The sequence below is a fragment of the Canis lupus genome, chromosome 27 (assembly GCF_003254725.2).
Source record: "Canis lupus dingo isolate Sandy chromosome 27, ASM325472v2, whole genome shotgun sequence".
Classification (NCBI taxonomy): Eukaryota; Metazoa; Chordata; class Mammalia; order Carnivora; family Canidae; genus Canis; species Canis lupus.
Window position 1 is genome coordinate 6,939,282 of NC_064269.1, and position 134,094 is coordinate 7,073,375.

The window sequence follows — 134,094 nt, forward strand, 5'->3', positions numbered from 1 at the left end:
GAAACAGGAGGTGGCAACCACAGCCCACCAGCTCCTCCCCCAGAGCAGAGCAGTCTTCTTATCCCCTCAGCTCCTTGGTGATCCCCCCAACCCTCCCCTCGCTTCCTTGGGGCCACTGCTACCCCACACACACTGCTCCCTTTCCCAGGTACCTGCTGTGGACTTGCCTGGGTCCTGCCCTCCGGGGTCTGTCCCTCCATGCCCAGGACAAGGGCTGCCCCCACCCCCCGACCCCCCATCAGGGGCACAGGAGCCAGTGAGGCTCCAGGAGCTTGGAACCCAGACAGGGGAACCTGAGCTCTTCCCATCAGGAAAGTGCGGTGCTAACGCGCCCACCGTGACAGCACCTGGCACATGCACGGAGCCCCATAAATAAACCAGGTGGATCAATGAATTCATGACCCCACAAGGTTGTCAGAAGCCCAGCCTCGGCTTCCCATAGACCTTCGTTCCCGCTCTCCACAGCCCTTCACAACGTTGACAATCATTAAATGACTAGAAAAACACGTAGACTCACCCACCTACCTAAGCAGTGCCTACTGCCTATTTCCTCGCCAGCTTTTTCTCTATGCCCATGCTGGGGTTTTGGTGGTTGTGTGTCTGTGTGTGTGTGTGTGTGTGTGTGTGTGTTAAATACGGTTGCCATCACAGTGCGTACACAAATCGATACTCTCCTGTGATGCTGTGTTGCATTCATAAACATCTTTATAACAGCTTCGTAATTTTCTATTAAGTGGAAATATCGTTTGCTTCACAATTTTCCAGCTGTAGGTGTTCAAATTGTTTTTCACTTTCCACATTCTAAGCAGTGCAGGGCTGAACGTCATTATGCACATATTCCACTTCCCCTCCCGAATTTTGGCCCTAGACACCCAGCTTAGGGTACACTGGGCGAGCGTCACTGAGCAAAGGGTGAGGACGTTTCATAGCTCTTGCTGTCTCTTGCCAAATTGATGTCAAACACAAATTTCGCCAGATTCTCACTAATGTTCAAAAACTTCGGCTACCTCCGTCTTATTTTCACTGGCATCGCTTTGCTGTCGAGCAAGGTAAACTTTGCCCTGCTTGCCTCTCGCTGTAGCCCCCCTTTCCCTGGAGGGTCTTCCGAGCTTCCAACCTCAGTCTACCACTGTTTTTCACGTTCGTTGCATAACTTGTGCGAGCTGTTTCCGCCAGAATGGTTTCAGAGGGGCTCCCTGGGTGGCTCAGCGGTTTAGCGCCTGCCTTCGGCTCATGGCCTGGGCCTGGAGACCCGGGATCGAGTCCCACATTGGGCTCCCTACACAGAGCCTGCTTCTCTCTCTGTATCTCTCATGAATAAATAAATAAAATCTTTAAAAAAAAAAAAAAATGGGGACGCCTGAGTGGCTCAGCGGTTGAGAATCTGCCTTCGGCTCAGGTCATGATCCTAGATCCCAGGATCGAGTCCTGCGTGGAGCTCCCTGCATGGAGCCTGCTTCTCCCTCTGCCTGTGTCTCTGCCTCTCTGTGTCTCTCATGAATAAATAGATAAAAAATAAAAATAAAAAAAATTTAAAAATTAAAAAAAAAGAATGGTTTTAGAGCATCATTAATCACAATCCAGGGCAAATCCCCTTTTCCACCCTTCTCACCCACTTTGGACGTGGCACGTCCTCTTGCTTCATCTTGCTTCATTTAAATCTCCAAGCTGCTCCCTCTCAGACTCCCCTCTGCCCACCCCAAATCTTTGTTCTCTCACATTTCTATAGACAACCATCTTTCCAGCTACCTTCCCCTCCTTTCCCTGCTCCTGTGATCTCATCCACTCCTCCCTACGGCTCCAGATCTCACTGATGATGCCACCTCTTTATTTTGCCTTCCCTCCTCACAGAGCAACTGTCCACTCAGCACCCCTCACCCCGCCCCAAATGTCCCACCGGCCTCTGAACTCGACAGGGCCGCCACTTGACTCTACGGCCACTTGACTCTACGGCCCTTCACTTCTGCTCCCACACTGCCTAATTTTGCCTCCTGAATCCCTCTGGTTTGGGCTTTGTTTGGAGGGGGAAAGAGGAGGGGAGAGGCTGACACACCTGAAGAGGAAATAGGTTTCCTCCAACCTTCAGCCTAGAGCAAGAGGTCTAGGAGGAGGAGGAGAAGGCCGTTGTCTACGAAGATGCTGCTCTGTGACTCAGTTTCCCTGCCTGTCTATATGCTAGGGCTGGTTCCAGGTCTAGAGGTAGATGCTTGAAAGTCAAAGCAGGTGGCCTCCCTCCTAGAGGTGGTCAGCCCTTCCTATGGACCTCACTGGCCCCCTCCTCCACTTCTGGAGCCTGTTCCCCAGCAAGGGACTAGAAGGGCTAAGGAAGCAGCTCAGCTTCGAGCCAGCCGTCTAGACCTGTGCTGTTCACTACAGTGGCCGCTAGTGGAGCACTGGAAATGTGGCCAGTCAGGTGCAAAATACACACTGGGGGTGCCTGGGTGGCTCAGTGGTTGAGCGTCTGCCTTCGGCCCAGGGCGTGATCCTGGAGTCTCGGGATCGAGTCCCACGTCGGGCTCCCTGTATGGAGCCTGCTTCTCCCTCTGCTTGTGTCTCTGCCTCTCTCTCTCTCTCTGTCTCTCATGAATGAATAAATAAAATATTTTTTTAAAAAGCCACACTGGATTTCAAAAACTCAGCATGAAAAAAGGAGATACAATATCTTATTAACAATTTCTCTGTTTTGGGGGCACCTGGGTGGCTCAGTCAGTGGAGCCTCTGCCTTCAGCTCAAGTCATGATCCCAGGGTCATGGGGATAGAGCCCATGTTGAGCTCTTTGCTCCATGGGGAGCCTGCTTCTCCCTCTCCCTCTGCCTATGGTCTCTCTCTCTCTCTCTGTCAAATGGATAAGTAAAATCTTTAAAAAAAAAAATCACCCATTTCTCTGTTTCAATGACATGCTTAAATGATAATATTTTGCACATATTAGATTTAATAAATACACTATTAGAACTAACTTCATCTATTTATTTTTGCTTTGTTGTTGTTGTTGTTGTTGGAAAATTTAAAATTACACACATGGCTCACATTCTGTTTCTATTGGATGATGCTGGTCTCGGCTTAGGCAAAGCGCAGGGCTCTGGGTTGAGAGGCAATGATGGGTCGTGACAGATACTGACACAGACCCCACTGAAGATGTGGGCCAGCCAGAGCCCCAAACGTGTCATCAACCAGCCAGACAGTGAAGGACAGACTCTCAGTGGCCAGTTTCTCTCAGGCAAAGCAAAGCAAAGCAAAACGGAGCAAAGCAGAGCAGAGCAAAGCAAAGCAACATTTCTGGGATAACTTCTCTAATCCTGGACTTCATGAGACCCTCTGACCTAGGGCTTGGCTCTCCAGAGCATGTCCCCATGGATGCCCTGTTATTCCAGGAAAACAGTCACCCAGAGCCACCCTAGTGCTCTGGATCTCCTCACCCCAACGGTTCACGGGGAAGATCTCCATCATTCCACTGGGGCCAGGCCCTGGCCCCCGCCAGCAACTCAGAGGCATCCTTCCTCCAAGTCTAGAGCCCTCTTTCCTTCCCGCTCTGGCTTAGGCTCAGCCCACCTGTGGTCTGGGAAGGGAGGAGAGAGGAAGGTGGGCTTGACATACCACTGGGTCTCTAGATACACTGCCTGCCTCGCATACATATTTTAAGCTCCATTTCTAATGCCTGTCCTTCCTGTCGTCCCACTGATAGGGGAACAGAAAGGGAACAGGAGGGGGGGCCGGGGTGGGAGACCCAGCCCACTGGGTGGCCCCAGTCTGTCTCGAGGTCCCTGGCCTGTGCCCCAGAGGAGCCATAGGAGGGCACTGGGAGCTGGGGCAGCAGCCTGCGTGGGTCCGCCCTTCCCTCCCCCCGCCCAGATGGCTCCACCTCTCCCAGGTCCTGGCTGGGATCCGAAGGCCCCAGGCAAGTGGGGGAAGGGGAGCCACTCCTACTTTCCCAGCAGCTGCTGCTGCCTCTTCCTGTTTTGCTAGAACTCTGGCTCTGGACCCAAAGGGGTGGGGGAAGTTGCTGACTGCTCCCGCCCCCCCAAAGGTCAACCTCATCCCCCTGGTCTTCTTAGCTGGTTATTTATAGCCCCCTAGGCCCTGGCTGAGGAGCTAGATCTCTCCTCCCTCAAATGTCAGCAGCTGTGAACATTGCCCCAGGGATGCAGCCAGATGTGCAGATCACTCCAGATGCACGGTGCCAGGATTTGAGAGAGGCGGCAAGGCCCTTTCTGCAGTCTGTTTGGCCACTCTCTGCAGCCAGGCCGTCCAGACTTCCCTCAACTGAGCCAACACCTGTACCTCGGGAGGGTCACGGAAGGTCCCACATATTTCCCCATTCCCATAGGCCTGCCAAGCTGCTCTGCACACCCCAGAAGGGTCAGCTTGTGCTAGACTATCTGGATTTCTTTGCATAAATTAGGACAGTATTTATTTTGAGACTGAGTTTGTAGGGGAAAACCGTGGCGTAGAGGGACAGAGGGGACAGGACCCTGTCTTCTATTACTAATGTCCCCATGGAGCTCTGTCCCCAACAGAGGCCAGGGTGGGCCGGTGCTGCACAAAGCGCTTCACTTCCCGTGTAGTTGGTCCTCACAGCAACCCTAATGAGGCAGGCACTTCGTATCCCTGTTTGAGGATGAGGAAATGAGTTTCCCAGAGGTCAAAGAATGTGCTTAAGGTCATGCAATGGGTAAGCAACAAACTCCAGCCCAAGCGGACTGACTCTAAATTCTTGCTTTGCACCACAATACAGCACGCCCTCTCTTTAGCCGTTCTTTACAGATTTTTTTGGAATTTTTAAAAGATTTCATTTATTTATTCATGAGAGACACACAGAGAGAGGCAGAGACACAGGCAGAGGGAGAAGCAGGCCCCATGTGGGGAGCCTGATGTGGAACCGATCCTGGGACCCCAGGACCACACCCCGGGCCAAAGGCAGGTGCTAAACCGCTGAGCCACCCAAGGATCCCTCTTTTACAGATTTTTAAATGTTTCCTTGAAAGTTCAGCGAAGAGAAGAGTGGAGCCTAGCCTCTGGGTCTGCCCAAGGAGAGAGGGGCATCTTCTCTGCCTCCTGTGCCCTCCCATCCCCAGCCACTCTGACAGAGCTGGACTAAGGGATGTGACGGGGTCAGAGACTTCTAGAATCACTGATTCAGGTACAGAGGTAGCACATCAAAGCAAGACCACTGCCCTAGCCCAGCAGGACCCCATGGTCCATCAGATCCCTACAAACATGGAACTCCTGTGACTCTGCACGCAGCGCGTCCTTGACGGGATGGGTGTTGGAACCCCTTGCTTGTCAGTTTTCTCCATCCGGGCTCTTTTCCCTGGCCACACCCTACTCTCCAGGAGATGATGAATTCCTCGGTGACAAGGATTGTGGCTTCTTTGCCTCCTGTGTCCAAGAATCTGGCACAGAGTAGATGCTCAATAAATATGCAATTATGTCGGATGGAAAAGATGGTAGTTGTGGTCACATGGGAGTGGGGTACTTCAGAGCCCTAACAAGGACACCCCATTCACATCCTGAGTAGCCAGCCTCACCCTAGTGCTCTCCCCTCTGCTCCTCACTCCTTTCCTGCCTCCACTCCCCTGACCTACAGAGATGTCGTCTAAACCCACCCTGAAAGACACCTCTGGGGAAGATCAGTACGTGTCCCTAAGCCAGGGCCTCCTCAAGGTCTTCCTAGAGATTCTGGGGCCAGAAATGAGTGTTCCCAAAAAGGAATCATTAAGACTGATAACTAAGTCGGACCCTACCCTCCAGCCGGGACACCTACTGGGGCTCCAGAGGGTCCAACTGAGGGCAGTTCCGAAGCCCCAAGCCCGCCAGTCGGTGGACCACAGCATCCCTTCAGGGGCCCACTGGAGCGAGTAATTGTGAGCTGGCTGCAGAAAGGCATTTTGCAACTCAGACGAATTTCTTCTTGCTCATGATTAGAGTATGGCCCAGTGGCTGCCTCCCTGACCATAATCTCTGCTGGCACAGGCATCTCCAGGGCTGGGCAGTGTGGGCTGATAGGAGTGCTGATCTAGAAGCTGGGACACCTGAGTTCTCCGTCTGTTCCCTGCCACCGACTAACCGACTAACTGTGTCATCTCTGGCAAGTTATCCGCCCCCCCCCCCCACCCGGGTCCCCATTTCCTTATCTGTAAAAGGAGTGGTTTGGATTGGATCAGAGAGGCCAAAACCTGAGGTTACTGAGTAGCCTCCGCCCCAGAGTCTGACCCAGTCTGTGAGGGGGCCCAGAAATCTGTTTTTCACAGATCCTTCTAAGTGATTTTGATATACTGTCAGGTTTGGGGGATCCTACAGACTAGATAATCCTATAAATCTACTTACAGCTCTCAAACAGCAAAGATTCGAGTAAACAGAACAGTTGTGTCAAGAGTTTTAGTGCTGTGGGGCTTATCAGAGAGCAGGTGGTGGGCAGTTTATGTCATCGTCACCATGACCATTATGATTATTTTGCCGCCAGTATTATTGTTGTGGGGGCCCGTGGCAGGGCCCCGTCTGTGGGTTCCCGTCACTAACGGAGGCTCTGGCTTCAGGGGGCCCTCGCTTACCTCAAGGTTGGGAGTAGGGCCTGGAGAGAAGGGAAGGGTGGGTGGGGCCTCTTGGCAGGAGAAGCTTGCTTTCCTTCTCTCCTGGGTGGAGTTTGGCTGGATGGGCTTTGGCACCGACCTCTGGGGCTGAGAGAGCGTCTCCCCACCCATATTCCTCCCCCACTTTCTATCTCAGCGGCCTCAGCCCGGTGACTGCCTCTCCTCCTCCTCCTGTCCCGACTCCCTCTCCAGATGCCCTCAGTCCTCACCAACCTCATTCCTGAGCCTCGGTAATCTGTTTGCCACCCCTCTGCTTCCTTGCCTCGCCTGGCACATGCCATTCTCCCCACCTGGAATGTCACCCCCCTCGCCCCACACTGATTCACATTTCTGGGCTCCTCCAAAACCCAGCTCAAAACTCTCTGCTTCATTCGGGCCCTGATCCCCTTGGGTCATTCGTCTTTGCTGTGGACTCACTGACCCTTGGAATAGTAGTCTCAGGGAAACTGCTTTAGACTCAGAAAAAAAAAAAAAAATCAGTTGCCAGGACCTAAACCAGCTCCCTCATCGGATAGATGAGAAAAACTGAAGCCCAGAGAGGTTGTGACTTGGCCGGAGGTCACGCAGTAGTGAGATTTTAAGACTTGGCTTCTAAAAAAATTAAAAAAATAAAAAAATAAGACTTGGCTTCTTCACAAGAGGCTTTCAAGTATTTTATGTTTGTTTTGTTTCTTCCACACATTGTGATCGATAGGAGGGCAGAGGCCGTGTTTTTGTTTTTGCCTTTAATGTTCTTTATCTCCACTGTGGTGTGTGTGCACACGTGTGTGCCGTGCATCCAGGGCCTATCAGGCCAATGATTCTAAAACTCACAGGGGCACAAATGTTTGAGTATGTACTTCACGTGACCTCAGAACAGCCCTGTGAAGAGGTAGCCAAGAGATGGCCATATTATAGAGCAGAAAACTGAGACGTAGAGAGTTGGGACCCGGCAAGTTAATAGTAGAACTGGGTCTGAAACTCGAGTCCCCAGACTCCCAGCCCAGAGCCCTGATTCCCACAATGCCTTTCTTCTAGCTGGTTGGGGTCCCAGAGTAGTCAAGGAGGTGACTTGACCTCCTTGTTTATGTTTTGCGTTTATTCTTCTTTCTTCATCTCGGGGCTAAGGAGACCCTGTCTTTGGCTTCCTGCCCCTCCCCATCCTGTCCCATCACTCTCTCCTGTGTCCCCCCCAGGTCATTGTTGGCAGCACAGACACACACATGTATACTAAGAACTGCAGGTGTCTAGGGCAACAGACCACAGGGGAAACCACATCACCTTTGTTGACACTGGAGGGAGGCAAGGGGACCAGGTTAGGGACCTGCTTAGTTCCCTCCACCTGCCTTGGTCCTCACAATCAACTGGCCTACCAGCCTAGGCCATCTGGACTTGTAGCCACCCCCCAGCCTCTTCTTGACTTAGCCAACCAATTCTGGCCCAGGAGGACGGATCACCTCTTCTCTCACATCATGAAATCTGATGTTGGGGGTCTGGCTGGTTGCGACCCCCAATCCTTACTAGAATACTTCCATAGTTCCTCTGATCCTGCCCGTGCGATGCTAACAGAGAAAGGTGGGAACCAGGGATGAGACAACACGGCTGGGGTCAACGAGGAGGTACCTGTGGCATCTAGAATGTCACCCGTAGATCAGCTGAGACCTTGAGTAGGCAGGTTTACACTGGGGGCAGGAGACCTGGCAACGGCTTCCCCATTGTTCTGACCTGCCACAAGATACCGCACAGGCTCTGAATCAGACATATGGGATTAAGTCACTTACCGGCTTCGTGGACTTAGGCAAATCATTTTGTCTTTCTGAACTTAAGTTTGCTCACTAAAACAATGGGAGATAATAATGAAATATAAGGGAAAGAGCCTTGAACAGCACATGATACAAAGGAGACGCTCAATAAATCCTAATTATCTTCCCTCCTTCCTTCCTGCCTTCCACTTGTTATATCTGGTCCCATGAAACCCTTTATTTGGAGCTGGAGGCCTACCTCCCCAATCACTCTGCAAATCCCAAACCTTGTGAATTGGCATTCGATCCCAGGTTCAGAGACTGCAATGCAAGGCCATCCCAACCCAATGAAAACGGCTGTCCTCTGAGATCTCACTGAGGCCTTGGGGAATGGGCGCTTTCTGCGTGGCTTCCTGGGGACTGTGTGGGAACTGTGGGCTAGGGAGGGAGTGGCTTTAGCTACCGCATCTAGAAGGCAGGGGTAGGAGTAGTCTCAGAGCCTCTAGTTTTGACCAGACGACTTCCTGGGGCTTGGAATCCTGGTACAGGGTGGGCACCTAATAATATTTGCTGAATGAACGAATGGCCCCATCACTTACTAGTTAGATTTCTTTTTTTTTTTTTTTAAGATTTTATTTATTTATTCATGAGAGAGGCAGAGACACAGGCAGAGGGAGAAGCAGGCTCCATGCAAGGAGCCCGATGTGGGGGACTCGATCCCAGGTCCCTGGGATCATGCCCTGAGCCGAAGGCAGATGCTCAACCGCTAAGCCACACAGGAGTCCCCTCTAGTTAGATTTCTTAACCTTTCTGGGCCATACTTTAATCATGAGCATAATAAGGATTATTAAGAATAAATGATCTAATGTTTGCAAAGGGGCTAGCTTAGGGCTGCTGCATGGTATAGTCAGTAAAAGGTAGCCAAGTAAGGGCAGGAGAGGACAAAGAGAAGGTCAAGTAGGCCCAGAAGCCCAAAGGAGAAGAAGAAAGGGTATGCCCCCGGGCTTCCTACTGGCCTGAGACTCCGGGAAGGCCCTACGGGGCTAATGTCTTGGTGCTTGGCTGAGCAGCCTGGGAGAGAGGCCTGACTCCAGAGCCCTGCAGAGAAACTTCCCATGGTAACCAGGATAGAGGAGAGACAGGCAGCCTGCGCTTTTCTCCCTCATATCTCTCAGGGTTCCCGGAGGCTCTCTGACATATCCCAGCAGGCGCATGGGACTTAGAAACTGGCTTAAGACCCTGCCTTGGGTGGGAGGGTGGTAGCGACTGACTGAGGGAGTGAGGAGTTAAGATGTTAAGGGGAGGAGGGACACTGGCCAGCTTCCCGGATGCAGGTCTCACATGTTGTCTTTCTGTCTATGCTTTGGGGACAGTGAGTCCTGGTGTGTGTAGAAAGTGCTGGATACTTGGGGGACAGACAGAGGCAGGGGGAGATACCCTTTTTGCTCCAATCTCTTGGAGCTCAGTGATTAGTTCAAAAAGAAAAAGAAGGCTCATAAACAAACACACGAATGATGCACATGGGAGAAATGAGCAAACAAGGGCCTGATTTCAGCCCAGAAATAACTACAGGAGTCCTGGGGTGTATTGGTGGGGACCATGGCAGGGCTAAAGGAGAGATAGGGTGTGGGGGAGGATAGAGGCTGGGGATCTGAAGGAGCCAAGCGATTTTTAATTTTTTCCGGAAGCCACGGGCACGGAGGAGGGATCTGGAAGGAGAGGCAGCTGGTTTGTAAGGTGAGAGCTGGGAAGAGCGCACCTGAGTAGAAGACCCTGTGTCTTGCAGAGTCAGCATGGGGAGTCAGGGGAGAAAAGGGTGTCCAGCTTGGGGGGAATGGTCCTTGAAGGCCATGAATATCTGTCTCACTTCAACAAATAACTCAGAGAGAACTTGAATTCTCCTGAATTCTGTGCAAGGCACTTAGCAAGACACTACCAGAAATGTACCCATGACCAAAGGCTGGGCTCAGGGGATGCCCATCTTGAACATTCTTGGGAAGAAGGAGAGTAGGCTCGGTGGATGAAGGTCAGTGTACAGGAAAAGACTTGAGTGTCGGGGTGAGGTCTTGGAGGGGAGGGAAGGAATCCCTCTGGCTGTGTGAATCCCAGAAAGGCTCCTGGAGAAGGTGGTTGTAGACCTTGAGGGTTGGAAAGATTTCCACAGGAGCAGCAAGGGACTAGGAGCGCATCATTTGTGGAGGAAACGTGATGAGCCCAGGGGAGGGAACAGTAAAGCAGGAGGGCACGATGGGAGCAGACAGCAGCCCAGGTTAGCTGAAATAATCCGAAAAATAGCAGCAACTAATATTATTGAGCACTAAGCCCCAGGAGTCAGCGAGAAAAAAAAAAAATAGAGATGGAGATTGAGGGAGAGAGAGAGAGAGAGAGATGTTTGCATAGTGTGCACCATGCTGTGGAAGGGCTCGGGTGGCAGGCGAGGAGTTGGAGAGGGTAAGTTAGCAAGAGTGGAGGGGCTGGGTGGGCCTGCTGCGTGAGCCCTGGGACAAGGGAAGGAACGAAGTGGAAGGGCTGCTGCTCAAAATCCCAGGCCCCAACAAGTGGTGCGGAACGAGGGTCTGTGGCCAGAAGCTGGGCCTTGCCATGGCCAAGCCAAGCCCTCCTAGGCCGCTGCGGACTCTTGCCTCCCAGGTGGCATGGCTCTGCCTCTGGCTCTACCTCAGTTTCTCCTTCTAGAATGGTGAGACTCTTGGGGTCCCTAGGACAGAGGGAGGCAGGCTGGGTAGGAAGTCGGAGGGAAGCTGCATCCAGCCTTCCGGAGGCGACGCCTCCCAGGGCAGAAGAGCCTAGGGCTTGGGGCTGTGGCCCTCCCCCTTCCCGGAGCCAGCCCCTCCATCTCCCACCCAGCAGCTTGCCAGAGGCCACGGGGCCGACAGGCCAGGCCGGGAAGCACAGTGGTGAGGTCCTCGGCCCCTGACCCCCGCGTCTGACCTTCTGGCCCCCTAAAGAGGGAGGGGGGCCGAGAGCACTGCTGCGCGAGGCCGGCCCGGAGCCGAGTTTATTAGCTGAGGGAGGGCTGGAGGCGGCTGCATTCCGACTCACAGACTGGAACATTTCTGTGATCCGCTGTAATGCACTGGGAGACACTGGGCACATTGCTGAAGTTTGACTCATAGGGACCGGGAGGGGGAAAGCAGGGGGGAGGGTTGTGGGGGGAGAGAGGAATGGGGAGGAAGAGAGGAAGAGGAGAGAGGAGGGAAGGAAATCCCTTGAGAAATTTCTTTAAAAAAAGCAAACTTTCAAAATCGGCACCACCCCCACCCCCTTTTTCTTTTAATAGGAACAGGCTGGACCCTTCTGTTCCCCCTCAGCAGGCGTGGGGCGGGGGGGGGGGTGTGGGGTGGGGGGGGTGGGCAGTGATTCAAATCAGATCCTGGAACTTTCCTCAGGCAAGTCGCGTCGGGGAGGGGGGTGCGGGGGCCGGGGGTGTCGGTGCGGGAGTCCTCGCCCGGGGCGCGGCGGGTCGGGGTGCGGGGGCCCCCACGAGCGTGCCGGGGGCCCGTGTGCAGCTGCGCCGCCGGGCCGTGCGTGCACGCAGTCGGAAGCTGTCGGTGCGGCCGACTGCGCCCCCGTGCAAGGGGGCTGTGCGCTCGCGGACGCCGCGTGTGCAGGGCTGCGTGCGCCCAGGTAGCGGGGTTTCCGGGAATTGCGCGCGGGTCTGCGCGCCGCGCCTCGGGCTGGGCGGCCTCGGGCTGGGCGGCCTCGGACTGGGCGGCCTCGGGCGGGGCGGCCTCGGGCTGGGCGGCCGCGTCCCGCGATCCGGGCTCGGCGCTGCGTCCCGGGCCGCGCGGGGAGTGTCGGCGGCCGCCCGCGCGCCTCGCCGGCCGGGGTGTGCTGTGCGGCGGTGCGTCCCCGGCCGCGAGCGCCGGCCCCCTCCCTCCCCTCCCCCTTGGCCCGCTCGCAGGCTCAGATAAAGCATTTCCTTCCATTGTCATCCTACCCTGCCGGCCGGGCTGCCAGGGCCCTCCCCCTCCCGGCCCCCTCCCTTCCTCTCGCCGTCTCTCAGTCGCTCTGCAGCCGCCGGCGGCCGGGGGGGATGTGAGGCCGGCGCCCCAGCCCCCCGCCCCGCCATGAGCCCCCCGCTCTGAGGGCCCCGGCCCCTGGATGCACAGCCCCGGCGCGGGTGAGTACCGGGCGGCCGCCCCCCGCCGCGCCCGCCCCGCCCCGCCCTGCGCGCGGCACCCGGCGGGCTCCGCTCGGCTCCGCTCGGCTCCGGCTCCGGCTCCGCTGCGGCTCCGCTCGGCTCCGCGGGCCCGCAGCGCCCCCCCCCCGCGCCCCCGGCCGCGCCCGCCCCGCCCCGGCTCCGCGGGGCTCGGTGCAGGCCCCCGGCCGGGGCTGGTTCCGGGGCCGCAGGGCTCGGGCCTCCCGCGGGGCGCCCACATCCGCCCGCCCCGGGGCAGCGCCAGGCCCGAGGGCGGGAGCCGGAGGCCCCGGGCCGCGGGCGCGCAGGCCGGGCGCCCCGTCACCCCCGCGGCCGGGGAGCAGCGCGCGGCGGCCCCGGGCAGGGAGGGACGGCGCCGCGGCCCCGGGAGGGGGCGGTGCTCGGGGCGGAAGGTTTGGGAGCGCGAGGGCAAAGGGCAGGACCCAGGGAGTCGGGGCGCGCTCGGGGCGCTGGACATCAGCGCCCCCATCCCGCGGGTCCCGGGAGGGCCGAGCGCCCACCCCTCCCCGGGGGGGTGGGGGGGTCGGGACCGCTCTCCCGGAGGCCCCGGAGGTTTGCCGAGTTCCGCCCCCACCCTGGCTCACCCCTGGGGCGAAGAGACACCTGTGCCCAAGCGACTGCTGAGGTGCGGGCAGCGGCGCGGGAGGGGGACGGGATGCGCGCCCCCAGGCCTGGGGTCTGGCGGCACCGGGGAGGGGGGGTGTGAGCAGGGGGCGAGTGTGGCAGCGCGGCTGGGCTCTGCCGCCCCGAGTTCTAGGCCTGTGGTAGGAGGGAGCCCTCTGAGCTTGCGGGGGGGGGTCCCCCGAGCCCCCCAAGCCCCCCAGCCCCACGTCCTCCTCTCTGACTGCCCGGTGGGATGTGACCTCGCCAGCCACGGCCGCTCCTCCCCACCCCCGAGTCCTGGCCGTTCCCTCGTCCCTGCTGGCGTCCTGCGCACACAGGCCTCCTGCTGCAGCTGGACACTGGCTGCCTTGCCGCTGCCCATCCCTCCCCACACCCAGATTCAACATCTGCTTGAGGCCCAGCCCTGCCTGCCAGCTTTTAGGTGGAGAATGAGGCATTGGCCCTCAGCGGCCCTGCTGGGGACTCAGGGTCTGGACTCATCAGCCCCATCCGGACTTGCAGCAGGACCCATGGGGACCTTCCTCAAGACCACTGCCCAGCCCCTGGGCTGAAAGAAAGGAGACTGTGGCTCAGTTCCCTACCCCCTAATGGGGTGCTTTGGCAGCCCACATCTCCCCAACAAGGACCCCATAGGCCGGGTCCCTAAAGTGGCTTGGCTGCCCGCACACTTCTCTCCCCACTCCTCATGCCAGCCCTCTTGTACTGCGCCGGCTCCGTCTCTGGCTTCTGCAAGCCACCCTTAGCTCCTCGTTGCTTGTCAGCTCACCCCCCTCACTCTCTGTGTGCCCTCTGCGCACCTCAGTTTATAAGTAATTTTCTTCTTCTCTGTAGTCCCTTTAGAGGGAAACTAAGGCACAAAGCAATCCCGCTGTGTTGTGCCCAGCGAACCTAGACTGGAACCAGGTCTGGACCGGTTGCGACTCCTTCCCTGCCGTTCGTCCCCTGATGTTCCTCATGCTGGGTAGGAACAGGCTCAGAGCTGCCTCTTGGTGTTACTTCTAGAACAGCCCCGGGGCAGTGTTCTCCTGAGGCCTCTGCGTTCTCAGGCTCAGCCCCTGGGCAGGTGTCTCTCTGGCCACTTGGTCTTAAGCTGGGATCCTGAAGCTGGCAAGTTTGCGTTCGGGTCTTGCATCGATCATCCCCAGAATCTAGACTGGTCGCTCTGCTTTGACACTGAAGCTCAGTTTCCCCATCCATAAAATGGGGACAACATTTCAGGTGCGCTTCCCAGAGGAAGAGAGGTTGGCTCGAAAGAAATGGACCGGCGTCCAGTGTGGGGGGCCCTTGGACTGCCTCCAGCTTCCTTCAGGGATGATGGACGGACCCCAGCTTTCATCCTTGGAATGGGAGTTGGAACCCTTTCTTTCTCCGTCCTCTCCTCCGTCCTCATTTACAACCCTTGGGAGTGATGAACTCCTGTGTGATGGGGTGGGGAGTGGGGCCCCTCCTGTAGTTGTAGGCCTGCTTGCCCAGCCCAAGGCCCTGGAAGGCAGAAGCTGGTGCAGCCCCAACCTCCTCTTTCTCTTTCTCCTGGCCTTTCATTAACAGCTGGGAATCTTGAAGTTGGCGGGGGCCTGAGAGAAGATGAGCTAATGCAAGGCCCAGGGTCACCCAGCCAGGGAATGTAGGCCGAGTGGGCCTGGAACCAGACCCTCTAACTCTGTTGGTGCCCATTCCCCTGGCCTTCCCCTTCCCTGGCCTGGCTCAGGTCCTGCCCATGCCCACCTGTCAAACGTTGGCCCTGGCCAGACGTAAGACTGGGGCGTGCAGTGACGTGAGGTATTGCTAGAAGCAGGGCCAGAGTAAGGCCTGGGAGCTTGGGTTGGGGGTGGGGGGGCATCTGTCCAGGACTGTGCATTTGTGTATGTTGGATTTGTTCACTAGATGGGGCACTTCCTCTGGGGCAGGAAGCTTTGATTTCCTGTGGTGGGGGCGTTGGTAGGATTAGGAGTGGGGGGCTCAGCTCTGGGCCATCCCTGATGTTGTTGAGAACCGTAGAGGGGCACTTTCTGTCTAAGGCTGCTTCCCCCAGCCCAGGGGAGGCAGGAAGGAGAGCAATGGTGAGGAGGCCCAAGCTGAGGCCAGAGGAGGAGGCCATGAGGGCCGTGAGATGGTGTGTGTGTGTGTGTGTGTGTGTGTGTGTGTGTGTGTGTGTTGGGGGGGGTAGCGGTGGGCAACACAGCAGGAAGCCTGGTCAGCAGGTGACCCTGCCGGCTATTGTGTTTCCCTGTGATATTTCCCCCCTGTTTCTGTGGTAACCTTCCCCGGGGACCCGGGCCTTTGGGCTGCAGGAAGGTGCCCCCAGACAGCCCTTTCCTTAGAAGCCTGAGTATTAGGAGGAGTCCCTAGATCGAGCCACCTCCCTAGCCCTTCTGGCTCCCGAGGACCAGGGCCTGGGAATCTGGGCGAGTGGTTTGAGTGAGCACCAATGGGGGTGCCTGGGCGTAGGCCCCTTTGCATCTCCTGGGTTGGGGGGAGCGGAAGAAGAGGAGGGGCTGCTGGATTTTGGGGAGGACTCTGTACCTCCCCTCATTCCATCTCTCCGCTGTGCTCCTCCAGCAGCCCTCCTTCTACCAGGGGGAGGCAGACAGCCTGCTGCCTGGGGCAAGGGGTAGGAGTGGGGGTGGCAGAGGCGGGAGGGATGTTTTCATCAGCAGAGCATAGCTCCTTTGGTCCTGGACCAGTTCCCAGAGGCAAAATAAATTCAGGAGAGCGTCTGTTTAGTGTGGGTCAGCATGTGCTGGGTGTGTGCGCGCACCGGGTTTGTGGTGGGGGGTCTGTCTGTGTGCCCCCGGGCAGTTCCAGGTGATCCGTGTGGTGGCTCCGTACTGGGTGTTTGGGGAGTGGGCACACGTGTAGTGCAGATGTATGCCAGCCGTGTGGTTGTGCACCTTTGCAGTTTATTGCTCTGTGTGGGATACGTGGACCTGTTTTGGGGGAATGTCTACCTGGGTAAGCGTGGCTTTTTAATAGAAGTCCAGCTGTTTGCTGAAAAGCACGATCTCATCCGCGGTCCTCAAGCGCCAGTTCTTGAACCATTTGCTTCAGTCACCTGGGAGTGTGTGAAAAACAAAGAGCCTTAGGCCCCATTCCAGACCAACCTAGAATCTGCAGGGTTGGGGCCTAGGAATCTGGATTATAGCACGTGCTTCGGGTGATTCTGGCGCAGAGCTGCGTTTGAGGACCCAACGGGGGACCGTCCTTGTCGTTTTTTTTTTCTTTCTGAGAAGACTGAGACCCATAAGGCTTTGTGGTTTGTCCAAGGACACGGGGCCATAAAGAGGAAGATCTGGGACGAAACTCAAGTCTTCCAAGACCGGTCCAGGACTTACCCACGCATCCGCTCTGGGCGCACACGTGCACAGGTCCACACTCGGCATGATGCAGTGGGCCAGATGGGGATGGTTGGTTACTGACTGGGCCTTGACCTTTCCTCGGGGGGTGCCAGCCTTCCTGACCTTGCTCTTCCTGTTACATCCTGCTTTCTCCTCCCTGAGGAAATCCTGGAACTGTCGAGCATCTACTGCAAAGGTGCTGTTGGCAGCCAGGCGGCCCCATCTACCGAGCCCATCATTCAGCTATTTTTTTATCCAGTGGAGGCTTCCTGGCCCTGCTGGGTGCCAGGTACCGGGCACAGATATGCACTGAACACAAAGGCAGAGCGTCTGACCTCAGGGAACTTCCACTTGAGGCCAGGAAAGAAATGAGTGTATGTATCTAGTTATACATTGTGATAAGCCCTAAAGAGGAAATGAACTGGGTGCAGCAATAGAGGATAGCAAGGTGGGACACCCTGAGGTAGGGTGGCCAGGAGAGGCCTGCGTGAGAGGGTGACACTGATGCCTTCTGTCACCTGTCCAGACCAAAAGCGAGCCCTCAGAGCCTCTGAGTGTGCCTGGGAGCTGCCTGGATCCAGGTAGGGGACCTGGGTGGAGCACTGGCCGAGGACAAGGCCTGTTTCCTGCCCTGGCAGGCAGCAGGGTCTCTGCTCCCCAAGTAGCCCCCAGAGTTTGGCCGAGGGGGAGAAGAGGAGGGGCAGCTGGACAGGGCTGAAATCCAGGCTGCTCCATTGCTCCGAGTAGCAGGGGCCTTTTCCTTCCAGCCTGGGTGAGTCCAGGGCCTTCCGCAGGCACCAGACACATGTTAGGGAGTGGGGAAAGGCTGGGCCTCACCCCAGGAGCTCTCAAGCACCACCCCATTCCTGACGCTCCAGCCTCACCTTCCTCCCACCTCATCCCCTTCCTCCCCATCTCCCCACCTGGGAACTCCCGTGCCAAGTCCCTCCTCTCTGGGTCTAGCCTGGCTGCCTCGGTAGCCACTGAGATTTATTTGCCTGGCTCTGGAATCACTGTGGAGAGGGTTGAGACTTAGAGAGGACCTGGCCCTGGAAGAGACAACAGACCAGAGAGATCCAGGGCAGGAGCCAGAGAAGACACAGCAGAGGAGAGGGCCGTGGCTGGCCGGATCAGGGGTCCGGACAGGAGAGAAGGCAAGGCGTGAAGGAGTCCCTTGACCGGGTGTCCCCAGAGCCTCTCCTGGGCCCTTGGAATCTGCTCCCCAAAGTGGGTGAGACTCTCTCAGCCCAGGGCACAGACATCAGCTAGCTCCCCTGAAGTCCTACCCCTTCCCCCTCTCAGGAGGCTAACATGGGGGCAAGAAGCCCTCAGACCCTCTCATCTGCAACCTCTTCCTGCCACAAAGGGAGAGGGTTTTACCTGGGGGGCTGAGAGCTGAGGCTGCAGGGAGCTGGAAGCTGTTCCTTAGAGACCTGAGCCCTTAGAGACCTGAGCAGCAGAGGAGCCCCCAGGTAAGAGGAGAGCCCTCTGCCCAACCCCTTCCCACCCCACTGCCTCAGTTGGCACTCTACCCTGGGCCTCCTTTAGACTGCTCAGTGCCCAAGCCCCCTGGCCTCGCTGCCTCCCAGGCCTTCACTCCCAAGCTTAACCTCCAGAACCTCCACAGCAGGATGGGGAGGGGACTTTTAGTAAGGAGGGCACAGGGCTAAACTCACCATCCCCACCATGCTCCTCCCCACTTCCTTTTTTCCCCCATGTTGCCTGCAGGGATTGGAAACCCTGGTAGCCCGAGCCCTCGGGCCTTCAGGGAGAGCCTCTGCCCTGGGAAGCACGAGGGGTCCCCCATTCCTGCTCGGGAGTGCAGCTCAGCTCCTGCACAGGCCCATTCCCAGGAGCCCACCTGGGGCTTCTGCCCTCACTCCCAGGAAGTCTCATTCCTGCCTCCCCCAGCTCCCAGGAAGGCTGGGAAAGGCGGGGCGGCTGGGAGAGCCACAGGTTCGGAAAGAGTCCGGGGTGGGGGAATTCGGCAACTGGGCTGTAACCGTCTTGTTTTGCTTGCCCCACAAACCTGCCCGGGCATCCGCTGCACCCGCCGGGGCGTTCAGGTTAGAGAACTGCTCTCAGAATGACGGGCTGGTGGCACCCGGTTGGGGCAGGGGGTGGGGGTGGGGTGAAGGGGGGAGCCCCAGGCCAGGGGGAGCTGGAGGGTTAAAAATAGCAGCAGCCCGGTTTCGGTTAGCAAATGTGGAGGCGGGGAGCTGGAGGCGGGGCGGGAGGCAGGCAATGTTTGCCCGCAGCAGCAGGGCTGTGTTTCCCCTGGGTCCCAGGAGTGAGTCACGGTGGAGACGCCCGAGGAGGTGCTGGCACAGCACCCCCACCCCCACCCCCACCGGGGCGAGGGGCTGAGCGCAGGCCTCATCTCCCTGGTTCTAGAGGACCTGCGTCTCCCTTCCCGGCCTGCAGAACCATCTTCAGAGATGGGCCAGGCGGATTGTAGGATCTAGGGGAAGACATGAACCCCTCCTGAGACCAAAGACGCGGCTTGGTTCCCAATGGGCTTGGTTCCCAATGGCCGGGGACCCTTGTGCCGAGCTGCACAGGGCCCTGAGTCTTCAAGTGGGAGTTTCCTCCGATGCGATGCGTATGCAAGCGCATGGTAGGCTCCGAGGCCCCCTACAGATGTGAATTACTGCCCTTGGATCCTTCTGTGCCCGTTGCAAGGCCTGGCACCGGAGCCTTCCAGTAAGGACACAGAGGGAGGAATGGGATGCCCCTTCTAGCTTCTGCTAGTCCCTCGTTCTCCTGCAGACAACCTTGGGCACGTGGCTGGCTGTGTTTGCCTCAGTTTCTCCATCTCTGTATGGTGAAGATAATAATAGTTTCAACCTCATGGAGTTGCTGTCAAGATTAAAGTACATAATGTCGGAGTCATGCCCGGTATGAAGCCAGTGCACACAGAGTATTCATCATTATTGATGTTATTGTTCATATTTTTTGAAGGTCAGGGATAGGGAATGTTAAAGACACGAAGAACAGAAACTGGGCCCAGCCCCAGTTCACAGAAGAAAACCAGGCCAAAATCACTGTTCCAGATTCCTCCACCCATGAGGGCCTGGAATAGTGGGAGTCCGTAGCCAGAAGTCACAGGGTGGACCCCTTCTCTCTTTCACTGCACCGCCCCCCCCCCCCCCCCCCGCCCCGGCTCCTCCAGCGAGGCAGGATGCAGGAGGACCCAAGGGCCTCCGGGCCAGCTGGCACTGGGGAGGGTCTGGGATGGGACCGCCCTGATGGCCCTATGTCGAATACCTTGCCAGCATCTGCTGGAGTGACCTTTATTTTCGCCCCTCCCTGGCAGCTCTTAAGAGGAGCATGAAGCAGAGGAGGGATGGGAAGTTCAGTGATGTCAGCAGTGAGTATTCCCAGCACTGTGGCCCTGGAAGAGGCAGGAGGCATTTCTTTCAGGAAATGATCATTATTCAGCCTACAGGCATTCATTAAGTAAGACCTGACATGGTGCCCGGCCCTGAGCTAGCCCCTCTGTGTGGTTCAGGAGAGGCAGGGGACACTAGATTGTAAATAATACAGAACCTCAAACGCAGGGAGGGCCGGAGCATATAATGCATGGAGTCCAGGAAAGCCTGTTGTCCTAGCTCCCATGGGAACCAGAAGTTGAGCCTTGACTTCACTACCCATTGTGACATCTTTATCTGTGTGTGTGTGTGTGTGTGTGTGTGTGTATACATATATATTCAGTTTTCCTTTTAAGATTTTATTTATTTATTCATGAGAGACACACAGAGAGAGACAGAGACATAGGCAGAGGGAGAAGCGGGCTCACAGGAAGCCTGTTGTGGAACTTGATCCTGGACCCCGGGATAACGCCCTGAGCTGAAGGCAGACACTCAACCGCTGAGCCACCCAGGCGTCCCTATATTTTGTTTATTATTATTATTATTATTATTATAGATGTAGGTCTTGTGCATTGTAGATGATTGGACTACACAGACAAGCGAAAATTTAAAAACTGAGAAACATTCCAGCCCCAGCGGTCAGAGACCACTGCCACAATACCTCTTCACACCTCCCTGTTCCCTGGCCTGCCCTTATATGTCATATTTCCTACAAAAATGCGATGACACTGCACATGCTGCCTTTTCAGTGATCTCCACCTCCCACGATCGTACATTTTCATCTCATCCAATTCCCAGTTGGCCAGAAATTGTCCTTCCCAGCTGGTTTGTCCAGATCAGTACCCAGGACCACGCATCTGTTTACTGAGTTCCCTGAAGGCTGTATAAGCACCCTGGCTGGATTTTGTGGTCTGGAAAAACTCTGGCCCACCGAGTCCCAAGGGCAGCCGCAGAACCCTGGCTGCAGAAGGGAATCGTGTCGCTGGGGAAATCGCCCTGATAGTAGACCTCTGCCATCTTCCAAAAAGGAATAGGCCAAACAAGGGGGATACCCAGGCGCAACTGGGATGGGGATCTCTGGGCACTTACTGTCATTAATATTAATGTGGCATCCTGTGAGTGCCAGCATTCATAGCTTATTGCTATTCAGGGACTCCTCTATCTGCGACGCCCCCAGGCCCTGGAGCAGGCCCCGGCCTCTGTGATGGCCTCTGCCTTCCCCTGCCCCAGGTCCAAGAGCACTGATGGCCTTTGGCTCTGTTCCCAGTCCCCAGGAGTCCGTCCTAAAGGAGGGTGCTCTGTTTTGCACCGGTGGGGGCCTCCATCTCTCCACCTGCTCCGGGCCTGCCTGTGTGTCTGAGGCCTGGAAGGAGGGGGGAGGTGGAGAGAGAGAGAGAGGGAGGGAGAGCAAGCTTCTTCTCCCGAGGGAATTCACTCCCAAGTAGCCGCTCCACGGGTGACTTGCTCTGGTTATGCAACCTGCGTTTTCTACAGTGCTTGACAGCTTCCAGAGTGCTTTCACGCAGCGTTTGATCCTCCATGGCAGCCCTGGGAGGTTGGCTTGTTCGGTTCCGTCCTGCTGGAGGCCGCTTGCTTACAGGAAACAATAAAACGGTAACATGTACATTTAACAAAACAGGGAAAACATAAGATGCAAAAGGAAGTGAAGACGGGTTTGGGAGTGCCTCCTGGAGACAAAAGGCATCTGAAGGGCCCAGGCAGAGATGACTATCTCGGTTTTTATTTTTGTTGCAGGCGCTGTTTTCTGGGTGGAAGAGTAGCACACTGTGGGAGTCCCGCCGGGGCCTTCGGATGCCCCGATCCGCTGTGGCCCCTGGCCCCCCGCTGGCCTCACTCCCCACCTGGGGAGGTGGGTGCACTTGTGCACCCGCAGCCCCAGGATTAGGAGCTTAGGTTCTGGAGCCCCAGAAGCCCACCCACAGAGCTGTGCAGCCTCCTGCAATTTCCTTAAAAATGCTGCACCTCAGTTTCCCCTTTGTGAGAGGAGGCTACTAACGGTACCTTCCACTTCCAGACGGGGGTTTTAGTGAGGACCAACCGGGACACAGTGCAGGTCAGGTGTCACCCAGCGGTAACCGGCGCGCAGTGGGCATTCAGGACGTGGCTATGGATCGTTGCTAATCTCATTCATTAGCAATTAGAATAAGATAATAATAAGGATCATTATTAATCTCATGATTTCGGGGCCCCCCGGGCAGCCTCTGGCGCGGACTGAGGGGCCTCCTGGGTGGCACTGGAGGGAGCAGCCAAGGAAGGCCTGACTCCTGGCTCCCGGGCAGGTGGCAGAGGCGGAGCCGGTGGGCGCAGGGGACAAGATGTGGCCCGGCCGAGGAGGGGCCCCCCCAAGCTGAGGGAAGGAACAGGAGAGCTTGGAGGGGAGAAGGAGCGGCCCTGAGAGCAGCCCCGGGGCGGGGACCGTGCTTCCTGTTGGGGCAAGCGCTGGCCCTTGAGAAAGACTGTCTGGGGCTGGCGGCTCAGAGGGAGCAGCTGGTCTAAGCGGGCAGCGGGGCCTGGGGGAGGGCAGGGCCGAGGCCCAGGAGCCTCCCCCCTCTCCCCACCTTGCAGATGGGGCCCCCACCTTGGCTGCTCAGGTCGTCTTGCTTGTGATCGGAGAGATGGTGGTTAGGTATCAGGGCGAACTTCCTATCTCCGGGGTTGGAGCCCCGGGCGCAGGGCAGTGAGGGTAAGTGGGAACCGGGCTCCGAGGGCTCCGAGGGCTCCGAGGGCTCCGAGGGCTCCGAGGGCTCCGGCTCCGGGTCGGAGTCCGGCCGCGCCGCGGGGGCGGGGGCGCGAGCTCAGGGCTTCCCGGTGCTCGCCTGGGCCCGGGGGGGAGGGGGGGCGCCCGGGGACCGGCCGGCGGGGGACTGGCCAGGGGCCCGGAGCCAGGAAGGGCTCTTTTCCCACCCCCGGGAGCCCGGGCGCCGCTGCCATGGTTACGGCTGCTTCCTGTTTGATTCATCTCGCCCCGCAGGAGGGGAGCCGCCTCCCGCCGGCCGCTGCGTGGGGCTGTTTACAACAGCCGCGTGTGGGATTCCCAGAAAGAGACTCCAAACCGGACATCCTGCGGCTGCAAAATACCCAGGTGTCAGGAGCTAAAAATAGGCGGCCCAGGGCCCAGGGCCCCAGGCCAGGGGAAAGGGGCACGCGCGGCCGGGCGGGGGTGGGGGGGTGGGGGGGCGGCGGTGGCCTCCCCTCCAGGCCCCCCCAGCGCTCCAGGGCCCAGGCTCCCCCCCAGGACCGGCTGGTGGCCTCCCCTCCAGGCCCCCCCAGGGCTCCAGGGCCCGGGCTCCCCCCCAGGACCGGCTGGTGGCCTCCCCTCCAGGCCCCCCCAGGGCTCCAGGGCCCGGGCTCCCCCCCAGGACCGGCTGGTGGCCTCCCCTCCAGGCCCCCCCAGGGCTCCAGGGCCCGGGCTCCCCCCCAGGACCGGCTGGTGGCCTCCCCTCCAGGCCCCCCCAGGGCTCCAGGGCCCAGGCTCCCCCCCCAGGACCGGCTGGTGGCCTCCCCTCCAGGCCCCCCCAGGGCTCCAGGGCCCGGGCTCCCTACCCCAGGACCGGCTGGTGGCCTCCCCTCCAGGCCCCCCCAGGGCTCCAGGGCCTGGGCTCCCCACCCCCAGGGCTGGCTGGTGGCCTCCCATCCAGCACCCCCCCACCCCGGGCTCCAGGGCTCCAGGGCTCCAGGGCCCGGGCTCCCCTTGGAGGAACTGACTAGGGTCTTCCTTCCAGGCCCACCCCCCCCAGGGCTCCAGGGCTCCAGGGCCCCAGGCTCCCCCACCCCAGGGGACTGACCAGGGCCTCCCATCCAGGCACCCCCCTCAGGGTTCCAGGGCTCCAGGGCCCAGGCTCTTCCCCAAGAAGTGACCTGTGGCCTCCCCCCGCAGCTACCTCCCCAGGGCTCCAGGGCCCAGGGTCCCCCCGCCCCAGTGCTGGCTGGTGGCCTCCCATCCAGCCCCCCCCCCCCCCCAGGGCTCCAGGGCTCCAAGGCCCGGGCTACCCCCAGAGGAACTGACCCAGGCCTCCGTCTGGGCGGGTGGCCCACCCACCTGTGAGCCAAGCCTGTGCCCCAGGGGTAGCTGGGCCCTCGGCCTACAGCAGCCAGGCCAGCTCCGGGATGCCAATGAGAGTCTCAGGAGCTTCTAGAGAGAGGGTGCAGCAGGCAGTGGAGAGCCCGGGAAAGTGAAGCGGGTGCTCTTCCAGGACCCCGACCTGTCACCGGCCCCTTGTTCCCACATGCAGTCCGAAATCATTGCTTGGAATCTTCCAAGTCAGCAGTTGCTCCACATAAGTGACTCTTCAGGGTTGGCCGCATGAGGACCCTGAGATGAAAACAGGCAGCTTTTGCTCTCGAACCTCCAGCAGGCCAGGCCCGGGGTCAGCTGCCCGTACTGGTCTCTGTGGGGCCGGGTGGCTTTTCCATCTTTCCCTGTGCCCCGGGCCTTGTGCTTGCTCCCCACCTGTTGGCCTGTGAAGTGCCCGGGAGGGACAGTGGGGGGCAGTGGTCGAGAATATGGATTCTGGAGCCCGGGGCCTGGCCCAAGCCCCAGCTGAGCCACTTCCACCTTTTGTGACTTCAGACAGGTTACTTAGTACTACTGGGCCTCAGTCTACTGATCTCTATATTAGGGATTTAAAGAAAAAATCTCCTAACTACCTCCTGTCCCAAGGGTTAGATGATTTAGCAAATGTAAGGCACTCAGAACACCTGACCCACAGGAGTGTTTACAAAAGTTCAGATGGAAGAGAGAGGGAGGGGAGTGCCCTCAGGAGAGGAGAGGCCAGGCCTAAGAGATGGGGCAAGGAATGCCTCGGGCAGAAGATGGACTGAAGAGGAGAGGGTGGGGTGGGGGGGACCAGATGCTGAAATGCTTTTGCCAGAAGGGAGGTCACCGCCAAGTTCTGGGACAAGTGGTATTAATCATGACTTCTGAGGGACCCCCTACCACCTACCTACCGTGTGCTGGGCGCTTCACACAGTGCTGCTAATCTCAGATGACCCCTTCCAAGTGCTTAGTCTTCTTGCCAGCCGGGCAGCCGAGGCTTGACCGGGTTACACTTGAGTCCCTGGCTCTCCCTGCCGGTCACTGGGGGATTCAGAGTTTGAACCCACATCCATCTGACCTCAAAGCCTCTGTGCCGTGGAGCCATGATTCCATTACTTTGTGTGGCAGGAGTTTCTAGCCAGCTTGCAGCCAGCCCCCTGGGTTCTAGGTAAATCTGAGCAACAAGCAGCTTAATGCCAAGATAATGAGCAATCGAATTAATAATGAGCAAGAGAATTTCTGGAAGGTGAGGGAGAGATAAGAAACCATTATGAAAAAAGGGCTGATTCTAGGGAGGTTCCTGGGAGTTGGATGATTGAGAAAGTTTTTGTTTTAACACTTTTTGAGACTCTGAACCTTTTGCAGTATCTGCAAGTAGTCTATTTTTTAATTTTTTTAAAAAGATTTTATTTATTTATTCATGATAGACACACAGAGAGAGAGGCAGATGGAGAAGCAGGCTCCATGCAGGAGCCTGATGCAGGACTCGATCCCGGGTCTCCAGCATCACGCCCTGGGCCAAAGGCAGGCACTAAACTGCTGAGCCACCCAGGGAGCCCCCAATTTTTTAATTTTTAAAAAATTGTGGACTGTATGTGAAACTCCTTGAAAGTGAGAACCGATTTCATTCCTATGTCCGTCTCCTCGGGCCCTGGAGCAGGGACCTCACATGCAAGTACTGGGTGCCTGCCCTCGGGGTGGCCTTCTTGGGTTTCTCAGCCCTGCTCTGGCCTGGCTATACCGCTCACCTGCTGGGCCACTGTGCCCTAGCTCTTGCCTCCTCCTTGAAGTGAGAGTGTTGGCCCGAATAAGCTCTAAAGCCCCCTCATCAGCTCCTTATGTTCTCAGATTCTGTGACGGGAATGCCTTCCTTCGAGAAGAGCCTCTCCTTCATGCTCGGCGCTCACTCTGTGTCAGAAGGGCCTGGCAACCGTGATGTTCTTTCCCGTGTTTATTTATTCTTGGATCTTCCTGAAGCCGTTTCACCCCCAGCTTTCATCTTCTCTGCCAGCCCCCATGCAGAGTCAAGCTTTGTCCTGCTTGTGTCAGGGAAACAGAACCAGAGCCACGATGTGGGGGTGTGGAGGGAGCCAGCCCTGAACCCGGGCCCTGGCCTCCTGCCGCTGCCCGCTTTCCCCTTGCCCGCCAGGGCCCAGGCCTTCCTGCTACTCTGCCTCAGTGAATCAGGAGATCAGAAAGGTGGGGACAGCCTCAAAAAAGGCATCAGAGGCCTCGGCAGGGGGCTTCTGGGTGGCAGTGCTCCCAGGGAAGCCCTCCTCGTGACAGACGGCCTGAAACACCTGGGTGAGCAGGTGAGCGGGCTGGGCTCACCTTTCCAGCCCCCTTGCGTGTGCCTTGGGGTGAAGTGACATCTGTGGGGTAGGGGAGGCCCAGGCCCACAAAGTAAGAGTGGGAGACCAGCTTGCATAGGTGTTCAGGGGGCCCTTCCGGCTGCCCTGGGGGTTTCTGAGAGCGGGGGTGGACCCACTGGGGCAGTATTTCTGGGGCTCTTTGGTTCTGTGCGAGGTCAGGTGTGCCAGTTTGGGAATATAACTCGGTAGGCCCAGGTGCCTCGGTGCCAAGTAAACAGCCTCTTCAGTCCAACTACAGTGGCTTCCAAAGGTAGAAATAGGGGGCAGCCAAGGAATCCAGAAAGGAGAGCTCTCCACCTTGGCTGGGAGCCATGCAGAGAAGGGTCTAGGCCTAGGTAGTGTTTAGTCCCATGAGTCCATTCACTCCTGATTTTGTCTCTCTGGCCCCAGAGTAGTGGTTAACAGCACCCTGAGAGGGGACAATGAGAAGTGTCTCCCAGATAAATCATTGCTAAGCCTGCACCTGCAGGGTGTTCACCCTGTGGGCTTAGTTCACCCATTAGCTGGGGTCCCTGAGATACGTTTCCTTTCTCTGGGACACAGGAGGTTTTATTTTTGTTGCTTTGGGCTCTTCGGAACTCAAAGGCCGTCAGCACAGAGCCAGGGAGTTGGGGGAGAAGCAGAACTTTTTCCAGGAATTGCTTTTGGAAGCAGCCCCTGTTGGCAACACGCGCACACACATGCGTGCGTGCTCCCAGCTTTTCTGAACACAGTTTCTATCATAGATCATCATCATAAAACAGCCCTTTGGGCTCAGTAATAAACACTCCAGAGTTCAGGGCCATTAGTTTTTCTCCTATCCAGAGAGTGCATGGTGTCCTGAATCCACGGTTACCAGGGGAGCAGGGCTTGGCTCTGCTCCCCAGCGTGGTTGCTGCTGACCAGCCTCAGGCAGGGACCGAGGGCATATAGGACAGAACTCCCAATGGGGGGGGTGGCTGGAGGCGCCAACTCTGGGCCCGACACAGCCCATGGGAGCATAGTTCAGACACCTCTCCTGGGGGACCAGGTCCTGCCGAAGAAAGAGGAGGTCCCACGAGAGTGGGGGTTCCCACGTCCCCGGGGAGACGATGCTGCCTCCCCCAACCAGTGTTCCTTGGGGCTCACAAACCTTGAGAAATCTTCATGCCACGTCCTTAGGCAGGGGACCCAGCTGGGTGTGGGGGGGGGAGGTCCGTGACACCTGAGTCACTCATTCCTAGTAGAGCCTGGCATGTGTGCAGCAAGGTGTTAGGAGCAGACGGGCACGGCTGGCAAGTGACCCCACGGAGAGCATCGTTAGTGGGGCGTTGAGGTGGTGGACACAGTGGGTGCTGTGGGAGGGCGCAGTAGGGAGGTCGGGGTGAGCTTCCGGAGGAAGCCAGGGGGCTGGTGCGCGCAGAGTTTGGATAGGTGGAGCCGTCCTTCCCCACCAAACGTCAGCATCTGGAGCTTGGGCACTGGTGTTTGAGGGCAGCCAGGGGGAGGCTCTCTGTGCCTAGAGCTGCCCCCTCCCCCAGCGGTGCCTGCCTGCAGGGAGTTCTCCTTTCTTCAGCTTCTGGAAGAGGAACTGTGGCTGCCCCTAAACACAGACCCAGAAGAGCAGCACCTGCCACTTGCTATTCAGACAGTATCCCTTCTGCCCCAGCGCTGGCTGGAGGAGGTCTTCTGTGTGTCCACCAAGTGCCACTTCCAGGTGACCTTCCAGCCTCCTGGACTCCTGTCCCCTCGGCCCTGAGCTGGGGCAGCAGAAGGGAAAGGTGTCCGTCTTGGACAGGGGACCTCAGATCTCGTCTCTGTCCTTCCTACTCCAGTGAGCCGCTGGGCAACCTCGTGCCTCCCCCGCTGGCCGGCTTGCGACCTACCATGGGGTTTCATGGGTTCTGAATGGGAAGAGGGGGGCGGGTTCTGGTCTCGGCCTATGAGCTTGGGAGAGGTGACCATTTCCAAAAGGAAAGACTTCTATTTCAGATGATCCCCCCACCCCTCAAAAAAAGGCTGAGAGGTTCGTTCTTTCTTTCTTTCTTTCTTTCTTTCTTTCTTTCTTTCTTTCTTTCTTCTCTCTCTCTCTCTCTCTCTCTCTTTCTTTCTTTCTTTCTTTCTTTCTTCTTTTTTTAAGTTTTTATTTATTTATTCATGAGAGAGACAGAGACACAGGCAGAGGGAGAAGGAGGTTTCCTATGGGGAACCTGATGTGGGACTTGATCCCAGGACCCTGGGATCATGACCTGAGCCAAAGGCAGACGCTCAACCACTGAGCCACCCAGGTGCCCCGAGAGGTTCTTATCTATGGGAGCAAGAGGCTGCAGGACACGGGACAGGGCAGCAGGAGGAAAGGGATTCCTTGGCTGTCTTCCAGACCTGCTACTTCACAGCTCCCACTGTTTCTGGCTTGACCTTCAGGCCATGATCCAGTCCCTCCCCAACTGTGGAAGGCTCCCCATTCCCACCTGCTCCTATCTGCTCCCACCTGGGAAGCCTCTGAGCAGCCCCCGGCTACCCTTCCCTGGGCCTGCCTGCTTCTCCCCATCCTCCTCCTGGTAGCCTCACCAGCCGCACTCTCCCACCTCTGGCCACCCCTCCTCTTGCCCTTTGGGGTATGAGAGCCCGGGCCCTAGAAGGATGGTATCTGAGCACATCTATGAGGGCTGAAGGCACTGTTGGGTGGACTGGGCTGCAGCAAGGCGAGATGCCTGAGTCACTGCGTGAGCTGGATAAAGAAGAGAGGGCTGGCAGGTGCTTTCATAGGGCATGGGAATTTGAGGAAAAGAATGGGGCGCAGTCCTCGCTTTTTGATTAGTTTCTGATGTGGGTGCTGGGTTTGGGGTGCTGAGGCTGGAGTGGGGCCTCTTGCTGGGGCAGGAAGCCCATCTGGCCCGGCCCTCTCACCCCTTCCCCACCCCTTCCCTGCAGCCCCTTCATGCCCTCTCTCTTCTCTCTACAGATGGGACCCAGGTGAGCCCGGGTGCCCACTGCCCCAGGTCCCCTGGCACAGGTAAGAGGCGGGCCTGAGGGAGCCCATGGTGGGGAGTGCCACATGAGGCTGCAGAGGACATGGGAAGGGCAAGGAGCTGAGGGGCGAGAGAAGCAGGGTAGCCAGCTGATGGGTCCGAGGGTTGGGAGGTCGGGGTTCCATGCAGGGGGTGTGGTGAGGAGTGGGGTAAGAGGGGGCACCTCTGGGTCTTGGCTGGTCCCACTGCTGGGGAGCACAACAGGAAAAGGAAAGGCAGGATGCTCTTCTTGTCCTTGCTGGCTGCAGTGAAACAGGAAGGCAAGTAGGAAGCTGAAGTTTACACTCAGACCCCCGCCTCGCATCAGGCTCTGGGCGAGGCGCCTGCTTCTTGTCTGTTGGCTGCAGTCCTCAGCCGGGCCCTGCAAAGTGGGCACGGCAGCCCTCGCAGGTGGAAATGCCCCCTGCTGCCCAGGTGGGAGGGGAAGGACCCCTCCCCCTCGTTCTCTCCGTGCCCCTCGCCTCCTCTGCTGATGGGCTGCGCTGGGACTTCGGCTGCAGCCTGGTTCAGGACGTGCCGGCGGGGCTGGGGCTGGAGTGGCTCACGGCTGCCCCTCTTTAACCCCTGCCGGTGTCCACGGAGGGCCTGCTGGCTGCCTGGCGCCTAACGGTTAGGTATGGCAGGGAGAAGCGAAGGCCTGCACCCTCTTTGCGTCACTCCTGGTTGTCCAAAAGCTTATAGGAAGGTTGGGGAGATAGGACACACCAATAAAAAGGGAAACCGGAGTAGAACCCAGAATGTAACCAGTGCCAAGGGAGGGCACAACAGAAATATTAAATTCACACCTGTTGTCGTCATGTAGTCCTCCTACACGTGTAATAACCAAAAAAAAAAAAAAAAAAAGAAAAAAGAAAAGAAAAGAAATTGGAAAAAGAAACACTGATGAACCTCCTCTCTGTGCCAGGACACCTTCCTGGGCATTTTAGAGGGGGACGGATACAGCGACTGATTCATTGATTCAACCAGTATTTACTCAGTTCTTGTCACGTGCCAGGTACTGTTCTAGGTGCTGGGATAGTGAGAAATGTACAAACCAAGTTCCTGCCCTTGGAGCTGAACTGCGGTACCTGCCCATGCTGGGCTTACAGGGCACCGACCTGCCAGCGGGATTGGAATCCAGAGGCAGGAGGGACGCGGGGCCGTGGGCCGAGTGCAGGGAAGAGGGAAGATTGGTAGGAAGGGTAGGATATAGAAAAGTAGAATCCGAGTGCCCAGGACGGTCCCGCTGGCGGGGAGTGGGGGTGGGGGTGGGGAGTGGGTCATGGAGTAAAAGCTCACAGGTAAGTAAAAGGTATGTGGGCTTGTGACGGGATAGGAGCTGGTGGCAGAGACGAAGGGCTGTCTTCAGATGTAGGAGACAAAGAGAAGCTGGCTTAGCACCAGGGAGGGGAGACCCCCAAATGCTAAATGATCCCAAGCTGTGTTCTCTGGGGTGCCAGCGGGGCTCCTCCCAAATTCTTGGCAGCCTTGTGCTCTGGAGGCCGTGGCGCCCCGTGCTCAGAGGGAGGGATGAGGCCTCTCACTCTGTGTCAGGCTAAAGCAGCTAGCACCGTGTGCTGTGGCCTGCTTTGGGGTCTCTGAAGTCCCTCTTACATCGTCAGGAGAGTTACCCCAGGAAGCCAGGACACCTAAGACCCTTAGGTGGGAGATCTAAGATCCTTCCTGGCAGGAGTGTGTTAAGGGAGTGTGTTATCAGAGGTCTGGATTCAAGTGGAATGAGAATCCGGGTTCCCCGGGTGGATGCACGAACGAGGGGTGGGGACGTGGAAGCCGTGTGTCGCCTGCTGCAGGGCTCATCTGGGGGCACAGCCGTCCCCTCTGGCCTCTTGATATCTGGAGAGTCGTGTGGGTACCTCCCTGCGCGGCTCCTCTCTTGTCTCTATCTCACGATCAGAGAATGTTAGAACGGATGCCCCTTAGCAGCAGCCCACTGCAGACCCCTCTTCCTTTGTCCAGTGAGAACCCCCCATGAGGGGTGGTGACTTCCTGAACGTCCATGGGAAAATGGAGGCAGAGCACTGGCCTTGGCAGGACCAGAACCCATGCTCACTGTGCCTCTCGCCTGGCGGCTTTGGAGAGGTCCCTTCCGCTGAGCCTCAGTTTCCACATTTGGGGTAATGGAGTAGCGATAACCACCTCCCAGGGCCTATGGGGGTTTCAGGGTGAAAGGGCTTTGCAGACGTACCTGCACCTGTGCTTGCATTTAAGGTAACGGGGAGTAACGGTTGAATTGGGCCCGGAGACTGTTCTCTGGCTCCCCGGCTGGTGCTCCATCACGGTGCCTTCTGGCCGCCCTGAGCCTTGGGTGCAGAGGCAGCCTGTGGCTGCCCTGACGGGGGGTGCCTAGCGTTGTTGGATGAGCTGAAGGAGGCCTCTCCGGAAAGGTTTCCCCAGTTGGGTGCTCTGTCCTAGGGCACCTGCTTTCACCCCCACTGCTTCCCCTTCTCCACGATAATGGCCCTGCAGACACTCTACCTCCGAGCATCTCCAGCTGCTCCATCCAGCCTGCCCAGCTGGCTGTGTGGGCATAGAACCCGGTCTGGTGGCTAGTTATAAATAGCTCCTGCCCCCACGGCCTTGGGAAGGTACTCCTGGGTGTGGGTGCAGGACACTCGAGAAGAGGCGGCTGAGCTTGAGGGAACCCGGAGCAGGCCCCCAGGGCACAGGGGCAGTGAGCTGTGCAGGGCTGTGCAGGCTCAGGGTGGTGGGCCAGGGCTGGCTGTAGGTTTAAGGAACTGTCTCTCTTTTTAAAAAGTTTTTATTTATTTATTCATGAGAGACACAGACACAGGCAGAGACAGAAGCAGAGGGAGGAGCAGGCTCCGTGTGGGGAGCCTGATGCGGGGCTGGATGCAGGATCCCGGGATCACACCCTGAGCCCAAGGCAGACCCCCAACTGCTCAGCCACCCGGGTGTCCCAAGGAACTCTCTTCATCCTGTGGCCTAGGATTGAGTATGGGAGGGTGGCCACTGGGAGAGCCCCTGAGGCCCTCTGGGGTTGGAGGCTGAACAAAGGGGACTGCTTGCCGGGGGGATGGCTGTCTTTGAGCGTGGTTCATTAGGGGACGGCCTGGCCATATTCACTCCAGCGGAGAAGGGAAGGAGATGGCGGGGCCTAGAATGTTCCCCCATAGGGCTTGCAGCCCATCACCGTATCCTCCCAGCTCCCGCCCTGGAGAGGCAACACGTTTAGTGGAAAAGCAGTGCTCGGAGTCAGAAGGCGCCGTTCGGGCACTACCTCCGAACATGGTACATGACCACGTGGTTACATGACCTCCTTCCACCTGTAAAAGGGAACCAGACTCCCCTACCTCGTGCGTACAGGTGGCCCAGCGGGCCTCACCGTGCCCTCTCTGTGCACCCGTAGGCCTCCCCAGGCCCCGTGCAGACACGCCAGGCCCTCAGCCCCAGCCCATGGACCTGCGGGTGGGCCAGCGGCCCCCGGTGGAGCCCCCGCCCGAGCCCGCGTTGTTGGCCCTGCAGCATCCCCAGCGCCTGCACCACCACCTGTTCTTCGCAGGCCTGCAGCAGCGCTCAGCGGAGCCCATGAGGGTAAAGTCAGAGCTCCCCGCACACGAGGCGGCCTCGAGCTCAGCCCCCAGCCCCCCGCCCTCCCTCCAGCCTCCCGAGACCCTCAGCTCAGTCTCCAACTCCTTGCCCCTTCCCTGGGCGGCCGGCCCTGCCCACAGCTCCCCATGGACACGCCGGGGCCCCAGCTGCAGGTGGGGCGGCAGGACCAAGAGCTGCGGCAGCTTCTCAATAAAGACAAGAGCAAGCGAAGTAAGGATGGAGGCCTCCCGGGCCTGGTGTCCCCGGCCTGGCCGCGTGGGCGCGCGGGGGCGGGGGTGGGAGCCACGCAGGCCTGGGCCTCCCTGTGCTCGCTGGGCTCTGCTTGTGAATGGGGGGGGGGGGGTCTGGAGGCTTCGAGGAAGGGGGTGGGGCCTCAGGCTTGGCTCTTGCCTGGAATTTCAGGGGTGGATGGGCAATGGGCAGACAGTGTGCCAGGGAGGCCGCCGTCCGCCCACCCCCAGCCCACTCAGGATTTTCTCCTCCGCCCTCCCGCCCGCCTCCCCCCATAGGTGCCGTAGCCAGCAGCGTGGTCAAGCAGAAGCTGGCAGAGGTGATTCTTAAGAAACAGCAGGCAGCCCTAGAGAGAACAGTCCATCCCAGTAGCCCCAGCATTCCCTACAGGTAACACTCTGCTGTCTTGTGTCCCTGCCATGCCCCCTCCTCCCGAAGTGTCAACCAGTGAGCCCTCATACTTGCTCCCTCTGCCTCCCAGCTGCCCGTCACCAGACCCTTACCCCTCACCTCTAACTGTAATGCTGCCCCAGGCCCTCTCCTCCCACCTGACACCTGCCTCCTTTTCTCCTGTGACTCTCTCCGCACCCCACCTGAAGCCCATCCTAGCTGCCCACCCTGCCACAGCCATACTACGCTTGCTTGCTGCTTCCTATATGAGTCCCTTGTCTCTCTTTCTTTTATTTTTTATTTTTTTAAAAGATTTTATTTATTTATTCATGAGAGACAGAGAGAGAGAGAGGCAGAGACACAGGCAGAGGGAGAAGCAGGCTCCATGCAGGGAGCCTGACGTGGGACTCGATCCCAGGTCTCCAGGATCGGGCCCTGGGGCTGAAGGCGGCGCTAAACCGCGGAGCCACCTGGGCTGCCCTCTCTCTTCCTTTTAAAAGATTTTATTTATTCATGAGAAACACACAGAGAAAGAGAGGCAGAGACACAGGCAGAGGGAGAAGCAGGCTCCCTGCAGGGAGCCTGATGCGGGACTCGATCCCGGGACCCTGGGATCACAGCCTGAGCCAAAGGCAGACTGGACCCCTGGGCCACCCAGGTGTCCTATCCCTTCTCTCTTTATGACTTCCCCTGAGCACAAAAGTATCCTGATCCCTAGAGTAGTTTCCTCCCACAGGAGACAGAGGCCCCAGGGTGACTGGCCCTCACCCCAACCCTGGGACCGTGGCTCCCATGCCTGGATCAGAGGCCTGCACTGCAGGCTGCCGGGATGGGGGGTGGCCCGGTGCTGCCACCTGGAGATGGCCCCTATTCTTGCGGCCGCACGCACAACCCCTGGCCCTGTCAGCTGCTGCCTCCCCTAGCAGGTCCTGGGGGCCCATGCTCAGAAAGGGCCCTTGCAGAGCCCTTGGCTGCCAGGCCTCTGGGCATCCCTGCCCCTCTGAAGCCGGCTTGGCTTTAACTCCACAGAACTCTCGAGCCCTTGGAGACGGAAGGAGCTGCTCGCTCTATGCTCAGCAGCTTTCTGCCTCCTGTGCCCAGCCTCCCCAATGACCCCCCGGAGCACTTCCCTCTCCGAAAGACAGGTGAGTGGGACAGGCAGGTGGAGGCGTTCCGGGGGTGGGGGTTAGAGGGGCAGGACATGGGTGGGGAGTGTGGACGGTCGGAGAGGGCAGCAGAAGGTCGGCCCACAGTGCTTGTCTCCCTGACCCTGCCTTCTCTTGCCTTAACTCGGAGGTGAGCAGGAGGGAGGAGGGTGGTGTGGGGCCAAGTAACGCTGGTGCTCCCGCAGTCTCTGAGCCCAACCTGAAGCTGCGCTACAAGCCCAAGAAGTCCCTGGAACGGAGGAAGAATCCGCTGCTCAGAAAGGAGAGCGCCCCGCCCAGTCTCCGGCGGCGGCCCGCAGAGACCCTGGGTGGTAAGGGGCCGCAGGGTGGGCGGAGGTGGCCCTGGTGTCCCTCTGGGTCAGGTCCCGCCCGCACAGGGCTGCAGTGCGTGGTTCCAGAGGATGTGTCCTACACGCTTGCGGGGGCGCCGAGTTGGGGCTGCAAGCCAGCCCCTGCTCCGCTGGCTACCCTGACGTCTGCCCAGAAGAAGGGGCACCTTAACAATGTGCCCAAAGGCGCTGGAGGCTAGCGGCGGCCTGCCTGCTTCCTGCTGTCCTGGGAAGGGGGACTGGCCCTGTTCTCCGGGCCCTGGGCCCTGACTGCGCATCCCCGCCCCCAGACTCCTCCCCGAGCAGCAGCAGCACGCCAGCGTCAGGCTGCAGTTCCCCTAATGACAGCGAGCATGGCCCCAACCCCGTCCTGGGCTCCGAGGTAAGGCCACGCCAGGCTGGGCTCTGCGGGGGCAGTTCTGAGGCTCAGCCTTCCTCACAGCGAGCAGCCCTCACCGAGCTGGGGCCGCAGGGTGTGGGCAGCCTGGACCTGAGCCTCCTGGGGCTTCTGGGGAAGGCAGGCCCAGGGGTAGAGGTCTGGGACCAGTGACCCCTGCCCTGCTCCCCATGGCAGGCGCTCTTGGGCCAGCGGCTGCGGCTGCAGGAGACCTCTCTGGCCCCGTTCGCCTTGCCGACAGTGTCCTTGCTGCCCGCAATCACGCTGGGGCTGCCCGCCCCTGCCAGGGTGAGTGGCTGAGGCGCCCTCCCCCACTGCGAGCCCCCAGCTTCTGTCGCTCCCTCCTCCTCCCCCCTCCCCCCAGCATCTCCACTGCTCTCTGCGGGGGGGATCGTCCCCCCCCCATGCCCACTGTGACTCCTTCCTGCCTCTCCGCAGGCTGATGCTGACCGCAGGACCCATCCGACTCTGGGCCCTCGGGGGCCGGTCCTGGGGGGCCCCCATGCTCCCCTCTTCCTGCCCCATGGCTTGGAGCCCGAGGCTGGGGGCGCCTTGCCCTCTCGACTGCAGCCCATTCTCCTCTTGGATCCCTCCGTTTCTCACACCCCTCTGCTGACGGGTGAGTTCCAGGGCTTCTCCAGGGGAGGGGCTGGTCCCTGCATCCTGCTCAGGGCCCAGCTGGGGAAGGGCCCTCCGGCCCCTTGTGCAGCGCCCCATCCTGCGCGTCTCCCTGCTGAGCCCCTGCCCCTCTTCTCCCCACCCCGACCGCCACTCCCCCCTGCCTCTGCTGCCTTCCATTCCTCCCTTTGGTTCCCTCCTTATGCCCCACCCCCACCCCGTTCTTTCCAGTGCCCGGGCTTGGGCCCCTGCCCTTCCACTTTGCCCAGTCCCTACTGACCACCGAGCGGCTCTCTGGGTCGGGCCTCCACCGGCCACTAAGCCGGACCCGCTCAGAGCCCCTGCCCCCAAGCGCCACCGCCCCCCCACCGCTGGGCCCCCTGCAGCCCCGCCTGGACCGGCTCAAACCGCACATCCAGCTGATCAAGGTGAGGGGAACTGGCTAGGGGAGGTGATGAGGGGTTGCTTCAGTGGGGCCCTAGGGAATGAAAGAAGGGGAGGCTTAGGAAGGGCTGGGACTTGGAGGGCCAGAGAGAGTATATGGCTCCTGAGGGCCAAGAGCTGCGTGGCCGCTCAAGTCCCAGCAAGATGAGTGGCCACCCAGCCCAGGCCACCAGGGCCCGCCACACCCTGCCTTCCAGCCTGGCTTCTCAGTGGGCATCTCCCCTCCCCAGAGGCCAGCCAAGCCAAGTGAGAAGCCCCGACTGCGGCAGATACCCTCCGCTGAGGACCTGGAGACAGATGGTGGGGGAGTGGTGTCAGTGGGGGATGACGGCCTGGAACACAGGGAGTCAAGCCATGGGCAGCACGACACCAGAGGCCCGGCTGCTCTCCAGCAGCACCAGCAGGTAGGGCGGTGCCCGCGTCCCTGGGAGGGTGTAGTCGGGAGACTCTGGGACCTGGCATAGATGGAAGGGGCGGAGCTAGGTTATCGGTGCAGGAGACAACTCTGGGACCCATGGTTGTCCTTCCAGAGCCACACCAAGGTGCAGACATACACGTACCCATGCACACGGGTGCATACATACGCTTACACCCTCTGGCAGCCTGCCAGTCTCAGCGCGGGGAGCCACGTCCCTTGTCCAGTGGTGAGGCTGGCCTTTCACAGAGCGGTGCACATCCCTGCCCTAGTACCTCTCCCCTGTGACTGGTTGTACCGTGTCCAAGAAGGGGGCCGGGACAGGAAATGGGGCAGAGCCAGGCACCAATGCTTCAGCCAAGGTGCTCTCACAGTGTGAGTCAGGCCGTGGGGTATGAGTTTGCGAGGGCTGCTGTAACAAGTACTACAGACCAGGTGCTGAAAATGCAGGAAATTTTCTCCAGCTTCTGGAGGCTAGAAGGTGGACACCGGGGTTAGTTCTTTCCGAGAGCTCTTCCGGGCCTCTCTCTTCGGCTGTAGATGGCTATTTTCTCCCTGTGTCCTCACATCATCTTCCCCCTATGCCAGCTTGTGTCCAACTTTTCCCTTTTTATAAGGACAAAAGTCGTATCGGATGGAGGCGCACCCTAATGACCTCATTTTAACTTGATTACCTCTGTAACCACCTGTCTCCAAATAAGGTCACATTCTGAGGTACTGGGGCAGGGCTCAGGACTTTGTTGAATAGGAAGTGGCGGGGACACAACTCAGCCCATGGCACGTGGCAACAGTCCACACGTGTGCAGTGGCTCACGCAGGTCCCTGTGTCCCTGGGCAGTTGGCCCGAGGCCCTTTACCTGGGTTCTGGCTTTGGAGTCCCAAGGGTCCAAAGAACTCTAGTGGCACAGGGTGGTCATTCTGGGGCAGTGCCGAGGGTTCCGAGATCAAAAGCCCGAGCCCAGCCAGGAGGCAGGGCTAGAAGCATCCTGGAATCTCTCCCGGAAGGGGCCTGCCTGGAGGTTTCCAAGGTCTTGGGCAGAAGCACATGGAGCAGAATCCGGAGTTCTGGAGACTGAGGCCCCTTGCGTTCCTCAGGTGTTCCTGTGGGAGCAGCAGCGACTGGCTGGACGGCTCCCCCGGGGGGGAACTGGGGACTCTGTGCTGCTTCCCCTGGCCCAGGGCAGTCACCGGCCCTTGTCCAGGGCTCAGTCGTCCCCGGCTGCGCCTGCCTCCCTGCCGACTCCAGAGCCCGCCAGTCAGGCCCGTGTCCTGCCCAGCTCAGAAACACCTGCCAGGACCCTGCCGTTCACCACAGGTAAGGCCTAGATCAGAGTGAGGCTGGACAAGGCTGGGAGCACACGGGGGCCCGGGCACAAGTCCGTGTCGTGTCATGACGCCCCTCAGGACGTTCTCAGAGGCTATGGAGCGCTCTCTTGGCCCTGTTAGATCCGCGTGGCATCCACGGCGCAGGCCGAGTGGGTGGTCGTCCTCGTTTTGCAGACGAGGAGACCTGGGTTCGGGAAACCAAGGTGACAGGCTCACGGTCAAAGAGCAAGCTGCCGGTGGAGCCAGGTTAAGAACCCGCATCCCTTGACAACTAGTTCAGACCTTTAAAAATACTTATTACGGCTGTTCTGTTTGCAAAAAAAAAAAAGAGCTCCAGAGCATTTTCAAAACATTGAAAAATACAGACGTACCTAAGAATAAAATAAAAATCACCAGCCAGCATCCCACCACCCCGGGCAGCCTCTCCTGAAGCTGCTGTAGTTCAGCGCCACCTTCGTCCCCGCTGTACACAGATACTGTACGCACGCTTGTGTGTTGTGCCCCACTTTGTTCTGTGAGATGTTACAGGTGCATCATGATACAATTAACCTTTATTTATTTTTTTATTTTTTTAAAGATTTAATTTATTCATGAGAGACACAGAAAGAGAGGCAGAGACATAGGCAGAGGGAGAAGCAGGCTCCATGCAGGGAGCCCGATGTGGGACTCGATCCTGGGACTCCGGGATCACAACCGGAGCCAAAGGCAGACACTCAACTGCTGAGCCACAATTAACCTTTAAAAGCAAGATTTTCGTAGCGTTTCATCACAGTATTTTATTTATTTATTCTTTTGAAGATTTGTTACGGGGTTGAACAGCTAGGTGGTTACTGATTTTTTTTCTTCCTGGTGTGAATTCACTTGTTCCTAAATCTTCACTCGTTCCCTGGCATTGTTTCCGAGGGCTGCTCTTAAGGAGTGGCATCCCTGGGTCAAGTGATGTGAGCATTTTGAAGATCCCAATGTCCCGAGGCGTGCTGACAGAGACCCACCCGCCTGCGCAGGGCCCTCTAGGCGTCCCGCTGGTCGGGCTGAAACAGTCACTTCCCCAAAACTGCATCTGTCTTGTCACATGGCCCCAGGTCACTGTGGGCTTCCCAGCTCTTGGTTTGGGGGTTTCTGAGGAATTCTCTCTCTTCTCACTGCCTGTTGGCAGCCTGTCTGGGTCATGACATCCAGGGTGAGACCCCGTTAGGCTGTGAGCTCTTGAGGTCTTGGTAGCCATCCCGAGTCATGCGAGGAGGGCCAGTGTGGCAGGAAGGCAGGGGCTGTATGGCAGCAGTGTTGGCTGGGGCATGTGGGGTGGGGAGATGCTGAGGCTGCCCGGGTAAGAGGCTGGGGTGTGTGGTATGAAGGGCCGAGGGGCAGGATGGGGTATGCAGCACTGTGTGTGTGTGTGGGGGGGGGGGGTTCAGGTCAGCCTGTACGTGGGTGTGAGTGTGTGCAGCCATGCAATGGAGGGGAGGTGCCGGGGCTTCCCCGGGCCTGGGCCCTGAGCTGGGCTCTCGGCAGGGTTGGTCTACGACTCGGTGATGCTGAAGCACCAGTGTTCCTGCGGGGACAACAGCAGGCACCCGGAGCACGCGGGCCGCATCCAGAGCATCTGGTCCCGGCTGCAGGAGCGGGGCCTCCGGAGCCAGTGCGAGGTGAGGATGCAGGGTGGGGGCTGCGCAACTGGACGAGGCAGGCGTGTAATGGAAGGAAGGGGGTGGGAGGCCCCGGAGCCAGTGTGAGCGGCGGGCCCAGCGGGTGGTGGTCACGGCGGGGAGGCGGCGAGCAGGGGCTCAGGAGCTCTGCGCACCCTCCCTCAGTGTCTCCGGGGCCGGAAGGCCTCCCTGGAGGAGCTGCAGTCGGTGCACTCGGAGCGGCACGTGCTCCTCTACGGCACCAACCCGCTCAGTCGCCTCAAACTGGACAACGGGAAGCTGGCAGGTAGGAGCCCAGGGGCGCCTGGGACCTGCACTTGTCCCCTGACCCACCCAGTCCACCCATGCCCTGTGTTCTCTTGTCCCGGCTCCGCGCAGCCTGTCCCTCCAGCATCCTGGGTGTCCCCACCCCTCCCTGGTCCCCCTGCTGTCCCCCACCCTGTGCACCCACCTCCAGCCCTCTTCAGGGCTCTCTGCTCCCAGGCAGGCTGGGGCCGAGGGGCTTCAGCTCACACACACTGGGCCTCTCCCCACAGGGCTCCTGGCACAGCGGATGTTTGTGATGCTGCCGTGTGGTGGGGTAGGGGTAAGTGTGCCCGGGGGGTCTTGAGCGGCCATTGCCATGGGTTCTCGGAGCTTCCCCCTTCTGTTCTCCCAGGCCCGGCCCCTACCTGCTTGTTCTTGTGGTCCTGCCAGACCCACTGGGCCAGGGGCTCTCCCCTAATGCTCCTCTGCCGACTAGAAGCTCCCTATGGACAGGTGTGTCCTCCACCCATCAGTGTCTCCTGAGTGGGGGGCCCTTTGGCTTGCACCTAGAAGGTGTTTGGTAAATGCTGAGTGAGGCTCAAGGAGCAGGGGATCGTCTCCCTTTGTAAGACCCTGGTGGTGGTCGGGATCCACCCTTCCTCACACGCCGGCCTGGCCTCCGGGGCTGTGGGGGTGCCTCCAGTGTCCTCGGTGACCCAGGCCGTTCTCTCCCCCAGCCCGGCGTCCCCTCGTCCCTGTTCAGTCTGCTTAGGGGGCTCCCTGCCTCCTCTGGTGGTGCCCCTGCCAGGATGTGGGGGCAGGGGACGGAGGCCTAGTTTTGGAGGGAAGTGGGAGCCGTAGCTGGGGGGCTGTTTGGGAGCCAGTCAGTGCCCTGTTCACAACTTCCCATTTCTTGCCACTTTCTGATTTTTCCAACTGTTGTTGCTTCTGTTTTCTCCTCCCTCCTCTCCCTCTGTCTCTCTCTCTCTCTCTCTTTCTCCAGCCTCTTGCGACTCTCTCTGCCTTCCTCGCCTCTCTTGGTCCGCCTCGCCCTCCCCATCTCCCCATCATGCCCCCCGGCCCCTCCCTAGCCTTGAGGCCCAGGGACTGGGTTTGGGGGGCCTCCCAGCCTGGGCTAGGGGCCCTGAGTGGAAGACAGTGGTGCAGACGGCCCCTCGAGCTCCGACCGTCCCGCAGGGCCTGAGCAGAGTCAGCTGGGGCTTAAAACCCCCTCCCGGTCCAAACCCCAAGTCCCGCCCAGGTAACGCCATGCCCCCTCCTCTGACCGGGGAGGCAGGCGCGATGCTGCCGGCAGAGTGCTGGCCACATACGGGCTGGTGATATGGACTGAAGCTGGGAAGAAGTCATGCTGGGATTGGGGGACACAGGAGGCCTTGCCTTTGGGTGGTGGGGCACTGGGGAGGCAGCACTGTCTGCCCAGCTCCCTGCCCCTGGGGTCCTGGCCGTGGGGTGGGCACCGCCCAAGTGGGCCCTGGCTCCTGTGGGGCGGGCCTCGGATGATGCAGGCCCTGACTCTGGCCCCCACAGGTGGATACCGATACCATTTGGAATGAGCTGCACTCCTCCAACGCAGCCCGCTGGGCCGCCGGCAGCGTCACCGACCTCGCCTTCAAAGTAGCTTCCCGTGAGCTAAAGGTAGGAGGTTGGAGTGGAAAGTGGGTAAGCCACAGAGGACGTAGCAGGACGCGGGGCAGAGGGGAAGGCCAGACCCAGAGCCCTAGGCCTCTCACTCCTCCTGCCTGGATATCCCCACAGGGTTTTGGAAGGGAAATTGAGAGCTCTGGGGACCAAGCTAAGACTCGAACCTTTATGCTTGTCCTGGTGCTGTTGGGTAGGGAGTCAAGCTACTGGTCTGTAAGAGAGCCAGGGTCCTGATTATTCAGGATCACTTAACACACAGACCTGCTGTGTGACCACTGGGAGGCTGCACAGCATCTCTGGACTTTTGTCCATTGGCAGATTGGTCCTTGGCAATCCTGAGGTCTTTCTCGTTTTGTTTTTAAAAGATTTTATTTATTTATTCATGAGAGACACAGAGAGAGAGGCAGAGACACAGGCAGAGGGAGAAGCAGGCTCCCTGCAGGGGGCCCGTTGTGGGACTCGATCCCGGGACCCTAGGATCACGACCTGAGCCAAGGGCAGACGCTCAACCACCCAGGTGTCCTTTTATTTATTTATTTTTTTAAGATTTTATTTATGGCAATCCCAAAGTTTTATAGCTAGGGTTGGTGCCTGTGCGTGTTTGCTCTGGGCTGAGCGCCTTACAGGGGCTTGTGCTGAGGCCCGCACCCCGCACTGTTGAAGTTGAAGAGCTCACAGCCCAGGGTGCTCACCTGTTCAGCGTCCTGGCTCCTCCTCGGGGATGGGGAGGGGGGCATGCAATCCAGAGCTCAGTGCTGAGCTTTAAGGTCGGGCTTCACCCCTTTACAAGTGAGCAGCTTCCCATAGTTATTTCACTTGCCCAAGCTTCAGATTTCTCCTCAGCTGTGAACTGGAGACAGTCACGTCTGTCTTCTGGAGGTGTTGTGAGGACTAGATGACATTTAGCTCAGAGAGATGTCAGGATGAAGTCCTGCGTTTATAGAGTGCCGGGGCCCCGTGCCGGCCGTGTAGCTTTTACCCAACAAATAGTAGCTGTTGGTATGAAGTGATAAGAGGCAGGACACTCCCGGGTGGGGGGTTTGTGTTCACGGCCAGCCTAAAAGCAGAGGATGTGCGGCCTGGGGGGCCAAGCCCCGGGGCGCCTCAGATCCAGCCTGGCCACGTTCAGAGCTGCAGACAGCTAGTGTCCTATGGCCTCTACTCAAGGGATGAGCCTGGGATTGTGGGCAGCTTCATGGAGATGTGGGTCCAGGTGCGGGCCGTTTGGCTGACAAGCATTCTTTCTGTTTCCAGAATGGTTTTGCTGTGGTTCGGCCCCCAGGACACCATGCAGACCATTCCACGGCCATGTAAGGCCGGGGGGAGGCTTGGATGGGTGTGAGATGGGGGGCATTCCCCCTCCGTCCCCTGAGCCCTCTGGGGCTAGGAGGCTGGAGAGGTGGAGACATGAGGTGGGGTAGCGGGGATGGGCTCTCAGAGCCTCTCTCTCCTCCTCCCAGGGGCTTCTGCTTCTTCAACTCCGTGGCCATCGCCTGCCGGCAGCTTCAACAACAGGGCAAGGCCAGCAAGATCCTTATCATGGACTGGGTAGGTCCCGGTTCCTAGCCCCTTCGAATCCGAGAGCCCAGTGGAAAGAGCCCTGAGCCTGGCATCGGAGGGTCTGGCTTCCTGTTTCTAGTTCCACGTTAGCCTCCTGAGCCTCCACTTCCCTCTGTAAAATGAGGGCGAAGATAAGCCCCACATGGGGGGGGCTGCCGGGAGGCCCTCAACCATCACAGACTCCCACAGCAGGAGAGCCTTTCGAATGCTCTTCGGCCTCCACTGGCTTCTTCCTGCGGATATCATAATTGCCACATGTCCCGTCCAATCCCAGTAGTAGCCGGTAACCTCAGCGTGTCCCCAGTCACGTCCAGACACGGCCGTTTGACCTGCGATGTGTTTGATTCTAACTGTAGCCTGGTTTCCGATGAGGAATGTGAGCTCAGAGAGGTTAAGTATCTCGCACATAGCCACACATCTCATAACTCCCGAGACTGGGATTTGAACCCACTTAGCTCTGGAGTCCATGGATCTAACCAAGCCGTAGCACTCTGCACCAACATCTGTAAATGGGGCGTTCCTCTGCAGAGGTTGAAGACAGCGGAGGAACTCTCCACACTTGTGCCCACGCACCATCCTGTGACTTATTACCAAGTGTCGGGCCACAGCTCTTCCTAGGGGCAGGCCTGGGCCTCATGGACCCACCCCTCCGTAAGCAAGCTGGCTTTCTGGTCACGGGCACCACTCTATGACCTTGGACAAGACACAGTGGCGGAGGTCCCTGGCACGCGTCGTCCTGGACTCTTCTGTCTTGTGCCATACATTTCTTGCTCCCGCTGGCTGGCCGGCCCTTGGCAGGCCTCCTTCCCCCTTCAAGGGTCTCAGGGGATCTCCGCCCATGTCCAGGGTTGTGCACACACATGTGCACACTTGGAGAGGCTGAGGCCCAGACTTGGGAGCCCTTAACAGCGGTCCTTACTCCTGGTCTCGGGACCCGACCCTCAGAAGAGGGCCCCTCAGAACCCTTCCGGCCTGCACCTGTCTCCGTCCGTGTGCTTTCAGGACTTCCCTGACCCTTCGTCCCTCTCCCCGCACAGGACGTTCACCACGGCAACGGCACCCAGCAGACCTTCTACCAAGACCCCAGTGTGCTCTACATCTCCCTGCATCGCCATGATGATGGCAACTTCTTCCCCGGCAGCGGGGCCGTGGATGAGGTAACGACACGCTCCCTTCCAGCCCCGTTGACTCTCCCTCATGGCCCTGCCTCTGCCACAACTAGCTGTGGGACCCTGGGCAGGTTGGTTAGCCTCTCTGACCCTTCGTTTCTCCATCTGGAAGTGAAGAGGCCAGATGGGCTGGTCTCGCCACACCGGCATCCCGGGATTCCTCTCCTGGGACTCTGCCCTCATCTTCTCTCCCTTGCTTCCTCTTTTCCAGGTGGGAGCGGGTAGTGGTGAGGGCTTCAATGTCAACGTGGCCTGGGCAGGAGGTCTGGACCCCCCGATGGGGGATCCTGAGTACCTGGCCGCCTTCAGGTAAGGCTCTGGGTGCCCAGAGGAGGTCTCCCAGCGAGGCTACCCTTCCGTGCCCCTTTGCCCAATGGCACCAGGCCGGAGGTGATTGCTGCCTTGGCAAACTGTCCTCATCCAGTTACTGGACATCGTAAGCCAGTCCTGGGGCGGGCCTTCCAGGCTGAGACGAAAGGAAAAGCCCTGCTATACTGGCCACTAAGAGCCTCCAGTCCCCATGAGAAGACAGGAAACACAGAATGAAAAAGTCAAGGGTGCCTTATAAAGTCACATGTTACCAAGAGCCAGTGCTGAACTGAGTGCTGGAGGGTAGTCAGGGTGGGGGGAGCCTAGCTGCCACATTCAGGCAAGAAAGCTGCCTGGAGGAGGTGGGCTTTGTACAGCAGATAGGGAGCTGAAACTGTGGAGAAAGAAAGCAGGTGCTGTTGATATTGGAAGAGTTGCTTAAGAAATGGCATTCTAGGGCGGCCCAGGTGGCTCAGCGGTTTAGCGCTGCCTTCGGGAGGGCCTGATCCTGGAGCCCCGGGATCGAGTCCCACGTCAGGCTCCCTGCATGGAGCCTGCTTCTCCCTCTGCCTGTGTCTCTGCACTTTCTCTCCGTCTTTCATTAATAAATAAAAAAAAGAAAAAAAAGAAAGAAATGGCATTCTAGAAGAGGGGCTTTGGGCTCAGTTTAGGAGCTCTTATATGTTTCACTCCGGGGCACCCCATTTGGGAGAAGAGAACCCTGGAAGTGGGTCTCAAATACTTCTCTGGAAATACTCTCCGTGAGAGCTAATTCTGTAGGAGCCCTGGACTGGGCTTCCTAGCATCTGTGTACCCCAAGCCCAGGGCTTTGAAACACATCAAAATGAACCCCAGAGTTGGGTGAGGGATGGTGGGAGGCAGCTGAGGGGGATGGCAGGGGCAGAGGATGAAAGAATGGATCTCGATGGCCCAGGACCTCAGGAGAGTCAGCTCGCAGGTGGCGAGGGGTGAGGTGCGGTCAACTCAGTCCAAAGTGGGTAGCAGCTGAGTACCAGTGGTTTCCGGTCCCTGAGGCTTCGTGATCTGCTCCCACTGTGGCGCTGCCCAGTGCCCCCCAGGCACCCCTACCAGTGCCCCCCTACACACACACACTTTCCTTCCCTTTGGTGCCCCATCCTTGATTCCTTCCTGCCTTTTGCCATTGAAGAGCTCTGGGTGGCCGAGTCCTTAGGCTGTGCTAGGGATATGGGTGGCCAGCCAGGTCAAGGAGGTTAGAGGGATCCATTTATCCTGCTGGGCGATCGGGTGTCTTGGGGTCCTAAGAGCAGGGTACCCACAGTAAATCTGGTGGGGAGGGGCCTCTGCCCCTGGCAGCCCTGCACAGAGTGATGAGCCCCCGCATCTGGCACCCTCACAGGATGGTCGTGATGCCCATCGCCCGAGAGTTCTCTCCGGACCTGGTCCTGGTGTCAGCTGGGTTCGATGCTGCCGAGGGTCACCCAGCCCCACTGGGTGGCTACCATGTTTCCGCTAAGTGTAAGGAGAGCCCAGCCTGGGGGGAGATGGAGGGAAGTAGGGGTAGGCCGGGAGGGGAGGCACTGCCAAGTCCAGCGGAAGGTGGCAATGGCTGGCCCAGGGTCACAAGGACTGGCGTGTGGCAGCTGGCCCTGGCATTCCCTGGGCCCTCCTAGCTGAGCCTTACCCAGAACCCTTTGCATGACCAGGGCAGTCACCATGGGAGGCCTCAGCTACCATCTGGGGACTAAGTCTGGTGGCCAAAAAGCTCAGCCGTAGGGCCCTTCTCTCCCCCCCACAAACACCCCAGTTGTGCCATTCCCGGCTGGGTTGGCAGCTTCTCCTGGGGGAGGATGGGGAGGAGCAGTGTTCTTAGAACAGAGGGACTCGCTCAGCCTGCTGGGCCCCAGGGCAAGATGGTGAGGCTTAGTGGAAGACTGGCGGGAGTCCAAGCCCTGGCTTCTCGTCCGGCCCTGCCACTTAGTAGCTGTGGGCCTGGTGCAAGTCCCTTAAGCTCTGCAGGCCTTGACTGGGGCATAGGATAGGTTTTACCCAGGAGTCCACGTGAAAGCCCTTGAAGCGGTAGAGGTGTATGCATCTGATCATTATTTATAAAGGAGGACGCCCTCCACCCTGCCTCTCCTGTTCCTCCCCACCGAACCGTCTAGGTTTTGGGTACATGACGCAGCAGCTGATGAGCTTGGCGGGCGGTGCGGTGGTGCTGGCCTTGGAAGGTGGCCACGACCTCACAGCCATCTGTGACGCTTCTGAGGCCTGTGTGGCTGCTCTTCTGGGCAACAAGGTAAGCTGCCCCCCAGCCCCCGCATCTGTGCATCTGTAGGGCAGGGGTGGCAGGCCTAGAACGAGGGGGACCAACGGGGTGCCCCTTTCCCAGGTCAGATCTAGGACCCGGGTTTCCAGCCTTAGGCAGAGCCAGGAGCACATGAGTATTTGTGCCTGGAAAGCCAGGGCCCTTGGCGGTGGGAGAGAGCTGGGCCTGTGCGTCCCTACGGGCTGATAGGCTGTTTTCTATTGTAGGTGGATCCCCTCTCAGAAGAGGGCTGGAAACAGAAACCCAACCTCAACGCCATCCGCTCTTTGGAAGCCGTGATCCGGGTGCACAGTGAGTACAGAGAGAGGGCACCCACTGACCCCAGACTTGGGAGAACCTCCAGGGGCTACTGCCCTCAGTAACCCGGGCCCCATGGCCTCCAGTGCCCACCAGGCAGGGGGCTCCACTGCTGTGCAGCAGTGGGCTTCCTCTGAATCACCCCCACAGTAATGGCGGGACTTCCTCCCTCTCCATGTTGGGTACTCCTGGAGCCCTCCGGGTGGATCCAGTGAGGACCATCAGTCCATCAGGAGGGACCCCCTGCCTCCTCAAGGCAGGACCGGCCTCCCATCCCCAACCTCAGCCCTAGGCCAGGGCCAGGCTGGAGCAATAGACCTTTTGCCAAAAGCGCTGGATCCTAGTTTGACCCTCAGTCCTGTCCATGGGGATCTTGAGAGCTTTGCCTGCTTTGGGGGCTTAGAATAACCCTACATTTGGGGGTGCCTGGGTGGCTTCATCGGTTCAGCATTCAACTCTTGATTTTGGCCCAGGTCTGGCCTCAGGGTCATGAGTTGAAGCCTTGCATTGGGCTCTGTGCCCAGTGTGGAGTCCACTTAAAAATAAATAAATAACCCTACATATGGAAAGCATTTTGAATTTTCACCTTTAACCTCCATGGAGCACTTAATGTAAAGACCCACGTTCACTGCTAGGGATGCAAAAACGAATGAAGTCGATTTCCCCACATCCAGGGCCAGTAGGGGAAGTGTGCATAACAATAAAGATGCTCCACTTTGCGTGGAGTCTTCACCCCGGGACCAGGCTCTGGGCTGGGCATGTCCTGTGGACGTTATGTGCCTACAACAGTAGGCAGGATGGTCATGTCCATGGCTAGCGGGGGTGGTGGAAGCCCAGGGCGGGTAGGTGACTTGCTGGTGGCTCCACAGAGCAGCCGTGGTGGCAGTCAGCTCTGTGCCATGTCCCTCCCACGTCCCACACTGTCCTGTCCTATGTGTTGGGCTGAGCATCACGTGGGGGCTGTGCATGAGTGACACCCTGTGTTCCAGGAGGCTGGGGCTCGGGATCTGTGAGGTGGTCTGAGATAGACTCCATCTAGGGAAGAGTGAGCTCTACTGGTGCTCTTAGGGACCCCATGCTGTGGGAATGGGTCAGAGGTGGGCTCTCGCCCGCAGGCGTAGGAGAGTGGCTCTGGCACCTGCTGGGGCCTCTTCGTAGCCCCACCGGGTCTGGTCTGCTCACCCTGTCAGGGCTGCGGGGGGCCAAGTGAGGGAAAGTGTTATGTTGAGGGTAGAGGCAAGGGAGAGCGCTGACCCCAAACTGAGGATACGCCCATACGCCCACTGACGGGGGGCCCTTGGCCTTGAGAGGTCCAGCCTCGTATCATCAGTCTAGGATGCGCGGTGTGGCAGGGTGGAGGGGCTTGTTTCTCTAACCCTTTCTGACTCTCGGCTTCTTGGCCCAGGTAAATACTGGGGCTGCATGCAGCGCCTGGCTTCCTGTCCAGACTCCTGGGTGCCCAGGGTGCCAGGGGCCGACACAGAAGAAGTGGAGGCAGTGACCGCACTGGCATCCCTGTCCGTGGGCATCCTGGCTGAAGAGCGGTAATGCCCGGCCCCCGGCCCACACAGCCTCTCCACCCCTCGGACCCTCCCTACCTGATGACCCCAGATCCCAGCACGGCCACCCCAGCCTTCCCCGGCTTCCCGGCATGCAGCCCCCGGCCCTCCAGCATCCCCACCCTTGTGTCTCCCTCCTCCAGGCCCCCGGAACAGCTGGTGGAGGAGGAAGAGCCTATGAATCTCTAAGGCTTCACAACGGATTTGCCTGCCCACCCCTGCCCTTCGGACCTGGTTCTCCTCTAGCCTCTGGCAACAGTACCCAGTCCCCGGGTCTACAGAGGGCCTTCGGGCAGGTAGTTGGGGCCAGAGCACAGCCCCTTGCCAGTCACCCCAAGGAGCCTGAGCAGGGCCCTGCATCTAGGATAGGGACCAAAGAGGACCCGGGGAGGAGGCCAGCTGGGCAGCCAGCCCCACCTCAGTAGGGCTCTCTCAAGAACAGAGTCGACCCCTTTGGGGTCCAGGCCCCTGGCTGGGCCCCATCCCTCAGGACTGCACAGAGGAGGACTAGCTCGGTCGGGCCCACCGATAACCACTATTCTTCATGGCTCCGTAGACCCTGGGCTTTGCACACGGCCCCAGGCTCCACGCAGAAATGTGAACTTGGCCTCAGCCAGGGTGGCCCTCCCTAGGCTCTGAGGGCTGAGCTGGAGTATGGGGGCGGGGGGAGGGAGGGGGAAGTCAGGGAGTCCCTTACCCCTGAGTGCAGGGGCATCCCTCTTGCCTGCTTCCTCAGATGACTCTGGAAGCTTCCCCCCCCTGCCCACTCCCCCCCCCCCACCCCCGCCACTGGGCAGGGAGACAAAGCTCCTTCCGAGAGAGCAGTGGTCGGCAGGCCTCCCATCGGGTCCCAGCCCCTGCCACAGGCCCCCCTCCATCAGCCATCTCAGTGCCCTGGCGGAGCCGACAGGTGCTCTGGGAGTTCCGTGCTTCCTGAGCCGATGGTGCCAAACTCTTCATCTCCCCTCAGCGGCACAGTGTGACCGCCAGGGGCCCCTCGGTCACCGCCCCCCTCCGTGAGCCCTCTCTCTTTCTGGGGTCTCCCTCACCCAGCTCTCACTCCTGCCCCACATAGGACTAGCCTGGCTGAGGGGAAAGGGGTGGGAGAGTGGATGCAAGACACAGGGGAGGGGAGGCTGCCCTGGCAAAGTCTTCAAGGCTTCTGGGGTCCTGGCCTGGGGCCAAGAAGGAAAGTGTTTGTGTGCGTGTGAGAGAGAGTGTGAGAGTGTGTGTGTGTGTGTGTGTGTGTCTTCCCCAGGACCACCATACCCTGTGTATGTATGCATGTTTTTGTAAAAAAGAAAAAAAAATAAGAAAAAAAAAAGGAAAAAAAATCTGAACAATAAATGTTTTATTTGCTTTAAAGATGCCTGTGAAAGGGCCTCTGGGGAGGAGGGGTGTTCGGTGGGTGAACAGCTGTACCTCGTGCGCACGCGTCTCGTTTACTGTGGGAAAGGGCCCAGCCCCCCTCCAGCCCCCCTTCCAGCTCCCCCCCTCCGTGGCAGCTCCCTTGCAGAAAGAATCCCTTCTGAACACACCCTGGCCGTCCCCACTTGCCCCACCTGGGGGTAATAGAGCGGCAGCCGCTTTGGGCTGAGTCCAGAGAGAGCAGGCCTGCCGAGAGGGTGGGATGGAGACGCGCAACCCGGGAAGGCATCCCCCGAGGGTGGTGAATCCGACCTACCTGGGTTCAGGTCCCAGCTGGGAGCTCAGGTAAGTCACGTCACCTCCTGGGACCTCTGTTTATCAGCTAAAGGCTCCAGAAATAGACTCTGTTATGGCCCCTTCCTGCTCAAATGCATCATGACTTCCTAACATATAATGAGCCTAGAAGAGACGATGCATGAGGCAACAGGCCGGGACAAGCTCCTCCAATCACCGGAGAGGAAGGTGCCAGGCTGCCGGGGCCTGTCTTTACAGTTCTGAGCCAGCCAGGCTTCTCCGACCGGCAGGAAGAGCAGCTTCATCACCTCAGACCTCGCCCCAAGCCCACGGCCTAGGAGACTATGAAGGGGAACAGGTTCAGCTCCCTTCCCGTCTGTCCTGGCCTCTTGGGTGACTGACACGAAATGCCACTGGTGGTGCTGAGGCTGTGCCTCTGCCTCTGGGCATGCCCCCGACCCCTGGCTGGGGTGAGCTGAGAGCCAGGCTACTGGGCTCCCTGATGCCAAGAGGGGCCAGAGGGAGAGGGCCTCCAGCCCCTGGGGCAGTGGTCCCTCCTCTGCCCTCCAGGGCACCAGTGAGCTACGGAGATGGGTTTCCCGAGGCAGCTAGAGACCCACCACCACCACCCTTCCTGCTTCCCGCTCCCCCAGCACCCCCAACCCCCACCCCACAAGATTCCCACCCCCCAAGGAACCACCAGAGGCTGTCTGGTACAAATGGCCGCTGTATTTCTGCTAAAGTGACAGTGACACAGATAAGGCAAAGAGCTGAAGGGCAGGACACATCAGGTGGGAAGAGGGTAGACCGTGCAAAATGGCAACCTAACGTAAAAAGGTAACAATAGCTCCCTCCCTCCCGAGTTAGGTGAGCCCTTGTGCCAGATGGCAGAAAAGCAGATTTTTGTCCTGCGGAAGGGAGATTTAAAAAGATGAAAGCTCTAGGCGGAGGGCAGTGAGCAGGGGAGCGGGGGGACGTCTCGGGGCCAGGGGTGATGCATGTGAGAAGTGACAGAAATGTAGGGCTGGAGGTACACGGGCACGGATTTGCGGGTTTCCTGCCAGCCTGCACCATGGTGGGGGGCAGGGCACCTTCCCCAGACGTTCAGTCTGGCTTCATTCAGGGAGTCCCGCTTTGTTTGGGGTGTGTGGTGTGTGTGTGTAAAAGAGAGGGCTTGGGGATGCTGAAGGAGATGACCGGCTCTAGCACACTCACGGGAGACCCGCTCTGGGAGGGGACACTACACTCTCCACTCCGGTCCCCAGGCCTCGGGGAAAAGAGAGCCAAGTGTTGCCATCCCTGGGACTGAGGAGTTAAGCTATCCGGCCCTCAAAGGACAATGGGATGGGGGGTTGGGGTCGGGGCTGAGAGGTCTCTACTTGAACTGACCTCCCAGGTTCTCAGCCTGGCCTGAGAGACAGCGCCCCCAGGCAGAGGTCAAGGCTCCCTGCCCTACCGCTTGACTCACTGCCCTGGCCCCGCTTGCTTTCTCACTGAGTGCTAAGAAAATAGATCCATCTGAAAAGGTCTAAAGCTGCCCTCCAGCCAGGCCGATGGGGAGCCGCGTGGCAGGAAGGACCCGTTTCCACCGCACCCGCGTGTCCCACACCGCGTGTCCCACAAAGGGGGCAGGACAGCTTCCTAGGAGACGGCAGTCCTCCTGCTGTGTTTCTTCTGCCGCAGATCTAGGGCCTCCGGGGGGGTGGCAGGCCTGCCCAGTACCTCAGAGGCCGAGTCCAGGTCCTGAGGACCCCCAGGGGACAGAAGCCTCACCCCTTGGGTCAGAAATCGCTGAGGATGCTGATGTCGGCGAAGTCAGCCCGGTAGCGGTGGGCGTAAAGGCTCAGCAGGAAGGCCCACTTGAAGGAAATGAAGCTCCAGACGCAGGAGAGGTAGTAGCTGTTGGGGTCTGTGAGGCCTGCAGGGGAGAGGAACCCCACGGTGACTTGAGCCGGCTTTGCCCTGGACCCCTGCCACCAGGCCGCAAGCCCAGGGCCACCCCTCCCCACAACCTCCAGGAGAGGTGGCCCGCGCTAGCCAGTTTTAGGGCCTTCGGGGTTTGCAGGCAGGAGGCCGTGGGGACGAGGGAAGGTCAGGGCTGGCCAGTGACAGGCCTGGATGGGCGCTCGGCCCTGGGTTACCCAGCGCCCCTGCACCCTGCTTCCAGCCCTAGACTCCTGGGGCCCGGAGGGCCTTTGCCCACTTGCTGGCCGCAGCCACCAGGGGGCGCTCCCACCCCAGAGCCGGGCTCGAGGACTCCCCCCAGGGGCTCTATCCAGGACACCCCTGCCTGCTGACCTGCAGAGGACACCGGGTTCCCCGAGCCCTTTCCAACCCAGGGGGCTGGGTACTCATTACCCCCTCGGTGAGAACCCCCAGGCACGGGCCTCCCAAGTTCCTTGGACACAAGCTTTGGAACCAGGACGGGAATCCCAGGTGAACCCCCAAGTGCCCCAACAGCGCTCACTCTGGTGTCGGGTGACAGCCAGCACGAGGAAGGTGCAGAAGGTGGCCACGGACACGGCTGAGAAGAGGACGCCCACAAAGAAGAAGCCACGCAGTCCCTTGAGCCAGGTCCTCCAGTAATCCTGCATGTACATCACGTGCGTCACCAGCACCCACAGCGCCAGCACACCTGCCGGGGGACAGGCTGGTCAGCTGGGGGGGGCCGCCCTTCCCCTCTCCCCCTCCCGCTGCCTTCAGCCCAGGGGCCTCAGGGGCCCCTGGGACCCTTGGGTCCCCGAGGCCAGGGCTCCTAGCTGACTAATGCTGAGATAAGGTGGCCTTCCACTCTCGCTGCTTCCTGACTGCGGAGTGGAGTGTTCTGGAGGCTACGCGGCCTCTGGCATCACAGCACTTGGAGGCAAACGCAGATAAGAGAATCTAGCTGTCTTCTGGTAAGCCAGATACTAAAGTGACTTGCAAAAATTGGGAAGCATGCCATTCTTCTCCCTCTTTTTTTTTTTTTGTCTTAAACATGACTATTTCTTACACGGGGATGTTATTTTATGCTAACGCAATGTTATTTTTTTTTATTTATTCATGAGCGACACAGAGAGAGAGAGAGGCAGAGACCCAGGCAGAGGGAGAAGCAGGCTCCATGCAGGGAGCCCCATGTGGGACTCAATCCTGAGAATCCAGGATCACACCCTGACCCGAAGGCAGGTGCTCAACCCCTGAGCCACTCAGGTGTCCTGCAATGTTATTTTCAATATTTACTTTGGAATGCTTGACAATGTTCTGGGTCTTAATTTCTAGTGTGGTACAGATCAATAGATATAACCCACATCAACAAAATTTCCTTGGGGCTTCACTACTTTCCAGGGGTGTAAAGAGGTCCTGACATGGGAAGGTCTGGGCATCACGGCAGCCAGCCTGCTTCCCAGGAACCTGCGCCCACCTACCGAGGGCCCAGAGGTGGGAAGCGGCGGCCTCCCCGGATGCTCCGGTTCTACGTGGCCCTCAGGGGCCTGGGGCTGAACTCTTGGCCAGCGGGGCCCTTTCAGAACCCCACGGACTGGTCTTGCAGAGTGAAGAGGCCCAGCACTGAGACCCCCAAGGCCACCCAGCACCCAAGTGGCCTTGCTCGTCACCAGACCCCATGTCACTCCTTCCAGTTTGCAGAGAGGGCAAACCAGACGCCCCCCGCCTCTCCAGGGTCTGCCCTCTGGGCCTGGCCGGGCACTTCCCCTACAAAGCCAGCTGCCACTCAGCCAGTACAATGATGCCCTCTGTGCCAGGCTGTGCCTGCCGGCACGGCCCCAAGAATAGAACAAATACCAGTCCCATTGGCAAGGGTCCGGAGCAGGGCCACAGGGTCCCAGCAAGGGAGGAATGAGGAAAGAGGCAGGGCCAGCTGCAAGTGGTCTACGTGTGGGGGGGCTACACGGGCTGCTGGATCCCAGGAATCAGGAGATGTCTCAAAGAGGCAGCTGCAGAGTGGCTGGGTGGCTCGGTCAGTTAAACGTCTGCCTTCGGCTCAGGTCATGACCCCGGGGCCCTGGGATCAAGCCGAGCCAGGCTCCCTGTTCAGCAGGGAGCCTGCTTCTCCCTCTGCCTGCCACTCCACCCGCTTTCTCTGTCAAATAAATAAATAATTTTTTTTTTTTAAAGGCAGCCACACACACTAAACGCAGTGTAGCATATGTGCATAGCAAGGGTGGATATCTGGATGGGGAAAGTGGTTTTCTTGGGCAAGGGAAAGACGGAAGGAAAGTAGATGGGAGATTGGCGGTGGGAGAGTGCTCTGACTGAATCTGTGAGTTTATTTCTTAGGCCAGGTGCTAAGTATAAGGGAGTTCATTAAATCACCTGTCCTTTTTTATATGCCCCAAATACTTCTTTCCTTTCCTTTCCTTTTTCTTTTCTTTCTTTTTTTTTTTTTTTTTTTTTTTTTTTTTTTTTTTTTTTTCCCCAGTTAGGAGGGAAAAAGAGGTTGGGTGGGCGGCATTATCACAGAACCCTGCTCTGGCTATCAGCTCAGAAGCTGTCACAATTCGGGCGGCCTGGCACAGGACCGTGAGCCACGGGACTATGAGCCAGGAAGTCTGGGGCCTGGCACAGCTGTGCTGCTCGTGACCTCTTACAACCTTAGTGCTTCCACTTCTAGAAATGGGTGAGCCCAAGGGTCCTGCCAGCCTGGAAATGTGACCACCTCAGGGGTTCCCCGCTAGCGAGGGTTCGGGCCCTGCCAGGCCCGGGCCCCATCCCACCCTGTTGGACCCATACTCTCCAGGCTTTGCCCGTCCCCACCCCAACTTTCTGCGGGTCAGGGGCCTGGAACCTGGGTCCCTCCACCCCTGAGGTCAGGGTGAGCCAGAACAAGCATCTCCATCCCTGCCTAGACAGGAAGCTGGAGGTGGACAGAGTTATAATCTCACGGCTTCCCCTTATATCTTCTACGACCCGGAGCATGTGGCAGCGGCCCTTCTCAGAAGCATTTCCCAAACCCCCCACATGCATCCTAAGTGCTCATCTGGGCATTCTGTTTGGGTTCTTAAAGGGCCCTAGGAAGAAGGCATATTGTTCTGAGCGCGTCCGAGGAACAGTCGGATGGGCATCTGCCTGGGATGGCTCCACGTGCCCCGTCTCCCCAGTTGGCCATGGAGGGCTGGGGGACATGAGCTCTGGGATCCTTTACCGCTCCAAGATTCTGGAGCCAGCTTAGGAGAACACTAAAGAGGTCAGAGTAATTCCTCTGTGACTCAGCAATTTCTGGGTTAGGAAATGCTGAAATAGGGGCCTGCGCAAATGCCACATGTTAGTCCACTGGCCGTGCTGCAGCTGTGCCCCCAGGCCCTCCCGCCCCGGGCGTACACCCACGTACCAGGAAAAGGGAGATGGCCATTTTGGGGGTTCCACATACCAGTTCTTCGTTAATAAGCAGGCACAACCTTAACCACCTCTCACTTCCCCTGTGCACAGGCCTTGCCTCCAGATAAACACAAGCCACTTCTGGAAGCAGGCCAGTTCCCACCAGCCCGGGCTCCCACCACCTTCCTTCGAACAGGGACCTCCCCACAGGTGGTCGGTGAAGGAGCAGGAGCCCCAGCTGGTCCCCTCCCACACCTCACGCCAGAAGCAACAGTGTCGGGATCCCTGGGTGGTGCAGGGGTTTGGCGCCTGCCTTTGGCCCAGGGTGCGATCCTGGAGACCCGGGATCGAATCCCACATCGGGCTCCTGGTGCATGGAGCCTGCTTCTCCCTCTGCCTGTGTCTCTGCCTCTCTCTCTCTGTCTCTCTCTCTGTGACTATCATAAATAAATAAATAAATAAAATTAAAAAAAAAAAGAAGCAACGGTGTCTCAGCTTCGCTCTCTTCCTACAACACGCTGGGCTACTCAGGGCAGAACGGACAGCTCCGCAGGCCCACCCGGCTGCATGGCCACGCCAGCCCTCACCCCACCCACCCCACCGCTTTGGTGGGCTCGCAGCTGGCAGACCAAGGGCAAGGACGGAGCAGAGTTGGTCGGTGAGCGTCTCACCAGTGGCTGGGTTGGAGGTGAGGAGCGGGGAGGGGCCAGAGGAGCCCACAGAGACACTCAGACAAGTGGAACCCTGGTCCAGGGCCCCACTCTGTTCTTGAACCCCTGCCCTCTACACCAGCCCTGGGGAAAAGCAAGGCCCGGAGCCCCAGGACCCCTCTCCCTCCCAGAGGGAGAACACAAAGCCATTTAGGCCTCTGGGGCAAATTCTCTATTCTTTCCGGGATGCCTTGGTGACTCAGTGGTTGAGCATCTGCCTTTGGTTCAGGTGGTGATTCTGGGGTCCCGGGATCGAGTCCCACATCGGGCTCCCCACTGGGATGTTGCTTCTCCTTATGTCTCTGCCTCTCTCTGTGTCTCATGAATAAATAAATAAAACTAAACATTTTTTTCTATTCTTTCCACCTTTCTTTGGTCTACTAGATCTGGAGCGAGAGTCCGTGTTTCCCCAGGATTCCCACAGCAAAACTATTTTCTCTGCAAGTGGCTTTCCTCCAAACCAGACACCCATGAGGATGGGAGACAGTAGGTCTCCACCCAGGAACACTCTTCCCATTGGCCCCAGGGACCCCAGGGACTCCAGGGCTGACCCTGCCTCAGAAACCAGCATCCCATCCGCCCCTGCCTCATTTGCAGGGGAGAAGGAGCATGCTGGGGCTGGCTTCTGGTGACTCAGCAGCTTCTGGGCTGGAAAGTGCCAAGTCAGAAGTGGGGTGCTCACAAGTCAGTAAATCTGCTGATGCTTCACCCCTAAAAGAGGAAGGAGGCTGCCTGGCTACAGACTTTCCCAGAACCCACTCAGGGTGGAGAGGGCCCGTGGCTCTGACCTGGCCACCCCTCCGCCCGCCCACTGCACCACCACCACCAAGTGGCTTTGCTCTTCCATTGCCACCTCCTGGTTGTCTGGAAGGCCAGACTGTCAGGGAGGCGTCAGGACCCTGCTTCAGCTGCTTGCTGCCCTCACACCTCTCCCTGCAGGTGGCTCGGTGGGCCTCAGGGGCTAAGCGAAGCCTTCGGGGAGGAAGAGAGAGCAGAGTCTGGGTCAGAAGGAAAGCTCATACTCCCTGGAGCCCAAGGTACAGGGCCTTTACCACAGCCTCCTAGGAGGCAGCTGTGGGATGAACGCCGCAGAGCGTTCTAGACTCACTACTGCCAACCTGGAGGGGCTCTCCGAGATCATCTCTTTCAGTGGTATCTCCTCCCGCTCCTTACAGCGAGGAGGAAACTGAGGCCCGGGAGGCATGGACGTGCTCAAGGTCGCGTGGCTAGGAAGGGCTCAGCTCTACCCGGCCGGATTCAAACACACCAGCTCTGATCCCAGATCCCAGGGACGGCCTTCCCTCCTCGGCCCCAACCAGTCCCTTCCTCTCAGGCGGCAGTACAGCCACAGGACGTGGCCTGAAGACGCGGCCTTCCCAACAGAAAGCAGCAGGGCCTACGGGACTACAACACAAAGCCGCAAGGAGAGACCCCTGAGGAGCACAGTAGCAGCAGGGGGTGCGGGGACCCCTGAGGAGCACAGTAGCAGCAGGGGGTGCGGGGACAGGGGACCAGGGGTCTGTAGATATCGGAGCAACCCTGGGCTGGCTGTCTCCAGGGAGGACAGGAACCCACAGGTGGGGGGGGCAGGAGAGCATCCCAGCCAGGGTGCCCCCCAAGGTCTCTGGTGTTGCTCAGACTGTGGCTATGCACACCCCTCTTTTAAGAGAAATGCCACCTCCCATTCCTTCTTTACCCAGGGAAGGCACTCAGGAGGCTTGGGGGCTATGAGGAAATCCAGTTATTTTCAGCGAGTCCATTTAGGGCTTCTTTTGGGCAGAGGATTTTTTGTAATGGAATGGGATCTCCATATGTACAAGTAATACCCTTGCATGTATTTTTTCCCAAAGTTCTTTTCCCACGCATGTTATTTCAGGTAGCTGTGTAACCCTGGGCAAGCCATTTATTTACTCTAACCCTCAGTTTAATGCCTTATCCGTGAAATGGGCACGACAATAATGCCTACTGCTTAGGACCCGTGCAAAGATGAAATAAGATGATGGAAATAAGATGATGATGACACACAGAAAGTATTAGGGGGGAAAATGCTAGCGAGTAGGAATAATGTTTTGTCTTCACCCGATTCTACAACACAGAGAGGCCCATGGGTGCCCAAAGGTGCACAGTGAAGACACAGCATCGGGGAGGACCCCGCCTCAGGCAGCACCCTGGCGCTCTCTCACTCTAGCACTTGCCTCCCTTTGCGCTCCCCACCTTTTTTTTAAAAATAAGATTTTATTTATTTATTCATGAGAGACACAGAGAGAGAGAGAAAGAGAGAGAGAGGCAGAGACACAGGCAGAGGGGGAAGCAGGCTCCCTGATGTGGGACTCCATCCCCGGAGGACTCGATCCTGGGGGACTCGATCCCGGGGACTCGATCCCGGGGGACTCGATCCCAGGTCTCCGGGATCACGCCCTGAGCCAAAGGCAGCCGCTGCACGGCTGAGCCACCCCGGCGGCCCCCCTGTGCCCCTTGAAGCCCAGACGGGGCAGCGCGCGCTGGTCCCGCACACCTGGGCCGGGAGCCCCCTGGGCCGGGCGCAAGGGGCACCGACGCGGGGGTGGGGGTGAGGGTGCCCGGGTGGGCGGGCTCCGCGGGGCCTCGGCAGGGGGTGGGTCCCGCCCTCCTCCCCGGGGACCCCCGGCCCCCCGGCCCTCCGGCCCCCGGGGGAGGGCGCTCGCGGCGCCGAGGTGCCCGGGCACAGGCGCGGTGCGGCGGGCGCGGGGAGGACGCGGTCGCGCGGGGCGGGCACTCGCGCGGGGCCTGCGCTGCCCACGGGCGGCCTGGGGCCAGCAGCACCCCCACCCCGCGCCCCGGGCCCCGCGCACGCGCCCCGGGTACCTGCGAGCCCCCCCATGGCCGCGGTGCCCGGCTGCCTGTACAGCACGGTCCAGACGAGGAAGATGGAGAAGCCGGCCGCGGAGCTGAGGCCGGAGTAGGCGGCGCGGAGGCCGAGCTGCAGGCGGGACGGGGCCATGGGGCCGCGGGCGCCGGGCGGAGGGCGAGCGCCGCGGGGTCGCAGGTGCAGGGCGGGCGGGAGCCGGAGCGGGAGCCGGAGCCGGAGCCGGAGCCGGAGCCGGAGCCGGAGCCCGAGCCCGAGCCGGGAGCCGCCGCCGGCCCGCGCTCCGCTCCGCCCCGCGCCCGCCCCCGCCCGCCCCCCGCGCCGCCGGCACAGCGCCCTCCCCGGCCGGAGGCCGCCCGCCGCCCGCCCGAGGGCCGAGGTGACCTCCCGGGGCCGCCGCGCCGTCCGGGATGGGGAGGGGCGGGGGGGTCCCTCGCAAAAAAAAAAAAAAAAAAAAGCAGGTTCGGGGGCGCATCCCCAGACTTACCGGGTCACGACCTTCGGGGCTGGGCGGGGCCCGGAAACCGATATACACACGAGCCACTTGCGGCCCCGGTGACTTGAAAATGTTTCTCTTTGAATACGATTCTCGTTTAAAATGTAAATTTCTCGGGGGCACCGGGGTGGCTCGGCGGTTGAGCACCTGCCTTCGGCTCAGGGCGTGACCCTGGAGACCCGGGATCGGTCCCGCGTCGGGCTCCCTGCAGGGAGCCTGCTTCTCCCTTTGCCTGTGTCTCTGCCTCTCTCTCTGGGTCTCCCATGAATACATAAATAAAATCTTAAATAATAATAATAAAACTTAAATTTCTCGATATAAAAATTAGGAAGCACGCAAGTACACAGCGAATAGGGTTCCTGCCACCCTGCGCCCACCCACCAGATTCCCTCCCCCAGACTTTTTTTTTTAATTTTTTTTTTTTTTTATGATAGTCACAGAGAGAGAGAGAGAGAGAGAGAGAGGCAGAGACACAGGCAGAGGGAGAGGCAGGCTCCATGCACCGCGAGCCTGACGTGGGACTCGATCCCGGGTCTCCAGGATCGCGCCCTGGGCCAAAGGCAGGCGCTAAACCGCTGCGCCACCCAGGGATCCCCCCTCCCCCAGACTTTACAGGCGCATCTCCGAGGATCCTTCCCACTGACCGATGTTTGAGAACCCCTGCGCTGAGACCACCCCCGCGGAACCTCAAACACCTCTTCCACGCGGACACCTTCCCCTTCCTTCCCGGCCTATACCCTTCATCCCCCACCCCAAATCCCTACCAACCACCTGCCCCACTCTCAGAATCTATAGCAGGAGTATATTGAGCTTCCTCTGTGAGCCCAGCTTCATACCCGGAGCTGAGAGGGAAAATCAAACAGAACACAGAGCCCTCAAGCACCTGTAATCTAGTGGGGGGGGGGGGGGGGGTCCATCACATACCTGCACAAAATAGGTAGCCAGTCTCTGTATCAGTTTCCTTTTGCTGCTGTAACAATCACCACGAATCTAATGGCTTAAAGCAACACCTATTTATTATCCCGCAGTTCTGCGGATCAAGGTCCAACAGTGGGTCTCACTGGGCTTAAATCAAGGAGATGGCAAGGCTGCCTTGCTTCTGGGGGGCTGGAGGGGAGAGTCTATTTCCTTGCCTTTTTCCAGCTTCTATAACCACCCACATTCCTGGACTCATGGCCCTCTTCCTTCATCTTCAAAGCTAACAATCACATTACTCTGACCTCTGCTACTGTTGTCACCTCTTCTCTACTGATGATTCCATTGCCTCCCTCTTCCCTCGTAAGGACCCTCGCAACTGAGGATCTGGATCATTTGGGACACCTGGGTGGCTCAGTTGTTTAAGTGTCCGACTCTTAGTTTTGGCTCAGGTTATGATCTCAGGGTCTTGAGATTAAGTCCCTGAATGGGGCTCCATGCTTGAGATCCTCTCTCCCTGCCTCTCCCTTTCAAGAATTCTCCGTCTCATGAATAAATACATAAAATCTTCTTTAAAAAAAGATTTTATTTATTTATAAAAAAGATTTTATGTATTTATTCGAGAGACAAACAGAGAGAGAGAGGCAGAGACACAGGCAGAGGGAGAAGCAGACTCCATGCAGGGAGCCCAATGTGGGACTTGATCCCAGGACTCCAGGATCACGCCCTGGGCCAAAGGCAGGCGCTAAACTGCTGCGCCACCCAGGGATCCCCAAGAAATAAAAAAAATCTTTAAAAAAAAAAAAAAACCCTGGAAAATCCAAGCTAATTTTTCCACCTCAAGATCTTTAACTTAATCACATCAGCAAAACCTCTTTTGCCATGTAAAGTAACATATTCACAAATTTTGGAGACAAGGATATGGACATTTTAGGGAAGCACTATCACAGAATGTAAACTCTGAAAGGACTGTACCACTTTGGTTCACATGAACCCCTTAGAAACGTGCCTCGTACCTTGTAGCCCCTTAATGAACATTGTTGGATAGATGAAGGCGGTGAATGAGAGGTAAGCATTAAATAATGACAAAGGTGATCGTCATTAGAAGTCCGAGCAGGGCATGATGGGTTGCCCAAGGAGGGTTGTAAACCGGTGTAATCCACACTTGCCTTACTTTAGAATAGTCAGGGAGCTTCTTAAAAAAAAGAGAAAAGAAAAAAAAAATAAGAAAGACCCCAGACTCCACCCATGGCTTATTAAATTTGAATTTTGGAAGTGTATTATTTAATGAGAAGTAATTTTCATGTGATGAGCTCAGCACTCAGGCCTTCTTTAGAAGCCAGTGATGCAATCAGAAAAGGGAGTGAGCCCCATGGTCCAGAGCCCAGTGCCACGGATGGCTTCAGTGCTGCTGGCTGGGCTAACACTCCAGGTGGTGGGAACAGCATGTGTGCGGCCCAGAGGGAAGAAATAACATGGCAGATTAGGGGAAACTGTAAATAGTTTGTGGTCTGTGGGTGGAGTGGTAGGTTCCAAAGTTAAAAATGTTCTGAACATAAAGGGCCTTTGTGCTCTGCTAAGGGGAGGGGAATAAGGGCTCTGCATTCTAGAAATGTGGCCAGGGTAATAGCCTGAGGATGCGCTGCCTGAGAAAAGACTAGAAGCAGAGAGCTCATTCGGACGAGTCCATGCACTCGCTGGGCCTTAGTGATCTCATCTGCAAAATGGGTACAGCAAGGATAGCTACTTCATGTGTTGCGACAAGGACTCAGTGCTTAAAAGAGTGCCTGGCACATAGTAGGTACTCAGCTGGTATGATTAGCTGCAGCAGTACAGCTGCCGTGGCAAGAGACGCAGGGGGGCTGAAAGGTGGTTGAGGCTGAGAGAGTGAGAATGGAAAAAAAGGGGGATCCCTGGGTGGCCCAGCAGTTTGGCACCTGCCTTGGGCCCAGGGTGTGATCCTGGGGTCCCGGGATCGAGTCCCACGTCAGGCTCCCTGCATGGAGCCTGCTTCTCCCTCTACCTGTGACTCTGCCTTTCTCTCTCTCTCTCTCTCTCTCTGTATCTCTCATGAATAAATGAATAAAATCTTAAAAAAGAGAGAGAGAGAATAGAAAAAAAGGAACGGAACCGACAAATATTGCAGTTATTTGAACCTTAAAGGTTATATAGGAATTACTTAACTGGGCAGACAGAAACGAGGAGAGTGAAGATATTATGAGTGAACATAGGGGGAGGACTGAGCAAATGCGTGACTGTGCAGTAGGAGATCGTGCAAGAAATTAATGAGACTAACTGTAGCTGGCCTGGGTCGTAGGAAAACGTTAAGGGCAGGCTGAACTTTCTTCTTGGTTGTAGAGGCAATATGGAGCTGTTGAAAGCCTTTACACTCCGATGGGGTCACCACTTATTGTGTGACCCCCAGCGGGTTCTCGTAACTCACCAGAAATTTTCTGACTTTCTGCCAAGAAAATACTCCAGGTCTGTGCTCTCCAAAATGGTAGCTACTACACACATGTGGCTCCTGAGTGCTTGGTATGAGGCTAGTGTGACGGAGGAGCTGAGTGTTTAATTGTTTTTCATTTTAATTGAAATGGCCCCCCTGTGGCTAGTGGCTCCTGCGATGGCCCAGGAGGCTCCCGGCCCCTGTTGCTCTGTCTGGATAATGGGAAGGATGGTGATAGCTTGTAGGCTTGTTGTAACCATTTGGATAGATTGACATACTGCAGTGAGAGCACTCAACACAGTAACCCCACAAGGTATTTTCACTGTTCTTAAGACTGTTGTTGTTGTCCTCATTGAACAGGAGTAGCATGACATAAGCCAGGTCATAGGAAGACTATTGAGACTGTGATATCCAGGTTAGATTTGACGGGACAAGAAAATTGTAGAAGAGGGACGCCTGGAGGTTCTCAGCGGTTGAGCACCTCCCTTGGGCTCAGGGCATGATCCCGGGGTCCCAGGAATCGAGGCCTGCATGGGGCTCCCTGCAGGGAGCCAGCTTCTCTCTCTGCCTCTCTCTCTGTGTCTCTCATGAATAAATAAATAAAATCTTTTTTTTTTTTTTTTTTTAAGGAAAATTGTAGAAGAGAGAGCACCCACGAGACTGTTTCAGTGGTAAGGTGTGAGATAACTAAGATCCTGTCTGGAGAAAGATCATGACAATGGGAAAGAATGGGAGGATTCTTTGTGTTCTGCACAACATGTGAGTGTGCCCACATATACACGTCCTCCCACATCAGCTGTCTTTCCGAAGTGCTTTCAGAGAGCATGCTCCCATCCCAAGCCAACACAGACATCACTGCCCACTCCCCCCACAAGACAGATTGGCACTGCCCCTGCTCACTAATGCTCACCATTAGGGACTCTTCTTCTGGCACATTACCCACTAAATTTGCACTTGGAACACGACCCAGTGTCCTTGCAGTCAAACTGATGCCATGGTATTGAGCTCTGGACAATGGAATGGAATCAACGCAAAAGCAATGCGTTTCCAGGCTGGACCTATAAAAATCTTCCATGCGTCCTCAATTCCCTATTTCCATCCTGTCATGATTTAGGAGACCACATGTCTTTGTTTTTTTGGGTTTTTGTTGTTGTTGTTGTTAAAGATTTTATTTATTTATTCATGAGAGACAGAGAGAGAGGAAGAGACACAGGCAGAGGGAGAAGCAGGCTTCCTGCGGGGAGCCCGAGGTGGGACCCTGGAATCACACCCTCAGCTCAACCGCTGAGCCATCCAGGCGTCCCATGAGGTCACATGTTGAAGATGGCAGCACTACATGATGGAAGGAGCCTGGGACCCCTGAATGAATGAATGACTGAATGAATGAATGAATGAATGGAACAAAACCACTCTGTCCTCCTGGAGTGAAAAATGCAAACTTTGTTGTGCTAAAAACCCCTGAGATTTGCAGGTTGTATGTTACAGCTAACCTGATTACGCTAAGACACCATCCCTCATCCCAATTCAGCTCACGTAAACATATCCCATGTGGCTGACCCGCCTGAACTATCAATCCCTCAGGAGTCACTTTATTTTTATTTTCATTTTTTTAAAAGATTTTCTTTATTTATTCATGAGAGACACACAGAGAGAGGCAGAGACATAGGCAGAGGGAGAAGCAGTCCCCATATGGGACTCGATCTTGGGACCTGGGGGTCACGACCCAAGCTGAAGGCAGATGTTCAACCGCTGAGCCCCCCAGGCGCCCCAGGAATCACTTTTAAATTGGGCCCCACCAGCATGAAGACAGACTCTCCCTCTCACCTGCAGCGTCTTGCCTCCTAAGACATTCCTTCCTCGCTCCCCCAGAGCGGGCGCATTCCAGACACATATCTCCTCCGACAAAGCTGTATTCCAGTGGACTGAGTTTATTGGACTTGTCAGGGCTTCCTCCTCTCTGCTCCCTACTCCCACCCAGAGTGACCTCGCCTGCCCTCTGGGGCATGACCTTGCTTAGGGCTGTGTGGCATATGGCTCCAGGCCCAAACCCCAGCGTCATTTCTGAGTCCTCCCTTTCCTTCCTCCCCACTTCCAACTCCTTAGCAAGTCCATTGGGGCTGCCCTGTCCTTCTTCTCCTTCTCCCTGTCACCACCCTAGTCCAGCCACCGTCATCACCACCTGCCCATGCGAGGGTCTCCTAACTGGTCTTCCTCGGCTCCCCCTACCCCCGAGTCAGCGGCTGGCACAATCTTTGAAAAATAACAAGCAGAACAAGGGGCTCCCCTGCTTACTCCCTCCGTGAGCTTCCCATCTCTCGTGGGGTGAACTGATTGGGGCCTCGCCAGCTCCAACTAGTCTGACCGTTCATTCCGATTCTGGCACACGGGACTTCTCTGTTTCTCGAATGTGTCAAGCTTGGTCCTGCCCCCGGGTTTGGGGGCTTTTTTTTTTTCTTTTAAAGATTTTATTTATTTATTCATGAGAGACACACACAGAGAGAGGCAGAGACACAGGCAGAGGGAGAAGCAGGCTCCTTGCAGGGAGCCCGACACGGGACTCGATCCTGGGACTCCAGGATCATGACACCCTGGGCCGAAGGCAGACGCTGTAAACTGCTGAGCCATCCAGGCGTCCCTTTGAGGGCCTTTTTGCCTGGAAATCAATCTCTTCTCTGAGTGCCCATAAGATTAATTCCTCGTCATCATTCAGCAGCTCAGACTGTACTTCCTCAGAGGCGCAGTGCTGTCCTTCTCGTCTCAAGCACAACCTGCCACACAGTTTGGTGTCTCTCATGACACCCATCACTGGGTGAAATTGTGTTCATTTATCCTTTAACCCCCACTCCTCCTAACCCTTGGGAATATAACCTTCATGAGGGCAGGGGCTTTACTTGTTAGGGATCAACTCCTCTGGCTTTGCCCAGGACAGTCCTGGTTTTACCACTAGAAGTTCCACATTCCAGGAAATCCCTGAGTCTAGGGCGAGCCGTGATAGTCACGTTATTGTCTGCCTTGACTGCTTCCATGTTCCCAGTACCCAGTCAACGGCCAGGTGCAGGGGGAGGAACTCCCTACAGATTTGTACAATAAATATAACCACGGCCTGCTGTCCATAAAGAATTCTTTGGTCCTACCTCTAGGGGGTAGCCTTTTCCAGCCTTCTCCAGCTTTCTCCACCCTCCAATCTCTGCCTTGAGACCCAGCTTTACAAGGTTGGGCAAAAAATATCCCGGGCTTGAATTTCGGTGGCTAGTTCCACAGGATTCTCCCCAGACATTACACGGGCCCTTTGCTCACGCCCAGCTCCCGTGGAGTTCAAGGCTGAGGATCCAGAATCGGATCATCCCCTCACTCCAGCCCTGCATCCTGCTACTTTGTCTTCCGCCCGAGGCCAGACAGACCAGAGCAGAAAGGCCTGTTCTAAGAGGAGGAGCCACCGAAGGGACAATCTGGCCCCATCATGAGCATCTCAGTTGTCCAGGGGGTAGGAAAACATGTTGAGTCGAGGACTCCCCAGAGGAGGTCACTTTGCACCCCTCCACCCCCCTGCCTCACCTGTCCCCCACCCCCCTTACTCCTCCCCAGGGCTGCGGCTGCTTTTTGCCCCTAGAAGGGGTTGTCTCTGCCTCTTAGGGTGAGAGTGAAACTGTTCTGAGTCTGCCTTTTCGGTGAGACCCCACTTCCTCTGCCTGCCCACTGACAGCCTAGGAGTCCACATAGTGGGCAGGGTGCCGTGTGAGAAGATGCTGAGCACAGGCAGCAGGTCTTTGAACTCAAGTGCTAAGTGAGTATCAGAGGCAGGGGGTGGGCAGGGGGAGTGTGTGTGTGATCACAGCCGCAGCCCTGTGCAGTAGAGCAGCGTGGGGCCCGGCGGGTGTCCTGGTGACCTCCATCTTCTGCCCTGAACCTTCAAGCACAGGTACCTACTCCAACTCTCTTTCCCTTTCCCCATGGGGTTGCTGTTGGCTGGGGGGTGGGGGTGGAGGTGGGGAGAAAGAGCCTGTACCTCACCTCCAAGGTGGACTTAGTCTCTGAGCTGTGGGGAGTGAGAGAGCTCTGGGGCTGAGGGCAAGGAGGGGAGGGTGCTGACGTTTCCTGCAGGACAAAGCCTGGCTCGGGGCGGTGGACAGCCTGTCTTTTTGATTCGAGTTTGGTGACCGGATTGATTAACTGAGGAAGTCATCACAGAGGCTTAATCGATACATGGGGGTCCTGCCCTGGTCCAGCTGCAAGGACACTGGATGAAGTAAAGGGATAAGAAACAGGCTGTCACCTGTGCCCAACCCAGAGCATGGGACCCAAGGATCTGAGGGTGCTTCCTGGAGGAAGGGAGGGGCGGGCTAGCAATGGCCCGCTGCAGGGTGAGGAGTGGAGTCAAGTCAAGACCTGGCTGGACAGGTACCAGGAAGAAAGACAGATCTGGGGGAGGCATGAGGGAGGTGGAAAAGGGCTCGTACAGGAGAGGGGGCAGTTCTTTTACCTCAAGAAACCTCTCTTGAGGACCTTTGGCTCACAAGGCCCGGACTGTGCAGGGCGTGCAGCCGTGAACAAAGCAGGGCCAGGGCCTGCCCTTCAGGAGCTCACATTCTCTCGGAGGAGGCATCACTGGTAATGACTAGGAAGTGGCTTGATGTCAGCTGTGGTGAGTGCTGGGTGTGCGGCCCTGCAGGCTGTGGGGCACCCTGGCAAGCACCTGCTTCCAGCTGAGGCCCGAGGAGGAGCCTGGGGCCTAGGGAGAACCAAAAGCATCAGGGGAGATTAAATCGGAATTCAGGCCTCTAGAAGCCTCTGTGGAATGAGAACAAAAACGCCAAGGGGGTTCCCTATACCTGCCCCCCACATCGTGTTTAGGTGCAGTACACCACCCTCCATTTCTCTGGACGTGAGGTCTCTAGAGGAGGAGGCGCCAAGCCCAAGAGCAGGAAGGACTTCCTGAGGCCCGGGGCCTGGCGCGGGAGGTCTGGGCGGCTGGTGCTGCCTCTCTATCCTGGTGGTGTAGACTGACACCAGGGGTGGAGGGAGCCACCCATGGCTCTCTCTCTCCGTCGGAAGTATAGACCCCTCTCTTTTCTGTTTCCCTCGCTGGACCCCATCTCTGTACCCTCCTCTGGGCTTTTACCGTGTGGTCTCAGGAGAGAGGACAAGGGGCGGCGGTTCTGGTGCTGGCAAGTCTTCGGACTCTTCAGCTTCTCCTCTGGCCCTAGCACTTCCTGACTGGGATTTGTGGGCAGGATTGAGGTCGGCTCTGAGGCTAGGAAGGGGTTCCCCACCCTGGCCTGCTTGCCCGATCACCCACATCTTTGGCCCTCCTCAGCCAGTGTTCTGGACGCAGAGAGAAGTGGGCATCTCACAAGCAGGGGCTGGAGCCCTCCTAGGAGCCCTCCCTCGGGCTCCTGCAGCTGCTCCAGCCAGGTGTCTAAATCGGGAGGGTCAAGTGCGTGCAGAGTCTGAGTCCTGAACAAAGGCCACAGGCCCAGGACAGGTTGGAAGATTGGAGCATTTGAGAGACTAGGCTTCTGGAAAGGCCGGGAATGTTGGGAAGAGGCAAGGGGGAGGAGGTGGCGTGGGTGGTCAGCCTCAAGGAAGGGCTAGGAGTGGGGTGGGCTGGGGCAGAGGCAAGTGTAGGCTGGAAGTTCTGACAGAGTGAGGGAGAAGGAGAGGCACCTGAGCCCGAGCCACAGTGGCTACAACTAGACTGGAGCTGCCACTTCTGAACACTGATCACTCAAGGTCAGATGCAGAGTCTCCTGGGTATTTGGAATACACACACACACACACACACACACACACACACACACACACACACGGAGCCCTCGAGAAGCTGAACCTTGGGCGGAGAAAGCAGCTCCTACTTTATGCACATTCATAGAACAGCACATTTGCCTGCTAGGCAGGCCTGTTCCCTCCCACACAGCTCCAGACCTGCCCCTGCCTCTCCTCCTGCTCTCCCAGCCTCTCCTTACCCTCCGGCCACCACCGTCACCACCACCGCGGGCCTGCTCAGTGATTGTTTCCTTGCGTCTGTCACACATGATTAGCTTGAGCACCAGCCAGGAGAATGCGCCTCCAGGAACGCGTGGGGTCCCTGCCCTTGCCTCAGTCATCAGATCCCCACTGGTCCCCAGCCCCTGCCCGCCTTCCCTCCCAGCTTACCAACCTCCCCCACCTGGAGGAAGCAGGATCCCATTGCTCTTCTCCTTTGGTGGCCTCGCCACTGTCGAAGTGGCCCATGAGCAGCTGGCTCTGACCTGCTGGTCCTGGGAAGGTTTGGCTCTGTGCCCCGTTAGCGTTCCAGCTCCCTGCCTCTGCCCCCCACCCCAGGAATGGGCAAGGGAGGAGGGGGCAGAGGAACTGAACTGGAACCACCCTCAGGGGAAGGTATCTGGGCAAGCACTGGAAGACTTTAAACCTTCCAGAGCCAGGAGGTAGAGCCCCCATGAGGGCACTGGGCTCTCGTCCCCCTCCCTTGTGGGCCAGCCATGGCCAACGTGGAATCCCAGAGATGCTGAGGGAGGCTACAGCAGGCCGGGGTTCCCAGGCAGAGCCCTTCCATCCTTTGGTTTCCAAGTTGGTCCTTTTCTGCAGTCCCACTGGAGGCCCCTTAGTTAAAGCTTCCTCTAACCTCCCACTGTCCCACCAACCAGCCACAAGACAGGGAACAGAGGAGGAGGTAGGGAAGCAGCGAGGAGGGAGGGAGATGGAACCAAATGCCTTGGAAGCTGGGCTACCGGGAGCTGGAAGAGCAGCCCCTCTCCCTCCCCTGGTCCCCAGGGTATAGGCCCTCCGTTGGTCACCAGCTGGTCTCCCACAGTTCACGTTCATTTTGTTTGCACCGTTAATCTTTACATCAGACGCTGTGCTGGGCAGGGAGGCCTGACCAGATGGGTGTGTTAAGCAGATAAAGAAAAATCCGCTTGGCCCTGTAGCCCTGCAGCCGGGGGTCTGCTCAGTTCTGGGTTCCTAGTTTTTTTTAAATTTTTTTTTGGGGGGAGTGTTCCTAGTTTTGAGCAGCGTTCCTGGCACTCCCATTCCTACAGCAGGATAGGCTGAGGAGGGAGAGGCCTAGAGCAGCAGCGGGGAGGCAGTAGCAAGAGGGGTGATGTGAGCCCCGCAGTCTGGCTGCCCAAGGTTGGCTCTACCAAACGCCCTTGCGCGGCTGTGGGCAGCTAACTTCACCTCTCTGTGCCTCAATGTCCTCACTTGCAAGAAGAGAGCGTTCTGGGATGAAGACTTGCAGTCTACAGAGTGACATAGCAACCCCCCCACCAACAGCAAGTGCTGGAAGAGGCCACCACTGCGCCCACCCACCCACCGCCCACCGAGGGCTGAATGTAACAGATTATTCCTCCGTTGGCTCAACCGGAGCTGGTGGCTGATTGGATGTGGGGGAGAGATGGAGGGATCTAGCCAGTGGCCTAGGCTGCGGTGGGGCTCCTGGGGCAGGAGGAGGGAGTACAGACACGCCTACCTGAGAGGCACCCAGTGAAGATCCAGGAAGCTGTGGGCCAGGCAAGTAGACAGCTCAGCAAAGAGGCCCCGTGGGCAGAAGAGAGCCAAGTCCAGGCCAGGGGCCCAGAAGCTCTCTCTACCCAGAGAGCTCATCGCGTGGGTAGACCATGTCAAGGGGCCCTGCACTTCAGCTTCCATCATCTGCCTCTCCCTCCGCTTCCCCCTGGAGCCTGTGCACCCAGTTATGGGGGAAAGGACTCTGGATATGGGTTTTTTCTCTTTCGTGGGAACTGTCCATGTATTTGAGAGGCAGGGTTGCAAAATGGCAAAGCACATGAGACTCCTGATGGCTTGGGTAGAAGCATTCTCTGCTCTACATCTTCCTAGTTAGGGGACCTGGGGTCGGCCATCTGACCTTTCTGGTGTCTCAACTTCTGTCATCCGTGAAATGGGATGACAATAATACCTATCTGTAATGATTAAAAAAGTGAATGTATGTAAAGGATCAAGAGCAGGGCCTGATGCTGGGTAACTGTTATTATTTGTCTATCTTAACACGCCCCCAGGCATCTAATGACAGTCAGGACAGGGTGAAGGGTGCACCAGGGCAGGGCAAGATTGTTCCCCAGATGCCTCACCATCTGTCTTGGGGTGTCTTTCTCAGACACACTCCCCTTGTCCCCCACCACCTGCAGGCTTCTGCTCTGATTAAATATCTGTTGAGTGGCCATTCTGCTAGGCAGCCTTCACCCAGGAATCCTGAGCAAAACCCGGGGCCCATCATCTGCCTCGGTGGGAGGCAGGGGGCTTGCCTGCCGTAGTAAGAACAGGACAAGGGGGAGGTCCAATGCCTATGGTCCGCCCTGGCTGCCAGCGAACAGGCAATCACCTGGGCCATCCTCTCGGCCTCCCGGGAGAAGGGGAATGAGAAAGAGCCGTGAGAAAAGAAAGGCAAGGAAAAAATAGTGTTGAGAGAGAACACAGGTGGGGGGAAGGTGGGTTCGAGACACTTTGGTTTGCACTGATGTGAATGACTTTCTTTGGACGCTTGTACCTCCCACCCCAACCCCTGCACACACACTCAATTGCCCTTTCCATAGCTTTCTCTTTCGGGCATATGGTCCAGATTAGGAGAATGAATATGATGTAAAACAAGACAGGATAGCATGGTGGTTGAGTGGAGCCTGGCAACCCGGGTTGAAGCCCCAGCTCATCATTTGCTAGCTGGGTGACCTTGGCATGTCACTTAATACTTCTGAGCCTCAGCCTCCCCATCTATATAAAGTGGGAATAATGGCAGTGCTGCCTCACAGGGGAGCGAGGGGCAGCGATCACGAAACGCTTGGAACAGTGCCAGGCTCTTGTGGGCTACGGTGGCTTGCTGGGAGGTCTGCGGGCCCGCAGATGTCCTACTCCATTTCCCAGCTCCTTTTCCACCTGCCCAAGTAAGGGCAAGTATAAAGACGGAATGGGGGGGGGGCCTTTCTGACCCCTTTGCCAGTCCCCTGAAACTCCTCTGTTAAACCTTCCAGATCGGGTCACTAATCCCAGCAACCTAAAACCTCAACTCTCTTCTGCATGCACCCCTGTGGCCCCAGCCTCTTTTTCTTTCCTGCCAACAATTAAGCTGTTCTCCCTTCTTCCAAATTCCCAGAACTTGGGTGTGGGTTTGGGCCTGGGGCCAAACTTATTCTCAGGCTCCCCTCCTTTCCTGAAGGGGCATTTAAAACTCCATCAGGGGATCCCTGGGTGGCTCAGCGGCTTGGAGCCCACCTTTGGCCCAGGGCCTGATCCTGGAGACTCCTGGAGACCCGGGATCGAGTCCCACCATCATTTCTCAAAACGTGAACCCAGCAGATAACCTTGGGGTATTTGCTCAAAATGCAGATTTTTCCATTTTCACGCCCATAGGACTGAATCTGAATTTGGGGGTGGGGGTGGGGAGAGGAGTGGAGAGGCTTAAAAACTTTCATTTTGATGAACTCCTCGGTGGATTTTTAAAATACACCTTACAACTGAGGTTTTTAATCACCGTTAAGATCTGTCTCCGAGAACACGAGAACATAATCATGGGTGGGAGATGGGGGCTCCCAGTCCCAAAGCAGGCGGGCCGGGATGCCTCGTTAGTGTCCCCTACCCGCCCCCCTCGGGTCAGGCAGGCTCAGCAGCAAAGGGATAGGGACAGGGACTGGGCCAGAAGAGTGAGTCCTAGAAGGCTGCGGGCAGGGCGTGCGACTCCCTTCCACCCCCCAGGAGCCACGGGCCCCCCATCCCCGCCCCCTCGGGAGCTGCAGTGGGGCGCGGAGGGCGGTTGGGGCGTCTGCGCGGTGCTGGGGACCCAAGCCCGGGGAGGCGACCCCAGCCCCAGCCTGCAGGGGGGGCTCTGCTACCCCAGGCTCTGCTCCCGCCGCCCCGCGGCCAGGGGGCGTGCCGGGGGCGCGGGTCTCCCACCCCCCTCCCCCCTCCCGCGTCCCGGGGGGCAGCCCCTGTTCTCCTCCCTAGCCTCAACTTCCCCACGGCGCCCGTGCGTGTGTGTGTGTGTGTGTGTGTGTGTGGTGGGGGAGGGGGAGCTCGGCAGCGGGATTCCCCGCGGGGAAGCAGCCCAGTCCCCTCCCTCCCCCCTCCCCCCTCCCCCCTCCCCCCTCCCCCCGGGCTGTTCGGGACCCTGGACCGAAACAGGAGGCAGGACGCCCCCGGCCGGGAAGCGGCCCCAGCCCGGATTTCCCTCCCGGGTGGGGCCGCAATGACTCACCCCCCTCCCCCTTCCCCGGTTTCCTTGTTTGCATTTCTCCTCCCGGCCACGTGGCGGCCTGTGGCGCGGCTCAGCGCGGGGACCCCGGACCCCGACCCCGGCACCCCGGCACCCCGGGACCTCGGCACCCCGGCATCCCGGCACGCGCCCCGCGCCGCTCCTGGCCCCGGGCTGCTCCGGCCCCCGCCCGCCCCGAGCCGCGACTCCTCCCCCTCCCCCCCCCCCCCCCCCCCCCCGTCGGGCCGGGCGCCGCCTCCCCGCGCTCGCAGCGCGTCGCGGGAGGGAAGGGGCGGGCAGCGCAGGGGGTGTGACAGCTCCCGCCCGGCCCGGTGCCAGCTGCGGCCTCGCTTCGGCGCCCCGTGCCAGCTGGCTCATTCGTCTGGGACAGAGGCGGAGGCTCGGGGCTCCTCGCCGCTGGCTGGGGGGGCTCCCCCCACGCCCCCTGCGCTCCCCCCCAAGGGAGCCTCTCCCCCCCCCACCACGGCTGGCCCGTGGCCCCGCAGGCAGCAGGTCCAGCTAGGAATTAGCCCCGTTCACTTCGCCTGGGGCTCGCAGCCCGCACCCCTTCAGGAGCAGTCGGGGTCCCGCTGAGGGTCCCCTCCCCGCCCCGCCCCAGCCTTTTGCAAGAGCCTACAGGGCTGTGCAAGCTGGAGAAGGAATATGAAGGTGGGTAAGGTGGGGTCAGGGTGCGGAGCAGCAGGAGGGGAGGCTGACATGGTGGGTAGGGGGGTGGGTGGGGAGACAGTGCTGGGCAGGGGCCAGGGAGACGGGGGAAGATGGGCTGGAGGCGAAGCCGCATTTCTGGGGGCTCCAGGGAGTCCACAGCCTCATGCTGGGAGGTGGCGGGGATCCCTTGGAGGCCAAGGGCAGTGGGTGGGGCAGAAGTCCAAAGAGGCCCGGGAAGAAAGGCCGATGTCGGCCGGCCAGCTGGAAGACCCCGAAGCGCGCCAGACCGGCAGGCCCCAGTGAAGGTCTTCCTGTCCCTCCCCCGGCTCCTGGCAGCCTTGCAGCACCTCCGCCTGACCAGTCCAGAGGACTGCGAGGAAGTGGTTCTGCCTGGGGCGGTTGTGCCCCGGTCCGGCGGCCCCAGCCCCAGCCCCATGGCTCTCTGCCTCCCTTCCCTGCGTCACAGGTGGGCTGGCCAGGTGAGAGCCGCTGGCAGGTGGGCCTGGCCGTGGAGGACAGCCCGGCTCTAGGAGCGTCACAGGTGGGAGGCCTCCCGGACGTGGTGCCCGAGGGGACCCTGCTCAACATGGTGCTGAAGAGGATGCACCGGCCCCGAAGCTGTTCGTACCAGCTGCTGCTCGAGCACCAGCGTCCCAGCCGCATTCAGGGGCTCCGCTGGGTAAGTGCCCGTCGTCAGCCGGGGCCGGGCCGGGCGCCAGGGCTGCCGGACGGCCTGGCTGCTGCTGGGGGTGTCGGGGCTGCGGCTGGGCTGGACGGTGGGTGCAGCAGCCTGGTCGCCGTGTGCGTGGGTGGCTCACACAGCTGCACGCGTGTGGCTGTGCGCATGTGGTCCTCACATCTTACATCTTCCCGTGCTGGCGAGGGGGGAGGGGGAGGGGATTTGTCATTTACCTGTCACCTCCCTGCGCCGTGAGTTAGGTGCCAGCTTGTCCTCCGCGTGGAGGTGGGAGGCGTGTGTGAAATACTGGGGCCCGGGTCAAGGTGGAGGGGGAGGTAAGCTTGGCTGCTGTTCTGGATGTATCGCCGTGGCAACATTCTCCTTTAGGAGAGCGACTGAACTGCGCCAGTTCTTCTTGATCTTGGGGTGAGAGGTGGGCATGTGCGCGCTGCTTGGCATCTGGCTCTGGGGGGGGGGCTCAGGGGGAGGATTTTGAGGAGTTTGGAGACCGGAGCTGGGGTCTCCCTTTGCTGGGGAAGAACATCCTGGAGTTGAAAGAAAGAAGAAGAGGGGAGGAGGGGGGCACAGGGGGCACTGGGGAGGGGTGCAGGCTGGGGGACGGGATCCTGGTTGCAGGATCCAGATCCGCAGAGAAGCTCTCTCCGACCACCCAGACTTCCCAGAGTCACCTGAGATTCGGGGTGCGTCTATTCTGTGTGCCATGGAGACAGCATTGGGAGCGAGTGTAGGCTGCTGGGAGGGTACTCAGGCAAAGGGGTAGAGGGAAAGCAGGAGCAGGTGACAAAATTGGGAGAGCTTGTCACTTAGGTCTCTTATCTGCAAGTTCCTTTGAGGACAATGACCACCACCTTCTGCCTCTTTCCTCCTACCTCTTGCCCTACTGCCATTTATATTTATCACAATATGAGGCTGAGTGAGAAGAATGAGGTCTGCCAACGTGATGGTGCGGGGGAGGGGGGGCTCCTCAATCAGAATTGAGAGGATAACCGAGGCGTCAGTCCCTAGCTCTCCCCCAAACCCTCCCTCCCTTCCTGGGTCTTCCCAATCAGGGACCTTTTAGGCCTGGGTCCTGCTCAAGATGGGGCTCCAGGGGGAGCGCGGCAGCTGGCCCCTTCTGGGCTAAGCCATCTCCCCACCCCTCCAGGTCACTGGCAGTAGCTACTGCTTGGAGCCTGTGGGCTGGAACCCTCCCTGCCTCCTTCCCTCTCAGGCTATAATTACTTGTGCATTTCCTGTCCCCTTCCCAGCTTGTAGAGGCAAGGTGGGGAGTAGGGGAGAGGGCAGGTGCCAGGACAATGAGGTCACTGGAGGCTCCCCTGGGACCCAAAGTCTGGGACAGGCAGTGGAAGAGGCCGCCAGGCTGTCTCCTGACCCTCCTAACCCCCAGAATTGAAGAGCTGGGGTATGTGGAGAGGCTGGAAGGGTGGTGTGAGAGTGGCTGGGATGTAAAGGGGGTGAAAGTCACAGAAACACAGCCCCTTTCCTGCCAGGTGTGTGGGGTGTAGGTGGGAATGGGAGGTTAAAGGGAACTTAGATTTTTAGGGCTAGGAGCAAGGGCCACACCCTCTCCTGGTGACCACCTCTGGGGAACGGGGTGGGACGCAGGGGATGCTGGTGAGGTGGTTTCAGCCCACTGCAGCCGTGTTTAAGAGGCTCTGGGGACCCGTGAAGTTACACATCTCACCTGTAGATGATGCGTTTGGCCTAGGAGGGGCTCACATGAGGGAACTGGTGGCTGACAGGGAGTGTGGACTTGCAGGGTAAAGAAAGGGTGGATGTCCGTAGAGGGGTGGAGCCTAGGAGGACAGTGCAGGGAGTTGTTCAGGCCACGACAGCCTCTTAGAAAACGAGGGGGAAGCCCATCCACCCCCTGAGGCCTGAAGAGAGCACTTGCTGTTGCTACTAGATCAGGACAAGAGAAAATGAAAGCAGGCTGCAGCAGGGCGGCCTGAGGTTATGTAGGGAAAGGATTTACCAACTATGGTGCTGGAATGGGACGGAAGACCGCCTCCTCTGGAAAACATGAGAGGGAGAGGAGATGGTGTCCCATGTCTGGGAGCCGGAGAAGGATCAATTTATCTAGAGGCAGGGGCAGGATCAGGATACCTCTGGTGGGTCTCACAAGCTCAGAGAAGCCTGGGGTGCTTCCCTTTGAGTGATTGTTTTGGGGGAGGTGGCTCTCTTCTCTAACTCAGAAGCCATGCTTTCGTCCCGCCTGTCCAAACGATGGTCGCAGCTAATAGTTGTCTAATACTTGGGTCCCAGGCACTATTATAAGGGCTTTACCTCTGTCATATCAAGTAATTTGACAATAACCCTGTGAGATAGATGCTCGTCATCATCTCATTTCACAGATGAGAAGACAGAGGCACAGAGTGGCTAAGTGACAGTCCAGGGTTACACATCTGCTAAGAGACAAAGTTCGGTTTCTGTCCCTGGTGCTCTGGCTATGGAGCCCAAGCTCATGGTGTACTTTCTTTGGCTGCAGATTGTAACCCTGACACCCCGAAGCATCACCCCTCCCCATGCGTCCTCCCCCTTCCCCAACACACACAGCCCTGGCCTGAGACCCTAAGCCATGGCCCAAGGGAACTGGTCTGACAGGTCCCCACGAGGCTCTCTGGCTCTGCGCCAGCCCCTCCAGTGTGGCTCTGACATCGAGTGACAGGGAGGGAGGGTGGGGCAGGCTATGGTGCTGGTGCCAGGGAAGCTAACTACCACCTCCTCTTCTACCCTGAGTCCTTCCTGTCCGGGCAGGAGGGGACGCAGTGGGCGAAGGCCTTCACCCCTACCCATACCAGCCACTTCTCTCCAACTGAGAAGCCCTGAGGTGACACTCGGGGTTATCAGATCAGAGACAGGGTCAGCCGGGGTACAGCACTGCTTGCACTGTGTCCAGGTAAGAGGCCCCCATCATAAAATAATGAAGTTCAGTAAAGTTACTTAGTATTTACTAAGCGGTTACCAACAAGCCAAGCATCACTTTGAACGCTCCATGCTATTAACTCATTTGACCCTCATAATTGCCTTATAAGATCGTTCCTATTATCAGGAACTCCACTTTACAGATGAGGAGACTGAAGCACACAGAGGTTAATAAGCAGCCAAGGTCACACACCCGGGTGGTAATGGGGAACTGAGATTTGGATGGCGAGCCCCCCGGCCTTGACCTCATCCCCTGAATAGTACCACCACCACCCCCATCCTAGGATGTTCCCAGTGCAGAGAGGGACCCAGAGGGACCCAGAGGGACTACGATAACAAACCCATGGAATTTTGTTTAACGCAATGTTTTTCAAACTTATTTGCCCGTGGAACGTTCCTGAAGGCAGGATTTATCCGTCCGTAGCACCAAGTGGGGGAAACGTGAGGCCACGGAGGCGCCTGGGAGACGGTAGTGCGCAGCGGCTAAGGACCCGTGCTTTGGAATCAGACAGGCGTAGTGTGAATCCTGGGGCCCCCCTTCACCAACTCGGGACAGGTTAGAGAACGTCTGAGCCTCCCTCTCCTGGTGTGAAGGAGGAGCCAGGCGCCTCCGCCGGGGTCAGTGCTCCTTACTCAGCAGGATCTTGAATCCCTGAGTAGTTGTGTGACCCCCCGGTGAGTTACTCCATCTCTCTGGGCTCCCGCTCTCCTCAGCAAATTGAGAGGGATGCCTTCAGGAACCTTCCTCGGCTCTGATGGGCCCGCGCCCCCTTTCCTCTGACCCACATGCTTATTCCCTGGGCCAGGGCAGGAAATGGCTTCAACAAGCCTGGGGATCTGGGATCTGGGATCTGGGGTGTGCCCAGTCTGGCCTCATGAGCTGGCACCTCTCCTCCTGATGTGCCCTCCAGGGTCAGAATAATACCAGGAAGGGAGCGTATGCTGGAGCCTGGGTCGTGGGCACCAAAGAGAGCTGAGGCAGGGACCGGGGCCACCTGGACGTTTTGACATGAACAACAAGTCATTAACACTCGGCACTGTTTGTTCCAACACAGGGGGCTGGCTGGGTAGCATTCCTGCCCTTCCTCCTTCCCTGGCTCCTCCTCCTCCTCCTCCTCCTCCTCCTCCTCCTCCTCCTCCTCATTTCCTGTTGCTAAGTCTCTAGGGCTCTGTGTCTGGCACCAGGCTGGGCCCCATGACCCGGGCAGGGATACCCTAGGGACACCTAGTGACTTCCGCCCAGCCCGGGGCCAGGCGCCTGTGTGTGCCAGACCTCAGGCCTCTGCCTGGCACACGGTGGGAAGAGGCCAGGGCCAGGACAGGGGGTTCTGGCCCCAGGCCTGCTTGTGCCCCAGCTCCCCAGCCAGGTCCTTTTCAGGGCCCAGTAGGAGAGAGAGAGCTGGTGAGAAGGGGGCAGGGGGAAGGGAAGGAACCAGGCAGGTGCGGTGGGTGGGGTGAGATCAAGAATGTGAGCACTTCTGCAGTTTACGCACGGCTGTCTGGCCACCCCAAGTACGCGTGACTGAGTTACACAGGCTCTTCACCCCAAGACTTCTGTTTCCTGAGTCAGAGAGGGCAGACGATCCCTGATCCTCCGACTTTACATCTGGTCCTATTCTATGTAGGATCAGAGGAAATCACGGAGAGAGAGGTGCTTGGTGAACTGTAAGGTACTCACCCTTTGGGAGGGCTCAGGAGGGGACAGCGTCCTGTCCAGAGACGTCCACAAATTCCAGTTTTCAGGTGGCAGAAAAAGAAGGATCGTAAGGCGCTTTCATGGCCAACATCCCAGGACACAGGAGCCCGGGGTCCTGGATGGCTCAGTTGATCCCAAGGGCACAGAAGCCTTGTTAACGTGTTTCCTCGTAAATCCCGTCTTCCAGAGCCAGTCCTGGGTGCCGCCGAGTCTTACTCACTCTTGCAGGATTAGGTCTAGCAGCAGCGTCGCAGAGAGGATGGGGGCTCTCCAGCAAGCAGCCCGCCCTCGGATTCGAAGATGAGTAATAATAGCTAACAAGTACCTACAACTCTATGCCAGGGAGTGCTTTAAGCATTCAACACACATTAACTCACAGAACCCTTCCCAAAGCCTCTGTATTGGTATTACGAGTGTTTTATAGATTTAATAGACTAGGAAACTGAGGCATGAAGAGGTTAAACCATATATTGGGGGTCACACTGCTGGTAAATGGAGGAGGAGCAAGGATTTGAGTCCAGGAGTCCCACAGTCTCGTGGCTGGGAACAAACCCTGGCTCGGGATTAGGCTTTGTGACCCTAGGCCAGGAGCATGGGGTCACAAAGTCTTGGGGTGAAGAGCCTGTGTTGCTCAGTCACGCATGCTTGGGATGGCCAGACAGCCGTGCATAATCTCCAGAAGTGCTCACATTCTCGATCTCACCCCACCCACGGCACCTGCCTGGTTCCTTCCCTTCCCCCTGCCCCCTTCCCCCTGTCATGGACCTTTCTTTACTTCCCATTCTCATGCTCTTTTTTTTTTTTTTTTAAGGTTTTTATTTATTTATTCATGAGTGACACAGAGAGAGGGGCAGAGACATAGGCAGAGGGAGAAGCAGGCTCCCCACGGGGAGCCTGATGAGGGACTCCATCCCAGGACCTCGGGGATCAGGCCCTGAGCCAAAGGCAGATGCTCAACCACTGAGCCGCCAGGTGGCCCAACCATCCTCATGCTCTTTCAGCGCTCTCCCCTACACAGGTGTGGTTTACCTGGGAGCCTGGGCGCACCTGGGCCCTGAGTAAGCTGCGTGGGAATCTCACCTGTCGAGGTGCAGTGCTTGTGTCCAGGAGGACAGGGGTCTGGTGATAGGGTGGGAAGAGGCGGATGCCTGGCATAGAGGGGTGCTCAGGGAGTATCCGTTCATTGGTTGACTGAGTAGCTAAATGCATCTGTTTGGAGCTGGGGACAGGGCTAGGGGTGAGAGAGACGGGGATGGTGGGGGGCTGAGGTCCAGGAGCTGGAACAAACGGGCAGGCCTTCCCCCCCTAGACGCCACTCACCGACAGCGAGGAGTCCCTGGATTTCAGCGAGAGCCTGGAGCAGGTACCAGCTGGGCCGGGGGGAGCCGGGAGGGGACCTCAGGGCCTCGGCCCGGGGCCTAGCCAGCTCTGCTGCTCCCTGTCCTAGGCCTCCACGGAGAGGGTGCTCAGGGCGGGGAAGCAGCTGCATCGACACCTCCTGGCCACCTCTCCGACCCTTATCCGAGACCGGAAATACCACCTTCGGCTCTATCGGTGAGCGCGGCCGTGTTCTCTCCCCTTTGCTCTGTGGCGGGCTCCGAGCCTACCCCAGCTGCAAGCCTAGAAGGGTACTTCTCTGCCAGAAGGTTTGCCCTCCTGCCCGTTTTTTTTTTTTTTTAAAGATTTTATTTATTTATCCATGAGAGACACAGGGAGAGAGAGAGAGAGAGAGAGAGGCAGAGACACAGGCAGAGGGAGAAGCAGGCTCCCAAAGGGGAGCCCGATGCGGGACTCGATCCCAGGTCTCCAGCCTCATGCCCTGAGCCGAAGGCAGGTGCTGAACCGCTGAGCCACCCGGGCGTCCCAAGGCCCTCCTGCCTTTTCATTCTCCCCCTTCTTCCCGTCCCCTTACCTCTCCTAGGCAGTGCTGCTCTGGCCGGGAGCTCGTGGATGGCATCTTGGCCCTGGGCCTCGGGGTCCACTCCCGGAGCCAGGCCGTTGGAATCTGCCAGGTGCTGCTGGATGAAGGTGCCCTCTGCCATGGTGAGCGTGGGCCCGGCGTGGGGGCCCCCAGACCGGGCAGTCCCGGGGAAGGGCGGTGGGGGAGGCGGGCGTCCTGATGGGGGCCTCACACGCCCGCGGCCTCAGCTGGTCTCCGCCCTCACGCCTGGGCCTCTGCCCTGCAGTGAAACACGACTGGACCTTCCAGGACCGAGATACCCAATTCTACCGATTTCCCGGGCCGGAGCCAGAGCCCGCGGGCGTCCATGAGCTGGAGGAGGAGCTGGTCGAGGCCGTGGCCCTGCTCTCCCAGCGGGGCCCCGACGCCCTGCTCACCGTGGCCCTGCGAAAGCCGTGAGTCGGGTGCCCTGCGCCCCACAACCCCAGGCCTCGCCTGGCTCTCAGACTCCGTAGTCTCCGTAGTCTCTCAGTTTCATCCCTGAGAGGTTCTCTTATTCCTCGCTGTGTGATCTGTGGACCCCCCGGCCCACCTCTGAACCTGTTTCTTCCTTTGTAACCGTTGGTGGCGAGGCCGAGGGCCTACAAGGACCCTGCCCGCTCAGGGGCAGCGGTGGCCGAGAGGGGGTAGGCTTTGAGTCTGTGGGCAGGTCTGGGTTCAAATTCCACTTCCACAGGCCACTGGCTGGGTGGCCTCGGGGCTCTCCATGCCAGCTTCCTCTTCTGTCAGAGGAGGATAACGATGCCCACGTCATGGGGGTGGTGGTGGTGAGGGTGGGCTGAAATAATGCATGTGAGGCACCTGGGGCTTGGCCGGTGCATGGTGGGCGCTTGGGAGCGATCACTGCTGGGGCCCGAGTGGCCCCAGGCCCAAGCGTGGTGGGCGACGTGGCTCCCACGCTCGCAGGCCCACGGTGCATTATGCCCGCAGCCCGGGTCAGCGCACGGACGAGGAGCTGGACCTCATCTTTGAGGAGCTGCTGCACATCAAGGCTGTGGCCCATCTCTCCAACTCGGTCAGCCCGCCCGCCTCTACCCTTTCCCCGGGGCCTCCTCTCCCTGGGACCCCCGAGGGCCCCACCTCCGAGCCAGGCGCTACTTCTCTGCCCTTCGGCCTGTGGCTTGGAAGTTTCCATCTCTAAAAAAAAAAATTAAAAAAAAATTAAAAAAAATTAAAAAAAAAAAAAAAGGAAGTTTCCATCTCATTTCCTATTCCTGGCATCCTTGTCCAAAAGTCCTCCTGCCTCTCCTAGCCCATCGGGTCCCCCTGTGGTGTCTCCTGCTGAGTCCCAGGCACCCGACCTAGCCCCATCTCCGCCCCACCCCGGGTACCTGTGCCCTCGGACCTAACTTCCCCCCAACCCGGCCCCTCCTACCCTGGACTCGCACCACTGACCCTCTTCTCCCTGCCTCACAGGTGAAGCGGGAATTAGCGGCAGTTCTGCTCTTTGAACCGCACAGCAAAGCGGGGACCGTGTGTAAGTTGGACGGGGTGGGCAAGAAGCCGGGCACCAGCGGCCTGGTCGTGGTGGAGGCCGCGGAGCAGTGGAGGGTGACCCCAGGCGTGTCTAATCTGTGCTCCTCTCAGTGTTCAGCCAGGGAGACAAGGGCACCTCGTGGTACATCATCTGGAAGGGATCTGTCAACGTGGTGACCCATGGCAAGGTGAGTTCTGCGTCTCTCCCCACCCCCTGGGTGGCACCTGCTTCCCCCGTCCAAGCCCTCTCGGGCCGGACCTTGAATGAACCTAAGACTGCCAATCTCTCAGGTCTCCTCCTGCCTAGGGGGCTGTCCCCCGCCCCCTGTGGGTCTGCTCTGACGAGGGTGAGGGGGGCGGCCTGGTGGGGCTGTGACCGAGACCTGGCTGCAGGGGCTGGTGACCACCCTGCATGAGGGAGATGACTTTGGGCAGCTGGCTCTGGTGAACGACGCGCCCCGGGCAGCCACCATCATCCTGCGAGAAGACAACTGTCATTTTCTTCGCGTGGACAAGCAGGACTTCAACCGTATCATCAAGGTGCCGTTGCTGAGGATGGGGAGGGCAGGGGACACGGCAGGGACACCTCTTTGGAGAAGTGGGAGGGGGTAGAGGGCAGGGATGAGAGGGCCTACAGGGAGCAGGGAAGGTAGGGGCCAGAGAAGCTTAGAGGTGATGCTGGAACACGGGCATGTGAGGACGGTCAGTGAAACCCGAGAGCTCCAGCTCAGTGTGGGAGACCGTGGGTGGGGTGGCAGTTACAGAGGGGTGGGGGACCACGCGTAATGGAGAGTGGGAGCCACAGAAGGAGGTCCGGGAGGGATGGGTGGAGGAGAGAGCTCAGCCTGCATGATGGGCAGGGCGGGGAGTGGGGCGGATCCAAGATCATGGCCATTGAACCGGTGGGAAAGGGGCCGAATGTCCTTGCCGGAGCCTTGTGGGGCTCAGGGTCTGGGATGGGGTTGGGGGAAGATGCCCAAGGATGGGGGCGGGGTGGGTGGAAGGTGTGGACTGATACCTAGGTGTGGCCTGTTCTCCAGGATGTGGAAGCCAAGACCATGAGGCTAGAAGAACATGGCAAAGTGGTGTTGGTACTGGAGAGAGCCTCTCAGGGTGCCGGCCCTTCTCGCCCCCCGACCCCAGGCAGGAACCGGTAACACACCTGCCCCGCTCCTTCTGCACACCTTCTCTCTCACCCACCTTCTGTCCTTCTGTCTCCCAGTCTTTACTCCCTTCCCCCCATGTCTTACCCCTGGTGGGGGGAAGGCTAAGATGCACCCCCAGAGCCAGCTTTCCCTCCAACCCCAGGGTGGGACAGAGCTGGCAAATAGGGAAGGGTGATGGGATTCCTGATGTCTGTTCAGATGTGGGCAGTGGGGAGCGGTGGTGCACGTGCTATGGATTGGCCATCTCTGCTAGGTATACGGTGATGTCTGGCACCCCAGAGAAGATCCTAGAACTGCTGTTGGAGGCCATGCGACCTGATTCCAGTGCTCATGACCCAACAGGTAGGGGCCAGAGATACCCTGCCTGCTGTGTGACTCATTGGATGGGCAGTAGACTGGGCGAGGGCCAGACACCCTGAATGTGACATCACTGGGTGCTGGGCTAGTCCATTTGGCCAGTCGGCAGGATGTCCTCATTCCTGTGCTCTTGGCTGGGGTGGGGAGTGCTGTCATAGGGCCCGGGCATTGCTGGTACGTGGCCCATTATGAGGTGGGGAGAAGGGGCACCCCAGCTCTGCGTATGTCTGTGCTCAGTAGACGTGCCCTCTGACGCTCCCTCCTGTTCCCCTGTCCCTGCCCTCCAGAGACATTCCTCAGTGACTTCCTCCTGACCTACAGCGTCTTCATGCCCAGTGCCCAGCTCTGTGCTGCCCTCCTGCACCAATATCCTTCCGGCCCCAGGGTGACGAGGATGTTGTTTGGAACAGGGAGAAGGGATCGCCTGCAGCACGGCTGTGCTGAACCCTCCGAAGTACCAGCCTCATGCCCAGGCCAGCCTGTCCGTGGGTCCTGGGCGTCCTTGCCCCTCCTTTGCCTGAAGTGTGGTGGGTAGCCCGGTTGGATGTTGTGGTTCCCTTGACTGGTGCCCACCTTCCACGCGGAGCCCTCGGGAGGCAGTGAGCAGGAGCACAGCACCTACATTTGCAACAAAAGGCAGCAGATCCTGCGGCTGGTCAGCCAGTGGGTGGCCCTGTATGGCCCCATGCTCTACACCGACCCCGTGGCCACCGGCTTTCTCCAGGTACCTGGGGGCGAGGCAGGGCTGGACGGGGCTGTAGGCACAGCTACATCCGTGTCAATGAATCTCGGCTCCTCCCAGAAACTCTCAGACCTGGTGAGCAGAGACACCCGGCTTTGCATCCTGCTGCGGGAGCAGTGGCCAGAGAGGCGGCGACACCACAGGTGATGCTTTTTGGCTCTGAGTTCACTTTGCATATGCACGGCGGGGACCCAGCACCAACTCTGGAGCACCCACACAAACCTGAGGCTTGAAATCCAGGCCGCACCACCCGTGGCCACGCTGCCCTGGGCACGTCCCCCCTCGCCGGGCTTTGGGGTCCCGTCTGTCACACTAGGAGAGCGCCTGTCTCCCAAGGATGGAATCCTACAGGGCCTTAAGGGCCCGGAGCGGGGCCCTGCGGGCGGTGTGTGCCACGCGAGAGTGTCGGCTGTGGTTGCCCATTTGTCCGGCCCTGCTCATTCTCAGCAGCCCCTCACCGGTCCCCTGGGCCTCACCCTCACGCCGGGTCACGCGTCCTCCTGCGCCACCCAGGCGGGCACTCTCCCGAGCGCACCTGCTCTTCCCACTTCTCCATTCTGCTCCTACTCACCCCTGAGCCCCGTCCTGCCGGCCTCCCTCGGGCCTCTCCTGGCCTTCCCGGCCATCCCCATGGGGCCAGGTGAGGTTCAGGGAGAGCTCCCCTCCAGTGGCACCTGCTCAGTCTGACACTGGGGCACATGCCTTCGGGGAACGCCCTCGCCTTCCGCCGCGGGCCTGGGAGGATCACAGGATGCACAGGCTGGGTTCCAAGCCTAGTTTTGCGCCTCTCGGCTGGTGCTTGCCGCATCTGCACACCTGGGCGGCTGCTGAGGGCAGATGGAATCCAGAGCCAGCGCCTGGCCCTGCCCCCGCCCCGTCCTGCCCTGCCTGCAGGGGTCCCTCGTATCTCATTGCCCTTCTCGCTTGCTCCCCAGGTTGGAGAACGGCTGTGGGAATGCATCTCCTCAGATGAAGGTGTCTGCGCGGACCAGCTCCTCCCTCTTGTGTCTGGCCCCAGCTTCTTTCCTCTGTCCCTCCTTTGGCCTCCACCCCCGGGGCTCAGCCTGGGAAGGATCCCCACCCACAGACACACCCCGGGGGCTGGGATAGGAGTTCACAGAACAGGAACTGTGTGTGGCTCGGGCCAGGCCTCGTGGGAGACACAGAGGGCGAGGGTCACGCCTCCCCCCCTGCCTCCCCCCCAGGGTCTTCTGTTGCATTGGGGAGGTCAACCATGTTCACAGAGCCAGGTAGCAGTTGGGGGGGTCAGTGAGGGATGATGCCTGAAGGCAGCCTCCGAGGCCCAGGGGTTCCTGGTGGCCAGCATTCTGGGAGCCAGAGATTTCTAGCAGAATGCTGGGAGAAAGGACTGGAAAGGTAGGATGGGGCTGGTTTCCAGGCCCTGCCCCTCCCTGCTGGAGACTCTCACAGGCTCCTTCTCTGGATTATCAGCAGAAAAGCTGGTTTCCACCTGAGGGCCTGGAACTTTCTTTCTCTGGCTCTTTGTGCTCCCCCCGCCCTTGTCTTTCTGACCTAGCCAAAATGTTGGGTTCTCAGGCCCCTGCCCCCATCTCCCTATCCCTAGCCCCTCCCCACCCCCTGCCCCTGCCAAGGGGTCTTCTATGATTCTCTTCAAAGCATTAGCACCAGGTGGAGCTGTTTTCTTTGTCGCTTGCTTATTGCCTGTCAGTGCCTGTCACATGCCACTGGAATCCTGGCTTCAGGAGTGAGGGGTCTGGACCTCTGTTTCCCCAGGGCTCCCACGCTGCCTGGCTTGTGGCTGATGCTCAGGGATGAGTGTGGAATCACCGTCATGTGTGTGCCGGGCTCGGTGCTGGGTGCCGATGGTGCAGCTGTGGGGGGAGCCACCCCTGGCCTCGTGGGGCTCACAGTCAAGCGAGGGCAGAGCTGCCGCGCAGTGTCATGATGTATAATGGCAAAGGCGGGGGTCTCTGAAAACAGAGAAGGGAAGGGCTGACACAGGGTCAGGATCAGGGACAGTGACCACAGGAGCTGAGAGCTACAGGGCGTAGTCAGGTTCTAGGGGGTGGGGAGTCCACCCAGTAGGGACCCCACAGGTGGGAGTGTGGGACGGAGCCACCAGAGGGAGGCACGCGGGGGCCATGGCATGTAGGGCCCTGTGGGCCATGGTCAGGGGTTTGGTCCTTGTCTTCTGAATGATGCGAGCCACGGAGCCAAGGTCGAGTGGGTGCTCTGAGTAGGGAGCCCGATGGGGGCCTTGAAGCTGCACTAGGAAGGTGACCCTGTCAGGCAGATTGGGAGGGGAGCGGGGGCACACGAGGGCTAATGGCTAACAGTGGAGAATGGTTGGGCCATTGTAGCACACAGGAGGGAGGCAGCTGGGCAGGTGGAACTGGGGTTTGGCCTGGGCCGGGAGGAGGGGCTCACAGGAACCCCCAGAACAAGATGATAAGCTTGGGGGAAGCCGGGTGGGGGCGGTCGGGGTGGGGGGCAAGGAGACGCAGGAACGCACGCCCGGGAGAATGGCTGGCAGCAGGATGAGGTTGGTCGGAGGGAGGCGTTGAGTTTGGGGTGATGGAGCCCAGGGAGGAAAGCATCCAAGGGGGTGCTTGAGGGCAGGGCTTGGAAGAGAGGGCGACACTGGCGGTCTGTCCCCGTGCGGGGGGGGGCCGAGGACAGCTCTGAGACTTGGAAGTGTCGACACGGAGCATCCGGAGGGTCTGCTGCATTCAGAGCTGGGAGGGGGAAGACTCCAGACGGGAGTTGGAAGGACAGCTGGTGGGGCCCACGAGGAAGGCCTGCGGGGCTGGACAGGACAGGGCAGCCGTGTGTCGCTGGATCGCGGTGCAGACCGAGGGATTCCAGCCACAGGTTTCCAGGATTCCAGCTCTGCTACGTAGCAGCTCTGTGGCCTTGGGCGTGTTACTAACCTCCCCGAGCCTCACTTCTCTCATCTATGAAAGGGGAAGAAGAAGAATATTTTGGTCAAAAAGCTATTGTGAATATTTATTTTCTTTTAAAAGATTTTATTTATTTGTTCATGAGAAACTCAGAGAGAGGCAGAGACACAGGCAGAGGGAGAAGCAGGCTCCATGCGGGGAGCCTGATGTGGGACTCGATCCCGGGACCCTGGGATCACGCCCTGGGCCGAAGGGAGGTGCTCAACCGCTGAGCCACCCGGGCGTCCCTATTGTGAATATTTAGGTCCTTAGAATTAGCCTGTGCCTTAGCCTGGCACACAGCAAATGGACAACTAGCCGCTGGTAGCCAGGGGAGGAAAAGGAAGAGAAACCCAGGGCCGAGAGCTGAGGTGTGCCCATATTAGGGCAGCTCCGGGCCTGTTTGGCAAAGGGGTGGCCCCCGCACACAGGGGCGCTGACCTGCCTTTCCTCGGGGAGCCTTGGTGCCTGACGCCTCACCCGGCCCAGGTCCACGCAGCTGGTGGTGTGTATGCCATGTGGCCCCATGCTCCCGGGGACAGAGTCCTCTGCCCGGCTCTGCGCACTCCTCGGTGTCCTCTGGGCCTTACTTTCTTCTCCTCTCAGGCCAGGAACATGCCTGTTTGGCTCCCCGGCCAGGACCAGCCCCTCCTCTGCAGCAACCGTGCCATTCGAGTCGGGGACAAAGGTTGGTGGTCCCCGCCAGCCAGGCGTAGCTGCGGCCTGCTGTCGTCACCCTGACCTTAGTAGGCCTGGCCGAGGGGGGCACGCCGTTCTCCTCGGGGTCTCTGTTCCAGGCTGCCAGATAGGGTGTGCCCCCCGGGGCCTCCCTCCCCGCAGCTCAGGTTCCCCCTCCCCAGGGGATCCACAGGCCTCCCCCCCTGCCACGCAGTCCTGCCTCCTTGGGCCCCTCCCGCTGCCACACTTGCGCACTCACTTCTGGGTGCGGGGGTCAGGAAGCCCCTTCCTGCAGCCCAGCCCGGTCTTCCTCCCCAGTCCCCTATGACATTTGCCGGCCGGACCACTCGGTGCTCACCCTGAAGCTGCCCGTGACGGCCTCGGTGAGAGAGGTGATGGCAGCGTTGGCCCAGGAGGATGGCTGGACCAAGGGGCAGGTGCTGGTGAAGGTCAACTCTGCAGGTGGTGAGTTGGGTCTCTGGGTGGGGGTGGCCCTGAGGGAGGGGCCCTCAGATCCCTGCCCAGATTCCCCCCCGCCCCCCGAATTGAGATCATTATTTTGACCGTCTTCATCAGTGTTAACGATGGTTGGCATTTGAGAGCAGCTTATGTCTCTCCAAAGTGCTTTGCGTGTGGTGCCCCAGAGCCCCGCTGGAGCCCCGCCCGTTAGCCCCCTGTCTGTGTGTCCGTGGGCAGGAAACTTCATCTCTTCTGCTCTTTTCAGCATCTGTAAAATGGGGTGATAGGCGTGCCCCCTGCACAGAGGAAGCCTGAGGATTGAGTGAGCTTATCTATTCTAGGGTTGGGAACGGCCGCTGGCGCGACGCTTCCTACAGAGGTTTTGGGGTTATCATGCTCATTCATTCGTTGTACCCTAGTACCAGCCTTAGGAGACAGGTGCTTTCACCCTATTTTCAGACAAGGAACCTGAAGCTCAGGGGGATGAGGCAATTTTCCCAAGTTCGCACAGCAGGTGAGAGCGTCCGGCTTTGGAACCGAGGTGGCCTGCCTTCATTTTATCAGTCAGCAAACGTATTTGAGAGTCAGCTGCGGGCCAGCAGTGGGTTAGGGGCTGGAGGTGCCACGGCAGGTAAGAGAGAAGCCTGGCGGTTAAGAGCATCAACGGCACCCCCAGACCTGGGCTGGGATCCCAGGGGCCCCTGCTGACTGGCTGTGTGATCCGGATCCGAGCAGGACACTCACCCTCTCTGAGCCTCCGAGTCCTCGTGTGTCACATGAGCGCTACAGCTGTGCCCATCACACAGGACTGCTGGGGCCAGCAGAGGAGAGCAGGTGCACATAAAACCCTTAGCACGGGGCGCAGGACATGCAGCCTGAGAGTTCCCGAGACCTGCTTTCAGGGGACCTGGGCCACCGGAGACCGCTGTTGGTTCTCCGCTAGGAGGACCGGAACTAGGGGCAGCCAGGGAATAAGGGCTGGGAGAGGAGGCCAGAAAAGCAAGCTCTTCTCCCCCTTGGGGAAGTGGGGAGACCGGATGAGGTCGGGGTACCTGTGCTCTGGTCTGGGGAGCACCGCCCTCTGGTGGCCACCCGGACACTTGCCGCTGCCCAAGGACAGGAGAGCCTACTACGCCGCCGGAACTCTTGAGATCACCGCCCCGGGTGACCGATATTTTTACTACAAACCCCCTGCTATGTGTGTATTTGCTTAAAAGTCATATACATATATTCCCACACTCGCATTATATAATCACGGAGCAACCCACAAAGTAGAAATGCGGAACAGATGACAAAAACAAAGTAGAGGAGCTGTTACTGTTTGGACCCATGATGGTCTTGCGTATCTTACTTTGGAGGCTCCTGGTCTAAGACTGGGGGTTCAAACATGCCTAGAAACACTGGCTCAGTCAGTAGACGCTGCTGCAGGTCAACACCAAGCCCTGGTGAGGCACTGCCCAGTGTTCCAAGGGCCGTTAGATGCATCGGGTACTTGTCACCACAACGTACATAAATCAACCTGTTAGACTCGTGAGTAGTCAGGGTGGGTCTTGCTGTCTCCACTCGACAAAGGAGGAAGCTCCGGGAGGCTCCAGCGTTGCCCGGGTTCTGCTTGTCTCGCTAACAATCCTTTTTCGTCTTCCTTGGATGTGCAGGCGTAGGCACCTGTGCGTTTAGAGCACCTGCCCAGAGCTCCAACCGGGCTTCTGGGAGAAGCGACCTCGCGGCCTCCCACATGGGGCTTCCACCCTGCCTTTGGTGGCTCCCTGGCCTCCGTCTCTGCCAACCAACCCCCGCCCCCCACCACCAGCCCAGCCTGGTCCAGCCTTTGCTGTCTTTGCAGATGCCATTGGCCTGCAGCCGGATGCCCGTGGTGTGGCCACATCCCTGGGGCTCAACGAGCGGCTCTTTGTTGTCAACCCACAGGAAGTGCATGAGCTGGTAGGAACAGGCACGGGGCCAGGGAAGAGCTGTTTGGGGCCGGACAGAGGTGCGTGCAGGGGAGGGTCACACAGGGAGGAAAGAAGGGCCTGGCTCTGACTGCTGCTGGGTCTTAAGAAGGAAGTGGAAGGAGAGGGCCTCGGCTGATGGAAGGTTCCAGCTGCTGGGGAAGGGAGAGAGCTGGTTGAGAGCTCTCAAGGGAAAAGAAGACCTCTCCTCATTGCGGGTTCCCCAGGAGGCAGGAGCCCTACAAGGAGGGGGTCTCAGCATTGGGGAGCTGGCAGGAGGATAGATGCCTTCTTGGGAAGCCCTCCTCCCAGTAGACCCTTTCCTCCCCGACATCCCTGTGACCATGGGGATGGAGTCCAGCCCCAAACTCTCTCCTCCTACCCTGAGCCTGCCCCCTGGATTCCTCAGGTACCCCTCCTGGGCTCTCTTGTACCCACAGACCCCACACCCCGAGCAGCTGGGGCCCACCGTGGGCTCTGCTGAGGGCCTGGACCTGGTGAGCGCCAAGGACCTGGCGGGCCAGCTGACGGACCACGACTGGAACCTCTTCAACAGTATCCACCAGGTGCGGGGAGCGGAGCTGAACGGGGTGGGGGAGGGCGCCCGGCCTGGGGTGGGCTGATCTCTCCTGCTGTCCCCTACCAGGTGGAGCTGATCCACTATGTGCTGGGCCCCCAGCATCTGCGGGACGTCACCACTGCCAACCTGGAGCGTTTCATGCGCCGCTTCAACGAGCTACAGTACTGGGTGGCCACAGAGCTGTGTCTCTGCCCTGTGCCGGGCCTGCGGGCCCAGCTGCTCAGGAAGTTCATCAAGCTGGCTGCCCAGTGAGTGCCTGTGGGGTGGCTGGGTGTGTGGCGGGGTCCCTGGTCCAGATGTTGCCAAGTCCGCCATCCGTCCCCTTGCTTCCCTGGGTCTCCCAGAGGCCCTGCCTCCCTACCCACCTAGCCCCGGCCCCCACAGAGGCCGTGCGGGCCAGGCCTGATCCCGGGCCCCAGGCTGCCTGTTGTCTGTGTGGAACTCTGCGGGCCTGGCCGTGTCCCCTGACGACCTCTGGGTCTTCCACTCACAGCCTCAAGGAGCAGAAGAATCTCAATTCCTTCTTCGCTGTCATGTTTGGCCTCAGCAACTCGGCCATCAGCCGCCTGGCCCACACCTGGGAGGTAGGTGTGAGGCAGAGGGCCCGTGCCCATCCTGGGGGGGCTGCTGAGGCATGGGGCTCCCTCCCCAGAGTGGTGATGGCTCCATCTGCCCCTCCTCCACAGCGGCTGCCCCACAAAGTCCGGAAGCTGTACTCGGCCCTCGAGAGGCTGCTGGTGAGTGCTGGGCCTTGGCTCCTCCTTCCAGAAATCCCTGGCTCTGGGCTTCCCAGCAGCCCCTCTACCTGTCTTTGACCACTTCCAGGGTTTCCAGCCCTGGGCCAGAGCCAGGTTGCCTCTGGGCTGTGAGTCTGGGGAACTGGCTGAGGAATGGAGTGTTAGCAGTATGATGGGGTGCACAGTGTATTCTATCTCTCAGTGTGGGTAAGTATGGCGGGGCCGGGGGGGCCTTGGCTGTGTGGCCAGCAGGTCCTGTATGAAGACCAGGACAGGGCGCAGGTGGTGTCTGGCCTTGGGCTCCGAAGCGCCGGGGGAACGTCGGGGGAATGTCAGGGGAACGCTGGTCCCCAGCTGACCTGCCTCAGCGCCCCGGAAGCAAGTGCTGGCACCGGGCCCCACGGTGGGCCAGGGCCTGTCAGTGGCCCCTCAGGAGGTGCTGACGAGGCTAGACGAGGCCAGAAGATGAGGGAAGAGCTAAGGAGCTGCCTGCCCCTCCCACACCCCTGCCAGGATCTGCCAGGGGGTTAAGAGGTTTTGAGGGTGCTCAGGAGAGAACTGGCACAAAGGGGCTTTTATCAGCCCGGCTCTGAGCTCTTGAGAAAAAAATTCACCTTGTGGACTCAAGAGGTTCAGAGGAATTTCCCCACTAGAGAGGGACAGGGACAGAGACAGGAGAGAGGGAGAGGGAGAGAGAGTTTTCCATGAAACCCCAGAGCCCCTGGGATAAATGGCCCCGACGAGTGCTGGAGGGGGTAGCAGGAGGCCCGGAAGCCGCATGCGCAGACTGCTGGTTGCCCTTCGCCTTGGGTCCCCTCCGGTCTGCTGGGTGACACCTGGGGCCCAGAGGAGGCAGAGCTCCAAGGGGACTGTGTCTGGTTGTGTCGTGGTCCGCGGTGGGTCATGCCGAGCGGGGCCGTCCCTCCCTCACTGTGGCTTCTTCCCTCCCAGGACCCTTCGTGGAACCACCGAGTCTATCGACTGGCCCTCACCAAGCTCTCCCCTCCCATCATCCCCTTCATGCCTCTTCTTCTCAAAGGTGAGTGGACCAGGGCTCACCTCGCCACCTCCACCCACCCGTTCCTGCGCCTGTCTGGATGTCCTCCCGACATCCAGGGGTGCTGGGGGGCACAAATATGAATTCAGGGTTCACAGGCTAGAAGCAAGTGTTGTGACAAGTGCTGGTGACAAGCAGGTGTTGTGACAAGTGCTGGCTAGAAGCAGGTGTTGTGACAAGTGCTGGTGACATCAGATGGCCTCTGACATGAGGCCCAAGAGACACAGGGAAATTGCTCTGGGAGGTCAGAGGGGAGCCAGAGAAGGAGGAGGGCAGTGCAGGGCAGGGACAGGCCCAAGGCCCCCATTATCGGCCCTTCCCCCTTCCTGGGCTGCGGGATGGGGAAGGAGTTCGGGGACCTCTAAGCAAAACCCATCTCTCCGCAGACATGACCTTCATCCATGAGGGGAACCACACACTGGTGGAGAATCTCATCAACTTTGAGAAGATGGTGAGTTCGGGGAGAGTGGTGCTTGCCCCTCCGCCTGCCCCAGCGTGGGTTAGGGGATAGGATTGTGGCCTTGGAAGGGGGCCGGGGGGCGGGAGATGATCTAGAGTTGTTATTTTTTTTAATTTTTTTTAAATTTATGATAGTCACAGAGAGAGAAAGGGAGAGAGGCAGAGACATAGGCAGAGGGAGAGGCAGGCTCCATGCACCGGGAGCCTGATGTGGGATTCGATCCCGGGTCTCTAGGATCGCGCCCTGGGCCAAAGGCAGGCGCCAAACCGCTGCGCCACCCAGGGATCCCTAGAGTTGTTATTAATAACACAAACCTGAATACTCCTTTTATTTATTTATTTTTAGTTATATAATTATTCTTATTTCTTTCTTTAGGGTTGCTTTTTAAAAAATTTTTTGTTGTTGTTGTTGGAGTTCAATTTGCCAACATGTAGCATAACACCCAGTGCTTATCCCGCCAAGTGCCCCCCTCAGTGCCCGTCACCCAGTCACCCCCACCCCCCGCCCACCTCCCTTTCCACCACCCCTTGTTCGTTTCCCAGAGTTAGGAGTCTCTCATGTTCTGTCTCCCTCTCTGATATTTCCCACTTATTTTTTCTCTTTATTCCCTTTTAATATTTTTTATATTCCCCAAATGAATGAGACCATATAATGTTTGTCCTTCTCCGATTGACTTACTTCACTCAGCATAATACCCTCCAGGTCCATCCACGTTGAAGCAAATGGTGGGTATTTGTCGTTTCTAATGGCTGAGGAATATTCCATTGTATACACAGACCACAATCCTTTATCCTGAATACTCCTCTTAAAAAATAGCCCCTGCCTCGTTCCCTTGCATACTGGGGCAGACAGCCTTAATTAGCTCACCCGCTCTAAGCCCTTCTTGGTCTCTGGGGTTTCTCCCAGGGGTCCCCACCGGGACTTTGGGTGTGCCGGGGGCACACTGACGTGGCCCCATCTAGTCCCTAGGAGCACGCCCACTCAAAGGGGCTTGGTTCCCAGCTGCCCCACGGGCCACGCCAGGGTCCTGCCCCTCGGGCCTGGTCTTACGTCCTTACTTTACCTGCAGAGAATGATGGCCAGAGCCGTGCGGATGCTGCACCACTGCCGAAGCCACAGCAACGGTGAGAGGACTGGTACCCCCTACCCCACCACGTCCCCTTCCAGCCTCTGGCTTGGCCCTGTGTCCCTGACTCCCGCCTCTCACCCCACCCAGTGCCCCTCTCACCACTCAGAAGCCGCGTATCCCACCTCCACGAGGACAGCCAGGCAGCAAGGACATCCACGTGTAAGTGGGGCAGGGCTGGGGGCTGACAGGTCAGCCGGGGCTGGCATTTACAGGCACTTGGTCTGTGATGCTGTGAGCCCTTCCCGCCGCCTCTCCGGGGTAGGTGGAGAGTCATCCCCCCGGTTAAAGATGCACAAACAGGCCCGAGTCCTGGGAGGCTGGGGTACAGCGAGAGAGCCGGGGACCCAGGCACTCTTACTCTAGGCCTGATTTGTTTAATTGGCCTTTCGTTGCATGAAGAGGGATTAATCATAGTCCACGGTCCGTACACCACTGTCATCATGGACCCTTTATTTTACGTCCGTGATAATACAGTGAACACCGCTGGCCCAAGGCAGGCAGCGGCCCATTGGCAGTCGCCTCCTCTCCCTACATAGCGTTCCCTCCTCCTGTGCCACTGTAACCTGTTTACGTAGATACATTTATATGGGCGCCTCTACATACACATATATACAGGCTTTCAAATGCTTCATCTATAAATATTATGAGAACCAAATGTTCCTTTTTTTAAAGATTTTATTTATTTATTCATGAGAGACACAGAGAGAGAGAGGCAGAGACACAGGCAGAGGGAGAAGCAGGCCCCACGCAGGGAGGCGGATGCCGGACTCGATCCCGGGTCTCCAGGATCAGGCCCTGCGCGAAGGCAGGCGCTCAGAACCAAATATTCCCAAGAACCAAATATTCTTTAGTAGCAGTTGTTTCTGAATTTAGGACAAGGGGCATCACGCTGTGTGCCATCTCGGGGCCCTGTTGTTTTCAGGCTCTGAGCCCCTAACCACACTTCCGCCCCAGGTTGGAGGGGTGGGCAGTCTTCAAGACCGGCTGCGGAGCGGCGGGGTGGGGGGGCAGCCAGGCCCTCTGCTCCTTGGGGGGAGGCGGGGCTCTCCGCGGCCCGGGGTCACCCTGACCGCGCCCCCCACCCGGCAGGCTCCGAGCAGTCCCTGAGCACCCGGAGCGCAGCCAGCACCTGGGCGTACGTCCAGCAGCTGAAGGTCATCGACAACCAGCGGGAGCTGTCCCGCCTGTCCCGCGAGCTGGAGCCGTGAGCGCCGGGCTGGAGCGCCCCGGGGGCAGGACGGCCAGGGCTGGAGCGCCCCGGGGCAGGACGGCAGGGCTGGGGCGGCCCGAGGCCGGGCGGGGCTCTCCGCGGGCGCACCGGGCCGAGCGGGCGGCGGAGGGGCCGCGCCCTGCGATGACCGGTGACCGGGGCCGGCGGCCAAGAGGACCTCGGAGTGGACGGCCGCGGCCCCAGGCCAAGGAACGGGGCGGAGCGCGGAGCAGGCGCTGGGACTCTGTGTTCAATAGAGAGCTCTCGGCACCAGGCTCTTCCCGGATTCTGTGCCTCCAGGCTTTGTCGTCAGGCCCCAGGGGACGTGCGGAGGGCAGGGCGGGGCATGGCCCTGGGGTGCGCAGCGGGGCGGGGGGCAGGGGGGCAGTAGGGGGGATGGGGGAGCGGCAGTGGGGAGCGGCAGGGATGGGAGGGGGAGCCTGGGGGGAGCGGCAGGGGGGGGATGGGGGTGGGGGCTGGGGGGGCTGGGGGAGCGGCAGGGGTGGGCAGGGGGTGGGGTCTGGGAGGAGCGGCAGGGGTGGAGGGAGGCAGGGGTGGTGGTGGGGAGCTGCAGGGGTCGGGGGGAGGGCCTGGGGGAGCGGCAGGGGTGGACTGGGGTGGGGGTCCGGGGGCCTGGGGAGTGGTCCTGCTTTTCATCCCAGGGCCCTGGAGCCGGAGATAAACAGGCGGGTAGGCAGGTGTGGCGGGGGCTGCGTGTAGGGGAGTGGTGATCCCCAGGGGCCTTGCAGCTTCCAGAAATTACCAGGCGATCTGAGGCGGGCCCTGCTGGGCTGGGTCAGCGAAGGCCAGGCCCTCCCAACCCCAAGAGCCCGGGTGGACCCAGATGGGCTGCGAGCCGTCCCCGCGCTGCTTGGTCCCCGGGACTGCCTGCCGTCCACCCCTGACCCCGGGCCTCGGCCGCTGCTGGGCCTGGAGCCCCTGCGAGCGCCCCCGCCGTGGTCTGAGACCCCGGTACAGTCCGGCTGCAACTGGCTTCTTGGCCCGCCCCTCCTGGCTGCAGTGCTGTCTGTCCATCTGTCCCTGTCTGCAGCCCGGCTCGGCCTGCTGGGTGGTCCTCGGGGACATGGCCAGTGACAGAAGGGCCGCAGAGGCCTAGCAGGCTCCCGGGAAACCCAGTTTCTTGAGAGGGTCCCAGCCAGCTCTGCAGCATTCAGGCCTCGCCCCTGCCCTCGGCACTGCCTCCCACCCAGGGGGCTCCTGTGGGGAAGCCTCAGGTGGGGCCTCCCACCTCTCTGCCTCCTGTGACCCTGAGCCCGGCAGGGGGTGCTGGGCCTCTCTGCCTGGGGGGGACCCCAGGGTAGGCATCGAGCAGCAGGGCCCTCGGGCATCTGGGGGAAGTGGGCCCATACCTGGGGGCTGGCAGGCAGCAGGTGTGGCCCCATATTGCTCAAGTTCCCCTCCCCTCCCCGCTGCACTGCCAGACCTCTGACCCCTGAGGTCGGGACACACAAGCAAGCTGCTTCCGGAGAGGGTTAGAGCCTTTGGCAGGAAGCAGCACAGCTGGGATTGTACCTCCGGTTTCTGAAAGAATCACAGCGAGTTGAGGAACGGTTGCCCGCCTCCATTTCTCCGTCTGTAAAATGGGCATGATGATCTCAGTCCAGCAGCCCTTAGGGACAAACGAGTCAAACTGCAGCTCTGCCTGCAGAGCCCAGGGGACTCCAGAGCCCAGGGGACGGCCTTGGCAGTCCTGTGTCCTCCGCCCGACGGGGTGGGTGGGCAGCAAGACCTTGAGTGGAGTTTGGGCAGAGCCCGCTTCTCCAGGGAGAGCCTGGGTAGAGCAGACGGCAGGGTAACCGACTGGTCCCCTTGCCTGTGGGTGGAGATGCAGGACCACGGGGCACGAAGCTTCTGGAGCTGAGCAGTCATGACAGGAGGCCCAAGCCTTGGTGCGTCAGGACTCCTAGGGGCTCTCTTCCCTCCAAAACCCATAGTCTGATGGGGTTTTGGCAAAGGCTGGAACAGCCCGCTGGCCACAGCCCTCCGCTGTCCTTTCAGACTCCAGGGCGAGGTAAGCCCTGCCACCCCAGGACGTGCTCAGGGCTGGGGTCCCCCATCATCGCTTCTACTTTTCTTCTCTGTGGTCACACCTATGTCCTGAAAGAGCTTTGGCCCTGAACCTCCCTTCTGCCTCGGACTGCCCGGCAACCTCCCTGCTGCCTTAATCTCTCGGGTGCACCTTCTGAGCCTGTTGGGAGAGGCTTGGCCAGGAAGACAATGCCTGGGACGGGCAAGAGGACACAGGCTGGGCGCTGGGACCCTGCTGACTGGGCTGGGTGCCATGGAGGAGGGAAGGGCTCTAGGTCATGGTGGCTTCTTGCTCTAAGGGCCATGGTCACCTTCTCCTCCCTGACTGCCTAGGCATGGGGGATAGGGGTGGGGTGGGGGGCATCGAACTGTGTCCAGCAGCCTGGGCTGTGTGCGGGGGGGTCTCCCAGTTGTGTCCCAGCCTCAGGACAGCGATGATGGGAGAATGACCTCATGGGAGTGCTGAGAGAGGGGAGTATAAGATGAGGCCTTAAAAAAAAATCTCTTACCTAAAAGGATATGAAGCAGGAAGAAGTGTGTGTGTGTGCGCGCGCGCGTGTATACACACTGTGCCCCAGGGTGGAGGGGGGCAGAATGCAGCAGGTAATTCCTCCTCTCAGATGCACACACATCCCTTAGGCCTCACCTTCTCTGCGAAGGCCGGGACGCTAATCGCGGGGTGCACGTCAGGGAGGGTCATGCCTCTCCAGCAGGCCGAACAGGATCTGGTGAGAGGGGAGGGCAGTCTGGGAGCCCGACCGTCTGACCCTCTGGCTGCTCCGGCTTTTCTCCCTGGGAGCCAGCCCTCCTCTCCGTCCACAACCCCCGGGCCTCGGGCCACTAGGCTTCCCCAGCTGCAAAGATTAATCTTTTTACTATTGCTGTTATTCATAGCATTTATCATGCTGGTGGGTTTAGATCTGAATAGTTTTCATCCTTTCCAGCATACTTTCACCTCTATTATTTTTAGTTTTTATTATTATTTTTAAAGATTTTATTTATTTATTTATTCATGAGAGACACAGAGAGAGAGGCAGAGACATAGGCAGAGGGAGAAGCAGGCTCCATGCAGGGACCCCGATGTGGAACTTGAACCCGGGACCCCAGGATCACGCTCTGGGCTGAAGGCCAATGCTCAACTGCTGAGCCACCCACGCGTCCCACCACCTCTATTATTTTTAGACTGATATTAGGGCACATATCTCTACCCCTCACCCCCATTTTTACAGTCAAACTGAGGCACAGAATGATTTGCCCAAGGTCACGTAGCTGGCTAATAAGCAGATGGACTGGAGAAGAGACTGGGTGTGTCTCAGCTGGGCCCGTGCCACGGACCTTTGCTCACCCCTGTCTTTTCCTCGTGCCCCTGGCACTCCAGATGCAATCTCGCTGAACCCCAATGTTTTCTTCTCTTAGAGGAATGGGCCCAGGCATGTGTACATTCCTCCCTCCCTCTCTCCATTTTTGAGATCTTACGTGGCAAGGGCCCTGTGAATGCTACAGGTAGTCCTGGCTTCCTGGAGCCGACCGCCCGGCCGGGCAGATGGACGCGGAGCAAGGCTGTCAGAAGGGATAGGATGCCCCAGAGGACACGTCCAGAGAGGGGTGGATGCGTAGGGCCGCAGGGTCTCACCGCTCACCCCAAGCATTTAGGCCATTTAGGCACAGCTCTGCCTCCCAGAGCTGGGGCTGTTCACCGCTCACTGCTGGTACGAACCACTGAGTATCCCGAGCATCGGACAGTACGGGGCTGGTGGCTGGTGGCTGGTGGCTGGGACAAACCCTGACCCTGCAGTTGTTCTTGGCCCCCATTCCTTCCAGGGACGGACAGGCCAGAATGTAAACGCATTTCTAAATGCAACCTCATTCCCTGCCCCATACGTAAGCACTAGGCTTCTCGCACAGGTGCCAGGGCCACGGGCCTGACCTAAGGCCCCAGCCTGTCCAGTTACCCTGTTCAATCCAGGCACCCTTCTCTGAGATTCTGGACTCTCCGAGACCCAAGCCCCACCTCCTGCTGCCCGGCAGGACGGGGCACCTGAGGGCAGGTGCGAAGGGGCCTACGGCCTCGGTGATGAATGGCTGTTGTCCCTCCGAGTGATGATGAAAGCTGATCCCTCTGAGAAGCTGAGTCTGACTCAGCTGTGCTCTGAGAGCATTTCTTGGTCATGCCTAGGGACTTCCTGGAGCAGGTGGCCTTGTCGTGGTCAGAAAGGATGCTGTTGCTGGTGGTAGGTGGACACTGGGGAAGGAGCATGGGCCCAGGGACTCCCGGAAGAAGAGGGAGGGTGGCTCAGAGCCCAGATCCACGTTTTATGGGAAGGTGTGGGATTCTAGTTGCTTGTGAATGTTCAGACTTTGACCGGTGTGGACCCTGGGTGAAAGAGCCCTACACTCAGGGCCTCGTCTGACTCTGCTTGACCTGTTCTTGGCCCTCAGGGAGAACTCAGGGCCTCAGTTTCCTTACTGGGGTGTGAGCTGTGGCAGCCAGAACTGTTTCTGGGTTGCTGAGTGGAGGAGGCAGCAGGCTTTCCTGGCACTGAGGGGACCATAGCCAGCGTGGAGGGGTGGAGAGAGGAGGACTTTTTGCTGGGGTCATGACAGCAAGGCATTTTTAGCTTACTCTGCCTTCCAGAAAAGTGCCTCGTAAACCGGAGCTTGAGGCAGCACAGGTGGGTGTCAGGGCAGTCCTCCGTGGGTGGCAGTGGGTGGAGCCCAGTGGCACGTGGCCTCGTCCTCAGGCAAGTCTCTTCCTCTCTCTTGGCTTCCTTATTTATAAAGAGGGATTTTGACTAGAAGGACTTGGGATGTTTTCCCACTCTCAGTGTCTTGACTTAGGCTGCTCAAGTCAATGGAAGAGATGATGGGGCACAGACCCCTCTTGGTCATCAAGCTGCAGACTCTCTGGGCATCTTCCCAGGGGTGGCCTCCCGCCAGGACTGTCTGAGGCAGGGAGCGTCAGTTGCAAGCCATTTTGCCAGAAGGATTTTCAGAAAGTCCCCTACCCTTAAGTATTGCCACCTGCCTGAATTCTGGTTGTAGAAGGCCCTTGTTGTGTAGATACATAACTTGGAAAGATTCTGAAGATCAGCCTCCTAACCCTTCTCGTGGTCACATTTTTTTTTTTTTTAAGATTTTATTTATTTACTCATGGGACATACACAGAGAGAGGCAGAGACATAGGCAGAGGGAGAAGCAGGCTCCCCAAGGGGAGCTTGATGCAGGACTCGACCCCAGGACCTTAGGATCAGGATCTGAGCCAAAGGCAGATGCTCAACCACTGAGCCACCCAGGTACCCCTCTCATGGTCACTTTAAGGGAGAGATAGGAAGGGAAGAGTCTGAGACAACGCAGTAGGGGAGTTTTGTTACCCAGCTCCGAGCTCCCCCCAGATGGAAGCTTAGTCCTCTAGGCTACAGCCCTGCCCCCAGAAAATAAGTGGTTCCCTTTGGCAACCAAACCAGGTGAGTTAGACAGTGTGACTCACTGAGAGTCATCTCCCTAAACTTGGAAATACTCAAAAGTGACACGCTTGAACATACTCAAAAGCACATTATATTTTTAAAATACGAATTTGGTTTTAAAATTTATAAAAAGGAATCACATTATGAAGAGTTTAGAGAAACTGCCACTTTCTCATGCTTCACGTCTGTCTTAAATGTCATTTTCTTTCACGGAGGCTTCCCTAACCATCCTCTCCAAACTAGATCTTTTGTGGCCCTGCTTTTTTTTTTTAATTGAAGTATAATTAGCGTACAGTGTTATATTAGTTTCAGATGCACAATATAATGATTCATCAATTCTGTACACCACCCAGTGCTCATCATGTAAAGTGTACTCTTTAATATCACCCCCTTCCCCCCGCTACCCACCGCCTACCTCCCCTCTGGTAACCGCCTCTTAGTCTCTGTATTGAAGAGTCTGGTTTTTTTGTTTGTCTCTTTTTTCTTTGTTTGTTCATTTGTTTTATTTCTTAAATTCCACATATGAGTGAAATCATATGGTGTTTGTCTTTCTCTGGCTGACTCATTTCACTTAGCATAATACCCTCTAGATCTATCCATGTTGTTGCCAATGGCAAGATTTCGTTCTTTTTTTGTGACTAATAGTCGGACTATATAAATATAGATATAGATATAGATACATCTCCCTCTTCTTTCTTTCTTTTTTTGTTTCCCCTCTTCTTTCTTTATCCACTCGTCCATCTGTGGACACTTAGGCTGCTTCCATATGCTGACTATTATAAATAATGCTGCCATAAACATAGGGGTGCCTATATCTTTTTGAGTTAGTTTGTTAGTTTTTGTTTTCTTTGGGTAGGTACCCGGTAGTGGAGTCATTAGAGCACGTGGTAATTTTATTTTAAAAATGTCGAAGACTCTCCATATTGTTTTCCAAAGTGGCTGCACCAGTTTGCATTCCTACCAACAGTGTAGTAAGGGTCCTTTTTTTTTTTTTTTTCTCCACAATCTTCACCAACACTTGTTATTTCTTGTCATTTTGAGTGTAGCTGTTCTGACAGTTGTGAGGTGACATCTCATTGTGGTTTCAGTTTGCATTTCCCTGATGATGAGTGATGCTGAGCATCTTTTCGTGTGTCTCTTGGCTATTCTTATGCCTTCTTTGGAAAAATGTCTATTCAGACTCTGCCCATTTTTTACCTGGATTATTTGTTTTTATGATGTTGAGTTGTATAAGTCCTTTATATATTTTGGATATCAACCCTTTATCAGATGTATCGTTTGCAACTTATTTGCAAATATCTTCTCTAATGGTTTCCTTTGCTGTGCAAAAGCTTTTTATGTTGGTGTCGTCCCAATAGTTTAATTTTGCTTTTGTTTCCTTGCCAGAGGAGAAATAGCTGGAAAAATGTTCCTATGGCTGATGTCAAAGTGATTACCGCCTATGTTTTCTTCTGAGAATTTTATGGTTTCAGATCTCACATTCTCACAGTTAGGTCCTTAATCCTTTTTGAATTTATTTTCGTGTAGGGTGTAAGAAAGCGGCCCAGTTTCATTCTTTTGCACTAGCTGTGCAGTTTTCCCAACAGCATTTATTGAAGGGACGGTCTTTTCCCCGTTGTATATTCTTGCCTCCTTTGTCATAGAATAATTGGCCATAGAGGTGTGAGCTTATTTCTGGGTTCTCTGTTCTGTTCCATTGATCTGCGTGTCTATTTTTGTGCCAGTACCATCCTGTTTTGATTACCGCAGCTTTGTACTGTATCTTGAAATCTGGGAGTGTGGTACCTCTAGCTTTGGTCTTCTTTCTGAAGATTGCCTTGGCTGGCCCTGGTTTTTGAAAACACACATTTATCTGATCTTGTTAGGTGCCAGGGACTGTTCTAAGAGCTTTGCCAGTATTACCTCATTCAATCTTCACAAGAGCCTTGTCAGGTACTCTTACTTGCTTTATTTTACAGTTATGGGGAAAACCAAGGCATAGAGAGGTCAGGAAATGTGCCCAGGGGTGTATAGCTGGTGAGTGGAAGAACTGGAATTCGAACCCAGGTAGTCTCAGCATTGTGTTCTGCTCCCACAATCACAGCTTTCTGTGTGCTTCTTGGGTTGTCACCCTCCCCTTCTGGAGGCTGAGCTGTCCCAGCATCCGTTTTGCTTGGCGAAGTCAGGTGAATGAGCCAATGCTGAGAAAGGAGGAAATTGCCTATCATCCACCCCCCCTTAGACACTAATTATGACAATTTTGAAAGGTCGTAGATCTTCACACGATGGGTAGGAACCGCTCCTGCCAGTTCCACTGTCGTCTTTGTTGAGGGCAGAAAGGCCAGCTGTGCCAACACACCCGGGGCAAAGGGCTGGTGAGGTGCTTCGTGCCAGGGCCTGGCTCTTGCTCGGCTGCTTCTAGCTCGCCCTCTTGCCTTTGCCCTTGCTCACTCCCTTGCTGTCTCTCCGAACCTCCTTATCTCTGTCTGCCTGTCTCATCGCTTCGCTTTGTTCCTGTCTCTGCCTCCAGACCCTCCCCAAACCTATTGGGGTTTGAGGACATGAAACAGAAATTTTATTTTATAAACACTATTAGGCAGCGTAAAAGAAACATTAGCACCACTGGCAAAAAAAAAAAAAAAAAAAAAAAAAAAGAAGAATGTATGGAAGGTGGTTACTTAGGGATCCTAAAAAGTGGGATAAGGTTGAGGTATATTGTAATATTCCGTTGTGAAGTCAGAAGCTGCTGGAATCCCAGGCCCTGTCAGGTCCCTGCGTTGGCTGCCCCTTGCAGTAGTGATGCCAAGGGGCTGGCTTGGGGGTTTAGATGCCCCTAAATTTCCACCAGTTCCAAACAAACATGAAATACTACCCCAAAGGGTGTGTTTGCTATGAAAACATAACTGCACGATGAATGCCAAGACCCCATTTCCACCCACTGCCCCCAAACCCCCACCAGGTGCAAATTAAGAAGCTTCTTAATCCCAAAGAGGGATCCATCAGCTCTCTGTTTTGTTCATTATCTTCCCTTGAGCCTTTATAACAAGTGGGGCTGGAAGGCTCAGTTTGCTCATTCATTTATTCTTGGTCCCTCGTACATGTTGATGGTTATTTAACATATATTCAATGACAAAACCAAACAGTAGAGGGGACCTGGGAAGCGGACTCCCTCTCCAAAGGAATTTCAGAGGGGAGCTGAAGAAACAGGCTGTATGGATGAAAAATTAAATGTCAGTGCAGGGCTTAACCGACACCACGTTGGCAACAGCACCAGAGGTGCGGTGATGTGTCAAAGGCACCTGGGACAAATATCAAGAACTGGGTCCACAGGCGGGAGGGAGTCCTCTGGCTGGAGGGCTGAAGTCAGGCCTCATGGAAGGGTGGCCTTGCTCTGAGACCAGAGGTGAGTAGGAGATGGACAGGACAGGCAAGGGCATGGTCGGTAAAGGAGTGGCCTGGGGTTTGACCAGCAGAACCAGAAGCACAGCCTGGGACTCCGGTGAATGGCCTAGGTGGCACGTCTGACTAATGCATCCAGGACAGGTGGAGAGGGTGATGCTGACTATCAGGGCTGCCCACAAACCTAAAAAGAAATACCTGGAAACCCTACTGTGGTACACAACACACAAATCAATGTGAAAGAAAACCACGCATGGAGCCGCTCTAAAACTCATTCATGAAGAGGGAACTACAGACTGAGGTGGTTCACAGGGGACCAGGTGTGGGTGACTGTCCTGGGTCTCTATCCTGGGTCACTTCCAGGCCACGGTGGGACGGAGGCTGGAGGTCTAGCATCTTCAGGTGCCAGGGGTCCCCCTGGGAGGCGACTCTAGGCCTTACCTGTCCTGGGCCAGCTGCAGGGCCCCTCCAGTTTTGGCCTTGTGCTGAAGTGACGCAACCCTGGCTTCACAGAGGACAAGGATGGTGGGTGAGCCGGCCTCGGCATATGTCCCCTTTGGTAGTTCCCCAGGCCCGTCTCTCCCATAGCCTGCTGGTCCTGACCCCTCACCACCTTGGTAGCCCCACAGTCCGATGCCAAGCCTTCTCTGTCCTCCAGCCCACAAGAAGCCAATAGGTTCTAAGAGCAGTTTTCCAGCTGGGCCTGAATCCTGCCAGTCCAGTGACAGCACAGCACCAGGCATACTAGTGAGTGCTCAGTAAATATTTGCTCATGCAACTCCCATTCCCCACATGGCTGATGGCCTGGCTGCCTCCTGGATCCTTGCCCATGTGCCTTCACCCTCCACAGCTGCACCCTGTCCCCACTTCCTGATCAGAGGAGGCATCTCTGTTGGTGTTCTCATCACGGGAATATCACTTCCCCATGCACCTGTCACCACCCCCTCCGGGCCCCAAGTGTCCAGGACCCAGCCTCCTGGGACTCCTTTTAACCAAGGGTGGAAAGCCCATGTGAAAACCTAACTGGGGGAAAACCTGGAAAGCAGAGCAGCAGAGCTTTCTGTCCAGACCAGGCCAGCTGCTGTCTGAAATACCATTTGTATGTTAATTTTAAAAAAAGATTTTATTTATTTGGCAGGGAGAGAGAGCAAGAGAGCCCAAGCAGGAGGAGCGGCAGAGGGAGAGGGAGAAGTAGGCTCCCCACTGAGCAGGAGCCCGACATAGGACTCGATCCCAGGACCCTGGGGTCATGACCTGAGCCGAAGGCAGATACTTAACTGACTGAACCACGCAGGCGCCCCCGAAATAGCATTTAATGCGTGTATCTCTGTATACATCAATGTGCATCTAATTGACCTTGAGGCATCTTTGCACAAGTGCACAGATGTGTGTTCCTACGTTGGCTAGCTGGATTTTTTCCTACTGTCCTAACGACTTTTCTCCATGTCAGCACGTCTTGGCTTACACGGTCCTGGGGTTTGGGAGTCAGATCTGGGGAGCAGGGATGAGCAGCCCTGAGAGGCACAGAGGCACGCGAGCGGAGGCAGGACAGCCTCTTAGGGCTGTGCAGGGCTTGCAACTTCCTAAGAGATGTGGAGCCAGGTGACCACTGGGGTCCCTTCAATTCCACGTGGTCTGAGCCCAGACCACTTTGTGTCGGACCCCAGACGTGATGAAGCGGTTGTTGATGTGTTTTGTGGGCCGACATGGCATCAGTGCCCATTAGGGTGGCATCTGGTTGGAGGCCCTGCTGCATAACTTACTGAGGTGCTCCTGGCTGTACCTCCCAACCTTTCTGTGCCTCAGTTTCCTCCTCTGCGAATGAGGCTAACAATAGTACTGTTAAGGGTTGTAGTGAGAGTGGAGGAGAGGGTGCATGGGAGGCTCGTGGAGTGTGATACGCCGGCACATGCTCCATCGGTGTTGGTGGTTGTCCTTAAAGTTGGAATTGTGGTTCTTGTTGGAGGACCCAGGTCTTTCAGATGCGCCCTCTGGCTCAATGGAGTCAGTCTCAACCGTCCCCCTACTGACCTAAAATTCCCCTATTGGGAGGGGGCACCCCTGCCCTGGAAGCTCTACCCCACAGGCAGCTCAGCTGGACAGGGGGCTGCCCTGGCCGGACTCCACACATCCGGCCTCAGCCAAGGGCCCTTGGAAGGCACCGTCCACCCCAAAATTCTGAGGCATTGTTCTCCTGGCCCAGCCGGAGACAGTCTCCTTTATTCCCTAAACTAACCAGAGTCCGAGATCCCCATGGGTGCCACCAGCCCCCAGGGGCTGCGGGCTCCTGCCAGCAGTGGCTGCAGCCTGTTCTCCTGCCCCAGCAGCCAAGCAGCCTTTCTGCTCCCACTTCTTCAACCAGCCACCCTCCTCCATGGAAGGTCCCAGCTGACGTGTCACCTTGCAAGGTGGCTTGCCGCAGCTGTCCTCTGCACCCCGGAGCTCCACATGTGGTCTCATCCCCACACAGCGAGGCTGGGGGATTCTCCTCAAGCAACCTTGGTGGCTCACCCTGGGCGTGGAGGGGGAAACCCCAAAATGAACCTGGGAGGGATTGTCAGGTCCAACCCCATCATTCCAGAGATGAGGAAACGGAGCTCAGTATCCCACATTTCAAGCACTCCAGCCGAGGAGGACACGCTCCCCTACTTCACTCCTGGAAAAAAGTCACTATAGACTCAATGGTTTATCAATTTTGCCTTTTTATGTGAGAGTTCTCTTTTACTGAAGTCTGAATGTCCACGCAGTGCTCTTTCTGGAAAGGGCATTTCACTTAGCAGATTTTACCTTTCTAGGAGGGGAAACTTGGCAGCCCCATGTTGCTGTGCTTCTGCTCTTGGCCCTGGGGAGGAAGGAGTGTCGAGAAGGGGAGGGTCCTCGGGAAGATGAGTGTAAGTAGGGGATGAAAGGAGTGGGCTCCTGGACCCCAGGAGAGGAAGGGTGCGTCCTCTGGCTGCCTCTAGGGCTCTTGCCCACCGCTGGCCTCGTAAAATTGGAACCTGTGAGAACCTGAAACCTGTAACCCCTGAGATGCTGACTCAGCAAGAAATAGAGACCATTTGCAGCTATTTCTGGGGTGATTTAGCTACAGGTGGTCTGATGCTAATAAGAGGGGCCCTCATTTCTGACCCACATGTCCTATGTCTCTCCTTGCACTGACCTCAACGCGGGCCTGAGCTCTTAACTGCTTGTCAGGTTTATAATGATCCCCTTATTAAGTTCCTCAGATTAAGCACCGGGAACTCAAAGATGAAGCCAGCCTGCAGCTGCTTGGAAGGTCAGGACAGTGGCTGGCAGGTCGGTGGGTGTTTGGAGGACATCACCCAAAGACAAGCCCATTGGCGCTCACACTTTGGCCGGAGAGCCCCGTCTCCCCAACTAGGCCCATCTTGAGGTGCCAGCTTGCATGACCTATTTTCTGGCTACGAACAGCTCGTATTACCTGTTCTAAACATCTGGAATTACCTGCCTGCTTAGTCACCTTCCCTCTGGCTTCCAACACCTGTAGGGCTCCACCCCCTCTCCACCTCTTATCCATCCGGGGTCCCTCCCTCCCCTTTTTCTTCCTGAAGGATCTGGAGGTTCCAGATCCACAAGTTCTGATGTCTTTAAAAGGATCAGCCTGGGAAATAAGGCTCATTTGAGAGCTGTGACATTCACCTGACTCTAGTGAAAGTCCCAGAGCCAATCCACTTGGGGCTTCCAACCGGGCACCATGAGGGCCTGTGTGCCCCTGATCGTGGCCGCGCTCTGCAGCCTGGCCTGGGCTGGTAAGTCATCATCTGGTGGGTGTGAAAGGGCCCTGTAGAAAAAAAGCAGCCGGTTAGGGAACCTGGTAGGGGGTGAGCATAGTGGGGCAAGGGAGGGGCAGCTCTGTCCTAAAGCCATGGAGCACCTTAGACCTGTCCGTGTCAGAGTCTAGTTGTCCCTGATGGACTAACCTATGGAAGCCCCTTCTAGACTCCTTGGAAGACTAGACCCAAACATCCCTCAGTCCAGCCTGACTTTGGATCTCACCAGGGTTTGTCTGTGGGACCGCTGCCGGTGCTGTGGCCTGCTGGCTTTGAGTGGCCTGGCTGTCCTTGGTCACTCCCTCCTCTGCCCCAGGGGCAGGTGAGGTTGTTTGGGGTGGGGCCTTGCTCTGGGTAAAGCCTCAGGAGAATGGGCAGGCTCAGGGGGAAAGCGGAGGAGCCCTGGGCCGAGAGCTAGGCTGAGGGCTCTCTAGGCTGTACAAGTGGGCAGAGGAATGGGTCTTGGACCCGGTGTTGGAGGAAGTAGAGCAGAGAGAAGGATCCTGGCCTCCAGAGACTAGCGGTGCAGGGGATGGGACCTGCAGAGGAACAGCACAGCTCTCTGTTCAGGGGCTGTGCAAAGTGCTGATGCTGATGTGTTAGTTGGTGGTTGGTTAATGGGTGAGTGGGAACCAGTGCCAAGGGAGGGGGCTGAGCTGAGAGGTGTGGGGACAGCCCTCCTCCGCCCAGAGGACAAAGAATCAGAGCTTGATACACATCCCACCCAACCCGGGCTGGTCCTAAATAGGACCCTTGTGAGGATTGATTAAGACAGTGAATGAAAAAGCATCTTACCTGGACTGAGATCTCAGTGAGCTAGGTTTTTTTTTTTTTTTTTTTTTTTTTTTTTACAGTTTAGTCTTTTCTTTCTTCTTTCTTTCTTTCTTTCTTTCTTTCTTTCTTTCTTTCTTTCTTTCTTTCTTGATTTTATTTATTTATTTATTCATGAGAGACAGATTGAGAGAGAGAAAGGCAGAGACACAGGCAGAGGGAGGAGCAGGCTCCATGCAGGGTGCCCGACGCGGGACTCGATCCCAGGTCCCCAGGATCATGCCTTGGGTCAAAGGCAGGCGCTAAACCGCCGAGCCCCCCGGGCTGCCCTGAACTGGGGTTTTGATTGCGATCATGCTTATAAATCTTCCTGGGAGCAATGTCTTCATTTCCAGTCAGGTTGTGTATAAGGAGACCCCTAGTGGGATTCCAGGTTCAAAAACCTTTGGAGGAGAAAGCTGTTCCCAGGCCCCCGCAAACTTGGGGGGACCGCGTACCTCTACTCTGGCCCCACCGTGGAGCAGCTGGGAATCAGCTCCGCCTGGGCCATGGGTGCTGGATAGCCAACAGCAAGGGCGTGAGAACTTCCAGCTCAGTGTGCAGGAGTGGCCGCTGGGTCGGTGCACCCCGCTCTCAGGACAGGAGGGTGGCTTGAGACCTTTGGGGGTGGTGGACACCCCCAGGGGCAGAGGCCACAGTAGCTTCAGAGGTGCAGGTGGAGCCCTTGCGCCTGGGGTGGTGCCCGGGGTGGTGATGGGGCCTGGCTGTGGGATGGATGGGAAGTCGGGTAGGCCTTCTTTCCTAAGGTTGGGGCGGGGTGGGGGGAGGCTCGGCTCTTGTCTCTCCGGGTTCTAGCATCCCAGAGCTTAGATGCAGGAATATGGACCATATGGAGGAATCACTGGTTGTTCCAAATGAACGAGGCAGGAAGCTGGTCCTGGAAATGAGCCTTCTTGGTGCGCCCAGTCTCCAGGGAAACAGCCTCTGGGGCTCCCGGACGGGCACGGGTGTGGGATGCTCCAGCCCTCAGGGTGGCTCAGGGGACCACAACAGGGACCTCCAGGCTTGGGACCTGACTCCCCTGGGGGGCAGCGCGGATGCGGGTGGGCGTTCTAGCATACGGCCGTCTTGGAGAGCGCGGGGAGCTTGGGCATCTCCTGAGAGAGGGGAGGCCCTAAGCCTTTCAAGGGGGGGCTGGAGGGAAAGCCTGAGTCTGAGCCGGGCAAGGCCCAAGTGAAGAAAGGCAGAGGCCCGAGAGCCGGGCGGGAGGGCTGCCGAGCAGTGACTCAGCACCTGGCCAGCGAGCGAGGCACCCGCAGAGCCCTGTGTGGGCCGCAGGCACAGGGTGGGGGCGCCCCAGTGGAGTCAGGGTGACTGGCCTGCTGAGTGTCCCCAGAACAGCACAGCGAGACGCCCGTGAGGAAAGTCCCTCCCACCTCTCCCGTCCACCCCCCAAGCCCCAGGTCCTCTTGAGCAGACGGAGTTTCCAGGGGTTCTTACCGGGACAGGGCTCTTGAACCGAGATGAAAAAGTCCACTGAGCCGGGGCCGGTGGGGGGTGGCCTCCTGAGCTCCCCACAGCTGACCATTCACGTGGCGCCCTTCTCAACTGGTGCCAGCGGCTGGAAGGAAGTGAATTCTTTCCCGGGACCCTGCTGATCTGGCCCATTGTAAGCCTTGCCCTGATTTGTCTGAATTCTCTCCCTTTGGACTCTGGGTGTCCTGCCAGGCTGACCGGGCAGGCAGCTGACCGAGCCTTCCTCCCGGCCTAAAAATTTCCCCCTTGAGTTCTTTGCATTCAGGTTCCAAGGGAGCATCGTTTAAGATTCAGGAGGTGTTCCCCTGAGCCTGAAGGGACCAGCGGCCTTGGGCCTGGTTGTTTTCGAGAACAATCCACTGGATCAAAGGCCTGCCTTCCTGGCCACATTGGAGGCCCCGGAGGCAACTCGAGGCTGCCTCAGGACCTGGTTAACCTTGACCTGACACCTCTTTGATGTGCAGAACACAGGCTCATAGCAATGATGTCAGCTAGGAAACTGTCAGCCACATAAATGCCCTGACACCCCAGTCTGAGGGGCGGCCCCGCTGAAACCCAGATTAAGCACGTCGCCAGGGAGACTGCTCCAGCCAAGGGGGCACGGAACACCGTCACTGTTTATCTAACCACCGTGTGTTGCTGGTATGTGTCATTCCGTACCAAGTGCTTTACCAAAATCAACATATTCGAGTCTTAGAGCTGTTCTGTGAGGTGGACTCCATTGTTATGACACTTTCATAAACAAGGAAACTGAGGCACAGAAGGTCAAATAACTTGCCCAAGATCTTCTAGCTAGAAAGCAGCAGGACCAGAATTCCAGCTCCAAGCAGTTTTGGCATCGGAGTCCAGGTTCTCAAGCCCCCCCTGCCCTGCTATGCGACCCTGATTAATACTGTGTAAACCCTAACCCCACTGCCCAAGCCAGTTTAACTAAACCCGTGTCCTTGATATTCACCTCCCACCCCATCCAGGCTTAAGTTGAGGTTCCGGACCTGTGTGGAATCACCACCAGAACCGAGTCCCAAAGCAAAAGTGGGATCATTTCCCTTCTCCTAATCCTGACACACTCTTCAACCCAGAAGTTGTCTTAAACCTACCCGCCCCCCCCATCCCTTTCCTCCGCTAAGCATCGGTGCAAAATTGTTACTTCATCAATACATTTAACGAAAGCCCAAATCCCAACCACAACTCTCAATCTAAAGCAAATTAGGTTTCGGTTTCTGCGTTCATTACAAGTTCCGACGCTCATGGCAACCCTGACTCCGGTCTTGACATCCTCCGTAGCCCACAGCCTGGCCCCTAAACCCAGCCTTCCGAGATCCAAACCTCAGGAACCTCAAGTGGAAACAAAGACTCTGTAATTACCCTTAAAGCTCAAAGTGGAAGGAAAGGGCCCCCAAAGCCAGCTGTCGCTCTGGCGTGCTCCCGACGCTGTCTTTGCTGGGGTGGGCATTTGTGATTTTAGGAGTGGTAGTGGATTTGTACCATTTCTTTCAAAGGCTTTTTTGTCCATGCCCCGTTGGGACCAAACATTTGCTTCTGCGAGCCACGTGGCTGGAGTAAGGGATGTGGTCTGTGGTTACACAAGGGATCCGATTCCAGAATCCAGTTCTCACCCATACTCGCCTCATGCCCTACCCAAGCATGAACTAATTCAAATGCATGCCAAAGACTAGAGGAAACAGAAAGTCGGGACCCGGGGCACTCAGGGTGCAGGGGAGACCCGACAAAGGGGAACAAAGAACAAACCAGCAGAAGACCTAAAAGGGACAGGATGAGAGGAAGGGGGTGTCGCAGGGGAGAGGGCAGGAGGGATCACTGAGACAGCAGTGACTTACCTTCATCTATGGGACAGATGAAGGGTGGCCTGTGGGTCACCACCAGCACACAGACTTCTTTCATTGGTCTGCCTGATTTTTTTAAAATTATTTTTAAAATTTTATTTATTTATTCATGAGACACACACACACACACACACAGAGAGAGAGAGAGAGAGAGAGAGAGAGAGAGAGAGGCAGAGACACAGGCAGAGAGAGAAACAGGCTCCATGCAGGGAGTCCAACATGGGACTCGGTCCTGGGTCTCCAGGATCACACCCTGGGCCGAAGGTGACGCCAAACCTCTGAGCCACCTGGGCTGCCCTGATTTTTTTTTTTTAAGGTTTTATTTATTTATTCATGAGACACACACACACAGAGAAACAGAGACATAGGCAGAGGGACAAGCAGGCTCCCCGTGGGGACCTTGATGTGGGACTCAATCCCAGGACCCCGGGATCACACCCTGAGCCAAAGGCAGATGTTCAACCGATGAGGCACCCAGGCGTCCCGGTCTGTCTGAATTTTGTAAAAATTGGAAACTGTCACATGAAAATTCAGGCTTCTCTTGAAAACCTAGAGGCTCTAGCAACACTGAGCCTGCATCCCAATATGGCAGGAGTGGCTGGGACCGATGGTGGCTGCCAATTTCAGACCGAACATCACTTCCAAGTTTGTCACGATCCCCACCTCTTCCTACCACCTCCCCGCTTCTTACTTGCTTATATTAAAGGTCTGGCCTCCCTGGGCATTCAGGTTTGTGATCCTCATCTATATTATGAGCCCTGCGGTATAGGGTGGGTGGTGGGTGGTGGGTGGTGGGCGGTGGGGATGAGGCTTATACTGGCGCATGGGTGGCTGTGCATATATTTCTCCTTGCAGATAGCAACGATCTTTCCTGCCAGGTGGGGCCCCTGCCCCTGTCTGCAAACCCCACTGCAGGGGGCACCTCGATGAGGAGAATGGGCTCCTCAGAGAGCTGAGTGTGTGACTTTTACTGCTCATAGGAAACTTGGAGTCATGCGCATCTCGCTGTAATGAGAAATTCAACCGGGACGCTGCCTGCCAGTGTGACCGCCGGTGTCACCGGCATGGGGACTGCTGTGAGGACTATGAGCACCTGTGCAGTGGTGAGGCTCCTCGTGGGGGGGAAGGGTCCAGGAGGCACAGCGGGCCAGGCCATGCCCATGGCCAGAGTGCCTGAAAGGACGCTGGCTTGGGTGTCCAGCAGCTTGGAGCAGGGTTCAAGCCTGGTGGTGGGGCTCAAGGGGCCTGAGTGAGGACACTGAGGGCAGAGCAAAGGTCGGGGATTTGGCCAGGACTTGTCCCAGATACTCTAGGATGTCCCCAGTGTAAGACCCCAACTTACAAGGAAACGGATGTTATTTACCTGGAACATCTGTCTGAAGGGTCAGGATTAACAACACTATCTTGAAAGTTTAAGTAATTCCCCAAACGGCAAAATGATAATTAACCATAAAACATTAAGATAGCACGTATTACACTCCCCATCTCGTTGTTCAACACTTTACGTTGCAACAGTGTAAAAATGGAGTCGAGCTTTCCAGCTTGTGTGCCGCCAGGAAGACCGCCCGGCGTCACAGGGACTGTTGTGATTCACACCACTCGTCCTAGCATGAGTGGACCCAGGCGGCTGCAACATCTCCAATCCGTCATTCCCCGTCCAGTGATTAAACGGCACACACACTGCTCTCAAGAGCCCCTTGTTTCTCTGCTACTCCAACAACATAGCTTTAAAAAATAATTTTGAATAATCCCCTTGTTTGGAAGCTTCCAGCGTGTTAGACCGCCAGATAAATGGTCTGCTTTGTGCCATGAAGCCTTGTGAAGTTCACTGTCAAACCATGTGCCCTGACCCTCAGTTTGCAAAACGTGATCACTGACTGAAGCCACGGTGGGTAACGGCCAGCAAGCCCACGGCATATGGTGGTGCAGGTTGTGCACTGCACAAGGGCACCTGTCGGAGAACGCAAGTTGACCAAAATCGAATCTGTACCCTTCTTGCTAGTCCATGTGCCTTGGTAAAGAGCTGTGTCTGCTGAGAGAAAGGAGTACCTTTTTCCAGTTTTCCCAAAGGTGGTACCTGCTGGCCCAGCCATGTGCCCACTGAGCTGCTTCCACCTCGAAGGAACCCTCATTCAGTTTACACGGAAACACCATCTCTACTAGCTGAAATTTTGTTGGTCCGGCCCGCGTAGGGAAGCCCTGGTCCAGAGCTCAGGGCCAGAATCAGAGCCTGCCGCCTTCCCCCGCCCGGTGCCCGGCAGATCCAGGGGAGCCTGTGCGCCTCGGACCATCGGGCTGGCATCTCACGGCGCGGACAGCACTTAGCTTAGGAGCCAGTCCGTCTCCAAGTCTGATTTGCAACTCCGAATCCTTTTCCGGCAGGAAAAATACAGCTGATGCTTGAGACTCTAAGTCAGCCCTTGAGAGTCTCGTTAGCGTGACATGGGCTGGGCTGAGGACCCCGTGGGTTGTCAGCACTCAGAACACGGCCTGGCATGAAGTCAGTGATCAGAAGAGGTTTGTTGGCTCGATGCATCATCGGACCCGTGGTTCTGATGATCCTAACAGGACACTACCCGGAAAACTCACCAACAGCCTCTGAAGCTCTTTGGAATAGTGTTGCTTCTTTGGGGGAAGTTCCCCCACTGCGTGAGGGAGAGGAGCCCAGAGTCCCCAGGAGCATCCTTCCTCCTCCTCTCCACCCACCCTGCTGGTCCCAAAGCCCCGGGCCACAGTCAGGCCAAGGGAGCAGGGCAGCAATAGGAACCTGCTTTTCTGGGCACCCCCCGCCCCCCAGTCTCCACCGCCATTGCCAAGTGTTGTAAAGAAAGAAGGGAAGTTGGTATCGCAGGAAACAGTTCTTAGTCCCCGAGGGCCTGGGTGGAGTTCACCCTTGACTGGGACTGGGACTTATGGTAGGTAAGGGATGTTCCCTAAGTGACCTGTTCCCTGTCATTTGGAGATGCTCGAGCCTCTCCGTCTGTCAACTTAGGTTGGAGAGAAGTCGTACCCACACGGGAGGTGTCAGTCCAGAAGGCTCCACTTCCCACCCCCCTCCTCTTTGTGCCACACTGGACACCAGAGCGTTTGAGGGGCAGGGAGAATTGTCGCCTGGGCAAATTCTTTTATTTATTTATTTATTTATTTATTTATTTATTTATTTATTTATTTATTTAATTTTTTTTGCCTGGAAAATTCTTGTCACTTTTTAATGACAGCCTTCAATGGCCCATCCCCTCTGTCTTCCATCTTCAGTTTGTCTCCTTCGTCACTTGGTACTTACTCCTTGTGCCTTAGCCTCTGTTTTGTGTCTCCTGCCCCTGCACTGCTTGTCCTGGAGGGGAAGGGAAGGAACCCCCCTCTCCGCCCTCTGGCGGTGGGGGGCCTGGGGGGTGGTGGCCAGTGACTCTACTTCTCTGACCTCCAGTGGAAGAGGATCCCAAGGAGCCCGAGCCATTCCTGGAGCTGGAGGAAGAGATGTTGGAGGCCCCCCCTGGCCGTGAGTCTGCCTTTCTAAAGGGGGGGGGCTTCAGGCTAAAAGAAGGGGTGACCCAGAGATGCAGCCACCCTGGTGGCAGCAGGCGCAGGCCTAAGCCAGGCGGACCCTAAAGGCAGCGCAGGGCGGCGTAAGAGGCCGTGCCAGGCAGCTGGGGGGGGGCGGCGGGGGTAGGCAGGAAAGGGCGTCCGGGCCTCTGGAGGGAAGTGGAAGAGCTTTTATTTTTAGAGTGGGAAACTTTGCAAAACAACAGGCCCCAAAGTAGCGTTCGGCCTCTCGGAAAGGGCTTCCTGACCCAGAAGGGTGTGCACCAGTTCAGCTTGTTTGTTTTCCTTCCCTGGAGATCTTGCACAGGAGCGGGGAGGGAGTGAGGCTGGGGGGGGGGGCTGGAGGCACCCCCCCCCCCCCCACCGGCTGGCCAGGCGACCTCTAGGGGTCTGCCCTGGACTCACGGCTCCCTGTCGTCCCAGACTTGTACTCGGCACCCAGCTCCTGCCAGGCCCGCTGCCACGAGGCCTTCGACAGGCACCAGCCCTGCCACTGCGATGCCCGCTGCCCAGAGTTTGGGAACTGCTGCCAGGACTTCGAGGGCCTCTGTGGCCACCACGGTCAGTCTCCCGCTCCCTTTAGCGCAGCCCCCGAGCCGGAGGAGCTCTCCGGGGCAATGATGGTTCTTCAGGTGGGGCCCCTGGAGCCGCAGCATCCGTATCATCCGGGAATGTACTAGAAAGGGAGACCCCAGGGCTTCACCCCACACCTACTGAATCAGAAACGCTGGGGGTGGGCCCACTGCCCTGCTTTGGCAAGCCCTCCAGGTCACTCTGGGGCATGCCAGTCTGAGAAGCTTCCAGGAGGAGGGGGCAGTGTGGCCACTCTGTGGGCAAGGCCACGTGCCGCTTTTAGGTATCCTCTAGGCGCTAGGCCCCTGGCCTCCGACCCCTAGGGTGACGGACTGCGGCCCCTGTCCCTGGCTGCCGGCTTCTGGAAGGTGCCCAGAAGAGGGGGCACATGGAGGCCCCGCGCCCCCAGGCCTTCCTGAGGCTGAGACAGCCCCCCAATTCCTCCCAGAGGGCTTCTCCTACAGCAGTGATGCCATAACCAAGGAGGAGCTCCAGAGCATCTCTGAGAAGATCTACAGGGCGGACGTCAACAAAGCCCAGAAGCAGGACATCATTCTCAACAGCCAAAACCGCATCTCGCCCTCGGAGGCCAGAGACCAAGTGGACCGCTGCCCGGAACCGTGAGTCCCCCCAGTCTTCCCGCACGGTGGCCCCCAGCACTGCCACCCCGGGCCCCCGCCTTTGCTTCTTTCCACCCTGGCACTTTTCCCCTCGGGGCAGGCAGGATCCAAGGCAGAGAGAAAACGAGGTCCCCAGAGGCAAATAAAGGCATTTTGAGGGACTGTGGGCGTCCAGCTGGGAGGGTTTCCTGATTGACTGGGCTGCTGATGGAACTGGCCTTCCGAGGGCTGAAGCAGAAGAAGCTTCGAGAGCGTCTCCAGGCCCCCTGCGTTCGCATGCCCGCCCCGGCCTGTCTGGCGCCCCGTGGGGTGGGGGCCGCTCCGTGTTCACGGCGTTGGGCCTCCCTCCGCCTCCCGCAGGCTCTTCACGTACGTCAACGAGAAGCTGTTTTCCAAGCCGACCTACGCGGCCTTCATCAACCTCCTCAACAACTACCAGCGGGCCACGGGCCGCGGGGAGCACTTGGGCGCGCAGCAGCTGGCCGAGCAGGACGCCTTCCTCGGGGCGGTCATGGGCACCGCGGTCCTCAAGGAACTGGACGGCTTCCTCCGCCAGCAGAGTGAGCCCCCCCCCCCCCGGGGCAGGGCTGGGGAGGGCCTGGCACCCCTGCGGCGCCGCGGGGCAGCTGAAGCCAGCAGCTGGGGGCGGCCTGGGGGCCAGTGGCCGACGGGGAGGGCCAGAGAGGAGCCCGGGCCGCCCCGGGCGGGCCTCGAGCCGAGGGAGCCTCCGTCTGCTTGGAAGTCGCCTCTCTTTTGATTGACTCGGAGCTGCGTCCTTTGTCCCCACCACTCGCTGCTTCAGTCTCAGGGCCTCTGCAAGAGGGGGAGTCACCCCACCCCACCCCGCCGGGCCGGACCCCTTCCTGGTGGGGGGCCTGCAGGGTCCCTAAGCCTCTCCCCCACCCCCGCTCCGGGTCCAGGAAGGATGCTGACTCTCCGCATCTTGGCTGGGGAAGCAGCAACAGAAAATCCCCAAGAGTTCCAGAGGGGCCTTCTACCGGGAGGGGCTGTGGCTCGAGGGGCTCCAGATAGGGAGACGTTTGAACCAGACCAAAAACGGTTTGAGGCGCAGAAAGGCAGGAGGTGGTGCTGGTCCGTGTGCAGGTCCTCTCCTCCACGCCGGGGCCGGCCCTATGGGCAGCTGTGTCCGGGCCTCTGCCCGGGGCTCGGGGTGGCTGGTCCCACCTGCCTGCCGTCCCTTTCCCCTTTCGAGTGAGGCCCAAGGAGGTTGGCAGGTAAAGCTGGGAACACGCGGGCAGCCCCTGTGCAGAGGGCGCGATCCAGCACCGCCCCCTGCTGCTCCTCCGCAGCAAACACAAGACACAACTTGGAGGCCGAGCAGGCCCGCAGGCTTCTCAGGGAGAAGCAGCAAACCCTCCCCTCACCGCCCCAGGCTAGGTGACTTGTCTGAGATGAGGCACCCAGGGATCGATCCCATCCTAGCCTGGGGCCAGGCTGTTCCGTTACTATCCTGCCCTCACCCCTCTCCCTGGCCAAATCCAGACTGTCCTTCAAGCTCTAGCTCACATCCCGCGTTGCTGACGCTGCACCTGCCCCAGCCCCAGCGCGCCACTGGCTTCCAGCGTGTCCTCAGAGGTCGGGGGGCGAGGGTGGGGGGCGGGCAGCTCCACATAGCCTTGGGCCACGGAGACTCTACTACCACTTGTTAGTGGTGTGAGCCTGGGCAAATTAGCTTACCTGTCGGAGCCTTATCTGTGAAACGGGGTCTTGGCGGGTTAATGCACATGAAGGGCTCAGTGCAAGGCCTAGCACCGGGTCAGCGGTAGCCATCCGGAGGGTGAAACCATTGTCTGCTATTTTGTGTACATTTTGTCTCGTTTTCTGACCGTGTTTTAAGTCCTTGAGAGGATGGAATGTGTCTGGTATCTCCTTGGTATCCTCCACCCACGAGTCTGAGTAGCAGTTGGTACCTTGTGGCTCCCTAAGTTAGAGCTCCGGCCCCGACTTTCTCATGGGTCCCACCTGCCTCTCCACCCCCCGTGGCTCTCTCATGCATCTACTCAGAACTTAGTGGGAAGAGGGCAGCCCGGGTGGCTCAGCGGTTTAGCACCGCCTTCAGCCCAGGGCATGATCCTAGAGACCTGGGATCGAGTCCCACATCGGGCTCCCTGCATGGAGCCTGCTTCTCCCTCTACCTGTGTCTCTGCCTCCCTCTCTCTCTGTGTTTCTAATGAATAAATAAAATCTTTAAAAAAAAAAAAAAAAGAACTTAGTGGGAAGAGAACTCATGGTTCCCACCCCTCCTTCCTTGGTCTTTCTCATCCCATCAATGACACCACAGTCCATCCCATTGCTCAGGCCTGAACCCAGGAGTTATATTCTATTCTTCTCTTTGCCTCACGGCTCCCCGCCTCCTGGGCCTCCATCAGGAATGTCCATCGCACCCTCCTTCAAAATCTACCCCCAGTCCGCCCACTTCTCAGCCCTCCTCCACGGCTGCCACCACTCCTTCTGGCCTGGACGATGTGTTAGCCTCAAAACTGATCTCTCCGCTGCTCGTACGCCCCACTGACTTTTTATATACACAACCAGAGTGAGCCTTTAAAAACAAAGCTATCACATAATTCCCCTGCTTAAAAGCCTTCGGTGGCTTTCTCGCCTCCGAGAAGCTGTAAAGTCCTTCAGAGACAGTTGACATGTGTAATGGTCACATGGGCTCAAGTGCCGTTTCTACCTCTTATCGACCCTGTGATCTCGTGGGAGTTACACAACCCCAGTTGGCCTCAATTTCCTCATTTCTAAATTGGGGGTAATTAGCACCCACCTTATGTGAAGATTCAATGTGAGGACTGGAAACACTTAAGATAGTTTGGGCCCATAGAACGTGGTTAGCAATTCTAAACTCTTTTTGTATTATTACTTTGTGACTGACACCCATCCGTCTGGGCATGGCTTGCCAGGCCTGATCGCTCCTACCTCTCCGACCTCCTGTCCTTCCTCTCCTCCCTGCGTTCACTGTGCTCCAGCCACCCTGGCTTTCCCTTAGCTCTTTGAACGCGAGGCCCAGGTGGTCTTAGAGTCTTGCTCCTGCTGTTCCCTCTACGCAGAAGAAACTTTCCCCCGATGTTGTGTGGCCTATCCCTTACCCTTCAGAGGTCTCTGATCTGTGCTACCTACTCAGAGAGGTCTTTTTGATCTTCCTTTCTAGAAGAGCTCCCCAACCCAACCCACCTCTGGTCATCATGGGGTACCCTGCTTTATTTCTTTCATAGCACTTATCTGCAATCATATTGGTTATTAGCTGTCTCTTCCACTGGGAGGGAAACTGTGAAAGCAGGGATCCTGTCCTTGCTATTCCCTGTTGAATCCTCAGCCTGTAGATACGGCTTGGCACAAAACAGGGGCACTGTGCATAGTTATTGAAAGGACAGTTTTTTAAAAAAGATTTTATTTGTTTATTCATGAGAGACATGGAGAGAGAGGCAGAGACACAGGCAGAGGGAGAAGCAGGCTCCCGCATGGAGCCTGATATGGGACTCGATCCCAGGACCCCAGGATCTTGACCTGAGCCGAAGGCAGACGCTTAACCACTGAGCCACCCAGGCACCCCATTGAATACATTTTTGGTTGAAACCCTGTGTCTCTTGATGTGCTAGAGCAGGTGGCCCTTCCCTGCTTCCTGGGACCTGGTCCCGCCTTCCCCTCTCTTAAGTCCTCTATGTTCCTCCGCGCAGATCGCTATAGCTCAGAACAGGAGTTTGTCAACGACTTGAAGAACATGTGGTTTGGGCTCTATTCAAGAGGCAATGAAGAGAAGGACTCAAGTGGCTTTGAACACGTCTTCTCAGGTGGGATCATTTTGCTTGGAAAGAAAGAGTTGGAGGAATGAAGAGAGACAGCTTCCCTCAGGAGTAGGGCAGCATCAGGCACCGATGAATCGGCTGCCAAGCAGCTAGCAGAGACAGGCATGTCCACTCCCAGGCCAAGAGGAAGGGGTCTGAGCAACTGTTTTTGAGGAACCGTCTTTTCTGGAGTTTCTGAAGGGGAAAGGGGACCAGATGCTGGGGCTCCCAAAGGATACACATAGGAAGAAAAATGTGTTTGGGGGTGTGGCTCTCTACTTCTGCATGGTCCTCTGGGCTATGGGCATTCTATGAGCCAAAGTCCGAGGAAGGCGGACAGCCTTGGCATGGGAGGGGCAAAAGGTGTTGGAGGGGAGGCCCATATCACCCACCTTGAACTCTTTATTATAGGTGAAATCAAAAAAGGCAAAGTCACCGGCTTCCATAACTGGATCCGCTTCTACATGCAGGAGAAGGAGGGCCTGGTTGACTATTACAGTCACATCTACGACGGCCCTGTGAGTACGGAGTGTGGACCCCGTGGGCTGGAGAAGCCTTATTGGTACCCAGACTTCCTGCCCTCACTGCACTCTGAACAGCCACACTTGCCTCTCACCCTGACTCTTGTTGGCCGCCTAGTGGGGATTGTGAGGATGAGTCCCCTATCTGCCAGAGTTTAGGCAGCCAGGACCCGAGATTCCCTTCCAGTGAATGCTCCAGAGCTGCAGAGAGCAGGAGGCAGAGAACACTGTCTCTGGATGGGAGGCTCGGGGCAGGGGAGGACTCTCAGATGGGAAGACGAGTCTCAGAGATGTGTAGTTACCCCCTGCCTGAATTTCTTTAGAATGTGGCCTTGGCTAGTCTGAGTTCAACTCCATATATTTTATTTAAAAACAAAAGAGAGAGACCTTTGCTGCCCTGTGCCAAGAAATAATTTGGGGACAATAAATTGTCCCTCTCCTCCACATGTGATAGCCACAAGAAACAGTTATGGTTTCTGCTGCCCTGGTACCAGTCACAGGAGTGCTGGCTCTGGCCTCTCAGGGAGATGCACAGCTCCAGATAGAGGATCCAAGTCACACTCAGACACCTTAGCAGGGCAGACTGTTCCCTTGGTCGATGTCACAAATCTAGCTTCCCCAGAAAACTCACACAAGCACCTAATGGGCCCTCACCAAATCTTGGCCAGCTGCTACCATTTGCCACCTCTCTCCTCGTGATATTCACCAGGCCCGTTACTACCTTCCACAGTGGGATTCATACCCCGACGTGCTTGCCATGCAGTTCAACTGGGATGGCTACTATAAGGAAGTGGGCTCAGCTTTCATTGGCAGCAGCCCCGAGTTTGAATTTGCGCTCTACTCCCTGTGCTTCATTGCCAGGCCAGGCAAACTGTAAGTACTGGGCCAGCCAGGCTTGGGGAGCAGGCTGGGGCCACATGCTGTTTGCAGCCAGGACAGTCGGGAGAGCCAGATTCTGCAACTCATTGGCTTGGACAAATCACCCTTCTGGACGTCAGTTTTCTCACTTGGGAGATGAAGTTGTTAGATAAGACTGTGGTTGTCAAACTTTATTTAGCAGCAAAACCACATGAAATCTTGTACAGAACCTTCATAGATGAAACAGTTAGAAATGGAGTCGCCCTGGGGCTCCAAGCCTCTCTGTTTGGTCTCCAAGGCTGAGAGGGGGAACTCGAAAGCCCCAGAGAGTATAGCTTGAAACCACTGGGCTTCACCTTCTAATATTTGAGGACTTTGGGTCCTAATACCTCTGAGACCCTGAGCAGACATTTAATTTCAGGGCATTCAGCTCTAGAATCTGAGATTTTAGAATACTGCTCTGGGAAAGATGAGGAGCAATGTTCTTTAGGAAGCTAGAGAATAAGGTATAGGTTTTGAAGGGCTGCCTGGGCATGGGGAGTGGGAGACAATGGCTGGAGAAAGCTGTGACGGTTCTCTTGGGGGCTGTTCAAGTCAGGGTGGAGCCCTTCTACATGGGTTGGGCTTAATCTTCCCATTCAGGGGATGGGCATGGAAAGACACGGTGGGCCCCTATGACTTGGCCATCTTTCCCCACAGGTGCCAGTTAAGCCTGGGTGGGTATCCCTTGGCCATCCAGACCTATCCCTGGGACAAGTCCACCTATGGAAATGGCAAGAAATACATCGCCACTGCCTATGTGGTATCTTCTACCCAATAGAGCTTGGAGCCAGCTAGGGGCATGACGGCAGTGAAAGTTCTTGCAGGACTCAGGTGCTATCTGCTCCGGGCTGGAGGGGGATGGAGGAGACTGGGAGGCATTCCTAAGTTTAGAAATGCCTTTAGAAATGAGAGAAAAGACACACACAAAAAAGAAAAATGCAGAGAAACACTCAAATCTTTGTGCTCCAGCATTTTGAAAATAGAGTCTACACAGAGAAGATGGGAGCCTTCTGTAGCCCTTTGCCCGGATGGGAAGTGAAACCATAGACGAGTCCTCATATTTCCTTTTAATGTAAAGGGAAGTGGTGGGCTCTCTTTCCTCTTTTTTGGAGTTGGTGAGAGGGCAAACCTGATGATATCGTTACTGTGAAGGTGTTTTCAATTGTTCTTAAGAAGAACAGCAGATAAAAATTCAAGGTTACTATAATGGCTGTTATCATACACAGCTCTGCAAACTGCAATTCAGCCCTATGTTGGGGCCTCAAAGAACTCCAGTCATGGAAATCAAGCAGTGGGTATTTGGTGTTTTCTAGGGTTATATCCTCTCAGAACAGGGTCTGGGAAAATTCTCATGCTTGATGGAGAGGATAATGGGTTGACACAGTGAGTGAACTTGGGAGGGAGTGAACTTCTCCAGGCCTGAGTGTTGTTGCAGCCAGCCCAATGACTCCATCAAGAAGCTTCCTACTTGTAGATGTTTAGTGCAGGTACAGAGGTATATTTTGATCCCACATATTTTGTGAAAGAGTTCCCCAAATAGGAGGAACATTTTGCATCAGAAGGAAGGAACTTACAGCTTGGTGACGTTAACAATTACTTTAAGGCTTACCCAGAAGCCATAATTTGCTGGAATTACTTTGGAGTTAAAGACCAGGGAGAGTGGGGTTCCCTGTTCCAACCTCAATTATGCATTTCTCCTCCCCTGACCTCAGGGAGAACTAGATGCTGTCCCACAGAACTAGGCTGGAACTATGGTTTACAGAGATTGAGTCTCCAATTAAAGTCATTAAGAAAAGTTGAAATCTGTCTCCTTTTTGTATATGACCCCCCTCAACTGTCTCCCTCTCTCTCTGCCTTTTCCCTGGAGCTGAGAGTGATGCTGCTGGCTTCAGTGTCTCTTCAGGATGGTGTGGAGAATGTGGTATCTTAAAGTCCCTGAGGACTCACCAAGTCTCTCTAGCCAAGAGGGAAAGAGAATTCTTCCTGGCAGATTTGTAATGTGTAGAACAGCAGTGTACTTATGGCTTCTGGCTCCACATATAAGGAGCTTGGAAGTCACTATTCCACCCTAACAACAAGTAAAAAACTGAACAGATTGAAAAATCAACAACTCTTCTTCGATCTGTAAGAGAGGAGAGGATGCAGGCAAACCCATCAAAGGTTTGGAAAGTTAGGCAAACCTCAGGGTTGGAAAGTTAGGCAAATATAGATTGGAATAACCTTGGAAAGACAAGCTTGAGATCAGAGACTCTCATACAGAAAAATATTGCAGAAACCAGTGCCAGGATGGGAGAATCTGAACTGCAGTTGATGAATTGCCTGAAGGAGAGACAGTGCAGACTACTCTGAGTTAAAAACTCCAGGGGATCCAGGCATCTCACAGTATTGTGAAATTTATCTCCAGGAACTCCACAAGGCTCCCATAATGTGTATCAGAGAAAAACTTTCTTGGACTTCTGGCACAGGGAGGAGAAGTGGAACCATTCGGAAATAGCCAGAGCACTCTGTCGTTCTGAACAAAGCCTGCCCTTGGGGGAAATTTGTTAGCTGGTGGCTAACCTGCTGGAATATTATCAGAGCCTAACTGATCTGGGGAAGGGAAATACCCAGCTCCACGGATGTTAGCCATCCTCTTCTACTCAAAAAGGGCAAAAAGCTGAAAAACACTCGTGAAGTTCACAGTCCAGAGGCATAGCTCAGTAAAAGACTGAGACAAAATCATAGGACTGTAGAATGCCCCCCTGCCCCCCACATTACCAAAGGCCTATGTACCAAGATTGGCGATCAAGAAAAAATTACAAAGCATATCAAAGGGTAAAATAACACAGGTTGAAGAGATAGAGCAAACATCAGAAACAGACATGGCAGGGATGTTGGAGTTATTGGGGAATTTAAAGCAACTATGATTAATATGCTAAGGGCTATAATGAACAAAGTAGATAGCATGAAACAGCTGATGGTGCAATGTAAGCAGAGGGATGGAAATCCTAAGAAAGAACCAAAAAGAAATGCTAGAGATGAAAACACTGTAACAAAAATGAAGAATACCTTTTATGGGCTTATTAGTAGACTGGAAACATTTGAAGAGAGAATCTCTGAGCTAGAGGCTATCTCAATAGAATCCTCAAAAGCCAACAAACAAAGAGAATAAAGAGCAAGAAACAACCAAAACATAATATCCAAGGACTGTGGGACAACTACAAAAGGTGTTATATACACATAATGAGAATGCCAGGAGAAGAAAGTGAGAAAGGAACAGAAAAAAGATTTGACATAATAATGACTGAGAATTTCCCCAAATTTATGTCAGACATCAAACCAGAGATCCAAGAAGTTCAGAAAACACCAAGCAAAATAAATGTCAAACAACCCACTATATTTTGACATATCATTTTCAAATTATAGAAAATCAAAGATAAATAATATTTGCGAGAAGCCAGAGGGCAAAAAAGAATCTTACCTACAGAAGAATGAAGATAAGAAATACATCTGACTTATCCTCAGAAATCATGCAAGCAAGAAGAGAATGGCATGCAATATTTAAAATGTTGAGAGAGGGCACCTGGGTGACTCAGTTGCATAAGTGTCCAACTCTCGATTTTGGCTCAGGTCATGAGATTGAGCCCTGTGTTGGGTTTGTGCTCAGCATGGATTCTGCTTAAGATTCTCTCTCTCTTTCTCCCTCAGCCCCTCCCCTTGCTTGTGCATGCTCTCTGTCCCTCTAAATAAATAAATAAATAAATAATAAAAGCTTTAAAAAAATATTGAGAGAAAAAACCCCACTAACCTAGAATTCTGTACCCTGAAAAATGATCCTTCAAAAGGGAAGGACAAATAAAGATTTTCTCAAATAAAAATTCAGGGAATTTGTTGCCAGTCAATCTACCTTGCAAGAAATTTTCTAAGAAGTTCCTCAGAGAGAAGGAAAATGACATAGATCAGAAAGTCAGATCTGCCTAAAGAAAAAAGAGTATCAAAGAAGTAAAAAATGAAGGTAAAATAAAAACTTATTTTCTCATTACTAATTGATTTGACAGACAACAGGTTGTTCAAAATAACAGCAATAATGTGTTCCATTATATATATTATGTATATATACACACAGATATTTATGTATACTTGTATACACATGTGTATTATGGACATATACATACATATTCATCCTCATATTTAAGTGAAATGAATAGCAGGTACAAAGGAGGAGAGGAAGGAATTAGTATAATTTTGTTATTATAAGGTACTCACATTACCCATAATGTGATATAGTGTTTTTTGAAAGTGGACATGGATTAATTTTGTAAGTGTATGTGGCAAACTCTAGGAAAATCACTAAAAAAAAGTTAAAAGTATAATGGATTTGCTAATAAAGGAGAAAAAATGGAATCATATTAAATGCTCACTTAAAAGCATAAAAGCCAGAAAAAGAATGGAAGACAAAAATAGGAACAAAGACCTAGGAGAACAAAGAGAAAACACTAATGAGTATGGCAGATATTAATTCAACTATATCAATAGCTACTTTGAACGTCAATGGTCTAAATGCAACAAGTAAAAGATTTCATAGTGGATCAAAAAACAAGAACCAACTATAAGTTGTCTATGAGAAACCCACTTTAATTATAAAGACACATGTAGATGAGAAATAAATGAATAGAGAAAAATACACCATGCTAGCACTAATCAAAAAGAAAGCAGGCATAGCTATGTTAATTCCAGACAGACCAGACTTAAAAGTAAGGAATGTTATCAGGAAAAAAGAAGGGCATTACATAATGTTAAAGGAGTCAACTCCATGTCTTCTTGATGTATGCATATAACAACAGAGCATGAAACTACATGAGGCAAAAACTGATAAAACAGAAAGAAGAAATAGATGAATTCACTACCATAGTTGGAGGTGCCAAAGCCTTTTCTCAGAAACAGACAGAGCTGGTAGGCAGAAAATCAGTTAAGGATACAGTTAAACTCAGCCACACTATCAATCAACTGAATATAATAGACATCTATAGACTACTTCATCCAGAAGATAAAAATGTACATTTTTCTCAAATTCATATGGATCATTCACCAAGATAGACCATACTCTGGGCCACAAAATACCTCTTAACAAATTCAAAACAATAGAATCCCACAATGTCTGCTCTCAGCTTACAATGGAATTAAACTAGACATCAATAACAAAAGATAACTGGAAAACCATAAAATACATGGACATTAAACAACACACTTTCTTTTTTTTTTTTTTTAACAACACACTTTCTAAATAACACATGAGTCAAGGAAAAAAAACCTCAAGATAAATATTAATATATTTTGAACTAAGTAAAAATACAACTTATCAAAATTTGTGAGATACAGTGCTTAGAGGAAACCTTATGGCATTGAATGCATATAATAGAAAAGGAGAGAGATCTAAAATCAATCATCTAAGGTTCTACCTTCGGAAACTAGAAAAAGCAGAGCAAAATCAAACCAAAGTAGAGGAAAAGAAATAGTAAGAATTAGAGCAGAAATCAATGAAACTAAAAGCTTGTTCTTTGAAAAGTTGATGAGCCTCTAGCCAGGCTATTTAAGAAACAAATAAAAATGAAAGAAGAATAATACCGCAGACTCTATGAAAGTTAAAAAGATAATAAAGAAAAGCTATGAACAACTTTATGCTCGTAAATTTAATAATCTAGGTGAAATGAATGAATTCCTTGAAAAACACAAGAGGAAACAGATGATCTGAATAGATGATCTATTAAAGAAATAAGTAATATTAATAACCTTCCAAAAGAGAAAGCACCAGGCCCAGATGGGTTCCCTAGTAAATTCTATAAAATAGCTAAGGAAGAAATTTATCCAATTTTCTACGATCTATTTCAGAGGATAGAAAAAGAAGGAATGCTTCCTAACTCATTCTGTGAGGTCAACATTATGCTAATATCAAAACTAAACAAAGGCATTTCAAGAAAATTGCACACCAATATATCTCATGAACATAGATGTAAAAATCCTCGATCAAATATGAGTAAATAGTATCCAGAAAATTCTAAAAGGAATTGTATGCCACAGCCAAGTGGGGTTTTTACCAGGTATGCAAAGTTGGTTCACATTCAAAAATCAATTAATATAATCTAGCGCATCAACAGACTAAAAAAGAAAACTGTATGTCATATCAATAGAAGCAGAGAAAGGCATGACAAAATCCAACACCCATTCATAATGAAAACTTTCAGTAAACTAGGAATAGAAGGAAACTTTCTCAGTTTGATTAAAAATAATCTGCAAAAAACCTGCAGCTAACATACTTAATACTGAGAAACTTGAAGGTTTCCCACTAAAATCAGGTACCAGGCAAAAATGTCCCCTTTCACTACTCTTTTTTTTTTCTTTTAAGATTTTATTTGTTTATTCATGAGAGGCACAGAGAGAGAGAGAGAGAGAGAGAGAGAGAGGCAGAGACACAGGCAGAGGGAGAAGCAGGCTCCATGCAGGGAGCCCGACATGGGACTCGATCCCGGCACTCCAGGATCATGCCCTGGGCTGAAGGCGGTGCTAAACCGCTGAGCCACCCAGGCTGCCCTCACTACTCTTTTTCAACATCAAACTAGAAGTCCTTGCTCATGCAATATGGCAAGAAAAGGAAATAAAAATTATGCATATTGAGAAATATGTCTTTATTCACAGATGACATGATCATCTATGTAGAATATTTATAAGAATCAGTAAAAAAATTCTTCAAAGTAATAATTCAAAGTAATAATTATAACAAGGTTAAAGGATATAAGGTTAATACAGAAAAGTTAGTCTCCTATATACCAGCAGTGAACAAGTGGAATTTGAAATAAAAAACATGATACCATTTATTGCTTAAAATAACCCCCCCAACTGAAATACTTAAGTATAAACCTAATGAAGTATACACAAAATCTTCATGAAGAAAACTAAAAAACTCTGATGAACAAAATATAAAAATAAGTAAATGGAGAGATATTCCATGTTTACATATAGACTCAATATTTGTCAAGGTGTCAATTCTTCCCAACTCTATCCCAATCTAAATCCTAGCAAGTTATTTTATAGATATCAACAAACCATTTCTAAATTTTATATGAGAGGTAAAAGACCCAGAAAAGCCAAAACAATATTGGAGAAGAACAAAGGTGAAGGACTATGCCACCTGACTTCAAAACTCATTATGCAGCTAGCGATAGTAATTAAGACAGTGTGGTGTTGGTGAAAGGAAAGACAAATAGTTCAATGGAATAGAATAGAGAGCCCAGAAATAGATCCACACAAATGTAGTCAATGATTTTGGCAAAGCAGCCAAGGTAATACAACGGAGCTAAGATATTATTTTCAACGAGATTCTGGAATAACCAGACATCCACATGTAAGAAAATCAGTCTAGACACAGGCCTTACACCCTTTACAAAAATTAACTCAAAATGGATCGTAGACCTAAATGTAAAACATAAAACCATAAAAATCCTAGAAGATAACATATGAGAAGACCTAGATGACTTTGGGGATGGTGATGCCTTTTTTGATACAACACCAAACACATGATCCATGAAAGAGAAGCTGAGAAACTATACTTCCTTAAAATTCAAAGTATCTGCTCTGTGAAAAACAACATCAAGAGAATTAGCAGACAAGTCATAGACAAGAAGAAAATACTTGTGAAATACACAATAAAAGACTGTTTCTAAAATATACAAAGAACTCTTAAAACTCAACAAGAAAATGGCTCAATGAAAAAATGGGACCATAACAAACACCTCATCAAAGAAGATATACAGAGGCAAATAAGAATATGAAAAGATGCTCCATAGGGCAGCTTGGGTGGCTCAGCGGTTTATTTATTTGTTTTTTAAAATATTTTATTTATTTATTTATTAATGATAGACATGGGAGGGGGATGGATCCCCTGGCTCAGCGGTTTAGCGCCACCTTCAGCCTGGGGCCTGATCCTGGAGACCAGGGATCCAGTCCCGCATCAGGCTTCCTGCATGGAGCCGGCTTCTCCCTCTGCCTGTGTCTCTGCCCCTCTCTCTCTCTCTCTCTCTCTCTCTCTCTGTCTCTCATGAATAAAGAAATAAAAAAATCTTTAAAAAAAATATGCTCCATATCATATTTCATCAAGGAAATGCAAATTAGAACAATGAGATACCCCTACACAGCTATTAGATGGCCAAAATCTGGAACACTGACAACACTAAATGCTGGTAGAGATGTGAAGCAACAAGAACTCTCACTTATTGCTGGTGAGAATGCAAAATGGACAGTTACATTGGAAGAGAGTTTGGCAGTTTCTTGTAAAACAAAACATACTCTTTGGTGTGCCTGAGTGGGTCAGTCGGTTAAGCATCTGACTCCTGATTTCGGCTCACATCATGATCTCAGGGTTGTGGGATCAAACCCTGTGTCGGGCTCTGTGCTGGGCATAGAGCCTGCTTAAGTTTCTCTTTCTCGCTCTCCCTCTGTCTCTCCTCCCCCTCCTGCTTGGATGCACTTATACGTACCTTCTCTTTCTCTCTTTCTCTCTCTCTAAAAAAAAAAGGAAAAGAAACCAAAAACATACTCTTACCATAAGATCCGGCAATTATTCTCCTTGGTATCTACCCAAAGGATTTGAAAACTTATGCCCCTACAATAACACCTATGTGAATGTTGATAGCAGCTGCATTCATAATTGCCAAAACTTAGGAGCAAACAGGATGTTCTTCAGGAGGTGAATGGATGAACTGTAGTATATCCAGACAATAGAATACTATTCAGAACTAAAAAGAAATGAGTTATAGAGCCAGGAAAAACACCATGGATGAACCTTAAATTTATATTACTAAGTGGGGGGAAAAAGCTAATCTGAGAAGGCTACATATTGTACATACTGGAATATTGGACATATCGGAATATTGTCATATTCCAAGTATATGACATTCTGGAAAAGGCAAACTATGGAAACAATAAAAAAAGATCCGTGGTTTCCAGAGATGCAGGTAGTGGGGAGGGATGAATAGGAAGAGCACAGAGGATTTTTAGGGCAGTGAAAATAATCCGAATGATAGAACAATGATGGATATATAGTTGTTAAAAATTTGTCCGAATGCACTGTACAACACCAAGAGTGAATCCTTAGGTAAACTACGGACTTCGGGTGACTGTGATGTCAATATAAGTTCATCTTTGATACAAAATGGTACTGTTCTGGTGACTGATGTTGATCATGAGGGGGGCTATGTATGTGTGGGGGCAGGAGGTATATGGGCAATCTTGGTACCTTCATCTCAATTTATTGGAAACCTAAAACTTCTTAAAAAATAAAGTCTTAAAGAGTGGAAGGAGCATTGTACATTATAGGGTGAAGTAAATGGAGATTGGTGATCCCCAGCCCTGACAACCAGCCCTCTAACCAACATCCACAGGGAACATAAGGATCCTTCTGTGGTTGTAGACATTGACTAATGTGAACTAAACTAAGAGAGTTCTTACCTGTAAGCAGATTATGTAGGTCACAGATACTAGGAAAATTCCAGGCATGAAGGAACACCTCAGGCGAGTTACAGAGTGCAGATGGATGAAATAGGGCCTCATCTTGCCTTTCCTTAGGGGAGCTCACAGTCAATGAGCAAGATAAGGAGTCAGTAGAACACGGTGGTCACTGGTGCTGGCTCTGAAGTCAGAATGCCCAGGTACCTCACCAAGTTATGGGCGAATTTCTTAATTATTCAAATCAGTTTCCTCAATGGTAAAATGGGGGATAATATTACCATTATGCTGTGAGATAAAGAATATAAAATAATATGTTTATTACTTAAAATAATTCTTACCTATCTCCTTTATTACACAGATTTCATTTTTCTTTTTTTTTATTTTAAAGATTTATTTATTTATTCATGAGAGACACAGACAGAGAGAGAGAGAGAGAGAGAGAGGCAGACATAGGCAGAGGGAGTAGCAGGCTCCTCACAGGGAGCCTGATGCAGGGCTCCATCCTGGATCCCAGGATCATGACCTGAGCCGAAGGCAGGTGGCCAACCACTGAGCTACCTTTTTTTTTTTTTCTTCCAGATTTCATTTTTCACGAAGAAAGGCAGTTCACCTTCCCTGCTATTAACTTTAACCTTCATTTACTGATGCCTAGTACTCGTGCTCCTTATAGCCCTCTGCAGAGGTCTTCTAAGCAGTCATGTGGGAGACAGGAGCCAGAGATGCAGGAGAGAGTTAGCATATCCCAAGGGCTGGGCCTTAGCTTTGTCAAGGAGAGTGGGGCAGGAGTTAATATTTACTATCTTAAGCTGTCCCAAGCTGTGCTAGGTAGGGATTTTACATACATTTTCTCAATCTCTTAGTGATTTTTATCTTTACCACTTTAATTTTACCTAGATCACTAAGGCTTAGACTAAGTCATATTCTCAGTAGCAGAATAGGGTTACAAAATTTAAGCCTTTTCCTCAGACTATAGTGAACCTGGATTTCTAGCAGTATTGCCTCATTCATTTGTTATTCTTTAAAGAATACTTATGAAGGCCTGTGGTAGAAGTTACTGGTTGCCCTTCAATATCTGCTTTCCTCTTATTTTTCCTTGATCATTGAATTCCTAATTTTCAGAAGAGCACATGACTTCCAAGAGTAAATACCTCTCTTGCAGCCAAGAGTGGCCATGTGTCTAAGTTCTGGCCAGTGGTATGGAAAAGGGAGTTCTTAAAAGCCAGAGGGTACCATTATTCCTACTTTGCCCCTTCCTGCTGTCTGGATTGAAGATGAAATAGTGGGAGCGTGAGCATCCATCTTGAGTTACCAGGGAAGCCACGTGCAGAAGATGATGGAGCAGCAAGTAGAAGGTGCCTGGGTCTGACCCTGGAGTGATGATTCCAACCCTGCATGGCTCATATTCAGTCTTCTTTTATTTGAGAGAGAAATATTCTCTCATGTTTAAGGCACTCTTATGCTGGGCTTTATCTTACATGCAATCAA

The 134,094-nt window shown here is 56.4% G+C and overlaps 4 protein-coding genes and 2 long non-coding RNA genes across 21 annotated transcripts; 3 read left to right on the forward strand and 3 right to left on the reverse strand.

Moving 5' to 3' along the window:
• The first annotated feature begins 12,303 nt into the window (after positions 1 to 12,303).
• HDAC7 (histone deacetylase 7) lies at positions 12,304 to 50,245 on the forward strand. Of its 7 annotated transcripts, XM_049102376.1 has the most exons (27): positions 25,859 to 26,188; positions 27,783 to 27,923; positions 29,172 to 29,222; positions 32,606 to 32,790; positions 32,928 to 33,018; positions 33,318 to 33,429; positions 34,459 to 34,574; positions 34,781 to 34,906; positions 35,215 to 35,306; positions 35,499 to 35,609; positions 35,760 to 35,940; positions 36,171 to 36,367; positions 36,614 to 36,787; positions 37,894 to 38,113; positions 39,637 to 39,770; positions 39,936 to 40,056; positions 40,307 to 40,356; positions 41,565 to 41,672; positions 42,933 to 42,988; positions 43,139 to 43,226; positions 44,276 to 44,395; positions 44,619 to 44,716; positions 46,095 to 46,213; positions 46,861 to 46,994; positions 47,231 to 47,315; positions 48,727 to 48,865; positions 49,024 to 50,245. In XM_049102376.1, exons 4-27 carry the CDS (start codon positions 32,653 to 32,655, stop codon positions 49,067 to 49,069), a joined length of 2,856 nt encoding a protein of 951 aa, XP_048958333.1. In that variant the 5' UTR covers positions 25,859 to 26,188; positions 27,783 to 27,923; positions 29,172 to 29,222; positions 32,606 to 32,652; the 3' UTR covers positions 49,070 to 50,245. The 7 variants fall into 7 exon arrangements, with proteins under 7 accessions (XP_025333183.1, XP_048958330.1, XP_048958329.1 ...); XM_025477398.3 differs by lacking the exons at positions 25,859 to 26,188; positions 27,783 to 27,923 and adding an exon at positions 12,304 to 12,450; XM_049102372.1 differs by lacking the exons at positions 25,859 to 26,188; positions 27,783 to 27,923 and adding an exon at positions 14,044 to 14,074.
• LOC112678244 (uncharacterized) lies at positions 16,045 to 24,113 on the reverse strand. Of its 7 annotated transcripts, none has more exons than XR_007406342.1 (6): positions 23,880 to 24,099; positions 22,419 to 22,907; positions 21,842 to 21,957; positions 19,998 to 21,412; positions 19,716 to 19,842; positions 16,149 to 16,165 (listed from the first exon to the last, which is right to left on the reverse strand). It is a non-coding gene; the product is annotated as an uncharacterized LOC112678244 (long non-coding RNA). The 7 variants fall into 7 exon arrangements; XR_007406343.1 differs by lacking the exon at positions 16,149 to 16,165 and adding an exon at positions 19,251 to 19,265 and having other exon boundaries at positions 23,880 to 24,105; XR_007406341.1 differs by lacking the exon at positions 16,149 to 16,165 and adding an exon at positions 19,507 to 19,521 and having other exon boundaries at positions 23,880 to 24,100.
• Positions 50,246 to 51,251: 1,006 nt separating the features above from the next.
• On the reverse strand, positions 51,252 to 59,683 carry SLC48A1 (solute carrier family 48 member 1). The gene is made up of 3 exons (XM_025477404.3): positions 59,410 to 59,683; positions 53,010 to 53,177; positions 51,252 to 52,460 (listed from the first exon to the last, which is right to left on the reverse strand). The coding sequence occupies exons 1-3, from the start codon at positions 59,543 to 59,545 to the stop codon at positions 52,324 to 52,326; spliced, it is 441 nt and encodes a 146-aa protein (XP_025333189.1). The 5' UTR covers positions 59,546 to 59,683; the 3' UTR covers positions 51,252 to 52,323.
• A 14,267-nt stretch (positions 59,684 to 73,950) lies between these two features.
• Positions 73,951 to 96,622, forward strand: RAPGEF3 (Rap guanine nucleotide exchange factor 3). 2 transcript variants are annotated; one of them, XM_049102379.1, is made up of 28 exons: positions 73,951 to 74,134; positions 74,601 to 74,813; positions 80,765 to 80,818; positions 80,903 to 81,009; positions 81,377 to 81,498; positions 81,642 to 81,810; positions 82,346 to 82,430; positions 82,832 to 82,892; positions 83,003 to 83,079; positions 83,285 to 83,431; positions 83,932 to 84,044; positions 84,311 to 84,399; positions 84,702 to 84,780; positions 84,988 to 85,138; positions 85,217 to 85,299; positions 86,092 to 86,131; positions 88,684 to 88,765; positions 89,074 to 89,220; positions 91,058 to 91,155; positions 91,604 to 91,729; positions 91,810 to 91,991; positions 92,237 to 92,327; positions 92,430 to 92,480; positions 93,432 to 93,519; positions 93,924 to 93,988; positions 95,067 to 95,121; positions 95,214 to 95,285; positions 96,216 to 96,622. In XM_049102379.1, exons 1-28 carry the CDS (start codon positions 74,129 to 74,131, stop codon positions 96,332 to 96,334), a joined length of 2,772 nt encoding a protein of 923 aa, XP_048958336.1. In that variant the 5' UTR covers positions 73,951 to 74,128; the 3' UTR covers positions 96,335 to 96,622. The 2 variants fall into 2 exon arrangements, 1 of the variants encoding a protein (XP_048958336.1); XR_007406345.1 differs by lacking the exons at positions 73,951 to 74,134; positions 96,216 to 96,622 and adding an exon at positions 92,569 to 92,687 and having other exon boundaries at positions 74,359 to 74,813; positions 95,214 to 95,243.
• An 11,289-nt stretch (positions 96,623 to 107,911) lies between these two features.
• On the reverse strand, positions 107,912 to 111,410 carry LOC112678239 (uncharacterized). The gene is made up of 3 exons (XR_007406346.1): positions 111,290 to 111,410; positions 108,888 to 110,553; positions 107,912 to 108,069 (listed from the first exon to the last, which is right to left on the reverse strand). It is a non-coding gene; the product is annotated as an uncharacterized LOC112678239 (long non-coding RNA).
• Positions 108,858 to 124,931, forward strand: ENDOU (endonuclease, poly(U) specific). Of its 3 annotated transcripts, none has more exons than XM_049102380.1 (10): positions 108,858 to 108,997; positions 114,150 to 114,272; positions 116,597 to 116,668; positions 117,136 to 117,273; positions 117,734 to 117,905; positions 118,266 to 118,465; positions 121,601 to 121,714; positions 122,120 to 122,226; positions 122,939 to 123,102; positions 123,787 to 124,931. In XM_049102380.1, exons 1-10 carry the CDS (start codon positions 108,943 to 108,945, stop codon positions 123,905 to 123,907), a joined length of 1,266 nt encoding a protein of 421 aa, XP_048958337.1. In that variant the 5' UTR covers positions 108,858 to 108,942; the 3' UTR covers positions 123,908 to 124,931. The 3 variants fall into 3 exon arrangements, with proteins under 3 accessions (XP_048958337.1, XP_025333180.1, XP_048958338.1); XM_025477395.3 differs by having other exon boundaries at positions 122,960 to 123,102; XM_049102381.1 differs by lacking the exon at positions 108,858 to 108,997 and adding an exon at positions 111,829 to 111,967.
• Positions 124,932 to 134,094: the final 9,163 nt, after the last annotated feature.

What these genes read in the sequence shown, in the direction of transcription:
- SLC48A1 (XM_025477404.3), bottom strand. Translation starts at nt 59,545, where the DNA reads ATGGCCCCGTCCCGCCTGCAGCTCGGCCTCCGCGCCGCCTACTCCGGC. An exon ending in GGCCATGGGGGGGCTCGCAG is followed by an intron (nt 53,178 to 59,409) that starts GTACCCGGGGCG and finishes GTCCCCCGGCAG; the next exon opens with GTGTGCTGGCGCTGTGGGTG. An exon ending in GGCTGTCACCCGACACCAGA is followed by an intron (nt 52,461 to 53,009) that starts GTGAGCGCTGTT and finishes TCTCCCCTGCAG; the next exon opens with GCCTCACAGACCCCAACAGC.
- ENDOU (XM_049102380.1), top strand. Translation starts at nt 108,943, where the DNA reads ATGAGGGCCTGTGTGCCCCTGATCGTGGCCGCGCTCTGCAGCCTGGCC. An exon ending in GTTGGAGGCCCCCCCTGGCC is followed by an intron (nt 116,669 to 117,135) that starts GTGAGTCTGCCT and finishes CTGTCGTCCCAG; the next exon opens with ACTTGTACTCGGCACCCAGC. An exon ending in CGGCTTCCTCCGCCAGCAGA is followed by an intron (nt 118,466 to 121,600) that starts GTGAGCCCCCCC and finishes TCCTCCGCGCAG; the next exon opens with ATCGCTATAGCTCAGAACAG.
- HDAC7 (XM_025477398.3), top strand. An exon ending in GGCTGCCCGCCCCTGCCAGG is followed by an intron (nt 35,610 to 35,759) that starts GTGAGTGGCTGA and finishes GCCTCTCCGCAG; the next exon opens with GCTGATGCTGACCGCAGGAC. An exon ending in AGCCGTGATCCGGGTGCACA is followed by an intron (nt 47,316 to 48,726) that starts GTGAGTACAGAG and finishes TTCTTGGCCCAG; the next exon opens with GTAAATACTGGGGCTGCATG.
- RAPGEF3 (XM_049102379.1), top strand. An exon ending in ACCGTGGCCCTGCGAAAGCC is followed by an intron (nt 81,811 to 82,345) that starts GTGAGTCGGGTG and finishes TTATGCCCGCAG; the next exon opens with CCCGGGTCAGCGCACGGACG. An exon ending in TGTGCTGCCCTCCTGCACCA is followed by an intron (nt 84,781 to 84,987) that starts ATATCCTTCCGG and finishes ACTGGTGCCCAC; the next exon opens with CTTCCACGCGGAGCCCTCGG.